The sequence below is a fragment of the Mustela lutreola genome, chromosome 15 (assembly GCF_030435805.1).
Source record: "Mustela lutreola isolate mMusLut2 chromosome 15, mMusLut2.pri, whole genome shotgun sequence".
In the NCBI taxonomy this organism is placed as follows: Eukaryota; Metazoa; Chordata; class Mammalia; order Carnivora; family Mustelidae; genus Mustela; species Mustela lutreola.
In genome coordinates, this window is record NC_081304.1 from 10,044,171 (window position 1) to 10,188,349 (window position 144,179).

The 144,179-nt window shown below is 40.4% G+C and overlaps 1 protein-coding gene and 1 long non-coding RNA gene across 14 annotated transcripts in view; one reads left to right on the forward strand and one right to left on the reverse strand.

The window, feature by feature from the left end:
* Nucleotides 1-6,938, forward strand: part of LOC131816675 (uncharacterized) — a 7,077-nt gene extending 139 nt beyond the window's left edge. The window contains exon 2 of the long non-coding RNA XR_009348140.1: nucleotides 2,757-6,938. This is a non-coding gene — a long non-coding RNA (uncharacterized LOC131816675). The remainder of the gene's footprint in view (nucleotides 1-2,756) is intronic.
* Nucleotides 6,939-21,402: 14,464 nt separating this feature from the next.
* KCNJ16 (potassium inwardly rectifying channel subfamily J member 16) lies at nucleotides 21,403-109,537 on the reverse strand. 13 transcript variants are annotated; one of them, XM_059148731.1, is made up of 7 exons: nucleotides 109,436-109,537; nucleotides 100,364-100,626; nucleotides 67,630-67,728; nucleotides 57,196-57,307; nucleotides 26,658-26,826; nucleotides 25,470-26,043; nucleotides 21,403-24,980 (listed from the first exon to the last, which is right to left on the reverse strand). In XM_059148731.1, exon 7 carries the CDS (start codon nucleotides 24,890-24,892, stop codon nucleotides 23,633-23,635), a length of 1,260 nt encoding a protein of 419 aa, XP_059004714.1. In that variant the 5' UTR covers nucleotides 24,893-24,980; nucleotides 25,470-26,043; nucleotides 26,658-26,826; nucleotides 57,196-57,307; nucleotides 67,630-67,728; nucleotides 100,364-100,626; nucleotides 109,436-109,537; the 3' UTR covers nucleotides 21,403-23,632. The 13 variants fall into 13 exon arrangements, with proteins under 13 accessions (XP_059004714.1, XP_059004712.1, XP_059004710.1 ...); XM_059148729.1 differs by lacking the exon at nucleotides 57,196-57,307; XM_059148727.1 differs by lacking the exons at nucleotides 100,364-100,626; nucleotides 109,436-109,537 and adding an exon at nucleotides 75,023-75,180.
* Nucleotides 109,538-144,179: the final 34,642 nt, after the last annotated feature.

The following is a 144,179-nucleotide window of genomic DNA, read 5'->3' on the forward strand; positions in this document are numbered from 1 at the left end:
TGATGGCATTGCCTGGTGGGGAGTGTTTGGGCTTTGGGTCAGCCTGCTCTGTGTTTGTGACATTGATCCAGCCAGCTGTAAGGGACTGTTACAGAGATTAGAAATAATGCCCCTCGAGTGCTTGACACATAATGAACACTTAGGCAGTGGAATTAAATACACTAGCTCGTGGTGCTACTACTACTACTAATGATGATCAAATTAATAGAGTAACTTAATTGGGGGAATAAGATGTCTTCAAGAGGTATTTATATATAATAAGCCTTTAAATAACACATCGAGCTCTTGCAATGCCTGCTTCAGTGCAAAAATGATAAATGGAGAGGAAGCATCTGAGGAGGTTAGGGACGTTGTCACAGCTACATGGAAGCACGGGTTGGCGTTAGAGGAAGAAGAACAAGGCGGATTTTCCAGGTGATGGTGAGCATTTGAATACATTCGTGAATTAAGGGATGTGAGAACCGAACATTAAATTGGGGCCAGACCGTAAACCCATAAGACAAGCATGAGGAGTGACCCTTCGGTTTTTAGACAGGAAGGGACTTGCCGATGAGTGAACGCCAGGCTAAGAGAAGAGTGCAGGGCTGTTAGAACACTGATCCCGCTGTCATTTCTCTGTTGGTGGCCTCTGGCTGCCGTCCTACCCTGTGATCTTTTCTTTTGGATTCTCTTCCTGCGATTTCCCAAATCCCAATGGTAACTGATAAGGAAATAGAGAAATTCGTGTTACAAGGAAGGTCCTTGTGTGAGAGGAGGCTGCAGATCCAGCCTCTAAGCCTGTGGATTTCAAGCCCAAGTTCCCCTCCTCTGGTTTTTGCAGAGGATAACTTTTCATGGCATCTGTGCTCAGACAAATCTAGAAATCATAGAATAGGACTGATAATTTTCACAGCCAATGACTAATTCCCCCCCAAATGGTTCCTACATTGACTATAATATATAAAATTTGACCTTGCATGCCTCCTACAAGACCTATAGCCAGATATTTGGCTCAATTCTTATGCTTCCCGGTGAGAGACTTTCTTCCACTTTAAAAGTAAATTCAGGAGCCCCTGGGTGGCTCAGTGGGTTAAAGCCTCTGCCTTCGGCTCGGGTCATGATCCCGGGGTCCTGGGATGGAGCCCTGCATGGGGCTCTCTGCTCAGCAATCTCTCTGCTTCCTCCTCTCTCTCTGCCTGCCTCTCTGCCTACTTGTGATCTCTGTCTGTCAAATAAATAAAATCTTTTAAAAAAATAAAAATTTTAAAAAAGTAAATTTGATCAGTATCTGAGGAGATGACTGATCGTTTTCTCCTTCACTGACTTGTGTTCTGCAGGTAGATAGCCTTCATTGGCCCTTGGTCAATTTATCTTTTAATATTCAAATCCCTGTGTACAAGTTACAGATGAGTAACTTGTATCACAACTATACAGAAATCAAATGCTATACCTCATAGTCGCCGATCACATTAATGACTCCTGATAGCAGGAAAAATATCACTGATAACATTATATGATTTTTAAAAGAAAACCCAAGTTATGTTACTGCCCATTTTATAAGTGCTTACTTAGATATTGTAGTGTACTAATTAGGATCAAATCCAGATATTTCTTCCTCCCTTTGGATTTGAGCTCCACCCAGTCCATTCTAAATGTAAAGAAATCCAAAGGAATGATCACATTTTAAAATGTATATTTATGCTAAATCTCTCCATTTATATGGTTGGCATAACTGAACCACCAAATTTTAGCAGACGCTATAAATAATGCCTTCTTGTCACCTCATGGTCATCTTCCTGCGTGTAAACTGAAACACAAAGTCTACAACTTGAGGGAAAAAAAATCAGTTAAGAGACCTAGCTTTTCCATTGACTAAGCTTAAACCTCTTATACGTGTTAACTTCACCCAAAATAAAGCTTTCCAAAAAGAGAAATCCTTGAAAGATAATGATGTATTTCCTACTTGGGCAAAGGTTAAACCCCAAAGCTATTGTTCTTAATGCCTATTATTTTTAAATAAAAATCTAGTGCCTCCTTAGTACTGGTTTAAGTAAAAGAAGGAATGTACTTAGTAAATTAGTGGATGCAAAGCAAAATCAAAGTGCATAAATGTGAAAATCACGCACACACAACGTTCTATCTCCTGACCTCATGGTGTCATATCTAAAAACCTCACAAGATGTGGAAGACGGTTCAATTTTGGATCTGTAGCTATTTAGTTCTGACAAAGAGATTTGTAGCCTGCTTCCAGACTTCAATTTCTCAGCAACTCGCTTTCATGATTCTGATTTTATGGTGTTTAAGAATTCAGTTATATTTTACAATTTACAATTTAAAAAATTATCTACTCACCCATTGCACACATATTTCTTATGCATGAAAATATGAAACTTTCAAAGCAGATAGTGGCGACCCTCTCAGTATTTTCCAAAAATAGAATGATCTATAAAGCTCTGAGGCTAAACAGCTTCAGTCTTTCTGCAACACGCTAGCTAGGTACACATGGTAAGCAGTTCTTCCCTTGGAGCTGCAGACGATGAAAGTGTTAACTTGGATTTCCTGGCAGAAGTTATCTGAGCATCTACTTGGTCAAAGCATCATATAGTGCAAAAGACTGTCACCGGTACCATATTCATAGTGTCAAAATCCAGGCAGTATAATGGAGATGTAGGCAAACCTTTTTAATCCTGGGCTCACAATGAATCGGCGCTCTTTCCTAAGTGAATTAAGCACAGATATTAATTCACTCCTCTCTCTGTTCTATCTTCATTCCTCAGGCACTGCTCGCCTTGGTTCATTTTTCCTCTCCATGGTCCACACATTTTTTCAAATCCTACAAGATAAGAGGACCCAGACATAGCCAGCGATCCAGGCAGAGCACTTAGAATTGTACTATTAACATTATTCAGCATTTGGTTCATCTCTGCAAATGCATTTCAGATCTGCATGATTCCAGCTCCTCGAGCTCCATTACAAAGGCACAGCCCATCAAAGCAACTTGCCAGAAAAGCCTCTAGCACCCTTAATGTAAAAACCAACCCACACCCTGCAGGTGAAATAGTGCAGGCGGCACAAAATAAAAATAAAAACATAAAAACGATTTTTGAGATTATTTTTTCCACAAGGGAAAGCAATTCTCTGTGAATTGACTTATGGGCCATGACATAGAACCCCAAAATGAAAGAAAGAACGGGAACAGGAGGAAGGAAGACAACCCGCACTCCAGGCATGGACAGGTGTCCTGTTCGCTCTCCTGTCTCCTGAACCCTCTTCAGAGTCTCCGCCACAAGGAAGGCAGCCTGACCTGCAGTCCCATGTAGAGTAACATGGAGACTGGAGATCTCTCCTACAAGGTTTCACCCCCTAACTTCTCTGAAGATCCTCTCAGAACAAGAAAATTTTTTCCCACAGGAGAATTGGAGAGTCTATGAGTTCATGCTCGAAGTGAATTTCCTAATTTCCTCTCTGAGCAAATACCAGGGTATTTATTTCTCTTACGTAATTTCCAGGGAGTCCGCTCTGTGACCCGACTTCTATTCTGTTGGTCTACTGAGGGACCTTACCGTCAAACGGTCACCCGTGGTGAGAACGTACCCAAGGACTGATATATGACTGCAAAGGAACTTAACAATTCCTGGAAGGAAAAGGGTTAAGAGCCAGTAAAAACAGCATAAATTTACACATGACCTAGTATGATTACACTTTTATTCTCTTCCTTGCAAGGAACAACAATGGCGACATCCATAAGTAATGCTTCTGGTCTAAAAACCTTCTCACCAACCTTCTGGTTCGAAGGGATCTCTAGGCAGAGAGATGTATTTGCTGCTGATTTTTCTTTCAGAAGGTTCTAAAAGGTTCATTACATCATGGAAAAATAATCTCCACTATTGGGAGCAGGGAGCAGCCTTGGGTGATTGGTTTGTGACGGTCTGATTCTGGCTGACAAGTTCTAGAATTACAGCTATTTTGTCCCCATCTTAACCTTACTGTGAGGAGGGGAGATGGCTTCAACAGACAAAGGAACTTGACTTCAGAAAGAATTATGAGCAGAAAATAAAAACAAAAACAAAAAAAACCCGAAAAGGGTCCTGGAGAAAAATAGGGGACATGCATTTGTTTTCTCTTATAGATGAGATCAAATTCTCCAAAGAGTGAATGAGCCAGACGCTGCAGTCCTCCAGGTCCTCATCCTGCAGTGGAGGCTTCCCTATGGGAACAAACTAGTTGCACACTGAGCACTCTGTAGGGGGTCCAGTTTGGGGCAGTGACGGGTGCGGATGGAGAGATAGAAAGTGGCAGGAGCTAGAAGGCAGCCCTCTGCCTACCTCCCAGCCCCAACCCCCACCCCACCGCTCTGATCCCTTAACTCCCTCCCAGCAGGCCCCTTTCCTTTTTTCCCTTTCTTCTCTAGGAATTTTCCATCAGCTAGAGAACAAGGACATCAGTAGTCACACTAATGGGAAAAGTTGCATGTTTTGTCTTTGGCCCTGGCAGCATCTGGGCAGCCATGTGCTCGCCTAAGAAGCCCAATGACGATGAGTGGTGCATGGCTGCCCCCGGGGCCCTGTCCTACCAATGTCACTCTCTTCTCTTCCTCCCCTCTCCTCCTCCTTCCTTGTGGCTCCTTCCCTAATGTCTCAAGGAAAACCTTTATGATGCTTCCTGGCAACGGAGCTCAATGGCTGGTCTAGATCAGGATGGTACCTGGAAGAGGTGGTCTTGGGAACTTTTCAATAGTTAACTCATAACTCCATAATGAAGGACTCAATTGAAATGAAAAAGGTAGCAACCCACAGGGGGGGAAAAAAAAGACATTTTGAGATAGTGTCATTCGGAGACTTTCTTCCTTTAAATACAATTTAAAAAGACCTTAATTCCTTGTGTAGAATTTTATTTTAAAGTCCCCTTTAGTTTGTTCATGGAAACGATTTAAGATTGAGGATTTTGATGGGAGAGTATCGACATCAAGAAAAGGAACCAGAGCCAAAATCGTGATTTATATGCAAATGTCCCTGTATTATAAGACTCTTAGAAAATGAAAACTTTTTCCTGAAATCCAGACCTTTCTTTTTAAACCCAGGATGTCACCCTTTCCCCTGTTCTGGAACAGGGTGGGATCTGCAACGCTGTAGCCCATGGGCCAAAATCTGGCTCACCGTCTATACAGCTCCTGAGCTAAGAAGGGTTTACAGTTCTTAACTGTAGGTGGAAAAAAAATTTTTTGAAAGAATAATGTTTTGTGACACTAGACTATTTTATAAAATTCAAATTTCTATCTTCATTAGTAAATTTGTAACTGGAACGTAGCCACTCTTGGAACGTAGCCACTCATCGTGTATGACTGCTGCTTCTGTGATCTAACAGCTAAGTTGAGTAGAAGAGACAGAGCCCCTGTGTGGCCCACAAACCCTGGGATACTGACCTTCTGGCCCCTTATGGACAAAGTTTGCTGAACACCGGTCCAGAATACTGCTACGGGCATTAGGCCAAATTGAGCATAAAGGGTAGGAAAGCTATTCCTCAGCTCTAGTAACTAGCAGCTGAATACATTTAATGGTAGGATTTATTGAACTGCTGGTGCCTCCTTGTTAAAGTGGAGAGAAAATGCTCATAAACTTACTTTTAGGAATAACCATATATGGAGTATAAAATACGTATTCAAACAATAAATATTTTCTGTTCAAACTAATTATAGCTGGCATTATTTTTGATCAAGTTCACGTCCATGTCAAAATTCAGTACCTTCCACGAAGCCTCCTAAAATAAAACTAAGGTTACTGTTAATATTAGTCCTTAAATCAGTGAACATCAAAACTGATTCTGTGAGGACTGGATTTTTGCAAATCTGTAGCTAGTCTGTTTCAGGCTTGTAGATCTACAGCAGACCTGAGAGTCTGTGAAACTATCAAACACATTTTTCCCGTTGAGCTGCGTCAACTCAAGGTACCGTGCATTTGATCTCATTAGCAATCGTTAAGTGTTGCATGTAAGAGGATTTAGTGATTGAAAAATATAAAGAAAAAATAAATAATAGAAGAAAATGGATTATTTTGCAAAAAAGAAATTGTGTCCTGAAAAAATGTTTAAGGGCTTTGAATTTTGAATGCAAATTATATCATATGATTCCATTTCTTTGAGAAAAGAAAAATCTTTATATTTAAACTAGTTTCCAAATCTGAACCTCTTTCTATGTTTGTCTTCAGTGCTAGGATTAGGGTGTGGTAAAGAAGGCATTACACACCTCAAGTATGAACTTCAAGAGGCACAAAACAACAATAACAGCAACAACCCAGTAATCAAGACAAGTAAGAGTTTAATGCATAACTTTTGAAAAATAAGAATGCAAAATAACCCATGATGAACAATATAGGTCAAAATTGCTATATATATTCAGATTTGTTGAAATTGCCTGCAATAGTGGCCAAAATATTAATATATAAAAAAATACAAACCTATTTCTCTTTCGTGTTAAAAAACATCTGGAGACGGGCCTTCAAAATGATATTCTGGGGACCCCAATGTAGTAGATGTGATTATAGTTTATTTTTTTCCTTATGCTTGTGCATTGGCATTTTCTCATTTTTCTCGAAATATTTATTATTTCTTGACAAAGAACAATGCCTAAAACACTGTATCATTTTAAGACTAAAAGGAAGATGCCATTCCTTTCTTATTAAAAGTTTGTCTACTTGATTAAGACCAAGATGGCACATTGATCCTTCATTTGCTGAGGTGATTACAAGTAAATGCTCTCCTGGTGCACACAGATTTGCAATCATATTTCCAAACTCATTAGGGGAAGCCTGTTATATCTGTCTAGAAACACAACTAAATCATTCATATAATATTTTGTCCTTTAGCTGTTAAGTGAATGCAGAAATAGTTCTAAACCAGTATAAGTTCACTGGTGAGGCTAGGGGAAATTTCTTCCCTGGATTTAACAGAAAAAAAAAATGAAAAGCAGGATGCCTATTTTAAATATAATGCAATATATTGATTAACATATCAGTGCAATGTACACCTTTACCACCCTGCCTCACAGAGACAAATCCTGGTAAATCCCTTTGAGGAATGGAAGTACAAAGTCACCAAAACTTGTTCCCACTAGAAATTTCTAAGAACTAATAGGAGTTTGGTCTTTTCTCTCCAAACACCACTAGACATGCCTATAAGCCTAATTTAATCCTGTTCTGTAAATGACATTGTCTGTTTATTTTACTATCAGAAGCTCAGTATTAAATCAACAGGGCTTTGGGCTTCCGCTCATTTGAGTACTTCCTTTAAAAGGGAGGGAGGTGAGAGCACATCCTATCATTAGCTCTCCTGCCTCTGGTTTGTCATCGCACTATTAATAATATGAAACAATAAACCCACAGTTGGACCCTGAAAACCCGATTCTAACGTGTGAAAATCTTCCTAAACATACTGATTTCCAGTGAACTTACTTCTGATAAGTTTGTCACCTGACATTAATTTTTCTTAACCTGTTAGATAGAGGCATAACAGCTGTGCTTCCAAGAGAACAATGTAGCCCTTAAAACATGTGGCATGGCGAAAAAGTTCAGAATTGTCTCTAGGAATCAATCAAAGAAAAACACAATAGGGAGATAAATCAAATATGATACTGATGGGATTTAAAAACTAATAAATTATTACATTTCCTGAGAAATTGTAGGAAGAGAATTCATCCAACATTAAAAAGAAATAAAGCCAGTCCACTGATTTCAACGGAATTTTGAGTTTGAGAATCTACTGCAATGAAATGGTAATCATGATAGTAATTCCCTCAAACAACATAGGATCCCTCCCCCACATGCTTTATTTTTAGTTTAATTATTTTTTATTTTTTTAAAAAAGGGATGCTAATGATCTTTGGGGTTAAATGTTTTCCATCAAAAATCCATGGATTGGGGCGACTGGGTGGCTCAGTGGGTTAAAGTCTCTGCCTTTGGCTCAGGTCATGATCCTAGGGTCTTGGGATCGAGCCCCGCATCAGGCTCTCTGCTCAGCGGGGAGCCTGCTTCCCTCTCTCTCTCTGCCTGCCTCTCTGCTTACTTGTAATTTCTGTCAGATAAATAAAAAAAATCTTTTAAAAAAACTCCATGGATAAAAATCGATGATCTATTGTATCCTGTTTTAATAGTATACAAACTTGGAAGAGGGGTTTGAGCAAGATGTTCCTTTTGGTTCTGCCCAAAGTTATTTTTCTGTGATTTCTTTGCCCAAACTAAAATGTAAGAAATTTTTCCTTATATTATTGGTCCTCTTAACTTCTCCTACTAGAAATAAAATTGTTATAATCTCTGTTCAAAACTTCCACATGAATGTAAGTCCTCTGAGAGTCATATAATTTAAATGATTAAGATGTAAACACAGTTAAGTATGAGTTATTGCCTTAGATCTCCATGACCTTGGTGGTTTCAGTCCTATGACATCAATATATATTTCTTCTGTTTGTTTTTGCATAGTTGTTTAATCTGATGATCTCTGAAGGTTGATATAAAGGTGCTGTTACTATTATTACTATTATTATCATCATTATCATTGTAGTTTCCAATTCGGAGAATACTAAGCTAGAGACCACCTCTTTCTTCATGGCCAGTAATTGTATGTGAGTTTATTATGGATTATGTATATTATAGATTTCCTTCATATAGACTCCTGGGAAAACTATTAGATGGCAGCTATCATTGCAAACATGCAGAAAATAAGAATAGAGTGCTTTTGATGCTTTCAAGAGTGTTCCCTTTGTAATAGTTTGTAAATAAGTATACTAACAAGTTTTTGTGAGCCTCTCTCTTGCGGGTATCATAGTCAACAAGTGCACCATAGCTACCCAATAAACAGCAACTTTAATATAAACTAAATACAAGTTTAATTACAACCCTCATCCAAATGTTATAATTGAACTTATAATGACAACCACAAATTATGCCATCAGAGTTTTGTTTACATCATAAAGGCCTCTTTCTCAATACCTCTAACAGTATACATTGAACAGTGTTCATTGATTAATACAATAATGCATGCGCTAATATGCACCCAAACATAGCTCTACAAATAGTTAATGCATTAATTGAAAAACACATTATCAGACTTGAATCCATCACCCTCTCTCTTTACAATACATTACTTTTTTTTTTAATTATGTTCAGTTAGCCAGCAACATCTTTATAATACTTGAAATGAAACGTGAACTTCTCTAGTTTGTTTATTCTGTTGACTGAGTGAAAATCTTCTTATTAGATTTTAGCATCACTTAACTACGTGCTCTGTAATAGCAAAGTTCAAAAACATAAAAAGTAAATTCAAAAATCAAATTTAGGGGCTCCTGGGTGGCTCAGTCTGTTAAGCCTCTGACTCTTGATTTTGGCTCAGGTTAGAGTCATGAGCTCAAGCCCCACAAGTTGAACGTGGAGCCTGCTTAAGATTCTCTCTCTCTCCCTCTGCCTCCTCCCTCTGTAAGCAGGCGCACTCTCTACCTCCCTTTCTCACACTCTCATTAAGAAAAAAAAAAAAAAATCAAATTTGAAAGGACTTTGTTACAATGAGATATCAAAGAATATCCCAAACCAAGTCAGGACCCAATCCATTAAGATCTCTCCCCTCCTCCCCCAAAAAAGAGTGATCATGGAAAGTGTCAATTGGAGAGGTAATCAGTAGTCATCCGCGGTAGATATAGGGGGATAGAGGCTGACTTTAACTGAAAAGACCGGTTTTGACATTCCACGCAAACACGTGGGGGAAAAAATCAAACCCACGGATGGGAAAAAAAAAAATAGTTAAACTAGCGTGAAGACAAACAAATGTCTGATTAAAAATCATTCCCTTCAGTGGAGGGCTCCTTACCTCCAGCACCGACCCGCGGCTGCCAGGGAGCCACAGTTCTAGAAAACTCTCAGCTCCAGACTCTAGTTCCTGAGCTCGAGTACTCTTTTTACTACACTTCAATACCAGATCCTAAAAAGCTCGTGAAATAGTAGACAGACCCACGGGCCAGGATGGAGTCCCAACACACTTTACACGTTTGCTTTCGACAGTTGGTTGTAATCGAGGACCAAACAGAGAGAGAGGGAGTGCGAGTGTGTTGAGTCAGAGGCTTTTTTTTTTTTTTTTTCTCTTTGGTACATTTACGTGGTCAGATGTTCTTGCTGAGCCCAAATGGTCATCAAGCCACGGCTTTCTGCGTCTTCCCGGTGAATGCTTCCATGGCAGATAAAATTACTTCTCTCTTTTACTGGGTTGTGTGAGCCACTGTGCTACTCACAGAAATGAGAGGTGTTCATTTCGAAAGCTGGGTTCTTTGGGGTTTGGGGTTCTTTGTTTGTTTTTGAAACTGTTGTTGTTGTTGTTTTAATTGGTAAATTCTGGGGAATTCAATTTTATGTCAAATGTGATGTGACTGTCGACATGGTCACAGGCCTCCAAGGGGCTTTGGGAGCACCTGACAACCCCGTTCTATTTTCCTGGTCCATCCACCCTCCTGGGCTCTGAGAGGGGGTCCCAGATCTGTTTCCAACTCCACTCAATCCTGGAACATATGCCTCGCTCTCAGCTGATTCCCTTGCTTCTCATCAAGAAATGGAAGCAGAGAGAAGGTTACCTCTTCCACCCCCCCGGTCCCTGTACACACCCCTGTCTTCATCCAGACCTGGTCACACTGTTCTCCCTCCGTGTCCGTAGCTAGAAGGTCCCCCTCCTTCCTCTGGAAGACCGGGTGCCGTCCCTTCTCATCTATTCAAGGCCCCTTCTTTATTTATCCCCTTCTCTCCTACATTGTCTATTTTTTCCTTTCTATGGGATCGTTCCCATCTGCTCAGAAGCATGCTGAACTACCTCCCACTAACAAAAGAAAGAAAAATACAAAGAATTAAAATTAAAAAAAAAAAGAAAGTAAAGAAAGCTTCCCTTGACCCTGTACCTTTCTCCAGCTGCTACTTCATTGATCTCCTCCCCTTTTTATCAAAACTTTTCAAAAGATGTCCCTGTCTTCTCAGCCCAAATTCTCCATCCAGTCTCCTTGAGTCAGGCACCAACCCCCCCAGGCATTCTTACATGTCCCCCCCCCCCCCCCATACACACACACACCTGCCTCTATCAACTCTGTTTCCTCACACTTGGCCTCCAAGCACTATTTGACAGTCAATCACTTGCTCACTTTTTTACTCGGCTAAGTAACCCCTCATCTGTCTTCTCTCCTGCCTTATAGGACAACTCCTTCTTGTCTCCTTTAATATATTTATTCGCTTCACCCTCCCCATGTTGCAATGTCTTTGGCTCTGGGGACCATCCAACACGCCCCGTCCCCATGTCTCTTGCTGGAGGATCTCAAGCAAGCCTGGGCCTTTATAGACCTATGTATGCAGAGGGCTTCCAAATTTCCTTTCTCAGGTCTGACCTCCCACAGTGCCTCTGAATCCACGTATACAATCTCCTACGGCTTCCTTTATGTGGGGACATCCAATAAGGCATTTGAAACACAGCCTGCTTCAAACTGAACTCTTAAGTTTTGTTTCTCCACCAGACTCTCAAACTTGTTTTTTGCTCCAAGGCCTCTGCCCTGGCTTGGAACTCTGTTTCCGCAGCTAGCCACATGGTTTGCTTTTTCCCTTCTACATTTCAGAGCAAATGTTACCTTCCCTCAGGGGCTGTCTCTTACCATTCTGCCTAAAATGGCACCCATCACTCTCTGCACAGGTGGAACCCTTTCTTTTCTTCTTCCTTTCTTTTTTTTCATTGCAATTTAACTGTGCCTGGCATTAAATGACATTTGGTTTCTTGGTTTGTTCGTTTGTTTGTTTTACCTCTCCTACTAGATTGCAAGTTCCTAGAAAGATCATTTATTCTGTTTAGTTCATTAGTACCTTCACAATGTCTGTCAATGACCAGACATGATGTAGATGTCCAATATATGAATATCCGTGAATATTAGAAAAATGAAGCTTTGCAATGGAAAATTTTTATCTTACTGGCTGCATTAATTCTAGTCCTGGCAAATAAATAGAAGAATAAGGGATGATAGATAGATAGATAGATAATAAATAATAGAAAGTTAGTAGAGAGATAATGATAGCTGCTAAATAAATAATAATAGATGAAAAATAATAATAGATAAATAGATGAATAATGATAAGTAGATGATAGACATACAATGATAGAAGATAATCAATAATGATAAATGCTAGATAATGATAGATAGATAGATAAACAATGATAAATAAGGAACAGGGAAAGGGAGGCAAAAATGAAGCCATGGTTTAGAATGAGGACTGTTGTTCACTGCAACCAACTCTGGGTAAGGAAGTACAAAGAGGAGACAAGGATCATGCTTGGGTTCTGTTATTTAATTACACTACTGTAGGCAAGATGTTCTCTAATTCTTAGCATCTCACTGATAAAGTTGTGAGAAGAGGTACATGGGAGGTATTTCTGTTACAGAATTCTGTGAGCTGCATCTCTAATTGACGGTGACATCATACCTCCAAGGGAGGCAGTGCTGGAACATGTTGACATGGATCTGAATATTAAGAATGGGTACTTTTTTCCCAGACAATAAAAATAGAGATGGGCACCACGCACTGGCCATGTACTCGGTGCTAAGTATTGTCTTACACGCTTTTGTGTGCTGTGAGTCATGCAGTTGTCACAACAGTTGTGGGAGTTACATCCTTGTCCTCCTGTGTAACACACAGGGAAACGGAGTTTGAGAACTTTGTGCGTGGCCACGCCACTAGAAACCCACAGAGCTGGGACTCCAATGAGAGCAGGAGACCTCCGGGATTTCAGTCTAAGTTAAATGAGAGAGTGTAGGGTGCCTGGGTAGCTCAGTCATTAGGCGTCTGCCTTCGACTCAGGCCATGATCCTGGGATCCTGGCATCGAGGAGCCCCGTATCGGGCTCCCTGTTCCATGGGAAGCCTGTTCTCCCTCTCCCACTGCCCCTGATTGTGTTCCCTCTCTTGCTGTCTGTCTCTCCCTGTCAAATAAATAAAATCTTAAAAAAAAAAAAAACAGAGAGTGTAACAGAGAAAGAGATGCAGAGAGACTACCATGTAGCACGCTTGCATGGCAGTGCCTCTGTGAGAATTTGTTAAACTCTCTGGTTCTCTCTCTCTCTTTCTCTGTCTCATTCTCTACACACACATACTACTTATGATGAGAGAGTTTTGGAACTTCATTCTTTTCTACTAGCTTCATTCTTGATAAAAGCTATAGCCTTGATCAAATAAGCCTTGATAATATACATCAGTGGCCATTAAATTTCTGAATTTGGTACAAAATATATAATTTAGTTCCAAGCTCACAAGTAACTCTGGGGGAAGGTGGGCCAGTCCTGTCTTTCTCTGTTCTTTACATCAGGATGCTGACATAGTGGAATTTAGAGATTTTAAAAAAAAAAAAATCATTTAAATAAATATCACAACTCTTAGAAAAGCACAAAACTTATGAGACTATAACATATTTACAAAGCAAATCTTTGCTCATGATAAAAATTGTGTTTATTAAGCTGTTTCTATATATGCATTAATGTAGTTATTCTAAGCTAGTATTGGGGATAGATACTTGAATTCTGGTTGCTTTCTCTTACTAGATTAATAGATTCTTGATGGACATGATTCAGATTTCCATGTCTATATATGGAGATCAAGAATGACAGCCTAAATGAACTTCAGTGTCTTCTTCTAAATACGTAATGCACATTGCGGTAGCAGAGGGAAAAAAAAATCTAGTACATGGAATCCATACCTAGACCAATGTTACGCTAGTTTTTGATTTGAGTGGTGCCCATCATATTTTATTTATAGCCCTTATTGGCAATGTGCTTCCCAAAGTATTCTTCCAAATATCCTCCCAGAGTAGCAGGGAGGAGATAAAAATTTAATCAATTTACTTCATGGAAAAAAAAAAAATGTGTTCCCTTGTGACCACAAGGTGGCACAATGGTGACCAAGAATATTCAACATCCTAATAGAAATGCAATTACCACAGGCTTTTACATAATCGTTATTATTAATACTGTGTCTTATTATCATTATGATATTTCAAAAGATCCACATATCACCTTAGCCTTTCGGGGGAAAGATAAAGTGCTTTTATTTATTTTTTTATCATCTTCCTTCTGCCTGCAGAATCATTAGTATTTTGTTTTTCCCCAGTCCCCTACCCCAGGAATGACAAGTAGGTGTGTAGAGCCTTGGTTTAATAATTGCCCAAAGCTTTAAACCGAAGAGTAACGCCGCAGATAATAAGTGATGTATCTGGAGAAGGATAAACAAAACTTTATATTATTTGATGTAGATGACGTGGTTCTCAATTTAGTTTTCATCATCCTATGACCATTCTAATATTTATTTGTAATATAAGAATACAGAAGCCATCCTAGACACTTTGGTTTGCAGTAAAAGTTCAAGTTTGTTATTTGAAAATTGCTCTTTTTTTGGTCCAGCACCAGACATGATCTTGGGAACAGCACCCAGGAGATTCTAATGTGCTGTCCAGTTCTTTTGTGATTGTTTGGTATTGAGATGGGACCATCTCTCCTCATGCTCAGGGACCACTAGAGCCTGGGAAGCAAGGTGCTACAATCATAAACAGTTGTAGTTATTGGGAGAGTATAAAAAAGCAGCCACATTTTCCCAGCTGGAAACATAACACAGGCCGGCCAGATACAGTTGTTCAGTTGTTCACTGCATAAATCACTAATCAAAAGAAGCACCTTTGAGTAGGAATACAAAGGGCTAGTAACATCCTTCACTGAAAATTTTTTCCTCAACTTCCATAGATCAAGTGTTCTGGCATTTCACAAAATTTAGTAGCGTATTTGGTGCCCTTTGTGAGTTTGCCATAAATTTAGGTGGTCCTCATAAGAATTCTGTATTTTTCATGCCAGTACTTGCTTCCTGCCAGTGTAATTAAAAAGCAACATTTTACCCTTAAAAAAAAAAAAAATCAGGCTTCTGTCATTTTTAAATTCCTTGAATGTCATTGTTTACAATAGATCTTATGTCAGAAAAAGACTGTAGTATCAGACCTGAAAACGAAGTTCAACAAGTATTATTGTAGCTGCATTGTCAATGTATTATCATGGAAAGTAAAAAGGCACATCGCAGTTACACATTAAAGAAGGATTTTATGGGGCATCTGGGTGGCTCAGTGGGTTAAAGCCTTTGCCTTCGGCTCAGGTCATGATCCCAGGGTCTTAGGATAGAGCCCCACATCGGGCTCTCTGCTCGGTGGGGAGCCTGCTTCCCCCTCTCTCTCTGCCTACCTCTCTGCCTACTTGTGATCTCTGTCTGTCAAATAAATAAATAAATAATCTTAAAAAAAGAAAAAAGGATTTTTAGGGGCGCCTGGGTGGCTCAATGAGTAAATGGTCTGACTCTTGATTTCAGCTTAGGTTATGATCTCAGAGTTGTGAGATTGATCCTTGCATCAGGCTCTGCGTCGGGCTCCATGCTGGGCATGGAAGCTGCCTGAGATTCTCTCTCTTCCTCTCCCTCTACCCCTCCCCCATACCAGAAAGAAGAATTTTTATAAGAAGCAGGAAATAACATGAAATAGAACTTTCCTATAAAATTCAGTTAGTACAGTAATCATGAGAACAGGGAAGATTGTGGGAAATTACATACACTAATGAAGAAAAGCATAGAAAGTCAACAAGAAAAAGAAAGAATCAGGGGAAGAAGTAGAAGGAGGGAAAATCATCATATTTTGAGGCTGCAAAGAATTATGGGATAACATAAAACAACGTCCCAGCCATAAGTGTTCAGAAACAGTAGAGCAGAAGGGTTGAGTAAATCCCCATAATCCCACAGCTGATTAGTGGCAGTGCTGGAACTAAATCAAGTTCTCCTGGGAGCAGGCAGAGAATACACCTAGAACGTTGATTTTAGACATCAAGATGGAAACACGATTCATTAGAAAAAAATAGTTCTGTGATAATACAGCATGATTATCCTAAAGCTGATGATGTGTTTGTTTGCAAACCCCTTTGAAAGATGCTACTCCTGACGCGCCTGGCGGGCTCAGTCTGTTAAGCATCCAACTCTTGACGTCTGCTCAGGTCAGGATCGCAAGGTGGTGAGATCAAGGCCCACATCGGGCTCCGTGTTGGGGGTGGAACCTGCTTAAGATTCTCTTTCTCCCTCTGCCTCTGCCCCCTCCCTCTCTCTCAAAAAAGGAAGGAAGGAAGGAAGGGAAAGACGGAGGGAGGCTGGGGGGTGGGGGGGATGGGGAGGAAGAAAAAGAAGGAAAGGAAAGGAAGAAAGATGCTGTTACTGATTTATATGAAGGAAAAGAGGGAATACTAGTTTTATCAAGCAAATCCCATGTACCAGTTACATATATGCTTGTATATACATACATATGTACGTATGTGTGTGTGTGTGTGTCAATATCCTGGCACACACTTCACGATTGGTCCACAAGGTAAATACTAGTATCTGCATTTATACTCATGCAGGAACACAGGCTCAATGACAATTAAGACATTGCTCAAGTTCACATAGCTGTCAAGGAGCACACATGGAATTTGAACCCACTTTTGTCTGGCTTCAAGACCACAATCGTCGTACTACCGTAGGTCATACCTTAGAGTACACGGATTGTTCTTCCTTCATCCCAGATGACTTTGCCACTCATTCGGACACAGGCAGTGTGGCGCTCAGTCTTCTGGGTGCTTTGCAGACTCATCCCCGCGCATCGCAAGCCAGCAAAGGTTTTCCAAGTTCAGTTAGCCATGGTTTGACAGGGCTATGATGGGTCGTTTCTGGATAATGAGCCTGCTTCTTCCAGAAACCCCTTAATTTGCTGTAACATGTTGAGAAGTTTAAATACGATGGGTGATATTATGACATGAAATGGTTAAATAGTTTTTGAAGGGGCTTAAAGGCAAGGCCCAGTTGGGGATTTACACGGCAGAGTATCCTGTAGGATCTGCAATCTGATTTTTTCCTTGCGTTGGTACTATTCATGAAACCTTCTGGGTAGATGAGTAGAGTAATATTTTTATTCTTAAAACACCATTTTACTAAGTCCTGATGCCTCAACGGAGAGGAAGTGTGGCTTACGTAATCCATCGTGGTTTTGGTAAGAGGACACATATCATTTACCTTTGGATGAGAATATTTTATATTCCTTCTAATAAATGTTCCTTTTAATAGCTTTTGTTTCCTTTTTCTTCTTTTTTTGGTTGGTGGGGATGCTTAAGTCAATGTCACGTGTCAAGGAATGTGAATGAATTGACAAACCCCTACAAGAGGTGAGGAGTTTGCCTCTGACCACAATAGCTTACACTTTGTCAGCCCTCATTATGAGCATTTTACAAATGTTACTGCATTCCATCCCTGCAACAACTGTGAGGTGGGGGCTCTTATTTTCCTCACTTCATAGCTGAGAAAGCTGGGGCACAGAGACATGAAGTAAATTGCCCAAAGTCCCACAGCAAGAATATAGTAGAAATGAGATCTAAACCTAGGCCGTCTGGTTCTTAGGCCTGCAGTCTTAATGATGGCTTAATTCAGCAAGAACTCTAGGGTAGGGAACTAAGAATCAGAAATGCTATGCAGGTTGTTCAAAGTTGCACAGTTAATAAGATGACTGAATGCTATGAGCTCAGATCTATATAAACTCTCTCAGCTGGCCCCCTTCCCTTGTCGGTCCGACCTCAAAAAACCCCGTGCCCGTTTCCTGGATGAAAAATCCCACGCTCCACATTGTGTTTATTTATTCCCTAAAGGCCAGCCCTGCTAGAGGACTAAAGGTTCCTGCTTCCAAAGCAAAAAGCCTGGTGACAGTAGATTAGTGCACAAGGGTATGTCCCACTGGGCATTGTCATGGCCCTAGAAAGGAGGGGATGGGGCCTTTTTTAATACAACCATTTTTGTTTCCATCTTAGAGAAGATTGTCCTCACTCATCCTGACTCTTACTAGCTGTTTCTCACATTTTTTTTTCCTTGCTTACTCTCCAGTCTCTCTAAATAATCAATGACCATATAACAGTTCAGTTCAGAAAAACACTTCTAGAAAATAACGAGCTTTTATTTGACAAAGGATCTTGGAATGATCGCTTTTTCCATTGCGTGATTACAGAATGAAAATAGCCCAACCTGAGGCAGCAGCAGAACAGCTCAGTGCCCTGGGCCCTAAGAGTTTTCTTCCTCGGCCGCTTCTGCATGACTGGTCTCTGTGGCCAGATAACCTCTCTAAAGTAGGACGTTTCCGCGTTCATAAAATAGAATCTGATTAAATGAACTAATACCTCTCTGATGTCTGAAAAGTCTTTGGTTCTGGAATTGGCAGCTGGCAGAGGCTAGCTCTGTCCTTAACCTGTCCCCTATAGCTAGCCTCCCGTTTCCACGCAAACTGGTATCGAATAGAATCAACAAGCAGCAAAATACATAATTGATCTCCGATATGTGCTCCTAATTCAGATAAAGAGCCTTCCCTACTCACAGTGCAGAGTGCATGTGACTGATGCATTTTATGGGCAAATTTGTAGGTTTCTGATAACTTTTCGTAAAGAAGTTTTCACAGGGTCTAAACCTCTTGGGGGCTCTTTCCGTCTCAAGTTCAAGTTACCAAGATAGTGATTAAGGATGTTTTATAGGCTCTTGTGGTAAATGATAGCATAGAGAAAAAGCATTCCTTGGCCGTGTAATTTAGCAAGACTTAAGCTGTTTGGGTTTTCATCCACTGGGCTTGCTGAAAACTTTAAATGATTAACCTATTTCTCTGCAGCCTGCAGAGGCTCCAACATTTGCATCAAGGGCCCGAGTTCAGTGATTACCCAGCTCAGGTTGCTTTTTTTTTCTTAATTTAGAGAACCCTTCATCTCAGTCCAGCTGTTTTTTTCCTGGGACAACAGAATCTGGATACAGTATCCTTTTACTCTGCAGTATTTATAAGATAGTAGAAGTCAATGAGACCGAACAGCAAAAGTCTGTTGTTTCTTTAACTTAGTTTTTTTGAAAATTTTCCCTGCCTGGTATTTAGCGACTAAAAGTCTATTGAACGTTGAAACGCCCAGCCGTGTCACCTGAAATCTCCAGACTCTGTGCAAAAGACCCCAAACCACAGCCTGGTCGCTCTCGAGGGAGGGAGCACAGGGTGACCTGATGGGATGCGGGCTGCCCTCAGTCAAACGTCAACCCCCTCCTCCCACAGCCACACAGTCCCAAAAGAATTGTGTTAAGTCGCTTTAGAAAAGTAGGCTCTGTGCAACAGAAACTTGGGAATCCCCCAGGTCCTACAGTTTTGTTACCCAAACGGAGCTCCAAAGCAAGGCAGACAGATGGAGGACGGTTTCCGGGCAACGTTCTGATTTGGCCTTTTCAGGAAAATGGAGGCCTTGCCTGCTCTCTCTGCCCACAGAGTCATCCGGAACAGAGACTCCTCTAGGAGCTTTCATTTCCGAAGACCTCCTATCCCAGAGAAACTTCTGCGGTGTTTGCCAAGCCCCTCCCTGGTGCTTCATCTCCCTCTGTGTCTGTGTCTGTGTCTGTGTCACCATCTCTCCTCGCCTTCTGTCTGTGGCACCCAAAGTCCTCCCCCGCCCGCCCGGGCCCCGGAATGTAGGTCAGGCTGCTTCTTTAAAAATGAAAGTGAGCAAGCCAGAGAGGCCATGTCAGATTTGGAATTGAGGGAGGGTTTTGTGTTTTCTAGGGTATCCCAGGGTGGGATAGGGGTGGTTTCTGGGAGTCCACAGTGGAAGCTTACCGGGGGGAGGGAAAAAAAAAGATGGGCTTATAGATATGCCTTAGAGCGCGTTCAGAACTGAAGAATCAATGCTTATAATAATGGAACTCATGAAATATTCTAAACCAAGTAGAATTTAGTGCCTCCTCATCGAGGCCCAAAGAATCAATTGCACACATCTCCTGGCCAAGTCGGAAGTCGTTCAAGACCAACCTCTAACGAGATGATCTAGATTTCTTGGTGCATATTCAGTGGCCTTTTGAGTCCCTGGAGGCCGTTGGGTCGCACGGGGGTGGGGGGTGGGGGAGGCTGAGCCGAGTATTAGCAGAATTTTGTTTTTCTCCCAAGCTGCGCAGTACTTGCTTGCCCGAGTCTCTGAGGGTTTGGGTCACTTGTCCTAGTGAAAGTCCTGTTGATGTAATTCCAGGGGAGGGAAAGGAAAGAGATAAAGAGCAGCCCCACAGCAGGACTCCTCGATCTCCTTATCAGGGTCACTCAGCCGTCCGTGTCTCCGAGGGATTTCCAGGCCCAAAGTAATTCTTTCATGTTTGTTTTACAAAATAGTGGCATTTCCTCAAGTCCCCAGAAAATATGTGCTTTCTACAGAGACCAGCTCCATCCAGTGTCAAGTGCAAGTACGAGCGGGACCCAGACAACCCATCATTTTTTTTTTTTTTTTTCTCCCTTACCACTTCCTGTTCGGTGAGAAATCATTTCTTTTCACTCACGCAGAAGAAGTCTGGAGATAGGCCATCCAGGGCTGCCTGCTTTTCTACTTTTCTGATGTCCCTTGTAAGGGCTGTCCTCGACTGCCCCTCTCTCTGAGGTTGCAGGACCTTCAGCTACAGAGCGTGAGGTCTAGGGCAGAAGGATGGATGCAGGCAGTCAAGGGCCCCTAACTCTGACCCAGGGAACGGGTTTTCTTAAAGGTCACACCCAGAGAGCTCTACTATCATCTCATGGGCCAGATCCATGCCATTTAAGTCACCACCCCCCAATCCCACCTGCCACTCCCTAGACACAAGGAAGAAGCTTAGTTATATTAGTTGGATACACACACACACACACACACACACACACACACACACACATTTTCTTTCCTGGCACATTGTTGCCCCAGTTGGGAATTGGCTAGTTAAGAAGAAGCAAAAAATGAGATATTTGATGATCCGGAAATTAAAAATATCCACCCCACTATTTTGTTGTGAGGACAAAGTATATGTCTGCAACGCACCCAAGCGTCCTTGACGAACTAGGGTGATGTGAAATGGCATTTCCTTCTCTCTCCTAGTGCTCCCTTCTCTTTGGGAGCCCCGTTCACAGGCGGAGCACACAATGGAGAATGCCTTGATGCCACAGTGTGGTTCCCATCTAATGACATACACTGAATAATTTCATCTTTAGGGACAAAAATAACTGCTACCAGAAAAAAAGAAAAAGAAAAAAAAATCAGCCTCCCTCTCATTATGAACTGAGCGTCTGAAACTAGAAATGGAATTTTCGGAGGAGTCTTCTTGCCGAGCTTACAGAAACAACAACTATTAATTCAGATAGAGCCATCCTACGAACCGTTAAAAACCCATAAAAAAAAAAAAAAACGCTTTATGATTCTATCTGCGTTCTAATTCTGTGAGGCAGCAGTCTCATTTTGGGGTGCCCTGTACCTGATGCTGACCACGTTGACCAGAGTTTACATTAACCTGAAATATAGGCAAACACACACAATTACTGCATTACTTAAGATCTTTATTATTAAGTAACTCATCGGGGGTATCAGAGTGTGTTATGAGTCTAAACAGAAAATTGAGATAAATGTGACAAGGGAACTCGGATTTTACATTGTACTCGGGGTAAGAGGATTTAACCGGTGGAAATGCATAGCACAGGGAAATGTAATTATTGGATATCGACAGTTCTATTCTGATACTAACAAAATGCGAATCCTGGTTTGGCAGAGTCCAGGAAGCAAAGCCAAATGAAATGAAACTGGAGGTGTGTGAAACAATCTTAGAAAGTCGGGTTGGAGGTGGGGGAGAGCCTCTGGGTTTGTCGCAGTGGCGGTAGATTTCTACTTGGTAGATGGTGGCCTTCTAATTTAGCTGAGTAATTGTTGCTACAAAATCTGAATCGACGAGGCATGTGTAATTTTAAAAATGGGTTTTGCATTTCTGGAGCAAGACAGAAAAAAATGCACTCTTTTTAGATCTCTGATATTAAGCTTCAGGACAGTTTTACCACCTGGGACCTGAATGAATCTCTTATCCATAAAACAACAGGAATAAAAGATTTGCACACATGCATTTAAAAAAGTTACTTCAGTGCTCATGGTCAAAAGAAAGAAAGAGGGAAAGCAAGAAAGGGAGGAATGGATGATGGAAAAATAAAAATAAAAAGGAGAAGAACTCTTTACATACCTACACATTTTACTTTGATTGATAATCGCAGACTATGATTCAGTTCAATTTACTTGTAAGCTTTCATTTAAATTGGGGGGGGGGAGTGTTTCCAGAAACTGCAAAAACAATTTGTGTGTACATATATTTAAATAAAATAAGCAAAGGAAAATCTGTGGCATATGCTTATTGTCCCCTCAACAACAATGTTAAAAAAAAAAGAAAGAAAAAGAAAAAAGAAAGCGAGTAAAGAAACACATTAATTCTGAATGAAGCTAACAACTGTTCAATTTATAAAGCTGAAAGTGACTTTACTCATAGGAAATTGGGCTTAAAATAATCATGATTAACATCTTTTGACACAGAAATAGAGCATACAGATTTACTTCCCCCAATGTAAGCAATTCCATAACACCTAGCTTATCTGTTTAATAATGTGCAGAAAAATCACCTTCATTATGTTTCACAAAATCTTCCATTTAAATGATTGTTCCAAGTTCAATGGCAGAGTTGCTGAAAATCTAGAATTCAAGTCATTTATGTCTTATAGAGTGACCAAGGCAGAAGATATACTTAACTGCTTCTGGGCACAAATACATTTCTTTCCCCTTGCTGTCCCCCTACGTCTCTCCCCGCCCCCCCCCCCCAAAATAATGGTTCCATCTCTTACATAGCAAGCAAAAGCAGCTATAGTCTTCAGAACACAGCACAGTTGTCTGAGAAATGTTTCCCACTGCCGCCCCTTCCCTCATCCCATCTCTGCGATCCTATCTTCAAGTTGTCTTTGGAGAAGATGGGGTTGGGCAGAGGAAGCCCCCTTGCTCGAGAAGCTAGAAATGTCACCGTTGCCTTATTTCTGCTCTTCCATATAAAGGCATTTGCTGCCGTCACTCAGGGTGTTTGAGAGAGAAATACTGTTCTGAATAATGACAACTTTTTTCCTGCCGTATGAATTAGAAGAAACAAAAACAGCTTCTAGCACTCTTCAATCATTAACCTGCCCAAGTGGCAGGTGTCTCTACCTCACAGTCACTACCTCTTTCTGTGGATACCAAGACACCCTACGGGGCAAATGCTGACCTGAGCCTGCCAGGTGATTTCAGTTAAATATCTCAATGTTAACAATCTACTGGATGCATATCTTGCCTATCTTGGTTAGAAAGACGTGACTTTTTCCAGGAAACTACTATACATGTTGATACATTTAAAAATTAGTTATTCATGCTGGCTGCCTGTCTTCCTTATGCCAGTATCCTGCCTTTGTTTCCTTTACCAGATAGGACACCTGCAACTAAAGATGCAAGTGTGTGATATAAGAAAAGGAGGTGAAATTTAAATTAATCAATTAGGCTCTGAATAGCATCCCTAATATCAAATTTGCTAACACACAAAAAAGTTTAAACGATCGGATGCTATATAATTTTTAGATGATCTTTCACCAGATTTAACCTGCTCTAAATGGTAGCTGTACCATTCCTTAAAAGCCCTGCTTATAACTACTTGCCTTAAAGTGATGGGCTACAGAGTAAAATGATGTAGTGGGGGTTCTGGTCATCACAATTGGAACTACATTTGGGATTCTACAGAAATTCTATTTAAAGTCAAGACAGCTTTCTGATAAGGTGCTTCCTTACACTCATCCACGGCGGAGGTGATGGTCTCCTCTGGGTTCTCACAACTGCTGACAATGGCAATGGCACTAAACGACCTTCTTCTGACCGTGGTGTCTGACGTGCCAGATCCTCGGACTGGGGGGGCTTTGTCCATGTTGTGGAGCTGCTGGTCTTTCCAGTCTAGCTGTTTGGCACTGCAAAAGGGAGCATATACCTCAACGCTCCCCTCAAACTGTAAGCAGTTCACTTTGTAGTACTTTCTCTTCACTTCCAGGACATCATTAAACCTATGGCCCCAGAGAATTTCTCGCGGAACATAGGAACTTCTGGATTGGTGGGAAGTGCCCGTGGAATCACCAGTGTAGATGAATGTCACCAAAATCTCAAAGTTATCTTTGGCCACCGCTTTTCGGTCAAGGGCATACAGAGGGCTCTCGTGGTCAATTTCATGAACAATAGTTACGGGCGTGACAAGGATGATCTGGTCGTTGACCAACTTTAGGTCTTTGAATGCCATGGTCATTCGTCCTTCGCTGTCTTCTGTGTAGCGGAGAAGTTGGGCTCTCACTGTGCCTTCTACCACATGGTTTGGCCGGAAATCACCAATGCGCCACATGAGGCAAAGCTTCCCATCCCTCATGCCTATGAGGGCAAAATAGCTAAACCGAATGGTTTGGGCTCTCTTTCGAGCAGTTGCCATTTTGGCCAAGGCGGCTCCGATGATGAAGGTGTTTATGATGCAGCTCAGGATGGATTGAAGAATCACCATGAGCACTGCCACTGAGCATTCTTCGGTGACACAGCGGTAACCATAACCTATGGTGGTCTGGGTCTCAAGGGAGAATAAAAACGCCCCTGTAAAGGAATGGACGTTGTCAACGCAAGGCGTGATGTCCGGATCATTTAACAGATCGCCATGATGAAAGGCAATTAGCCAAAAGATAGAGCCAAATATCAACCAGGAGAGAATATAAGATAAAGAAAATATTACAAACATATGGCGCCACTTGGTGTCTACAAGAGTAGTGAAAATGTCAACCACGTAGCTCCCCCATTCTCCAAAAATGTGCTTAAAGTACACGTTGCAGCTACCATCTTTGTGGAGCAGACGTCTTCTGGCTCTTCTCTTCTCAGCTAGGATGTGCTCTTGGGCGTAGCCTGGGTATTTGGGGTCCACGTTTACAATCGGGTAGCTGCTGCCGTAATAGCTCATCCTTTCCTCTGTCCTTCTGGCATCCAGGTGGATTTTGTACAAGGAATAGTTCTGTTGCTATTTGTTGATTTAAGTTTTCAGTTAAAACCTGAAAAAAAAAAAAGAGAATTAAATATGCCTTAGCTTTAGCTTTTAATTCCCCTTTTTAGAGCAATTTGCCAAAGTTGAAGCAATTTCATGCCATCCGAAATGGCAAAGACTTCATTTGAACAACAGAGACACTCAGTATTGATTACTCATTTCAGCTTAGAATTCAACTCAGTCATTATAGGAGCAAAATATGCAATTAGAGAAAATAACATTTTTATATATGCAAAAGGCTTGGGCAAACACTATGATTATCCCAAATGAAGCCTCACTACCTTTCCTGACCTGACATAAACCAAAGTCTTGTTTTTAAAGACTCTTCTGGCATGGGAGTGCTTAGAACAAAAAGCAATCTTTAATGTTGAAAGGCAAAATAGAATCCAGATATTTGTCTAGCAGGGTTAGAAGCCTTCTAACTGTTGAAGTCAGATGGATTTTCTAAGAAGGATGCTAGGAAGGGTCGCCCCCTTCCCGCTGACATGTAACTTACATACTGAATGCCGCAGACCCTCCCCTTCAGCGCCGGCCGTGTCCTCTCTTTCTTCCCAGGAAGTTTCTCTTCCTCGTGTACTTCCCAAGACAGAACAGAACTGACAGCGCCACTCGCTCAGATTCAAGTCCTTTCCCCTAGCTCCTTTAGTTTTAAGAGGGCAAAAAAATGTTCTTAACCCCAGAGGAGTTTTGAAAAAAAAAAAAAAAAACCCACAAAAACACACCCAGGTAAGCTTTCAATAAGGTATAAAATTGCTTTTGCTTTTGTCTCATGACAGCATCCTTTTTTTTTTTTTTTTTTTCTTTTTGGACACTGCCATCTCTTCTCTTTCCCTCTGAATAGAAGCCGAAAATTTGCCAAAGTTCTAATCTCGTTTCCCTCTTAAAGGGAGCATACTACAATTAGCTCCTTCTCTCCAGCTCTGCAGTATTCCTGATTCTTTCACAGCCATCCAGAGGCAAAATCATTTTTTCACCCTCCGAATTCCATCTTGAAAAGATCAAGGCAGAACATACAATTCCTAGTGCTTTTATCATCCCTCGAATAGGCCTGTGGTTTTCCCAGCTCAAGTCTGAAAATAAGTTTTAAAAAGTCAATGTTAAGTGGTCTTGAGTTATTTCTATGCAAAAAAAAAAAAGTCACTGTAGCCCAGTGGTTTCGTAATTATTAGAATATGCTTTCCACACACCCTGCCTCTGCTAGATGAGGGAAGGAAGGATAAGGAGGAGAAAAGAGGTCCCACGAAAGGATCCAGTCCACGCTGCAGAGAAACTCGTCCAAGTCAATACCGCGGCTGACCTCGAGACCCACCCCCCTTTGAAACTGACCACCGCGGAAGTTAATCACAAAGCTCTCATCCGACACCTTCCCTGAAAAGGGGAGGAAAGGGTTAATTTCCTAACAGTCAATAGGAATCACTTTTCTTCTTCTCCAGGGATCAGGCCCACTTCACAATAAACACTTTGTTTGATGGACCACTGCAAGGATGAACTCTGCTTTCAGCCAAAAAACCCTGGAAGGCCTGTGCAAGTTTCTCTCCGTCCATCCACACGCCCCCGCCACTCTGCCCACTAGACCTGCGGATTTGCTTTGACTAGTTACATCTCCACCTTGGTCCTCAGCCGGGTTTTGGAGGCGATGGTTGTATAATTTCAGGATGTGACCCCGGGCTGACAAAATGCTTACCGGAATGTCGGATGTTAAATGGTTCCACGAATTTGGCCCACAACATGTATCATTCTTGTAGGTTCCTGTCCCATTTGTCATCCAATGACCCTTGACAACAACAAGAAGCTGCTCAAGGTTTCTGGGTCTTCATTCTCTCACCCGACCGTTGGAGGCATGAGAATGGGTCCTATTATAATCAAAGGCCCATATGATTTCAAATTAAAAAGTAGATTTCGAGATAGAATTGTTTCCTTGTTAAATGTTCCCAACCTTGTTCCTTAAAGGGAACGGCACACACTGTGGGAGTCTGAGAATAAGAAAGTGCAGTTCATAAATCAAGAGCTACTGTGTGACTCTGCTCTTTTCTGCTGCCAGAAATAAAAAAGAAAGGTTTCTATTTGAAATGGCATGCAGTGTGAATTCCGGTGGTGCCAACAACTGTTATAAACAAACCATTTTAAAAACACCTTCAACGTTATGCTAATTGGGGAACGGATTTTCAATTAATAGAAGCCGTTAATGGAGCAAACTTGAGGATGTGGAAAGTCTATTTCTGAATAGTGTAATAGATTCAGGGATACACCTTATGGCTGTGAGAATTCTGCCCTAAACCCACCATGCCCTGTGTCCCCACCATGGCCCACCACGTTGAATTGATCATCCATTCATTTCAACTTATCCAGACAAAAGCTTTCAGAATCTGCTCTAGTGCAGACCCTTGATTGATCTTTGATTTTTTTTTAAAGATTTTATGTATTTGTCAGACAGAGATCACAAGTAGGCAGAGAGGCAGGCAGAGAGAGAGTAGGGGAAGTAGACTCCCTGCTGAGCAGAGAGCCTGATGTGGGGCTCGATCCCGGGACCCTGAGATCATGACCCGAGCTGAAGGCCGAGGCTTTAACCCACTGAGCCACCCAGGAACCCTGATTTTTTATTTTTCCAACCAGGTAAATGATACACTTTTGAAAAGATGATGGCCTTTAAGCTAAAGGCCGGATTTTAACCAAACTAATTGTATCAAGTCTTAATCATTTCTCAGATTACCCAATGAGCAAAGAATTTTATGGACACTCTTTTGTCAAAATGACTAGACAAACTATTTATTAATCTGTTTCATACATTGTGTTCATTTGTACACTATTCCCCTTGTTTTCTTTTCTTTTTCTTTGTTTTTTTTTTTAGATTTTATTTATTTATTTGACAGAGAGGGAGAGATCACAAGTAGGCAGAGAGGCAGGGTGGGGGTGCGGAAGCAGGCTCCCCGCCGAGCAGAGAGTCCGATGTGGGGCTCCATCCCAGGACCCTGAGATCATGACCTGAGCCGAAGGCAGAGGCTTTAACCCACTGAGCCACCCAGGCACCCCTTCCCCTTGTTTTCTAGTAAATGACAGAGAAGACTGGCCAATTGCATGGACATTCTGTGTGTAACATTGGTGTTACTTAGAATTAAAACCTGGCTTTCCAAACACCTTTCCATGCTTTTAATCATCTTGTCACTTCCCATTCCATCCCAAAAAAGCATTTGCGACCTTCCTCCTTCTGCATTTCTCTTTGCATGCTGTTCTCCTTACCCTCTAGAAACTGATAGTGGCTATTTTGTTGGGGATAAAACTCCTTTTTTTATTAAAAATGGGAATCTGAGCACCGCAATGACAAAATCGTGGAATATAAAGTGCGGAAGGAAATGCAGAATCTGCAGTTCCCCTTTGTACCAGCTTCAAAGTATTCTGCAGGTGGTTAATGGCCAAGGCAGAAAAAAGACCGTGACTTTACCATGATAAGGAGTTCTAATATACAGGTGGCTAGAGTGAGGGGAGAGGCAGGGTCAGCATGGTGCGTCATTTCCCGAGATCTCATTGTACTAACTTCAGACATTAAAAAAAAATATATCAAAGCTTCTTAATCGACTTGCACTGGTGGGACCTGCTTTTAGTCCTCTAGATCTTTGTATGGATTCAAGGAGAAACCTGTACCGATTTAGCATGTTTCCAACGGGCTACACACGACAGAGTATTTTCAGCAAAACAAGTGACCAACCTGAGTATCTGTCCTCATTTCTCAGTATGGGAAGTGCCTTAGTCAGACTCACCCATTCGGCAGCAAACCTTCTGTCATTTGCCTATATCCTCTCAAATTCAGCTCTTTACTGAGCAGAATACTCTCGCGGGTAATTCTTCAAACTAAAACTTTTCGTTAGCACGTTGAAGGTACAACAAAATGGCTAAAACTTTAGAATCCCATGTCAGCTTTAAAAATAAAATCCAATCTTGTCTCTAGCATCTGCTTACTATAAATATATTAATAGGGATACGAATTGTCTGCGTAATTTGAGACACACCACAAATAATGCTATAAATACCTCTGGTGAAACTCAATTATTCATGCCCAGGGCCTGTGATATTAACAAGTATCATCTTTAGCATGTCGCTGATTTACATGAAGTCCTCAGGAATCAAGTTACTTTCCTGGCGACCATGAGATGAGATAAATTGCAGTGGACACTTGAGACCTGAGGAAGCAGAGTGTAGAAAGGATGGCCTAGATTCTGTGTGCTGGTCATTGTCTTTGGGGACTGGCTTGGGAGCAGTTCTGTGGTTCGTGAAGGGGCCTGAGCAGGGGGTGGCTGGTGGGTAGTAGTGAGAGGACATGTCATCAGATGGCACTCGTGGGTGGGCCCTGGTTGCTAAGGAGGAAAGAAAGAGGGGTTTTAATGGGATGGGACAGAACCCAAACAAGTTGGGGTTATTTTGCTCCAAACCTGTCCCACAACTTATTGTCTTGGAATTAAGCCTGAGCCTTGTGTTGCCTGGAATCGTCATAAAGAGACTCAGACACAGTTAGGTGGAGCTCTTCCTTCAGCCACCGACCACCTGCTTCACTCAGAGCCCACTAGATGCTGCCCAGACATCTGCAAATAGACCCTGTCTCCCGCATGGCAAGCAGTGTCTCCTTTGTTGACATTCTGTGGTGAGCTTGTGTTTCTTCTCAGCTACTCAGAGCAGGTCTCTGGTTAAGCTACAGCCTTTGACCTTTCTGTTCTTTTTTCCCTCTAGTCTCCAACTCTGGTCCAAGTCCTCAGTGACAAAAACTTTTATCTCTTTCCTGATATAATTCTATAATTTCTCCTGAAGCAGTTTAAGAAAGTTTTGTGCGAGGGTGCCCGGGTGGCTCAGTGTAGGTTAAGAGTCTGACTCCTGATTTCCAGCTCAGGTCCTGATCCTTGGGTTGTGAGATCAAGCCCCACATCGGGCTCCGAGCCGAGCGTGGAGCCTGCTTAAGAATTTTCCTCTCCCTCTCCCCCTGCCCCTCCCTCTCTCTAATTAAAAAAAAAAAAAAAAATTTCTGTGCCAGTTTATGATAGGGAAGGGACTCTCAACTATATTAACAATTGAACTGAATCCAGAGCTGGGAAGGAGAAGAAGAAATCTGGTTTTACAGCATTGCAAGTAACTATCTGGAGAGCCTCTTTCTAGCTCATTTTTTTTTTCTTAAGTAATATCTACATCCTAATCATAAATCTTGCTGCATCCCAAAAGATGCTGTGTTTTATAAAGAAGTAGGAAAAAAGTAGAGGCTGGGAGTATGTCTCCCCATTTTTCTGGTATGTCAAGATCATACCAAAGTAATAAGAATTATAATTCTACATTATCCTACCTTAAAAACAAATTGCCTTCAGAAGCAATTGTCTGAAATAAAACGTGTTTGGGTCTTGCAGAGAAATCAGGAATTGGGAGGCAGATTCCAGTTCCAGGGCTGCCCCCATCATCCTGAGTGGCTTAGGAAAGTAACTCTTCTCTGAACCTCAGTGTCCTCATGCCTGATACAGGGATAAGAGTACCTATGTTACTGAGTGACAGTGAGTCTGAGTGAGATAAGGACCGGGAAGCCATCTTTCACTGGGCCAAGATCATAGTAATTATTCAAGAATTGTTGCATGAATCAGAATCCTCCATGGGCGGTTTCCCCCCTCTATAAAATACCAGAGCATCTGCTTGTACCCTGTCAAAGAGCTCTCCACTTGCACGACACAAGACTGACAAAGTGGCTCCCAGTAGGCATATCTATTTAAGCTCAGGGATGGCACCATTGTTTCCTACCACTAAAGCAGGTGGCCCAGTTCTCTGCCTCTCCACTAGCTCCCCAAAGCTCTAGGGACCAGATCATTTTGCTTTCCTTTTCACAACTTTTACCAAATGGGAAATCCCCTATTCCTTGTCCTCAACACACACACACACACACACACACACACACACACACACACACACATTGTTATACACATGCTTTCAACTCATTTTTTAAAATGTATTGCTTAAAAAGAAATTGTATCACTCTTTCTTCTGAGCAACCAAGCTAAAGGAAACAAGCCCGACAAGCTTGGCAAAGTTACCATGTTAGAGAAATTCACAGGATGGTTATCATGTTTATTCTTTGTCTTAAGTGGTATGGGCACGTTTTACGAAGATGGTTCTGAAGGTTTCTCTTGTTCTTATCATGATCATCAGCCCATCCCGGTCTTGGCTGGGAGCCAGCCTGAGTTGCTCAGAACTTACTTTGAGCTGTATCTGGGTTGGTTGCAGAAGCTGGATATCATGAGATCTTATGTCCTTTTAAAGATCACAGTTCAATTTCCTCCTGGTGCAGAAGGTTCCCCAGGGATTTCTAAAGCTCTCCAATGAGAATTCGTTGCTAACTGTTTTCATTCTTGTTTTGTTTAGTCGTCTATTTATTTATTTATTTATTTAAATTGAGCCCCTACTGTGTTCCAGAGTCATCCACTTTAGAGAATTAGTAAGAGTCCTACCTCTGTGGAACGTGTCTCTGTGGGCTGTGGAAATGAGGCATTAACTCAGAGAATGGCTGGAGGGAGGAGGGAGGTTGCCTTCTGGGCAGGGCAATCAGAGAGCCTTTGGTAAAGGACTTGATCTCTAAGTGAGAGCAGGCTCTTCACTGTTCCTGCCTGTGGTCATCGGTAAACATGTTCTCAACTCGCCTTGTTCTCTGTCCCATTTTGTTTGTTTGAGACACAGCCACTATCTAGATGTTACTATCTCGCTATTTCCAGGTGTAGTCTGACAGCTGCGCCCTTTGTTCTAAGCTAATTGTAAGGCCTGGTTCTCACAAGAACCTATCATTACAGGAATTCATCTGCATTTTATCATTTGAAATCAGGCTTCCCTGATCAGGTAAAAACCTGATTTTACCTGGTCTACATAACACCCTTCTAACTCATCTCTTGCCGCTTGCATCCAGAGCCATGGTTCTGACCCGAGATGTAACCGAAGATGTAACCTTCCTGCTACCGAAGATGCCATCCCAGCTCCCTATCATGGTTGGTCCTGCATTTTAAAACATAGGGACAGTGCTTGACCCTCTTAAAACCTTTTGGTAAGGAATGAAAGGCATAATATAAACGAGTACCCCACCAGCACCTTGCAAACTGCCCTTATTTATAGCCTCTGTTGAACCCCTGTCTAACCCTTAACTTGAATACATAGTTCTCCTCTGTTTCTTGCCATAGCTTATAATACTGAGCCTTTATCTAGTCTGGGAGAGATGGCTGTCTGAGCTACAATCTGAGAAATGAATACAAGTTAACCAAGTAAGAAGAAAGAGAAAAAGAGTTTCCCAGGCAGAGGAACAGCATTTGCAAAGGCCAGGTGACTCAAGGATGCATAGGGCGTGCTTTCCAAAGAACTGAATTCGGGCCATGGGGGACGGGGGTGGGGTGGGTAGAGAGTCAATGCTGGGAAGAGAGAGACAGAACGTAAATCGGTAACCTGGGAGGGAGAATTTAAGATTTGGGTCTTTTTCCCAAGAGCAATAAAAGCAATCAAAGCACCTTTACCAAGAGCACTGCATTACATTTCCATTTTTATAAAGACCACTCTGGCGACCCAGTGGAAGATCAGTTGGAGAAATTTAAAAGCCGACGCGGAGAGCGGCCCAGGAAGGCATTTCAACGATCAAGTAAGAGACGATGCCGGCCAGGATTAGGAAGATGCAATGGAAGTGGAAGAAGCCACTTCGCACCGATGTGTTTCTTCACCTGCTCCTGGAGCAGAGTCACATGACCTTGGAGGGACCAATCAGAACTTCGCCAGCAAGACGGCCTCTTGCGGCAGGGATGCAGGATGCCGGATGCCGGAGCCTGTTTTTTCCAGGCAGATACACGGAGTCAAGAGGCTACTGGTGTGGCAGGGCATCTACGTTGCTCCAGAGAAGGGCCCAAGTCACAGCTCTAGGGGAGGTAGTTCCCGAGATAAGATTTCCATTTCGTCCTGCCCCTTGCTTCTGCTCCTATCAGGTTTTCTCTTTTCTCCCTTACTTTGATGTTATGAGTTACCTGTTACCTTTCCAATAATATTTTTGTCTGCTTGTGATACCCAGGGATAGTTTTCATCACTTGAAAGAGGGAAAATTCAGTTAAAATTCAGTTTTATTGGCATTTTATTTTCTATTTTTTTAAAGATTTTATTTATTTATTTGACAGAGAGAAATCACAAGTAGACGGAGAGGCAGGCAGAGAGAAAGAGAGGGAAGCAGGCTCCCTACTGAGCAGAGAGCCCGATGTGGGACTCGATCCCAGGACCCTAAGATCATGACCTGAGCTGAAGGCAGTGGCTTAACCCACTGAGCCACCCAGGCACCCCAATTTTTTAAAATATTTTATTTATTTATTTGATAGACATCACAGGTAGGCAGGGAGGCAGGCAGAGAGAGGAAGAAGAAGGCTCCTTGCTGAGCAAGAGCCTGATGCAGGGCTCCATCCCAGGACCCTGGGATCACAACCTGAGCTGAAGGCAGAAGCTTTAACCCACTGAATCATCCAGGCACCCCTTCACTGGCATTTTAAAAACCTCTCCCAGATGCAAGCGTATGGTCTGGTCATCACATAACCCAGCGGCAAGTCCTGTGGGCTCACCTTCAAGGCATATCTTAAATCTGATCACGTCTCCTGGTAGTCAAAGCCCCCATGTCTTCAGTGGACCCCTAAGAGATCTTCTTTTTCTGCCCTTGTTGTACTTCAATATACCCTTTTTAAAAATAAAACCGAAACATGTCACTCTCCTGCTTAAAACCCTCCAGCATCTTCCCAGTCTTCTTAGGGCAATTAGAAGAATTTGCGTAATCTGTATTGTATACAGAGCAGCTACCTCTGATCTTGCCCACCTCTAGAAATTACCTCCTACCATTCCCCTTCCGCTCTTCACTCTCTAGCATCACTGTGTCTCCCTCTTTCACTAACACAAAGGTCCAAAAATTATAGTGTAAGGGTGAAAGCCGGCTCACTGGTCACTTCCATAAAGTTTTATTGGAACACAACATTCAGATGATGATTTATAAAATTGTCTGCAGCTACTTACTGTCACAATACCACTGCAGACTTGAGTGGTAGCAACAGAAACAGTGTGGCTCACAAGGCCAAAATATTTGTGATCTGACTCTTTACAGAAAAAAAATAATCCACTAAATTCCACTCTCATGAACAAGGCTTTTCCTGCCTCAGGACCTTTGTACTTCCTTTTCTGCCCATGTGGCTTCTTATCATCCCTGAAGTCTCCTCTTCAATGTCACCTTTTCAGAGACGCCATGTCTGATGAGGAGTTAAGCGAAAATCCTCCCCCACGTCCTTATTTTCTGAATCATAAACATGATTTTCATTTCAAAATGTTTGCCATGCCTGGATGATGACTTGTTTGTTGGCAGGACGACCCCACGGAATAGATGATAGCTTCCACGAAGAAAGATCCCCTTGCCTTCTTCACCACTATATCCCCAGCACCAGAGAAACACGTGGATTTCAGGTACTCACTAAATAGACATTGAAGGAATGAGCGAATACATCCTTAACTGAGATTTTCATTACAGTAAAAGAATCAGTAAAAGAATTTAACAATCCCTAAAATTGTTAAAACATCAATGCTGACAGTTCTGCAAACATCAGCTCTCGGTTCCTTCCATTAACCTTGTCTATCCCCTGTCCTAGCCACCAGTTCACACATAGTTTAAAAAAAAAAAAAATACTGTTTACTTCAGGTTAGTAGCTTCCCTAGTATGATAATTCCTGTAATCATGCTGCAGAACTCTGGAAATCTGGAGTTGGGAAGGAAAATGAGCTTGGCACTAAGAAGTATTTTGTAAAGTTTATTAAAGCAACAACTGAATTATTAGCCATGTGGTACTCCCAACACTGATACATGTAATTATATTGTCATGTTAAAGATATGCTCAAATATAATATATATTGTACTATTTAATTTGAGCTATTTCTGGAGGTAAGTCGGCATGAAGTGACAATAGTCTAGGGGTTTGTTACAGCCTCTGATCCAAAAACTCCATTTGTGGCAGTTTGTCCTAAAGAAATTCTCTTGGATGAGCATAGTGATGGTTACTAGTGTAACTAATTTGTACCAATATTTGTAGTAGCAAATTTTGGCCCTGACCTCACCGTCTAATAAGTGTAGGATTGTTTCATAGGTAATGGTACAATCAGAACATTACTCGTTACTTTTAACATAGTAGTTAAAAGTGCGTGAGTAGAATGAGAAACAACTTGAAACATGTCGTCAGGTGGAAAAAAAATAAAACAGGACTAAAACAAAACAAAACAAAACAAAAACAGCTTGCATTACATATATATATATATGTATATATATATACATATATATGTATACATATATACATACATATATACATACATATATATATATACATACATATATATATATATATATGTATTTTTTTTTAAATAACAGAATGCTACATGACAGAATGTCAACTGTGGCTATTTGGTCTGATATTTTTTGCTCTTCCTTTTTCTTCTTTTTCCTTATTTATATTTTACAGTGAACATGCGCTGCTTTAGCAAAGAGGAAAAAACAGGTAATTTCAGTTGGTACCAATTCTGAGTCTCCACAAAGGGAAAGCAAACCAATAGCAATCTAAAAGCATTTATTAGGGCCTTTAAAAGGCAACTATAAATAGCCCAGAGAGGCAGACAGTCCTACAGACGTTTAAAGTCAGACATGGATGCTGTAATTTTTGCTGGAACAATTCACAGAAACAAATATAGTGACATTTAATTCATCTAAGTAAAACCAGATCTCATTTAAAACAAGGGGGGGTGGGTGTTGGGGATGGAGAGGGAATCGGGTCAGATTTGGCCACTGGAGACCAATTGCAGAATTCATGAAAGCACTTGGTAACAAATCAGGGATACATAAAGCAGAGTTAAAATTAAACAGGGATCAGATGCAATCCTTCTTCTCAGTGCCCCCCTTTCTCCCTTCCCCATTCCAAAACATATTAAACTGTTAATACCTTCATTTCTTGGCTGGCTATCCCAAAGTCTGTTTTAGGCATCTTTCTTTTATCTTAATATTTTCAATAACTTTGGAAAGAAAATGTTAAAAGTTGTGCTATTTTGCAACTTCACTACTTTCAGGCCCATGTTGTTAGATTTTAAGACCCAGGGAAATGGTCCTTTGAAATGAGTGGATTGGAGAAGGGAGGTCAGATGTTTGTGATGTAGATTTGCCTCATAGGTGGCCCTAGCCAGTTCTTAATAATTCATTTTCATGAACTCCAAAACGTCATTAAGACACCTTGCCAAGCAATACAGTATAGTAGTGTTTCTTGAAGTGTTGTCTACCACCAACCCAATGGGAAAATTCTAGGAGAGCACGTTACACCTGCAACCATTGTGCTTCAACACAATAATTTTGATCCCTTCACCACCACTCCCCCCCAGCCCCAGCTGATTCCTATATATCTTTTTTTTTAATATTTTATTTATTTATTTGACAGAGATCACAAGTAGGCAGAAAGGCAGGCGGGGCGGGGTGGGGGGGAGCAGGCTCCCCGCTGAGCAGAGATCCTGATGTGGGGCTCAATCCCAGGACCCTGGGATCATGACCTGAGCTGAAGGCAGAGGCTTTAACCCACTGAGCCACCCAGGTGCTCCAAAGATTTTATTTATTTATTTGACATAGAGAGATCACAAGTAGGCAGAGAGACAGAGAGAGAGACAGAGACGTGTGCAAAAGTTACTCAACTCAGCTTTCAGACTTAGCAGAAAGCCCAATGCGGGGCTCAATCCCAGGACCCTGGGATCATGACCCGAGCCGAAGGCAGAGGCTTTAACCTACTGAGCCACCCAGGCGCCCCCCTATTTATCTTCAAGATAGAGATCTACTACCTTAGAGTTTCAAGAATGGAGACACTGAGATGGAGTTCAGATATCTGTTTAATCTTTAGTGAGACTAGGTACGTGTGCAAAAGTCACTCAAACTCTTTGAGCCATGATTTGCCCATCTGAAAATTGCAAATCATACAACTTCCATGAAGATTAAAGGGAGCTGTGTCCCCAAGTCTCCTTTCACGGTGTTGGTGCTTAATACGTATTTAATTTCAGTGCTTCTAGTTATGACTACAGTCCATTGAAGTACAGATCTAAACGATGAGAGAGAGGCTGCCATTTTCTTTAACCATAAATTATTAGACGGGCAATTTCCCAGACTTGTTTAAAAGTTCCCTTCTAGCATCTAATTGTCTGGACATAACCTTTAGGGAGGCATGGCAGAGCTGCCCAGAGAAGCCACGGGTATCATTAGGAATAGGAGTCATTATGGACTAGTGACCCACCTCGCTTTCTAAATGGTTCAGAAGCTGCTTTGGTTGAACCTAGCTGGGCATTCCAAAACAAAAGTCATCTATGAAAAACATAAGTGCCATGATTTTTTACCTTCTTCAAGTTTGGTATTTATGGTATTCCAAAAGAAAACCTAGTCCTATCTCTGTTGGCATTTTCCCATTTGGAGTAAACTGCCTGCAAATTGTCCTCTTTGGCAATTTACAGAGAATCTATCGATTGTCCTATTCAGTCTTCTGGGAATCACTGAACTGATACATATGATTTGCCAGACTGGGAACGGCCTGAATAGTGTCTACAAGGTCTTTACCCTTTAAATAATCGACTTTCTTTCTACCTTAAACTGTCAAAATGAAAACTCAGGACATCTTCATTGAGGAGGAAAATAAAGCAACTGTTATTGGCTGTTATCTCAATTTCCACTGTCCCTTGTGGATACAGATACATTGAGAAAAGGTCTTTAAAATGCAAGACAAAAGAATTCCCTGGGAAGATTCAGTTAGATAGCCTATTAAGGCAGTACCTTAAGCTTGGTGTTGCCTATCACAAGAGATTCGCTTTCTATTCTGTGTCTTTTCAAGGGCACTTGACAAAAAAGCATTGCCACTTACTGCAGATAATAGAAGATTTAAGTAGCTGATGGAAGTTAGAGCATTTGATAGACTCTTAAATTTCTATGTATGTCAGTTTTCATATTTTCTCCACAAGTTATAGTTCTGTCTCTACTACAGTGTTATAGAAGCAGAATGAATCATCCTACCCTGAGTTGGAAGATTTGATTCTATTATCTGTGAATGCCTATGCAAACAGAAGTGACGCCCATTAGTAATAGTTCTCTTAAAAAGAGACGTGATTTTATTCCAAGTCTATTTTTCTTGATGGGCACTAGGGAGCTCATTGTGGGACATGCTAAGATATTTGAACCTTCATTGTAAGAGACTGTTTAATTTAGCTAAACTATACTAATGCCTGTAATGAGCTAGGGAAAAAAAATCGTGGAAACAAGTTTTGTGTATTCTTCAGTTCGATTAACATTCAACTATATCTGAGGCATTGTGAGGGCTATTATGAGCAGTTTGAGGATGGTTACTGCCCTGAAGGAGCCTCCATCATGCCCAGTATACCACAGATATCTGGTCAACCCACGGGAGCGCGGAAGTATCTGTGATAGAATAACAAAGTGGCATTATGCTGTAGATCCAAAAGAAATGTGGTTGGGTTTGTGACCTTCCCAGCCTCTAACATGCAAAGGGGCTTCTCCAGCATTTCACTTTTGTGGTTAATTTTTGACTTTCTAAGCTAATGAAGGGAGATGTTGCTATAGATAAGTCACAGGAGGAAAGCAATGAGAAATCGATTTGCATTTGGCTTTGAATAAATCATATGCTCTGGAAAGAATGCCCCATTTCTGTACTTTGCAGGCTATTAAAATGATTTTTCTGTTCCCTGAATTCAAGCTATCAGACTGGCAGGATGTAATCAAGGGGAACATTCTGGGCAGCTGAGCAAAAGGCAGTTTAGGAATTTTTATCTTTAATTTCTTGGGCTAATTCATCCAGCAGATAATCTGCCTATGGAAATTTAAGTGGTGCTTGGCTTGAACAAATAGATTTCCCACATCCAAATCCAAATTCATTCTTTGCCAAAAATGTACACAGCATAGCTATATGTAAGAAGGTTTCCAATGTGTTTTGAAAATTCAACAATTTTTAGCTACTGATTTTATCAAAAATTATTCATGTAATTTTAATTGTCGCCAACATGGTCTCCTTTTATTTGAGACTGATTGGAGGAGGGGGTGGAAATGAATGCTTTCTCTGGTAATATAATTACCTTTTGCTTCAACTTCTTAAAAATGCCACTTTGCACCCATGTCTGGTAGATAACATTTACAAAAAACTCATTCAACAGATGAGTCTTGGCAGTACTGCAGAAATTTAAAATCTTAATGGAAAGAATATGCTATGAACTAAAATAGCTTTTTCCATTCATAGACTTTAGGAGCAGAGGAAGACATACTGGGTTTTTAACTGAGAAATGTAAACATCATTGGCATTTGAACTTCCAAATTTCATGTAACTTTGTAGAGAGACAAATTGGATGCCCTCATTGAAAAAAAAAAAAAATTACAAACCAATCCTCAAAGGCGGATTTTCAACAACTTGTGAATAGCCTCATGCCAGCTTCCATATCCACAACCATTTAAGAAAGGAAACATAATAGGCTGAGGGAGTATTTGTCCTGTTAGTCATTCATAGTTGGCTAAATGGCACTAAAATCTCGTGAAAACCAAAGGCCCCACCCCTTCCTCTCCACCACCACCAACGCAGAACTTCTCCTTGGGTCTTGGGTTCTTGGACCCAGGCTTGCCTTGGCAACACAAGATCTATGCCTGTGTCATCAAGCAATACTGATCTCCACTTGCTCTTCCCAGCAATGCCATTCATGCCTTCTATCCTGGTCATCTGAATCAAAGAACACTCTTCGTATGGAAACAACACATTGGGATTTGTGGTCTTGCCCATGTGTCAGCGTATTTTCCTCATCCCTTTCCCCAAGGAGATTTTACTGTCAGTTCAGTAGACCAACACTAATAAAAATCTCAGGTATCTAAACAGGGATGGCCAGGAAGTCAGAGGACCACCAAGGAGCTCAGTGTGGTGCCACCTTGAAGGTCCAGCCAATAAGCAATTTGTGATGCTAATCGAGGGTTCTCTGTGTACTTTCCACCTCTACTTTTAATGACATCTTCCCTTCAGTCCAGCTGGATCTTTTCTTAAGAGGTCTCAAAGCGGTCATCCTCGTCCTCCGTTCATCCTAACAAACATCTCAAGAAGCAAGTTTTATTGTATCCTTTGTTTTGTAAATTAACAAACTAAGACTTAGAGCAATGAGGATGTTGACTAAACAAGTAGGCTTCAGCCCAGGGCTCCAGAACCAGGTTATAAGTGGTGCATAAAGGCGAATGTCATGCTCTTGGGTGTGCATGTTTTTTTGTCTCTAAGGCTCAAGCCAGATCTTCTAAAATCAGGGAGATTGTGTACTATTCCTGAAGGTCCAAACACCAGGGTTGTAGGGAAACATTTCAGCATCTGTGGTTGTTTTTAAGCTTTCCTGAGATGTATCTACCCACTCTACAGATAAGATCAGCCCTTGATGTGCACTCCAGGATACCAAGATAATCCCACCTCATCGAACCATTAAGAAGTGTCAGCAAGGAAGGAGACCAAAGGAAATTCAGAGCTGGAGTGGGGGGTTGTTGGGGAATGCTGTCAATGAGAGCTTATTGGGCGCTGCCTTTTCATGGAGAGGAATGTTTCCAATTGTGAGATTACACCGTCCGTGGGTGGGCTTGTTGGCTTTGGACGCCCTTTGGAATGAAGCCAGTGTTTGAACACAAAGGGAAAAACAATCCAGTGTGGATGATGTCACAGAGCATCCTGAGGAAAGCAGCAAGGATAACGCTTCCTACTGCTTGGATCCAAAGAACACAGATTAGTTCGGTATGAATTCCTTGTGCAGCCAGTAGCTTGGCTGTTATGGAGGGCTCCGTCCTAATCATAAAGTCTCAGCCCTGGAGAGGAGGGTGTGTGGGTGTCAGTCTGATTCCTGATCTGTGAGTTAGAAAATCAGTTCTCCCACCTCCCCTGCACACACGCTCTTGATTGTTTACGAATCCCTCTAAGAAGGAAAAGGCCATTTCCACTGGGAAAGACAGGACACGGGCTTACTCTCCTCAAGGACACTTTCAAACTCTGATCAGAGATCTGCCTTCTCATAGAGTAATGGTGATTATTAGATATGGGAGGATGGGTGTCGAGAAGAGGGACCCAAAACAAAAGGGGCTTTTTGTAGAGGCAGACAACAGTAAAATTAAGAGACATTCATGCCCTAACCAATGACTGAGGACAGTCTATTTGTTAGGTCAAATCAGAGATGAAAGAAGATCTATGTATTGTAAATATTTTTACATTGTCTGTGTATTTTTGATATCTTATCTTAAAAAGAAAACCAAACCAAACCAAAACAACACAACATTCTGGCTGACTAGGGAGAGACTTCCCCTCCCAGGGCTAGGGAATTCTTCCAACTAACAAAAGACCCAGCCTGGAACATGCTTCTGATTATAAAAACCAACTGATGCACAGCCCTATCTCTTCCATCTGGCCCGTCCATTCAAGGAGGCAATATTCTTCTGCCTTCATTATCCCACGGCCAGGTATCGAGCTGCTAAGGTCAAACTCCCATAGCCCCAAGCCCACCAAAATTATTTACACTAGCCAAGCCTAACCTATGCGTCCTGTCCTGCCTGGCCTTTCCCGCACAAATCCCTATAAAGGTCATGGCTTCGACACTCCCCTCGCTCCTGTCTTCTATCTTCTGACCACCCTGGCATCTTTCTCTTGTGGTCCTGTGCTATGCACTGAGCCTCCTGTCTTGAGGGCCTGTGAGAAGAATGTATTACCCATTATAGGCCAGAGAGTTTAGGTAGAAGTAGCACCTTCCACTATGGAGAGGTATCTTGTAACATTGTAGGTGAATGATAGCATATCCTGAGTCTTCTGTCTTGAGGGTATTGGCCAACGTTGACCAAGCAGCTGGTGGTAGAGTACAGCTGCCATAGCTTCTTGCTCTCAGTATGTGTGGGTCTAGGAGGCTACAAGGGTCACCTTGAATGGCTGTGAGCACTAACTTAGGGAGAAGATGGAAGGATCCTTCCAAGTATCAAATCAGATATATGCAGATCTAGGTAATACAATGGCCAGACTATTAAGGTCAAAGTTAAAGACTTAGGATTGCCACTGGAGTGGGGCACAGGCTGTGCTTGGAGGCAAACCCAGGTATGCAATTGCAGAAGGACACAGTTTAGCTGAGCTGCTGGAGGAGAGTAAAGAGAGAAAAGAATTACAGTTAATCACTTATCAGCCACCAACGGAGGGGCCAAGGGACAATAAGGAAGGGAACAAACAGAAGTGGGGAATTTAAGAGAAGTGAGACAAGGCAGCAGGTACGGGTTCCCGCAGGCAAGTATGGCATATTAAAGAGGGAATGCCCAAAGTCACTGGGCTCTAGATGGGGAGCCGGGGTTCAGGATCTGGACTCCAGACGGAGAAAAGATGAGGGTCAGATACAACCCTTAGCCTGAAAAGAAAGACATCTTAAGTGCCAGGCACTCTATGTCCATGTATCTGTTTTAATTTTTTCCCAAATTCTGACAACCAGTTATCAGCATCAACCCCATGTTAAGGATGCAGAGTTAAAGCTGAACTAGTTCAGTAGCCCCATCCAGGGTCACACAGAGAATAAATGTTGGGGGAAAAAAAGACTACAAGAGATTCATCACATTCTACTACTCAAGTTTGAAACCTTAATGAGAAGAGGAGCTATTAGAAACAGAATCAGGATGAAAGTGGATCTCTGGACCTGATCACAGGGGAAAAAAAGGAAATTCAGTCACTACAGCTGGGCACAAGTTCAGGGCAGAGCTAACTGTAAGAGATACTGGGTAAGTCCCATAAGGTGTGTTCCAGAACCCCTTAGGTGCTTTATGGATTGACCCATCTCAAAACCCGAAGCAGAGGGACCCTCATGTAGGGTCAATGCCTTTAGCTCTAGAGATCAAAGTAATTCACAGAATGGAAATATAAGCACATGATTTCCTTCAAAGCTGATCTGTCTCAAGCCCAGAAGGTCAGCAAGAGGTGAGCAGTAGGAAAGATTAAATGAGCTTAAAAACGTATCTCTTCCAGAAAATCAAGAGAAAGATGCAAAGAAAATAGTTTCACCCACACAGAATTTCTAGTGAAAGTTGTCAAAGTTTCTTCCACTGGAGACAATTCATACCTGAAATGTGATGTTCAACTCTGGATATCTTCCTCCTTAGAAGTCACTATCAAGGTAAGATGTGGAGCACAGCAGGAAGTGGAAAAGAAGAAAACATCAAAGAAATATAATAGAGTCATGTGTTCAAAACCTTTGCTGAGTACCAACTATATTCCTGTATGTGAACTAATTGTACTGAGGTCATCACATGCCTCTGCTCCAAGAAGCTCATAGGCTGAATTTCAGAGATGGGACATCTCTATTCATCAGGAGAGAAAGACATTTGCTGTGTGATGCCACAGAAGGTAGGGTGGGGGTCTGGGTGTGGGATGGACAGGGAAGTAAATTTAATACCTGCATCGAGAAGAATATTTTTATTGTTAGTATCTCTAATAATTGAGTGACGATTAGGACTCTCAGGGCACCTGGATGGCTCAGTGGGTTAAGCCTCTGCTTTCAGCTCAGGTCATGATCTCAGGGTCCTGGGATCGAGCCCTGCATTGGGCTCTCTGCTCAGCAGGGAACCTGTTTCTCCCTATCTCTCTGCCTGCCTCTCTGCTTATTTGTGATCTCTCTCTTTCTCTGCCAAATAAATAAATAAAATCTTAAAAAAAAAAAAAGATCAGGACTCTCTACTCAGAATTTGGATGACAGCTTAAAGAATAGACATTTTCTGAACTTGTTAGGAAGTTTCAACCATGTAACTCTTAAGGTCTCTTGCTCAAAGATTTAAGGATTTTTGTGTCGTGTTTCATTAACTAGTAAATAGCATCTACTCCAAATCTATAAGGTGAATTATAATGAAAGACTGGCCAAGAGGATTAAAAATAAAGTGTCTGAAAGAACTCATTGTCTCATTAAAGTAAACACACTTGAGTCGTCTGATTTTTTAAAATTCTTATAAGCCGTATTGTCACAGAAATAGGAAAGATCATACTGAGATTTTTTTGTTGCACTTTTTAAAAAATTTTCGCTGATCTGTTTTTATTTTCATTTTGTATTTCTGTGCATGCCCTAAACTAAACACACACACACAAACACACACACACACACACACACAGCCTCAGCCTGGATCATGGGATTTTTCTTAGTAAAAAAAATAGAGAAACCCAGGGTAATGGTTGACAGGGAAGTTTCCAAGGGCAGGAGATGCCTCTGGATCAGTTCACCCTTGTGCTCCAAGATGCCCCTGAGTCCTACTGTGAGATTGGGCAGACGGTCTCTTATAGGTGAACCAAACTCAGGTTCTGATGGTCTGGTCTCAGAAAGGCCTTATCAGGTTCCTATCACAATCTATCATTCCAGATACATTATTTATTTAATGGAAACAAAGTAGTGCCTTTGCCTTAATCTGTTAGATTTGACTACTGGAGTCAGACTGATTTCTCTTTGCATCTCATCTCTACCACGTACCTAGCTGAATTCAGAGTAGTTATTTTCTGTCTTTGATCTCCTCCTTTTAAAAAGGGTAATTCAGAGAATTAAATCAGATAGCATTGCCAACGAGTAGGTGTCCCATAATGTCAGGAGTTTTCACCCGGAGCTTAGCACTTGGACAAACTAGGAACTTTGCCTCAGCTGATTTGAAGCTACTCCTGCGACCATGACAGAGACAGAAGTTTTGATTGCAAGAGATCAAAATGTGAAGTGACTGATTTGTCTTCATTAAACTAGCTCTACACAAAAGTACATCCTGGGCCCTCACTCTCTTGTTGACTTTCATCACCCATCGTGCCGGCCCAACATATCTTCCCTGACCTGCCCCGCATCACTGGGCTGCAGAAACTCGGCTCCTCAAAGAGGTGAGGCCCAGGGCTAGAATGCGGATGTCTGAATGTTCAATACTGCTGGTCAGAAAACCAAGTCAGAAGCAGGTGGAGGCTGGTATACCTTTGACAATGCAACAGTAACCTATCTTCCTTATGACAAAATTGCAATCAGCCGGACTTCTCTCAAGCCTGAAAACCGGAGGATATGCTCCTTGGAGTGAAGTCATTTGAGATATTACTGTGAGCTTAGTTTTTAATCCACGATCATGTCCACACCAGTTTCCCCCCCTCTAACACAGAGCCAGTATCCATTGTCTCCACGTAGCTTGTGCTCACGGGGTGCCAGATACCCTATCAAATGAGACTCAGTGATATCTCAGAGACAGACCTTATTACAGGTGTCTGAAAAGGAGGCAGAGAGAAGCTAGGTAACTCAGGAAGGTCGTGCTTCTGATAAGCAGCCAATTTGGGCTCTACCTGCAGGATCATGGGCTTTTAGGACCTCTGGGGATATTATCCCTAGCTCCTAAACTCTCAGCATTATGTCAAGGCTCATTAAAATCAAAGAAAGAGCAGGGAAAGGGGCTTTTAAAAGAAAAGCTTCAGGAGTTTCATCAATAAGGCATGTTTATGTGCCATGGCCATGCACCTCTGCAATCTTGGAATTTCCAGGTAGATGACTTGTATTATCTCAGCCTCTGCTCCTTCGCCTGGCCAAATGGGATGCCGAAGGCACGGAATGGAACAGATGGCTCTTTACTGCATAGCGACGGTACAGACTGCAAATCGAAAGACAACAAGGAGTCGAAGAAAACCTTAAAAAGTTAGAAGGCTCAGGGGTTTTGTACCTCATCAGACTTAACAGCTTGAGAGGATTATCATGTACTGGAGTTAACTTTTAGCAGCTTTTTTTTTTCTCCTAGCACGACTTTCCAGTATTTCCGTCTCTATTTTTAGCGGTAAGGACGCAATGAATTACAAATCAAAGACAGCATGTTTTAACACGGTCTTTCAAATTCTTGATGCCACTTTGTTGTCACTTTGAAACAGTAGAAGGGTGACAGAGACCTTCAAAAAAGAGGGTTTTATGAATGATTGTTTCCACCGGAGGTTAAAGACTCATCCTTTTCTATGTCGCCCCCACCCCACCCCACCCCAACCCAACCCCCGGCAACAAGTAATGTTCAGCTGGCTAAGTCATCATGCTTTCAGTCTCTCTCTCTCCCCGAACGTTACTTCCCTTCACTGATCTATAAATGGCACTCACATTCTTAATCTGTTCGGTGCAGCTCTCCCCAGAGATTATATGAGAGAAAAAAAGACTATTCCCTGCCATAGATGGTAGGGCATTTAAGAGCCAAAGGAAGCACCCTTCAGGTGCCTATTAGCAGGCATACATGCAAGCAAGAACGAGCTCAAGATCAGACAAGCAATTCATTGAGACTTGGATCATTCTGTAACCCGCTAAATGGTCTTACCTTAGTTCCACATAATGAGGTTCAGACCCAAACCTGGTGTCCTTTTCATCTCCTCAGAGCACTGCAACTATGCATCCCAGGCTCCTTTCTCTTTGCTCCTTCCTGCCCCCTCTGAAGCTGTCAGCACCTACCACCATGGAGATGAGAAACCCCACAGGAGAATCTCATCCTTCTTTGCTTTTCCGGACACATTCACCACACACAAAGGCCAGTGAGTTCTCAGCTTCACTCTAGTGAATCAACACTTTCTTTAACTGGTTCCCATGCCTACACGTAGTAGACAGTCTTGCCAATGGCAGCTTACAGAATACGAGCATCGAGAAGGAATAGCCTTCCTCCCTGCCCATCTACATCTTTGTCTTGTGATCAGACCATTGTGACCTTATTCAACAACAAGGATCTCCCCAAATCGCAAAGTGGCCACAAATGACCCCCTAAACTTCTTACTGTTCCAGAAGGCTGGATTTTCTCTTACTCACACCTCCCGGACTCGTACAACTTCTTCCAAGTATGTTCTTCTTAGCTGTAGGTGCTCTATTATCGCCGTAAAGATTTTTCTGTGCAAACACACACCCTGTCTATGTAATCCTATACCTAAGGCAAACAGCATCTTGCCCAACATCATTGCATTTGGGTTCCAGGAAAATGTGTGCCTCTAGATGACCACTGACAACCTCAGTAGTGGTTCCAAAGCTAGAGCTTAAATCTCTTTCTGAGAAACTGGTTTTGTTTTCTGGCTTGATGCTTGCTTCTTCTAAGTCTGGGATCAGGGAGGGAACACATTTCTTACTCGATGCCCATTTTTATCTATCGAGAAGTCTTAACATTTGGAATGAACTGGTCATAAAAATGTGGACATACATAAGTAATTAAGCAAATACTGGTGCCATTTACTGGGATAATGGAACTGGGAGAGAAGGGATTTAGAAGTTGAGGTATTCTTGTGATAACTGGATATTCTCTCTGGCAACCCAGTGAAAATGTCAGGTAGACAATATAATACTCTGGAATTGAGGGGAGAGGTCTAGAAGTAGAGGTTGTCAGTACATATATAGTATGTACTTATTCATAAAATCATGAACATAGGTGAGACCAGAAAGGCAGTGAAAATAGTTAGAAAAGAGAGGAATGACAGTGATCAAGCTCTTGGGCAACCCAAGCTGGGGTTAGGAAGATGAGGAAGATCCTATAAAGAGGACCAAGAAGGTGAACTGATTGAAGTTGAAAGAAAACCTCCAGAAGGGGTATGAAGTAAAGGAAGTATGATAAGGAAAAGGGAGTTATCTGTGTCACAGATTAATGATGGGTCAGGAGGAGAAGGCAGAGTTGACCACTGGTTGTGGCAACATGATATCACTGGTGACTGATAAAAGATGTCTCAATAGCGTCCTAGAATCAGATGCTTGATGAGTCCAGGAACAGGTAGGAACAGGGTGGGAAGGAGTGGAAACCATATGTATCCCATTTGTAGGGATCCCTGCTGTCAAATGGAGTAGGAAAATGCTTGAAGGATGGGAAGAGATATGGGGAGCAGCAAGGATTTATTTTTCAGAGAAAGAGTTTCTGCTTTCTTTTATTTTAATATGGGAGATGTTATGATTTGTCACTTAAGATGTCGCCAACTTACTGATTTTTTAAATAAAGTACATGTCCTACAATTAGTTCTCTGTGTTGTTTCCATTACAAATAAGTACTTTCAGAAGATTTGAAGAAGGTGTCTTGTTTGACCTCATAGTTTCATTTCAAAATCATAGGGAGAGAACAGAATACTATTATTGGATTTACAACTAGGTCTGCTCTGTGCATGATGTATTACTAAACGCCAGTTTCAACTAACTGGGTGAAAAATGAATAATCAACTCTTTTCTCTCAATATTTTTCTCTCCTATTTCTCTCCTACATTATGTAAAATACTTCACTTAATTTCAACTGAAATACAACTGTTTTTATAATTGTGTAACATGATATAATCTACAGGAAATATAAAACCCACATTAATAACCTAACATTGATCTACAACTTAATCACAGCTACATCCTCAACTATTCACTCACCTAGAACATTACTTGATATATAGTTTATGCTTAACACTTGTTTCTTTAAAAAAATTGAACGGGGACACCTGGGTGGCTCAGTCAGTTAATCGTCTGCCTTTGGCTTGAGTCATGATCCCAGGGTCCTGGAATGGAGCCCTTCATTGGGCTCCTGGCTCATCAGGGAGCCTGCTTCTCCCTCTGCCTGCCCCTACCCCTGCTTGTGCGTGCGCTTGCTCTCTCTCTCTGTCAAGTAAATAAATAAAATCTTAAAAAATTAAATCTTCTTCTAAGAAGTGGCATTTATACATCATGGAATATTACTCAGCTACAAAAAAGAACAAAGCTTTTCCATTTGTAATGACGTGGATGGAGCTGGAGAGGATAATGCTAAGCAAAATAAGTCAGCCAGAGAAAGAGAAATACCATAAATTCCACTCATATGTGGAATTTAAGAAACAAAACCAATGAACAAAGGGGATAAAAAAAAGAAAGAGAGAGGGAAACCAAGAAAGAGACTCTTAAATGTGAGAACAGACTGGTAGTTACCAGAGGGGGGGTGGGTGGGTGGGGGGATGGGGGGAAATGGGTGATGGAGATGAAGGAGGGGACTGGCTGGGATGAGCACCAGGTGTTCTAGGCACGTGTTCAATCCCTTTGTCCCCCTGAAGCTAATATTGGACTGTACGTTAACTAACTGGAATTTAAGTAAAAACTTTTTAAAAAATGAATGGAATTCATTGCTATTATAACCGTTTTCTGTAAGAGTCACATTTAAGACTAAATTATGAATCTGTGTCCTTTATAAACCATTCAGCCTTCTGAGAGAATAAAATATAAGACATATAAATTGAGTCTACTTAATCTGACAGACTGATATATTAATAATGATAGATTTAATTTTATATGCATATAGCTTTTATAACTTTTATGGTACTACTGAGGAGGTGCATAAAATGTCCTCAACAGAATCATTGTAAATGTACAGAATATCCTAGACCTGGGTTTCTCAGTCTTCACATTTGAGCCAGATAATTCTTTGTTGTGGGAGGATGTTCTGTGCCTACAGGGTGTTTGGCAACATCCCTCCATTTTGTCCACTAGACTCCAACCCCTGATGTAACAGTCAAAAATGTGTCCATTGTCAGATGTCCCTTGGGGGGGGAAAATCACCTCACCTCCAGGTTGAGCGTCACTGTTCTAGACTCAAAGAGCTCAGTAGACAAGTTTTGTTCTTCATTAATGGAATCCATAGTAGAATAATGGACTCAAAAATTGGGAATGTAATTTCTATCATAAAATATAACAAATGTGAATTCCTTAAGGAGAAGGTACATAGGTAAAATGTGTGTAAAAGGTTATAGTGTTTTGAACATCGACTTTCACAGAACCTGTGCATATGTAGGTTCATAAGAAGAAAGATGGGCTTCAGAAGAATGGGTAGGGATAAAACACATTTCCATGGAAGGATGACTGCCAACCTTGGGTTTCAGAGAATCATATTAAGGTTGACTTAGTTCTTATCTTTACAGTAAGAGATGACATCCTAAGAGCTGAGATTTATAACCCTGTTGATTAGAAGATATCTCTAGCTACTTTATTAGGCACTCGTCCCTCAGTGCTCTCATCTATAAAAGATAATAGAAGAATCTTTCATGTAGCTCTCAGCAGGTAGAAACGAATGAGTATTGGAGAGGCACTTAAGAAATATCAGGCAGTAATATTTGCCATTTCTGTGCTGTTACATAACAGTCCAATTGGTAGACTGTGAAGAGAGATTCATGTGGTTTGGTAGATCAGAGTACAGGTTTCTTGTTGGCAAGAAGTCAAAAAAAATACGGAAAGCATTGGAGGAAACTGCATCGCTGAAGGGATGGGCAGAATCATTTGTGGTAAGCTTAGAGGTGTGTAAATGAAAGGCCTAGGAGAAAACCCCCACAAACGATTCTTACGATAATCCATATGATAATCTACCTGACTAATTCAGGGAAGTCACCATCTGAGATAGGGAAAAAATAGTCTGACTTCTATGTGGTACAGTATAGTAGGTACAATAGAGTAGGTAAGGGGTAGAACTGTTTATTTTAACCTGGTTTTCCGTACCCAGTGGACAATTTTGGGTAGTTTCCTGTAACCTCAGCCCCTGCTGAAACCATGCCTTCAGAGAGACCCAAACAATCTTCACAGGTGCCATTTTTGCTGGCCTAAGGGCTTCCTGTTATCCTAACCCTGGCTACTATAGGGTACAGAGAAAGTGCTCGAAGTCCCCGCTACTCACCGGTGTGTTCCTCTCCCACTGCTTATGGCAGGCTCTCCCACTATTTCTGATACTCAAATTATTTGACACTCATTGACTTATGTTCTTCTCTTTGGTCAAACTGTGCTGAAGTAGAGTATCCTAGTCGAGTTTTGGAATCAGAAATAAATCTGTGTAAGACGGTGAGCATGTATTTCCTCTCAAATTAGTGGTAATTATTTAATTTTCCAACTGAACATGAGGTTTCATAAGCTTTCTGTTTGGGGTTAATTTTTTTTTTTTTAATTCAAAGGAATTATTTTCCCAGCTGATTGTTGTACTAATTACAAAACACACGTTACCAAGCAAAGACCCCCTTGGAAATTGCCAAAATAGACGTCTGAGTCACATGCCGTGAGAGGAGGCTTCAACTCAAAATATGAATCCTCAAGAGAGCATTAACACAACAAGACATCATTTCTTGAGTTTTTCTACCAGATCCCCTGGAGCTGACCCTGTATCTCTGAGTATTGTCATTGACAAGGAGCTCACTGAGCCCTCATTTGTTCTGTTCCTGTTTTAAGATGAGTCAAGCCACCAATGAGGAAGTCCTTCCTTAAACTCAGATAAAATGTCTCCCCTTAGCTTTCACAAGGCTTTCCTGTCCTCCTGTTGTGCCTCTGAAAAACAAGTCTTGTACTACTTCCGACAGCAAATTCTTCAGACAATGTCAGATAGAAATCTTCCATTTGTTTCTTCCTACCTCAGTCTTCGCTTTTTCCAGTGAAAAAATCTCCAAAACCACCAACTATTTCTGGTTTGCACGGTGTGTATTTAATTTGTCACTCCTGAAAGCGTAAAAGGTGGGGACAAACACTAAAATGACCAGTCACTAAGACAACAGGGGTCAACCAGGACTGCAGAGATATTTAGTCAACTTATTTATAAGCAACGATGGGCTGGCAAATTTTAATAGGGCTCTCTGAGGAAAACAAAGGACTGCCCAGTAGAGTTTACCAACTTCCGTAGTGTAAATGCTCTAACTGTGGTTGATTTCAAGTGACCAATGTGATGTCTCAGAAGGTGAGGTTGATAAGGGGTTCCTGGGTCTCCTCCTGGGCTGGTAGAAACTGCTCACCCAGAGTGCTGTAAGATAAGCTCGGCTTTCATATCTGTTCAATGTTCTGGTTGTTCTCCTCTGAAGGTCTCTTTTAACACATGATATATTTTTAATTCATAATTACCGAGGTGATGTTTGACCAGCCCAGAGTCAGTCCAGATTCCACTCAAAACTCTACTTCAAAGGTCCAATTCCCTCAAAATTCAACGTCAAACTGTCAATGAATGGGGGAAGTACACCATGTCACAGAGAAACCCTCTAGTCTCTAATATTTGGATCAGAAAAGAAAAACTAGTATCTCCACTGAAAATAAAATCAACTGCAAAATTGATATATTAGGGGTACCTTCTCATTAAATTATATACACCACTTAGCAATTATTATATACCACTAAGCTTAAGTATAGGTACCACTAAGTTGTGTGTGTGTTTTTAATGGAATGGAAAACTGCATTAAAAATAACTGCAGGAGGGATACTGCAAAACGTGATTTAAAGTTTTAAATGTTTCCATATAATTCAGCAAGCATGTATCAAGTCCTTATTGTGCATTAAAGAAAACTATAAATATTCTACTTAAAATTCCACAATGAGGGGCACCTAGGTGGCTCCACCGGGTAAGCATCTTACTCTTGATTTTGGCTCGGGTCATGCTCTCAGGGCCGTGAGATGGAGCCCCACATCGGGCTCTGCACCGGGCCTGGAGCCTGCTTAACATTCTCTCTCTCCCTTTGCCACTCCCCAACCTCTAAAAAAAATCCAAAACAACCACAAACAAACGAACAAAACAAAACCCCCCAAATTCCACAGTGAATAAATTTGTTTTCTTGTTTAGCCGTTTTCACTCTTGGATAGGCTCCTACTTCCTTTAAAGCCACGGATATGTTTGTTTTTGTTCTCCAGTGAATCCGCTCTGCAGTAGGGACTCGTGAGTCCCGTTTCCCCAAGGGTGTAATCTCCACCCTTACTCTATTCATACCGCATGCAACTGGTTGAGAGAAACTGTGTTAGTGCTGAATAAGCATTCGCAGGAAAAATAAAAATGCTTCTTTGGCTCCATCCTGGATGTAGGATGGCGAGACGCATGAGAAAGACAGAGCTGGGGTGGTGAGCAGTACCCGGTAAGTCAGGTTGAAGAATGTTGCTTGTTCTAAGGAAGAATTAAAGGCTTCTGATCGAGGGAGTAAGCCAATCTGATTAGCACTTAGAGAAGATATTCTGGCGGTGCTGGTGGGAATGGATTGGCCAGACATCTGATAGGGGAGGCAGGAAGAGAGGTATTGCGTAACCCAGGGAACTACAGCAAAGGGAACAGATCGGAGAGATCTTTGGGAGTCTGAATCTACAAGGATCTGAAATCCACTGGGGAAAAGACAGGGAAAGGAGGAGCTCCCTCGTGGAAGGATGGGGAACAGTCAGGGATGCGCCCAGGGAAAGAACGCAGATGCGGTTGGAATCAAGCCTCCAGGCTGGGTTGCAACAGGTTTGTGACTTTATCCTCTGGTTAGATAAAGAGACCGTGGGGCGAGGAGACAGAATAAAGAGATTGAAGGAGAATGGAGAACATTTGAAACAGCCACGGCAGGGAAGTTGAGACATAGGTGATGTGGGGCTGCACCAAGGGCCCCTTCCTTAGTGACATTACATCAAGGATCTATGAGCGTACCTGTACTGTGAGAAAGTGTTCCGGATGTCCCCAATAGGTCATCCCACTTCCCTCAAATGACCTGGCCTCTAATTTCTTTCTTCCCTATTTTTTTAAAATATTTTATTTATTTATTTGACAGAGAGAGACACTGTGAGAGAAGAAACACAAGCAGCAGGGGTCGGAGAGGGAGAAGGCGGCTTCCCACCGAGCAGGGAGCCCGATGCAGGGCTTGATCCCAGGACCCTGGCATGATGACCTGAGCCAAAGGCAGATGCTTTACGACTGAGCCACTCAGGCACCCCCTGTTCCTCTAATTTCTAATGAAACCTACCATACATAACAAAAGCTTCATGACTGAAGAATTTTAACAAGGTAAATCATTCCAGTCTTTATTTCCAGATTGACTACTAAATGGCTTTTGTGACAAAAACAGTGAAATTCCCACAAGTATTTACTCTGAAAACGTTGGCTGGAGACCCCCCGATCTCCACCCCAAACAAATCCCGGACATAAGCGAGGAGACAGGAACACTGAGGCAACACAATCCACGCGGTCCTTCTGAGGAACTCCGAAATTCAGTCAAGGACCAAACCCCACGAGGTCATGTCTCATTTGGGATTAAATGGTTAACTCTGATTCTGTGATTATATTAAGAAAAACACACACAAAGTGCCCAAGAGTTTTTCCTTTGCTTGATTCAGAAATTAAATGTGCTCATGGCATGTCTGTAAAATGAACATTTCAGTGTCAGGTGTTTTCTTTGACTGTAATAGAATGTAGACGAGAAGAGAGGATGCGCTACCTTCTTCGGCAAGCTGTGCCGTGTGCCTTACAGCACCTCCAGAGTTAACCAATTTTATTTTATTTTATTTTAATTCATTTATTTGACACACAGAGAGAGATCCCAAGTAGGCAGAGAGGCAGGCAGAGAGAGAGGAGGAAGCAGGCTCCCCGCTGAGCAGAGAGCCTGATGCGGGCCTCAATCCCAGAACCCCAGGATCATGACCTGAGCTGAAGGCAGAGGCTTTAACCCACTGAGTCACCCAGGCACCCCAAGAGTTAACCAATTTTAAATGTAGTTTTGTCTACACTCTAAGAAACAAAGTTGATACCCAAAAATCTTAACCAAACTCACTAGCTGTTACTAGCTCAACCAGCAGAGGCCATTGAGAAGGCAAAGGTCAAAACATCCTTGATTGCCTCAGGCCAAGTCAGTCCAGCTCTGAGAGGCTTGGTTTTTAATGCAGCAGAAGGTGTACATCAGCTGAATTATGAAGACGACTGCCTTCACTCTCCATATGAGGTCATGCATATATTGTCTTGGAACAGTGCTTATCTGATATGTAACACAATTGGAAAACTGAGCAAGTCGCCAGCAATTTCTAAATCTTGGCTTGAAATAGTCCGTGTTGAGGCCCCTGGATGGCTCAATTAAGTGTCCAACTCTTGATTTCAGCTCAGGTCATGATCTCAGGGTCCTGGGATTGAGCCCCACATCAGGCATCCTGCTCTGGGGGGGAGTCCAGTCATCTCCCTCTCCCTTGGGCACATCCCACCTCACACTCGTGCTCTCTCTCTCTCTCTAAAATAAATAAATAACTCTTTAAAAAAAAAGAAATGTTCTATGTTGTCACATAAGCTATAAAGAAGATTGTTCATTGGAACTATGAACATCTATTTTGAATAATAATGGCTCTCACTTATTAATACATATTACATACTGGGATTTCAGTAACTGTTTTACAAAAATTCTGTTTTAATTCTTGTGCAACCCATAGGATATAGGTGCTAAAATCATTAGCAATTCTTAAATAAGCCAACCGAGACTTAAGTATGGTAAAAGACTCTCCTCAAAGTCACAGGATGAATGACATTTATTGGTAGGATTTGAATTGAAATCTTGTAATATCAAAGATCACATGCTTTTCAGCTAATCAAGGCAAAAATTGACCTTCTCAAAGACAGAGAGCCAATTTGATCCCACCACAGGAAGTGTCCATTACACCTGACCGGTTCCACAGAGAAAAGAACCACATGAACCAGACTGTATGCAAGAGACTCACAAGCAGTGAGATGTTTGCTGTAATGACTTAGAAGTAAGAGTGAATAATACAAATGCCAGACCATCACAGATCTGAGCTAAGTTGAAGGAATCTTGATTTAAGCATGAACCAATTCTAATCATTTTTCTGGTTGTCCGATTATTGGCACTATACTCAATATCCAGTGGCCCTAAATGGTTTACCAGACTTGGGTATAGCTCATCTTGCCATTTAAAGGTTTCTATACAGAAATTATAATAAATATTACAGAAATAAACAAAGATTACCCAAATGACAATCAAGCAGGGGGTACCATTCAGGGGCTGCGATAGCAAGGCAGTCAGCCATCACTTGTGTTTGACAGAGACTCAAAGAGAGGCAAAAGATCAGGGAAGCTTCATAGTGAAAATGGAAAAAAAAGATATGATCAGAGGTTACTGACGAGGGAAGCTAGAATCAGGTTAACTAGAAGCAAGACATTCTCTGTGATTAGTTTGGGAAGCAAGTTTTGCTTTCTCTGGTTTGGTTCTAAGAAGCAGGGGGAAAGATTGGGATGTTGGAAGTCAATAACCAAGTCTAGACCATTTGGGGCTCACCGATCCAAAGATGGTGGTTTTTCACCTGGCTATTTGTTACAAAGGCTATGGGTCACAGCTGTATTATCATCCATGGTCTTGGCCATTGTCACTTTGTATACCCAGCCTCCAAAACAAGCACCACAACATGGTGATACATGAAAGGTGGGACAAGCTACTTTAACCAAAATATAGATTCTTGAAACTCTAGCCTCCACACCAATACTTGTAAATCGGTTCATTTCTGATTAAAACTCCCAAAGTAAAGTATTCAAACTCCTCCATTATAGGACTCAAAAAAATAAAAAATGCATTTGATCACTCTTTTTTTTTTTTTTTTTTTAAGGACTGCTGGGCTTTCTTACAAATCTAATTATCTATTAGCTAAATATTAATGCTGGGTTGATGTAAATATAATAAAATCTCCTCCGTCTTAATAAAAACTATTGTAACAAATACCCAGTGATGATGGTTTTTCTATGGAGAAATTGGATGACCTTGTAGTATAGAATCTTGAGGACAACACTTCCTGCCATCTCTCAGAACTGGTAAACTCTAGCATGTTGATACATCATGTTCTTAGACACATGGTATTTTACCTACTTTGTTTTACTTTAAATGGGACTCTAGGGATATCCGGGTGGCTCAGTCCTTAAGCATCTGCCTTCAGCTCAGATCATGATCCCAGGGTCCTGGGATCAAGCACCGCATCGGGCTCCCCGCTCTGTGGGAAGCCTGCTTCTCCTTTTCCTACTCCCCCTGCTTGTGTTCCCTCTCTCGCTGTGTCTCTCCCTATGAAATAAATAAATAAAATCTTTTTTAAAAAGTGACTCTATTTTAACAGTCCAAAATTATTTTAAACCTTGGTGGTGGAGGGGGACAGTGTATAATAAATTTCAGCCTTGATAAATCTACTGAATCAAATCTGTTTTAGCCACAAAAAGGAAGGTAGACGTATTTTACCACTTTCCCTACCTTTTCTCCATGCTCTTCTGTGGCTTCTTACATCGTTGGGTGGTAGAGTGTACTGGATGGGTGTTGGGACTTGACCATTTTGCCAGCCCATGCTTTCAGTCTAGATGGTGACTACTCATACAGTCAGTACACACTTTTCCTAATTGTTAGCCATGCGAGTTCTTTGGATTTTTGCGACTCTTTCAAAGTCACAAATGCCAACACTCACCTATCAACAGTCTTGGCAGCTTGTTGATGCTTTCTTTCCCAGAAGGATTTATTTGATAGTCTCACCCACACACACACACCCTCCACTGTTTGAAAATATTGTAATTACTGCCCTGAAAATAAAGACCAAAAGACAGGCTTAGCCAAAAGAGCTGAGTCTGTTATTCCATGCAGACATGACTTAAAGGTTACTTTTATTTTCACTTTGATTTTTCCAAAGCCTTAAGTAAATGCAAATGTGACTATTGTTATTTCTCTTTAGGCTAGGAAATCTGGAAAATATAGAGGAAGCTTCAGGACATACGGGTGTCTGGGGCGCAAGAGAAATGATGGAAGAAAATCTGAGTCATGAGTTCTTGCGTCAATACCCATATCCTTATTTTCTCCATGTTTATAGGGTAACTATTTCTGAGAATCCTTCACGTCTTTCATCTTTCCTCAATCTACAGTGGTTTGTTCCTTTTATTTTCCCTCTTCATTTGGCCTTTCTTTTCCTCTCTATGAGATACCTTCTGCCATTTTGTTCATCACCAGCATTAAGGTGGCCTGCTTACCGACAAAAATTCAAATTCTCATCATCATAGCAAATGACAAAGGAGCAGTCAGGCCGTGCCCCTTCAAGAAGTGAAAGATTCAAAACAATAAGTGGAAAAATAAATGCTTCCATCTAATATTCTCTAACCATTTTATAATGGCTGACAGAAGCAAAAGGCACGATAACAGAAAGAATGGCAAGAGAAGGAAAGGAAGGTCATCCTTCATGGCAGTGTGCTTTCAGCGTGTTTCTGAGGAAAGCGTGGAGTCTCTCCATTTTTGCCATCCTTGTCTGGTATGGGTTCGACTGAGTTCTCCCAGAAAGACATGTTGAAGTCCTCACCTCTGGCACCTGGAAATAGGGTCTTCACAGATGTAATCAAATTAAAAGGAGGTCATTAGTTTAGGTCCTCGTCCAGTATGACTGGTGTTGTCCACCCAGAGAGAAGAGTAACAGGTGAAAACAGAGGTAGAGGTTGGTGTGCCATTGCCAGAAGCAAGGAGCCTTGGGCTACCAGAAGTTGAAGAGGGAAACAGGATCCTCCTCCCGAGGCTGTGGTAGGAGAGTAACCTCGATTTCAGACTCTGGGCTTCCCAAACTTTGAGAGAAGACATTTCTGTTTTAAACCACCCATTTACAGCAGCCTGAAGAAACTAATGCAACACCCATACTTGCATTTGAAAGGTGATTTCACACCTTCTAGAATTTTCTCCCATCTGCTCCTTTGTCTCTGAGGGATCTTCTACTACCTTTGCATCAATGGACTAGTAAATAGTTCTGTCATTTCCAACCATAAAGCCAGCTGCCTCACAGAAAGCCAAAGTCCAAGTTTGTTTAGATACTGAGCTCACTCTCTGGTTGTGACATATCACATTCCCAAGAGGAGATGGAAATCTTAAAAAGTTGCTCTTCAACTTTCCCTGCCATCAAGAGATCGCTGGCTGTCTATTTCCTGGGGTGGGGAGGCGGGGTTGAGTCTGCTTATGGAGTTGATTTCATAATTTTGAACAGACAGGCTAAAGGGAGCAAGCACATTTTGGGAAGACATTATTTAAGTAATTTTGATTCTATATGAAAACAAAGACTCATAAAACAATAAAAACTAAATCCAGAATAGGAGTACCCTGCTGGGTTTCACCTAAGTGTTCTTTTAAATAGCTACATTAGCATTCTGTTATTTATGAGGTAGACCAAATTTTAGATTTTTTAGTATTGTAGAATGCCTGTTTTCCTGGCCTCTGGATGAGGCTCTGCTTAAACAGTACAAGTGACCAGTCCTCCCCCAACTGCCTCAGATGAACCCTCACCCAGGCCCCCAGAGTATATTTTACACATTAACATTACTCATTGTACAGGTCTGTGCACCCAGACCTGTACAAATTAAATGTAAATATTATATGAAAAAGTAAAAGAAGAGAGTAGTGTCTCTTCATGGGATAGATCAGGAGGATTTGAGAGTATAGGCTAAAATCAAGCAAAAAGGCCCTTCTGTAATCTTACAAAGAAAGCCCTGTGTGGGCAACAGCAAGAAAATGAAAACCCACCTGGAGTAATATAACAAAGAAGCAGGCCAGCAACCAACAGAACAGATAAAATCAGAACATCAAAAAGAGGGGTGTGTGTGCCTGTGTGTTGGGGGGATAGAGTGAGGTGCCTCGGGGAAGGAAGGCTCCAAATAAAATAACTAACTTAATGTAACTTGTCTACAGTGGATCCTATCAAGGAGAAAATTCTACTCTGTATCCCGTCTCAGCCTCACTTTTCTCTTCTTTGCCTCAAATGAGCAAATGAGCTATTTGCTAGGCCTTTCCCTGCTTCCACGATTCAGACTAGGTAACAGGCTGTTCACCAAGGTATGATTTCTAAGGCATCATGCCCCTCCACAAGAAGTTCGCAAGCTATTTAGAAGACAAGATGTAAGAAACGGAAAATGACGACTTGAATCGTAGTCTCATTTCGGTCTTGCTTTGGTTGACCGTCCAGTGAGGGGGGACAGGGTCATGGATGAAGGTCAAGTGAGTAGAAGAGGAAACAGTCAAAGGAGGGCAGGCTCCGGGTTGGTTCAATTCAAATTCATGTGTCAGGTGTCATGCAAAAGGTGGATTTGTCTAGAAGTCTGAAAGACATGCGGGATAAGAAAGAGTCGAATAGGAGAGGACTGAAGTTCTCCAGATGGGAGCACGGGACGCAGCATTTTTATAAAGCGAGAAACCTGGATTCATAAAAGAGAAGTAGTCGCTGAGAACAGGAAAACATTACGTTGGGCCCCCAAATGGCAAAGCTTTAATCTGCTTGGATAGAGACCTTGAATGTTTTTGTTTGTTTGTTTGTTTGTTTGTTTTAGTAGCCATATATCTCTTTATTTTTTTATAAGATTTTATTTATTTATTTGACAGACAGAGATCACAAGCAGGCAGAGAGGCAGGCAGAGAGAGAGGGGGGAAACAGGCTCCCTACCAAGCAGGGAGCCAGACACTGGGCTAGATCCCAGGGCCCTGAGATCATGACCAGAGCCAAAGGCAGAGGCTTAACCCACTGAGCCACCCAGGTACCCCATTAGCCATATATCTCTTAAAGAACATTTCTGAGGGTGCCTGAGTGGCTCAGTGGTTAAGCATCTGACTCTTGATTTTGGTTCAAGTCATGATCTCAGGGTCATGGGACGGAGCCCTGTGTCAGGCTCTGTGCTCACCCGGGAGTCATCCTGGGATTTTCTCTCCCTCTCCCTCTCCCTCTGCCCCTCCCTGTACCTGCTCCTGCACGTTCTCTCTTTCTCTAGGAAAAAGTATTTCTGAACAAGGTTTTGGTCATGTTTCTGACAATGCAGGCAATGAGGAATGGATGACCCTTCCATTATTCAGGTGTTGTGTTTGACCAACTTTGCAAAATTATACCATACACATTCTTGGTCACCCAAGTGGATGAATCACAGCTTATTGGAGAGAGATTATAGAATTTGATAATTCAAGATGACAGCCACAGACTTTTAAATGTCTTTAAACTTATGAATATGCTAAATGCTCCCAGTGAATTTAACTCGATCTGTAAGTAGGACTGTGTACCTAAATTAGGTCCATAATTCAGCCCAGAAAAGGAAAGGATCTGGGAAAATGACATCCGAGTGTTTTCATTAACCTCAATTGCCCATATAATGTGTGCGTTTTCAACCAGCCAAAGTGTAACAAAGATGATCTGTTCTCTCCCAGTGAAAGATCGGTGAGAAGGCACATAGTGTTTTTAGGTAGACTTTTCCCCCTTATCTTAGAGCTCTCAAGCCTCAGAATTTTTTTTCAAGGGAAACACAAAAAAACCCCGAACAATGAATCCTTTCAACTACAGAATCCCTGTGATCAGCCTTTCCATGGCTGACCCTTTGGACAGGAGCAGAGACAGCAGGTTCTGCCTGGGTTGCGTGGCCCCGTTTTACCAGCACAAATGCTTGGGCAGGGAAATACCTAAGTAATTATATCCAAGGAGGAGCCTAAAAATATAAATGCTGAGCAAATGACTGAGTAGCTTTTTTTTTTTTTTTTTTTTTTTTTGCAGGGCAAGGGAATAGCTGAGGCCGAACAGACGTGGCCACCACCGGTTTCCCTCCTCTGAGATGTCCTTGCATAAGTGCCAGTGCATCAGGGCTGGACCCAGCGATGGGAGCAGTTACCGCGAGAACAAGGAAGGCTGGCAGAGCGTTTCAGGGTGATGTAACTGGAGATTCTGAGCAGAGTTAGTCAGAGCCCTGTGTTCTCTGTAAATACTGGAGTAACTAGCTTTTAATCTTTTTATCGACACGCGGCATTGGTAAACAGAGATAGGGAAAACCTTCTGAAATAATGTTACCTGCACTTGTAAAATCTAGTTTATACCTAAATATTTCCCCTTCTTCCCAGTGAGGTAAGCTACTCTATTAGTGTGCCCTCGGATGACAGACTGCCGCAGTGATGGAAACCCTGTAGGGGTTTAGGAACAGAAAGGCTTTTAAGGTTTTTAGGGTTTTTGTTTTTCTCACTGCCTGCACCCCCCCCACCCCCGGCCCAAGTTAGGAATCCCACCTTTGGGAACTATGGAGAAAAATAAGTGACCAAAAAAACCATGGCTTAGGGTGGTTGTTTCTCTTCAAACTTCAGGAATTTAAGTTGAAAGCAGGTAACTCCTGCTCCCTTCCTGATAGTGAAGACCCATGTACAAATTATGTGAGGCTCTTAATTCCATCTAAAACCAAGAACTTGGGTGGCCAGTTGATGTGGCTTGAGCACCAGAATTTCAAGAACACCTCCTACCTGGCTTCCCCACAAGCCCTGAGCATACAACATAGTACCTGGAACATGAGAGGTATTTAACAGGTGTTCTCTACTTTAAAAGGTCCAGGAAGAGGACAAACAGGGGAATCAAAGAGAAATTGACTGAATTTACTGGCCCATATCTACATACTCCATAAGCCTACCTAAGACCAACTTTCGTATATTTGGGTGAACACAGGCTAAAAAATGTTTTCATTGAGTTTCAAAATGCATACACACACACACATACACACACACACACACACACACAAAACTGAACAAGAGAGCATGAGCTGAATTGCAGGAAGGGAAGAAAGAGCATCCCAAGGAGATTCGCCAACAAATGCAGAGTGCGGGGCTCGATCTCACAACCCTGAGATCATGACCTGAGCCAAAGTCAAGATTCAGACGCTTAATCGCCTAAACCACCAGGTGCCCCCAGATATATAAACTTTAAGTAATTCAAGCCACAGAAAGACATTTGGCCATTGGACGAAGCTATCATGAACAATTGCCAGAATCACATAAATAAAAATCAAATGAAATGATAGTGACAAAGATAGACCCCGCCCCTCTCTGATTTTTAACTAAAAATCACTTGGCTTCCTTGATTTCCTTTCAATGGCAGCTACTAACTACTTTGGACATAGCCAAAGTATACCATCATTTACCCACGATTTAGAAATTGTTAGAACTATTTCTCTAAACTCCGGGTTTGGAGAAAAGTGCTGCAGTCAAGAAGGGTGATCACTTCACGGCTGTTACCACATTTATGGAATGAGCTGGAATGAACTCTTGCAATAAAATTCAGTTCCTTGGGAATGTCAACATTTCTCAAGTGTCTGTCTACCATGGGCTGTGTGACATTTATAAGAGCTACCATGGACCCAGCTGGAAGACAAGACAGAACTTCTACAGTGGTGATATGCTTTGGTCTAGACCCCTGGTTTTCAAAACCGTATTGATCAGAATCACTTGCAGGGATGGTGAGGAAGAAAGATGCTGAACTCCAGCCCCAGAGATGCTTATTTGCTGGGTCTGAGGTGGAGCCTGAGAATCTGCATTTTGCATAAGTTCCCGGGCAATTCTGAAGCTGCTAGTCCCAGACCACACTTGGAGAACCACTACAGGTCTCATGTGGCAGAATTAAGATTAAACCCCAGGTCGGTCTGATACAGAAATGCAAACTGATACCTGACAAGACACCTGCTAGCCTCCTAAGATTTCTCTAGCGCAGAGATGGAAGAGGTGAGGAAGCATGGGTACATGAAAGAGAAATGGATCTGGAGGCAAACCCCGGAGGCGGAGTTCCCCTGCTGGCCCTGTACGGGCCCATTGCTTAATTTGCCTGATCCTTACTATTTCCATCAGTATGCGAAGAATTCTCCAGTATTCCCAGTACTCTTGCCAAGGTGTTCTGAAGACAAAACATGATCTTTGCTGTCAAAGCATTTTTAAGCTTTGAAATGCGACCACTAGTGTTGTTTTATGATACTCATTAGGAATCCAAAAAAAAAAAAAAAAAAAAAAAAAAGCAGGAATAAAGGTGAACCAAACAAGAAAAACAAAAACATGCCCATGAATGATCTGGTCTTTAGTTTAAAAGTTGAGACTACGTAAAAGGAAATGCCAAACACAACAGAAAAGTTTACTGGAAGCTTCAGGAGCTCAGTGATCTTAAGGATGAATGCACTAACAGTTTTAAGGGTGGGGCAACTGCCAATTTTTTTCTAATTTTTTTTCAACTTAAAAAGTAAACATCGTTATTTCTCTAAGAGATGGCCTTCTGATGGATACTGAAAAATGATTAATAATCATGTAATTATTATTTGATTATTATGTTTATATAGTATATAAATACTTATATAAAATTTTAAATAAATCTATATAAATTTAATATACATTTATAAATATAGTTACATAAATAATTGCGTCTTATTGTCTGATGTAACTATTTTTGAAGAGTAAAAATTTATGTTAGCAGCTTTCTTGGGAAGTATGGTTTTCTTTATTTCATAGAATACTGAAAGTATTGGGGGCACCTGGGTGTCTCAGTCATTAAGCGTCTGCCTTTGGCTCAGGTCATGATCCCAGAGTCCTGGGATCAAGCCCCATATGGGGTTCCCTGCTCAGTGGGAAGCCTGCTTCTCCCTCACCACTCCCCCTGCTTGTGTTCCCTCTCTCACTGTCTCTCTCTCTCTGTCAAATAAGTAAATAAAAATCTTAACAACAACAAAAGAGACTCCTGAAAATATTTTATTTAAAAAATGCAATTTTACTACATTGATCGTTGGCTTTTGTCTGATGCTTTTTTTGAAAATATGCATTTGACTTCATTTGTAACACATGGCCAAACCAATGAAACACAGGATTTCCTCCCAATAAATGATTTCATCACTGTTAATCTTCATTGAGCGTTAATACAAGGGTAAAAACTAAGAGTAAAAACTAAGACTTCTTCTTCCTACTCCATGAAAATTCTCATCATAAATATTTGCATATCAAGAGCAGTAATTTCTAGCAAAATTAATATTTACTAGCACAAAGAAAAAGGGCTATTTTATATTAGATTAATAAAGGAGAGACTTTGCTCTAAACTGAGAAATCTCTCAAGACCCTTTGGGCTCTGCTTTTGTCTCTGTCTTTTCCCTCAAACAAATGGCTTATTTTATCTTAGTTCAATATTTGATATTAAAGCCAACAGACTTTCATATGTCATTAGGACCATGAAGAATGATTGCATTTCCCCCCACCAATGAAATATTGCTTTCCTTAGACTATATGTTATCTTTGCTCAGTGGAGTGAAATTCTTATTGATTTATGGTGTTAAAGTTCTGTTTGTGTTTACTCACTTTTGATGAAAATGACGAAGCCCTGTATTGGTGTGGCCAGGGTTCTGCCCTTAAATGGAGTGCAGATGTCTTCTTTTCTTTCTCTGATTGGCTTGTTTTTATCTTTTAAGTGGCTTGACAGAGGACAACCAATTTAATGCCTAGCATGCAAACTAGAATACTTTAAAGAAATCAGTAATTACAGAGTAGAGAGCAGGGTCCCACTGGCACGGTTTCACTCTATTTTATCGCTTCAATGCCTGTGCATTTCTCATGCTTCCCCTTTGTGTTGTGTACAAACGTTTCTTGAATGCTGGGTATATACTCCAACTTATGTGCGAATGTCATTTAGCATTCTTAACAATCACGCGGCTATGAATGTACAGAAAAACTGAGTTTCCATAGAGGGCACACATTAGTTGTTCAAATCGGATACTAGAGACAAAGACGGGTCCAAAATCAGCTGTGCCCTTTACAAGCCGTGTGATCTTCGAAACATTGCATGGCCACTTTGTGCCTGCTTCCTCATCTGTAAAAATGAAATTTGTCATGGGAATGGAAGGGTTAATATCCGTGAAGCATGCCCCTTGGGGCAAGCAGGTCGTTGTTAAACAAAAATTGATCAGTAAATTGAAAATATTATTTCTGCAGTCAAGCGACACATGTTAATTTGTTACCGGTAGGGGAAACATCTCAGAAGGTTCACCACGTGATGTCCCATCATTCATAGAAAACGGAGCAAAATATCTTCTAGTCACGACTTTGGTAACACAACGTTTAGGTTGTGGACACAGTGAGGCCATGTCATCATTGTGACACTATCCCTAAGTTTCAGAGAAAATGAAAAGTCTCTGAAAGATGCAAAATCTGCCTACCCAGGCAGCTTCCAAGGGAGAAAAAATGAGACAGAGGGCTGAGTTGAAAGGGTGAGTCAAGCACAGTCTAATAAAGACAGAGCAGAAACAAGCTACGCAAGACTGTGCTGATTAAAAAGGAGTGTTCTGGGGCACCTGTGGCTCAGGGGGTAAAGCCTCTGCCTTCGGCTCAAGTCATGATCTCAGGGTCCTGGGATCGAGCCCCACATCAGGCTCTCTGCTCAGCAGGGAACCTGCTTCCCTCTCTCTCTCTGCCTACCTCTCTGCCTACTTGTGATCTCTCTCTGTCAAATAAATAAACAAAATGAAAAAAAAAGAGAGAGAAAAGGAGTTTTCCCAGGACAGATCTGGCACAACATTTTGAGGCTATTTCTAATCTTCAATGCTTTTTTTTTTTTTTTTTTTTTTTTTTTAAATTAATGGTGGAGGAACTTAGCTATCGGTTTAACATGTCCCATTTTCTCAGCTTAAAAGAGGGCTAAGTTATGCTGAGCCAGGACAAATCTTGTCTCTGTGGGGAAATGGCTGGTGACTTCAATGAACAGGTACCATTTCGTGAATGAAAGGATTTGGGTGAAGGCAGAAGTTTGGTTGCTATCCATTCAGCACCACCGCACTACTCAAGTGAAATAAGACGAGAGGCTCTAAACTTACTAAAATACCTAGAATGACTTTATTCCCAGTGTTCACCTTTAAGTGTAGAGGTAATCACACAACCAAAGTGAGACTATGAAAAGCCATTAAACCTTTAACACTTCCAAAGCTCATTCATGTGCATGAGTCTCACTTTTTGCTGGTAAAAGGGACAAATCAGTGTTATTACAACATATACCAGAGTGAATTAAGACTCTCTTCCACCACAGGGATGGCTCTTTGGAGGCAGGAGCTATGTCTCCATCATTTGTTTTATATTCTGCATGGCAAATATCAGGAGTGGCAGATTTACACTGTATGGATTTAGCTAACCTGGGACCACATGTTCCAGAATGCCATTCTTTCCATAGTTCCATATTGGCCTGGACTCCCTGGGAAATGTTTTGGATGAGATTTGTAAGATGAAAGGGAAGCAAGATCCATATTCTTTTTATAGCAGAAGGTTGGCATACAGCATGAGGCTCTGTGGTCATTCACAGAGGCTGTCACTGATCGTCTGCCTTGTGTGATTGGCACGGACAGCAGGTAAACCCACGGTTTCTGTAGCTCTCTTCGTTCAACTTCTATGGCTCCTGTTTACATGATGGCAGGTACCAGCTTCTCTTGCTGGCTACCCTCATTATCTAATTGGAGGCTTAAGCATCTCATCTCAAGGTGAGAGATGGACATGAGCTCCGTTTTATCCTGGTGGCTTCCAGCTCATTTTCACTGGTTCTCATCTGTTGTCTTCCTTCACTTCACATGCATCTGTCACCCTGAAAATTCTATGTGTCAACCACTTGGAGCTTCTCACATTCTTCCAAACATGTCAGGCTCTTCATAAATCAGGAAGACGTTTCTTCTTTCTTTCAGGTTCCCTCAATTCCCCAGGCATAGCTGGTTTTTCTGCCTGTGTCTTCCTTTGCTAAGTTTTGACTTTCTCAATGGTAAGCAACTGTTAAATTTATCTTTATAAACCTAGTGCCCAGTGACAGGAGCATTGCTCACTGAGTTGGAAGAATGGAGGTGCCATTTGTTCAATTCAAAAAATGAAAGTATAAAGGATGACAATGTTCGGTCCATTGAATAGCAGTGGGGTTACCAAATGCTATGATTGTGATGCCTACAAAAACCATGTCCACAATACCATACTAATGGTATAGTGATTGCTGTGGTAATTCACTTGTATATAACTAGTATAGTCCCTTACTTTCCACACAAAAAGAAGTGTGGTGACTCTAAACAGCTCTTGTCTCCAGGACACAACGCTGGACTTTACTCACCTCCTGGTTCTGCTCAGTCCGTACTCCCGTGCTTCTGTTTCACAAGCTGCTGCAGCAGATCAATACCAAATTCAATGCCGAATGGAGAAGTCGTGTCCACTGTTTACAACAAGAACAGAAAAGATTTGATGCAGTCATGCAGAAGAAACACACAAAATAATCTGCCTATAGCAATATAATGCATGGAAATATTGTCCTGGTTTCTCCATCATGCTTAACTTCCGGGAGTGTAAAGCATAGTACATTTTGCTTCTGTTGGGTTTCTTTCAGGTCTGCTGGTTTGTGATTTTGCTCTCCTTAGTTATTTTTCTCCAAATGTTTCTCTAGCTTTTCAACTCCTGATGCCAATGGTGCAATCTTATCATCGGCTCAATATTGTTATCGAACACAGCTAAATAAAACTTTAGTCATAAGGAAATGGAACCGCTTTCTATTCCCACAAAGCCTAAATTTAAATATGTGTAACTTTGCTCAAATTAGTCACACCACATTCTCCTTGAGTGTTATCTAACCACCCACAAGTTGGCTCAATTCTGACCCAAATAAAAGGCAAGCTAAACACACGACAGGAACAGGCTTCTTGCTGTGATGATCTTGGTGTATGGCTCATAGTCTTTAATGTCCTGGCACCTTCTCAAGATTATTTGCAAGTCCAGGGAAGGATTTTACTCTATCATCTATAAATAGAACTCAACAGTACATTACCAGAACACTAGAAGGTCAATTAATAACTTAATAGCTCATCAAAGATGGCCGAGTGTGTCTTTCAGGTAAGTGCTACTTGGACAGAGCTATTTTGCTCATACTCTGCAGACTCAATGGGCTGGCTTCCTGCTAGGGGTGCCCTGAATCAGAGATCGACTGCAGAATTTTTGTGGTCCAGGCTTTGTGCTAGGTGCCTTGTTTTGTGATGTTACTTTTGGATTATTTTCCCAAAGTAGAGACAGAATGTCCTGAATTACCCATTGTTTGGAAAAGTCTCACATGAGATGTGAAGAGTACATAATTGTGGAAAGACTGGCCAAGTTTGTGGGTGAGTAGATATTTTTCTGGGGCAGAGCCAACTAACTAATCAAGTAGTAACCTAACCCAAGAATTTAATCTCCAAAAATTATCCTTTAATAGTACTTCTCAAAATTTTCCATTAAATGAAAAACCTAAAAAACAAAACAAGAGAAATGAGTATGTTACCATTAACCCTACCCCAAATCCTAGGGAGATCTGAGAATATAACACAAAAAAATTGGGCTGAAGCTCAAAATATTCTGGTCTTAGGATTTTTTTTTTTTTTAATCTGTGTTGATTTTGAATTCTGGATGTTTTCCTCAAAACACCTGAACTACAAATTAATCCTTTGCACTACTTCTCAGTTAAATTATTGAATTCTTCTTATTCTCAATACTAATTATGGAATTAAATTAATGCTTCTGAAATGTATACCATGTTTTCCTTCTGGCTTCTCATAGATCCTGGCAATGTTACTACCATGAACAGAGTCATTTGGAAACCAGACTCCTACACATGAAAAATAAAGTGCAGGCAAATATAGGAAAGAATATATAGTAGCTGAAAAATATGGTGTAGCATGTGAAGTTAATGGAAGAGGAGACAATGCCGTTAGAAGGATGGACCATGGATGTCTTTTAAAGTAACCCGTTCTTTGTCTTAATTGAGAGAAATGACTTTCTCTTTGGCCAGATTGCATGGTAAAAAGCTGTAACAGTGAGAAAGCTGTATTAAATTAATGGCTACTTCTCTACCCAAATCATCTCATTTTTAGGCATATCTCTTTTGCAGAATTAAAAATGTAGTAACTATTAAAGTGTGGTTCTTAAGTTCTTTTCTAGAAATTGAAGCTTCAAATTTAGAATGTCTGTATGACAAAATACAATCAGGGTGAAAATGCCCTGTGTCACTGTGATGGTTAATTTTTGTATCAATATGATGTGACTGGGCTGTGATGTCCAGTTGTCTGGCCAGTCATCATGCTGGATGTTTTGTGAAGATATTTGATAGACGTGATTAACACTTACAATGTGTCCACTTTCAGCAAAGCAAATGATCCTCCAAAATGCATGTGACCTACATCCAAGCAGTTGAAAGTTTTAAGAGCAAAACTGAAGTTTCTCCCAAAGGAGAAGCAATTCTACCTCAAGATTGCCTAAGTTTCCTGCCTGCTGGTCTAACTAGCCAATTTTGGACTCAAGACTACTATCTCGGGGCATCTGAGGGGTCAATTAAGCAGCCAGTCTACAACTCTTACTTTAATTTCCAACCTTCCCCCTAACCTACAGATTTCAGACTTGCCTTCCCTGACAATCACATGACTGATTCTTTAGAATAAATCATTCTCTGTCTCTCCTTCTCTGTATATCCTATTGGTTCTGGTTCTTTGGAGAACCCTGAATAATTATCAAATGAAGGGAAGAAGATGAATAATGTAAGGCACTGAAACCTCTTGTTGTAAAACAGTTCATAGTAAAAACAGTATCTCAGGGCACCTGAGTGTCTCAGTAGGTTGAGTGTCTGACTCTTGGTTTTGGCTCTGGTCATGATCTCATTGGGATCAAATCTTGGGTTTTGATTCTGCTTGAAGATTCTCCCTCTGACCCTCCATTCTTCCTCACGCATATGAGTGTGCTCCGTCTCTCTCTCTCAAATAAAGTAATCATAAAAAAAAAAACCCACGATATCTCAGTGTTTAAACATTCTGAAGTCTAAAAAGAAACACTAAACAATATCCACAAGCCCCAAAGAAGGCCATCCCCCTATTGCTTTCCTGAAAAAAGTTCAGTGGGCTGGTGTGCTAGTCTTATTTTATCACCATCCTAGGCCACTGAATCGCCCTTAATGACATACAGACCTGCCTTTTTCTGCCAGACTGAGGGCAGGAACCAGGTTTTTGTTATCTTTGTATCCAGATTGAATAAAAGATTATTGATTGCCTGGGAACATGGTTCTAATTTAAAATGGAATATAACAAAAAATCAAAATTCATCATAATAAAAATGGTTTTGGTCATGTTTCCTCAAACATACTTTTTTCTTAAAAAATATTGAAATAGTTGAATGTTCACTTTAAGTCAAAAGAACAAATCATATGCAATATAATCTGAAGTATGGAACCATCTGAAGTCTTTTAAATTATACACATGTAACTAAAATAAAATTAAGAATTGAGGTGATACTTCAGGACCATATTTAAGGTGAAAATCTTCTTTATTTGGAATTGTCAAGTAAATCTACTTTAGGGTTATTTTTCACTCAATTTGACTTTTCCTCCAATTTCCTTTGCATCTGTGGGCAGTTTCAGGTCTATTTTGAAGAGAAAGTGAATGTGGGGCCAAAATAACCGGAAAAAGTTGTATTTAATAGCGAAAAGTGTCTTTAAAATGTGATGTACATTTTGCATCTGAATTCTTGGTTTCAGAGTAGAAAACCTTGGAGGAAAAGTTGATCCCATCTTTTTCATGCAAGAGCAGCTTTAAAAAAATAAAGTCATCCACTCCTTACCTTTTAAAAACCACAAAGTTCTTTGCAGAACTGTCTGTTCATGTCCTCTGCCCATTTCTTGATTGGATTATTTGCTCTTTGGGTGTTGAGTTTTCTAAGTTATTTATAGATTTTGGATACTAGTCTTTTATCTCTGACACATTCAGTTTGTAGAATCCTCTCCATTCTGGAAAAAATCCTGGCACATCCACATGACCTCATCTACAACTACTCTTCCCTTTTCAACTTTGGTTCAGCCACATGGATCCCCTCGCCTTCTCTCAAACATGCCAGGAACACTCAGAGCCTTGCTATAGCTATTCCATCTACCTGAACCATGCTTCTCCCAGGTATCTATATTGTTCACTCCTGACTCACCACCTCTAGGTCTTCCATCAAATATTGACTACTTTATGAAGCTCCCTTTGACAATTTTATTTAAAAATGTAGAGCTATGATAGGCAGCTTGGAAGATGGCTCCCTAATATCCCTGTTTCCTAGTGTTCACACTCTTGTGAAATCCCTCCCCTTGAGTATTGGCTGGAATAAGTGACTCATGTCTAATGAATAGAATTTGGCCAAACTGAGGGGACATCACTTTCAAGATTAGGTTTGAAAAAGACTCTGTCTCTCTCTTGTTTACTTGCTGCTTGCTCTAATGGAAACCAGCTGCCATGTTTTGAGATATTTTATGGACAGCCCACATGGCAAGGAACTGTGGAAGGACTCTCGCCAGCAACTAGTGGAGAACTGAGTCCCCCCTCCATCCAACTGCCCCAAAGAAACCAGTCCTGCCAAGTACCATGTGATGGAGCTTGGAAGAGAATCTTCCCCCATGCAAGGCTTGAGATGGTTAGTCCCAGTGGACACTTTGACTGCAGCATGTGATCCAGAGGACCCAGACAGCCTGGATTCCTGACCCAGAAAACTGGAGATGACAAATGATTGCTGCTCTCAGACACAGTTTTGGGGAAATTTGTTACACAGCAATAGATAATGAATACAATACTCTCACTCCTCCAGCCCCCATCTCCAGTAACTCCTCCCTCCATCGTATTTTCCTCTATACTGCTTATCACTACTAACATGCTTTTAATTTTACTTCTTGATAGACTCTTCCAACATCTACTCTAAAATGAAAGGTTCATAATGCCAAGAATTTTTGTCTTTTTCTTTTCACTAATATGTCCTTTTCATCAATTTATGTCTAATCAATGTCTGGCACAGTCAGTCAATAAATATTTGTTGAATACATGCTATATTATGCATTGACCAATCCTCTGTTTTTCCTCCTTCAGTAGTCTCAAATTCTGAAAGAAAGTGGTTTCACCCATTAAACAATCTTCCACTCAACCTTTAAGCTTTAGGGCTTGTCACTTAATAAATATTTGCTGAGAGAATCAATCAATAAATCAATCAGAAAAAAAATGTTTCTTGCTAAGTTCAGGACCAGCTAAATCAGGGAAATGACAGGATGATCCATTATCTCTATGTCAGTGTCTTATAGGGGTTAAGGAGCTGAGATGATGATGGTAAAAACAAAATAAGACAAAAACAAAACAAATTTTAAAAAGCAAAGAAAAAAAAGAGAGAGAATTCTGGAATTTGCTTTTCCACAAACAAAATGTTGGTCATTGTCTTCTTAAGAAAATGAACTTCTTTCCCATTATTTAAAAAAAAAAAAATCTATTAGTGGCAAAAACAAATAGAGTTTCCTCCATGCTGGAGGAATTGCTTTTACCAATGCAACATAAGTAATTGTAGAAGAAGAGCAATGCCAGCCTTCCCTTGGTAAAAAGAATCAAGGTAGATTCTTGAGGACTAAGGCTTCAGTCATGTTGAGTTATAGAGCTGTGATGATTGGTTCTAGGTATGTTAATAACAATATCCATGAACAAGGCATCACTCAGAGGTTCATAGGAAGAGCATACTGGTGACCTACATGTTCTCAGACATATCCATGCACAAGGACCACACATGAGAGATCTTTGGGGGGCATTTCCTCTTTGCCCTTTATATCAAGCCTATTGTGTGCTAATGGAAAGCATGCACATTTTATTCCTAAACATAAGTTCAAGACCACTGTTCCTAGAACAGAGAGATAACATAGAAGACTTGAGGATAAATTCATATGGGACAAAAGCTGAGGAGTTTGTTCAGATGATGGGTATTATAAATTTGAAAAAAAGATTTACCTAAATATATGAGTTGCTTTAGCACTAAATATTTGCTCTAAATGTTCTTTATATGTCTACCTTCTTCCCTAAAACTATACTTTTTGCCAATTCCTAATTTTCAACTAACTCATATCCAAGCCTTCACTTGGACTCACCACTAATATATATATATATATATTTGCACTATATATATATAGTGGAAGAAACATAGTTTTTCCAAAATCCTTGAAAACTCTTGTTCTCTTGCAAGTCAAAATATACTTTTTTAGGAAAGTGTTTTCAAATAGCATGCTACTCAAGTCTTTTCTTCCAATGTCAAATGTGGTCATGGTCTTGTTTTGAATGAAACTAATGTCTTGGATTTATGACAGTTCTCATGTTCTAAAAATAATTGTAAGCAGGAGTTACATCTGCCAGTTACCTCCGGTTCCTCATTGTGTCTTCCTCCTTCTCTGTCTTTGTCTTTGTCTCTGTCTCTATCACTCTCTCTCCCTCTGCTATTTGAATGGACATGAACTCTGGACCCTGTTCGCCTTTAAACCTCTTTTTAGCTTCATTTCAAGAACTCCTTAAATGGCATTCTACAAAACAGCTGTAGGTTAGGTTCCTCATGTCACTTTACTAGTTAAGATCTGACATAGAGAGTAGTTGGCCTACAGTTTCCAAAGTAAAGTGGCAAAGATACATTAATCTAATGTTTCTTCCTGAGGCTCTGACTCTTGCCTAATTATAACATTAATGCTCAGCAGAAATACTCCTCAGGACTATTTTCCTAAAGACCTTTCAGGTTAGTAAGATCATCTAAGAGCTTAATGTACCTGATCAAAATCCACCTGGTTTGTAGAAAAGTTCTTGTTTACCAACCATACCCACTGCCAACAGAAACAATTCAATTAGAAAAGATAGAGAAGTCATAGTTTCCAGAGGGCAAAGATAACATATCCACACTTGTCTCAATAAATACCCAAGAACAAAATTTCTAAGATTTTAATGCACGGGGTGGGGTGGGGGGAGCTATAGAGAATTTAAAGTGAACACAACAGAATGAAATTCTCTACTTCTAATTTATGATAGGATTAACCTAGAACTGGGTACCTGGCTGGTTCAGTCAGGAGAACATGAGACTCTCGATCTCCCGGTCATGAGTTCAAGGGGCATAAAGCTTACTTGAAAATAAAAAAAGGCCTCACAAAGAAGCCTGGAAAAAAGAGAAGGATATTAAAATAAGTCTATAGATGTGCATATTTTTATTTCCTCTCGTATCATTATTTACAATTCTCAGGGAAAATTAACCTATTTTTCTTGAAGTTTTTTGAGGGGATGTGTAAAAGCGCACTTCCATGCTTAAAGCTATATATCCATACATGTGTATACACTTAAACAGGATGCAATTATTTGCTTTAAGGAAAAATTACAGAATATTCCATATGGTATTGAATATGGAATACAATAAAGTCACTTTTAGACATGTACATATATCATGTCATGTAAAAGTTATTTAATAAACTCTGTAAAGACCAATTGGAGAATACCTTGGACCAACATTTCAAAATAACTCAAGGAATATGACACTCTACTTACAGCACTTATATAGGAAATTAAATTATCTCAGTTGTCTTTAACTCAACATTGACATTGACATTGCTGCCCCTGAGACAGAAACTAGCGTGAACAAAGCACAGGCTGAATGACTTTGTATAATAACAAAAATAGAGCAATGCTTACCTTTATTCACTCTCCCCGCAGAGGATCTATGAGCTGGGTGCTCCCAAGTGAGCAGGGATAAAAATGTTCTTTAGTTAATAATAAAGGAAAGAAAAACTCCAGACACCAAGAACCTGAGTTAACCATTGACACAGGTTTGTTCCTACAGTTCCACCTGAAAATCTACATAGGCAGCCCTTGGCATCTTATAAAGCAGGCGATAGCCGGTCAGCTGAGACAGAGGTTACCTCACAGCCCCGTCCCTCTGGAGGAGGTACAGCGTGAAGGGCATTCAGGCATATCCTGACTAAATTTTCACCAGGTCAGGGATAGAAAGGAGGAAGATTTCCTGGGCCAGAAATATGTTCAACAAATACGGATAAACAGGGTTTTTGAGAGGTGACCTATGGAAATGCTCCTACCCAATGCAAAGAAATCCTTCTTACCAGAACTCTTTGTCTACCTCTCAGCCAGTGAGGGCTGAGATCCAATGCCAATGAAAACTGAGACAGGACAGCTAGAAATAACTAAGCATCCATTCATTCCTTTATTTGCCATGCCTCTAATGATTAGTCACCCTGTGCTAGGTGCAGTTCCGAAGAACTAGCCTAGCATCTTTGAATAAACCCTGATAAATGTTTTTCAATATTTCCTTAGTGATTCGGGGTCTCTTCTGATTCCATATAAATTTTAGGATTATTTGCTCCAGCTCTTTGAAGAATACCGGTGGAATTTTGACCGGAATAGCATTAAAAGTATAGATTGCTCTAGGCAGTATAGACATTTTAACAATGTTTATTCTTCCAATCCAAGAGCATGGAATGGTCTTCCATCTTTTTGTGTCTTCTTCAATTTCTTTCATGAGTGTTTTGTAGTTCCTTGAGTACAGATCCTTTACCTCTTTGGTTAGGTTTATTCCCAGGTATCTTATGGTTCTTGGTGCTATAGTAAATGGAATCAATTCTCTAATTTCCCTTTCTGTATTTTCATTGTTAGTGTATAAGATACAGATGTCATGAAAAGAAGGGCCATCTGTACCCCAATGTTTATAGCAGCAATGGCCACGGTCACCAAACTGTGGAAAGAACCAAGATGCCCTTCAATGGACGAATGGATAAGGAAGATGTGGTCCATATACACTATGGAGTAGTGTATCAATCCATCAGAAAGGACGAATACCCAACTTTTGTAGCAACATGAATGGACTGGAAGAGATTATGCTGAGTGAAATAAGTCAAGCAGAGAGAGTCAATTATCATATGGTTTCACTTATTTGTGGAGCCTAACAGAAAGCATGGAGGATATGGGGAGTTAGAGAGAAGGGGGTTGGGGGAAATTGGAAGGGGAGGTGAACCGTGAGAGACTATGGACTCTGAAAAACAATCTGAGGGGTTTGAAGGGGCGGGGGGGTGGGAGGTCGGGGTACCAGGTGGTGGGTATTATAGAGGGCACGGATTGCATGGAGCACTGGGTGTGGTGAAAAAATAATGATACTGTTATGCTGAAAATAAATAAATGGAAAAAAAAGTCATGAAAAATAATAAAATGTCCAAATGAAAAAAAAAAAAAAACCTGATAAATGGAAGGCAGAGATTGAGGCTGGAGTCTCCTCCCTCCATGAACCCCAAGGATCAGAGCTTAGAATAAAAATGATTAATAAAAATCAAGGCTGTGGTTCCCATCCAGGATACACAGTCTGATCGCTACTCTGCCCCAGCAACAGGTCCTAAGAGATGACATGAAATGGTGAGAAGTTGTGTGGTCCAGCTAGTGGACCAGAAATCAGAAAATCAAATAATTGAAGAGTGGCTTTAAAATGGTAGAGTCAAGAGAAAGGTCCAGAAGAATGTGAAAGGCAGCCGCAAGAAATGAAAGAAATAATAATCCCAAGCTCTTCAGAACCTGGAGGAGCTGTACCCAGAAGAGCTCAAAAGGAAGACTGGAAAGAGAGGGTTTTATATATTTCTTACTCCCAAGAGTGCAGGTAGCCAGGAGATCTAGGAGCTTCCATCCAATTTGGTAAGCCCTACAAATTTAGGGGGTCATTTCTGGGTTCTGACCACAGGTGCCATTTTGGGGTTTTGGGGTTTCGTTTCCATTTTTAAAAGCGTGAACACTTGAGGAAGCAAGATAATGATTTTCATTTAGTGCTGTCACTAGGTTTGTGATAAGGGGAGCTATGCACGCTGTCTGCATCCCAGTTGCCTCATCTGTAAATGAGGAGGATAATAATAAATACGACCTACCTTCGGAAGATAATTAGTGTCTCCAAACTGCCAGCTATCATTAAGGATTTGACATTCTGATGGGAGCACTGATTTTCAGCCTGCTATGGAGTACCAGGCAGAAGAGTCTGAATTCTCTAAGGGAGCTATCTTTTCCATTACCAGTAAATGTTAGGAAGGTGATGGACACAGAGTTGCCTCTTCTGCAAAGAAGTCTGAATACCAGGAAAATGGGACATGTGCATACTAATCAAGGCAACTTACACTGTGGTTTATCCATAGTAAGTCTGACTGGGTGGTTTAGTATTTTATCACTTACTCTGCTTGATTGCTTCCTTGTTTGAAAGCTGAGCTCCCTTTGTTAGCATTCCATCTGAAAGAACTTTTACAAGAACACCACCACACACGTAACACCCTCCGCTCTGGGAGGACCATTTCAGGAAAGGTAGCTTTGTTTGGGTGAGTGTTTGGATTGATCTGAGAAGATGAGACATCTAAACACAGCCTAAAAAAGACTGCAGAGAAGAACAGGACAGAAGGCAAGATAGAGAAATTGGATGGTTTCCCAACTCCCACTGAGTCAGAAAATCACAGCGTGGCTTCATTCCTTTGTTTGAAGTAAATTCCCAGAACATCAGACACACCCATACTCACATGTAAGTAGAAAAACACTTTCTAAAGCCAGATGAAAATGATATCTGGGTTGGCTTTTCTGTTGCATGTCTATGCTTCCTAAATCCACCTTAACTGAAAATTAACTTTACTGAAGGTCAACTTTGGTGAACTACGATCCTCCCCAAAACAGAGAAAGGGACCAAGGCAAGTCGAAGGGGCAAGTTTGTGTTAAGATTTGTCATGCAACAAGATGACGAAAGAATTTGTAATCAAGTATAAAAACTTTGTGATAAATAATTCTCTTTCAACAATTTGTACTTAATGGCTGTTCAATGATTTTTGTAATAGCCTAAAGGAGATAGATTACACAAAGAGACTATTTATTACATAGAAGTGTGAAATAATCACTCTAGCTGTCTCTGGAAAACTTTCTTTCTTTGTTCATTCTTATTCCTGTTTTTGGAAGCCCTTCGAGCTAAAAATAGTTTTACGTGTTTAAATGGTGGAGGCACAATTAAAAAATAAGAAGATTCTGTGACATTTGTAAATTTTATGATATTCAAATTTCCAGGTTCTACAAATAAAGTTTTATTGGAATACACCCACACTCATCCACTCACATATTGTCAATGGCTGCTTTCACTGTACAATAGTAGACTCCAGTGGCCCTCAGAGCCTCAAGAGAGGCTATGTAGCCCTCAAAGACTAAAATATTTAGTATCTGGCCCTTTACAGAAAAATATTTACTAATCTCCACATTAGCTAACCCATAAGATTCACTATTCTCCAATGACAAAGTTCTTCTTTCTGATTAATGATTAATACATGGTTAACTCACAGATCAACTCTATAATCTAAAATCTTATCTCTCTATCATACAATCCGGTTATCATGCTCCTTGGTCTTTACCCAAAAGAGTTAAAAACTTTGCCCACACAAAAACCTACACATTGGCATTGATAGCAGCTCTCTTCACAGTTGCCAAAACCTGGAACAAACCAAGATGTTCTTCAGTTGGTGAATGGATAAGTAAGCTGTGGTTAAAGCATGGAGGAATCTTAAATGCATATTACTAAGTGAAAGAAGCCAATCTGAGAAGGCTACATACTAGAAGATTCCAACTATATGATATTCTGGAAAAGGCAAAACTACAGAGACAGTGAAAAGATTTGAGGGAGGGTAGTGCGGACAAAGGAATAGGCAGAGCACAGAGAAATTTTACAGTCATGAAAACACTCTGTAGGGTTTTATAACAAAGGATACATATCATTATGCATTTATCCAAACTCATAGAAACTCATACAAAACCAAGAATGAACCCTAAGTTAAGCTGTGGATATGGGGTGATTATGATATGTCCATGTAGGTTCCTTCTTGATAAAAAAAAAAAAAAAAATGCACCATTCTGATGAGTGATGTTAGTAATGGAGGAAGCTATGCTTGAGTGGGAGCAGGGACCAGATGGGAAATTCTACCATCCCCCAATTTTACTGTAAACCTACAACTGCTATAAAGAGATAAACATCTTTTTAAAATATCTTTCCCTGGGGCACCTGGGTGGCTCAGGGTGTTAAAGCCTCTGCCTTCGGCTCAGGTCATGATCCCAGGGTCCTAGGATCGAGCCCCGCACCCGGCTCTCTGCTCCAAGCCTTCTTCCTCCTCTCTCTCTGCCTGCCTCTCTGCCTACTTGTGATCTCTGTCTGTCAGATAAATAAATAAAATCTTAAAAAAAAATAAAATAAAATATCTTTTCCTTCAAGTTTCCTTTTACTAACTCCTTCTCTGCCTACTGTAAACATTAACTTGTACTTTATTTAAAAAATAATTTTAAGAACAAACGTTTTAAACACACTGTCCCTTTCAATTTATATATTACAGTTCTCTATTGTACATCTAATTTCTTTTGCTTAATTTTATTCATTTATTTTATTTTAAGATTTTCCTTTTTTTTTTTTTTTTTTTTATTTGAGAGAGACCACATGAATGTGAGCACGGGGAAGGGGCAGAGGGAGAGGGAGAAGTAGGCTCCTTGGCTGAGCAGGGAGCACAACAGGGGGCTCCATCCCAGGACCCTCGGATCATGACCTGAGCTGAAGGCAGTTGCTTAAGCAACTGAGCCACCCAGGAGCCCTTCATTTACTGAATTTTAAATACTAGTGGATAAAGATTGACTAAGTCTTACAAATCTTTGAATTCAACAAAGCACCTAGCAGATAGATGTAACACAATGAATGCTTTTCTTAAACAAGTATGCCATATTTGCAGGAGTCAAACACTTATTATTTTTTTTAACTCCTCTGGTCTCCTTTCTTTAGTTCAATGTCTTAATGAGCTTTTCTATCATTCCCTGTCCATTTCCCAGCAGTCCTGACACGGAGACCCTCTTGCTACCCAGATACTCTACCCAGCATCATAATTACTAGAAGGTGCCTTCATTTTCGTTTGTGTTGTTGTTTGTTTTCTCTTCATCATCCCAGCCCTCAAATTTTTCTTTGTTGTGTCTCATTTCACTTGAAGGGGTCTGATGTACTCTGTTCCAAGCCCTCCAGAATATATACGATAAAAAGCAGAGGAAAAAGGGCAGGGGAAGTTCATTTGAATTTGCTTTCTTAAGAAGCAATCCAGTCCAGAATGGCTATAAGATGATGTACCATAATTCAACAAATGATTTAAATAAACATGATGAAGGGGGACCATATCAGAAAGCCTGATGTAGCGAATCACACAAACAGGTTAAAAGCTGCATGATCCCTCCTAGAGGGGGAAAAAAATAATAATACCTTTAAAAATCTCTTCTGGACATTAAAATTCTTTATGTTTATTGGAGATAATATGGGTAAAGATGCAAAGAAAGCAATAAAGATGAATCACAAACCTCAGTGTCTTTCAGTAAAATGATTTGCATGCTTTCCCCCTATTTATTCAAGATCAAATTGAGATTCCAATTGTATCAGTACTTTCGAATCTTGTTTTTTAACCTTGGTCAAGGACCTCTTGTCTTAACGTTAACAGAATGCATTCCTAACCTTGGAATTCCCGACCTCCGTGAGACAGAAGTGAAGCCCATCTTCGGGAGCCTGCACACTGGCTTCCCAGTACTTCAGTCCCACCCACATTTACGGGAATGGTTGATACCGTGCAGTGGGCATTAACTGAAACCAGGCCTGGAGCGAGCTTTATAAACTGTCAAGCATGCCACAGGTATGATGCAGCGTTTGAAGGTGTACCCAAACATTAGGTAAATCCTAATCCCGTGGGAGAAGAGCTTCTGTATTGAGAAGCTATCACTCCCAAGGAGGCATGCCTTCTAAGTCAGTGAGAATGGCATCAAAGACGGCTAACTGGATTTCCAAAGACACCCTCATTTTAGAGACCGTTTCGCTCTTCTTGATTCTGTCCTTGTCTGTCTGAGGGAAGATTGGAGGTAATGACCTGAATACTTCAATACCTCCCGCTCTATCCCCCTAACAAACTTCCTTGCCACGCCGATGACTTCATCGGGAATTCCTTGCAGGAGACCCATTTACCTGCAGAGTGACTTCACCTCTTCCTCACTTTTCCTGCTGGAGGCACCATCCCGCTCTTCTCTCCTTGGGCCCTTTTGTCCTCTTGTCAAACTTCAGGAATGAATTATAGAAAGGAAGGTTCTTGTTGCCTCATTCCCTTCCAAGACATATTTTTTTTTTTCCTAATGCTTTCCTTCCCCCCAAAATAAGAATTAAAAGTGATATTTCATTTGACAGCCGGTAACTAATCCCACCTTAGCAGGAAAGAGAAACAGGAAGCCCGCGAAGGAATTTTCCATTCCGATGTCCCTTTCAATTTTTTTCCACATCAGGTACTTTTCAAAATCGAGACGTTTCCAGTGAGTCTGTATATCTTCTTGTTTTGTCTACTGGAGTCACATGTCCTTTAACTTCTTCCATGCCGATGAGAAACCTCATTGGACTGATGTTGGTAACTGAAGGAGCGAGAACTCGAGAGCTTTTGAAGCTCCAAAGGGAATATAACTGAAACAGGATTCCTTGGCTTATGCAAACGGGAATTTTGCTTTTGTAAAGATAAAATTCACCCCGCGAGTCCCTCAAACCACACATCAAAATGCTTCATGCTGTAATGTGAACTACAACTTTGACTCCTGAAATGAGTCTCCGTCCCACTCTTTCCCCTGCCCGCCCGACTGCTTTCCTCCCTCCGTTCTCGCCTTCCAGCTTTCTCTCCTTCCTTCTTCCTTTCTTCCCCAAGCCCTTCCGTCTTCCCTGCCTCTCTGCCTGCCTCCCTCCTCCATCCATTTCTTCCTTTCTTCTCTGTTTAAACCCTAAAGGGCTCTGTGCCTCTTCATATGTTCCCAGCCTTCCAGAATGTACTTTATAAGAAGCGGAAGAAAAAAGAAAGAGCCAAGGAAAGAGTTGACTCGAATGTGTTTCTTCAAGGCACAATCCAGTTCAGCCTTTTCAGAAGACCATGCACGACACTCCCACGAATGATATCTTTTAAGATTTATTTACTTAGAGAGAGAGAGAGAGAGAAAACACATGCGTGCATGAGCACGAGGAGGAGCAGAGGGAAAGGAGAGAGAGAATCTTAAGCAAACACCCCACTGAACGCAGAGCTTGCCAAGGTGGGGCTCAATCTCATGACCCCCCCAAGAACAGGACCTGGAACCAACCAGAGTTGGTTGCTCAACTGACTGAGTCATTCAGGCGCCCCACAATGAATTATTTTAATAATGAATTGAGAGTTTCCTAAAGTGGGTGATTTGGACAAAATGTGAAAGAAATATATTCACCTAAATTGGTATCATTTAAAATGAAACAATTTAATTAAGATGATGATATCTACAGCAGCATGTTAAATTCTGTGTAAGTGGCATTTAATACACATTGTTCTGTTTTTCTGAAATTTTTTGAAATTTCCAAGCACCTATTTTTACCAAAGCAATAATGATTAGAACCTAAATAAAAGCAGTAAGAAATATTTATTCAGTACATACTAGTAGCAGAGACTGTTTTAGGCTTTTGATGTATTAAATCATTTATTTTTCTCACTTAACCAGAGGGTAAGGTGAGGAAGGCACAGGCATCTTATATTATCTGCGTAAGGCCTTATGTCCTGTCAGTTAAGGCCCCAGGGTATGAACCCAGGCAGTTGGCCAGAGAATGAGAGATCTTAACCAGAGAGCATATCATAGCTCATATTCCTCTGACAAAGTCCACTCTGCCTATTTCACCCATTTATTTGTTTGAATAAATTCCTAAGACTTTTGCATCAGTCACAGAGCAAAAAAACAAACACCACTAAATGACAACTCCTTGTTAACTTTTCACTGAGTCTTATACCTGTTATGTAATAAAACAGATACAGAATTAGAATCTCTACATTTTTCTAGAAGAGATAGAAGGGCAAGGAAGGAGGGAGGAGAATAAATAATAGGGCAGAAAGGAAGGAGATAGGAAAGCATCATTATCTTTTAGAATAGAATTTAGGAGATATATATATATATATATATATATATATATGATTTAACACACCTTTACTGAGCACAAAGCAATGTGTATATAGTGTTGGTAACACAACAGTTATGAACTTAAATAAGACATCGTCCCCTGCCTGTCCTCAAGGAATTAGTAGTCTAGTAGGAAAATATGATAAGTATGGAAGCAACAACAAAACTGTTGGATTTTGGGTAATAGGAATGCTTAAAGGAAGTACAAACCCAACTGGTATGGGATCAAAGTAGGAACAATTTAATCCACTGGTGGAGGTCCACAAAAGCGGCATGCAAGTGGTAACTTGATGAGTTTTCAAGAGGTAGGAAAGGTTATGCATGTATTCTAAATCTAAAGAAAAACATGAATGAAGACAGAACGGAGAAACTCTTGGGGAAACAAGAGTGTTGCCAGTCGATGTGGTTTGGGGCACCTCTAATGAAGAAAAGGCTAAAAAAAAATGGTGCCAGAGCTGTTGTGATGAGCACGGGATGTTATACTTAACTAATGAATCATTGAACACTACATCAATGCTAATTATGTACTATATAATGGCTAACGGAACATTAAAAAAAAAAAAATGGTGCCAGAACCTGAAGAGCTTCATCTTGCCCCTGAGGAGGCTGTGTTTGGTGTGAGAGACAACGTGGAGTCACCAGAGGTCAGAGTCAGGAGGGAAATCTACCCACAGATTTGAGTGGAAAGAGACAACTGGGCAGTGGGGGAGGGGTGGGGCGGTGCACACAAAAAGGGGGTGGAATCAATCAGGAGTCATTTGTTAATGAGAGCTGGAGTTAGTGAGTAGAGGGAGAATTTGGCAAACATAAACGGAATACAAATGGTTTTATGTTATTTAGCACTTGATAAAACTAAACAATAAGGGAGAAAAGAATCAAAGATAATTCTCAGTTTTCATTATCTGAGTCTGTGGGAGGAATTCTGCTGAAGATTCATAATATCTTAATGAGAATAATATTTTTCAATGGCAGCAACTAAGTACAAGCAGCCAGTGCAGGGGCAATATTCCTAGAGAAAAAGTCAGGAAATTGGGTTTTACCTCCGTACCAACAACTAACCACAGGTATGACCCTTGTCAAGACAATTTATTTCTTCGCATCTTCTAGCATGCAAGTAAGAGTTGGATAATCACCATCATTTCTTCTAAGTATATAATTTTAGTGTTCCACATTATAAAGAAGCTTCTTTATGAACAGGGATTGTGTCTTTTGTTTTATTCTACACTGCAAAGTCAATGCTTAACACTAGTACCTAAACCACAATATGTGCTCAATAAATACATGCTTAATGAATGAGTGAATGAATAAATCAATAAAAGATTGTGTGTTTTGGGGCACCTGGGTGGCTCAGTGGGTTAAAGCCTCTGCTTTCGGCTCAGGTCATGATCTCAGGGTCCTGGGATCAAGCCCCACGTTGGGCTCTCTGCTCAGCAGAGAGCCCGTTCTTCCATTCTCTCTCTCTCTCTCTCTCTGCCTGCCTGCCTCCCTCCTTACTTGTGATCTATGTCTGTCAAATAAATAAAATATTAAAAAAAAATAAAAGATTGTGTGTTTTTATCAAGGCCAAAGGACCGATTGATTAAGTTATTTATTTTTTTAGGATCTTATCATTTATTTGAGACAGAGCAAGAGTGAGAGAAGTCACAGAGGGAAAGGGAGAAGCAGACTCCCTGTTGAGCAGGGAGCCCAATATGGGACTCAATTCCAGGACTCCAAGTTCATGACCTGAGCTGAAGGCAGATGCTTCACCAACTGAGCCATCCAGATGGCCCTTGTTCTTGTTTTTAAGTCAAAAGAGCCATTTGAAGTTTTAGCTTCATTATTAAAGCTGGATTTGACACCAAAAAAATTACAGCCACACTTCTTCAAAGTTATTTGCTATTATACACATGTAAATGTTCCCAGCAATGATTACTCTTCAAAATGGAAAACTTATGTACATTTCTGTAGATCTCTTACTCCCACTGCTATCTTTCTAGGCTGCTCATGCTATGGAAAATAGAGATCTAGCTGAGATTGAATTGGAAGGAATTACTTTGAAATTTCCCTGGTGTAGAAATCTTACATTTGGTTGTGCATTTCTATAGCGCTGTTTGAAGATAATATACATCTTGAATATTTCTTTTTCCTACAATATATTGGCTGACTCTTTTTATAATGCCCAGTTACTTTGCTACCTTGTAAATCACGATCCAGCAACATATTTCACGTTACAACTATTGCTTTGATTCATAAGGACAAAGGATGAAGGAGCCAAAATTCAGCAGAACTGTTTAGACAAACTTCTGCACACAATTATTCTAGAAAGTGTATTCACAATTTCTCCTTTCCTGATCTATGAGTTTCAAAAGCAGGTTGCTAATTATTAATACATTCTCTCCCCACCCCCCAAAATAAACACACATTACAAAATACCTGAATTGTTAATACTATGTATACAAAATGCCTAGATGATAGATTGTTTGCTTGTAATAAAGTTGTTTGGACATCGTATCTAATGTCTTATATATTTCTTAACCCAATCCTAACCCGCTATTTTTTCTTCTTATATAAAATTTAATAATATAATGAATTGGAAATGCAAATAGCTCAGTCTATGTTATAGACTAAGACTATAATAAGATAAAATCTGACCTTCATAAGATGAATATTTTGATAAGTCATAAGATAAAGAGTACTTTGTAAGAAATTGTATTTAATATTATCCCAAATAAGTAAATGTAGTGAATATGTATGAAGTAAATATGTATAAAGTAAATAAGTAAACTACTCATTTCAATGACTTCTAAATCACAGGTGTTTTATAGTGAATTGCACTCACATTATAGCAAAGATGTAATTACATTGTTTATCCACAGAGTACTTTTAATAACTTCAGTGTTAGCATTATATTCCTAATAATGAATTTAGCATGGGGTTTGAATGAATCTATTCTCCTCTCTTATGCAAACTGATATCTCTACAAAGGTGGGTTTGGTAGAAGAAAGAGATGTCACCGTGCACGCACGTGTTTGTGTTTTTGTTTTGTTGAAATAGCTAAGAAACTAATGAAGTAAGATTCCTGTTTGTTACGGGAATAGAATGTTCTTGAGCGGGTGAGATGGCTAGGCTCTCTTAAAAATAGGAAATGAGGATGTTAGCGTTACACTTCTGATTACTGAACCCATCTATTTTATTTTGCCTGCCCACAGAGCAGAAAGACATACATTGTTCTAGTGGAACAGAATATGCAAGATTGACCTTCTCATTCCCCTTGAACCAATTTCCACAAAAAAATAGAACCCAGTGAAAGAAAACACAGGGATCCCCAAATGCATACTGAAAAGTAATCCATTTTTCACTCATCAGATAACAACAGTTAATGACTTAGGTCACCCAACTTCGCTCTCCTATGGCCTTAATGAAAAGGCCAGTTCATTCCATTAGGAAATCAGTGAGATGAATCGTAATGAAAAACCATGATTCTTTGCCAGGATTTAGCAAAGACCATGAATAGCCCAGCTTAAAAGTTGAATTTCTTGTTTTCCTTCCTGTGTGGCTCTCTTTGAAAGGACAAGAAAATGGTGCATTTGGTCTTTGGAAAACCCTTCTTAGAGTGGGAAGCCTTGCCAACTGGTTTAGGTTCATTCTAGGTAAATGAAGCCACAGGGGCATTAGGAATAAAATGACCAGAGGAAAAATTCGCAAATGAAGACAAAGTAACATGTTTAGATTTTCTTGCTAATATAGTGAGGGTATCAAACAGATCCCATTTTACAGGAAACAGCACCTTCAGGGCATGGAGTCCTGGGACAGTCCTATCACCCCTGAGTTCTCCTTTTGGTGCCGTAATTCTGCTATCACATGACCTAAGTGTTCTTAAAAATCCACCATGCTATACATGACCTAGGAAAAAGAAAAAAAAAAAAGACAGACAAAAATAAGGTGGGGGGCATAATACTTAAAAGTTTTGTCGCAATATATAATTAAAAATAAATAATAAAAGTAATATGGAAGGGGAGGTGAACCGTGAGAGACTATGGACTCTGAAAAACAATCTGAGGGGTTTGAAGCAGCAGAGGGTAGGAGGTTGGGGGAACCAGATGGTGGGTATTAGAGAGGGCACAGATTGCATGGAGCACTGGGTGTGGTGCAAAAATAATGAATATTGTTATGCTGTAAATAAATAAATAAATTTACCCAACAAATCTCTCCCCCCACCAAAAAAAAAGTAATAAGGAAATTTTCAAAACTCAGGATGCTAATAGAAAGAGTAGTAGAGTTTTACACTTGGTCAGTATTAAGGAATGCATAAATGCTACAATAAACACAATAAACATGGCACTTTGCCTTGAGAGAGGTCTGAGGTTTACTTGTGGACATGGGCATCAGAAGAAGTGGGGAGAGCTTATGAGTTTATTGCAAAGTGGTGGAAGGAAGATTGTCTGAAATCTGATGGAAGTTGTAACACTGGGGGATGGATGAATGAGCCCGTAACACATGCGGGGCCCTGAAATGACTGGGAGATGTCCTAGGATCATGCGGATGGGTTTTGTGCATTCCTGTGTTTCTCGTGTCAAGTAGGTAAAGTTGTTTTCATGTACCTAGTGTTTCCTGAGCACAAAATCACACATAGGAAACACAAAGCTTAGCTCAAATTATATGGTATCCTCACACTGTTCCCTTGTATATCAAGTGCATGAAACTAGCTCACATTTTCAGAACAAGTGTGACCCAGAACTGACTGCATATTCTCAGATTATACTTATTTAATACCTGAACGGTCAAATGAAGAGTCAAGTTTTTCTTATCCTTGTGGAGATTTCCAGATAGCTGCTCAGTTCAGTGTTGTGTTGACATATCATTCTAATTCTAAATTCGTTAGCTGGCCCCAATAATGCCATTCCCTTATTCGTACTAGAGGGCCGTAATTATGGTAGAGTTGAAGACATTAATCAAGAGTTTCCTTTCTTCTTACATGATGGAGTGTGCTATTGATAGGATTATGTTACCCTTCCAACTCCTATCTCTATCCCAACTGTTTTTTTTTTTAAGATTTTTTTTTTTTTTTTTTTTGACAGATAGAGATCACAAGCAGACAGAGAGACAGGCAGAGAGAGAAGGAGAGGGAAGCAGGCTCCCTGCTGAGCTCCCCAGTGCGGGGCTCGATTCCAGGACCCTGGAATCAGAACCTGAGCCAAAGGCAGAAGCTTTAACCCACTGAGCCACCCAGGCGCCCCCAACTGTTTTTTTTTTTTCTTTTAATTCTATTTGTTCCAGGTCTCAATTATAGCATTCTATAGCCTATCAACATATTATTGCTATATTCCAAAAGTTTATCCAGCAATCTCTTATCCTTGAAATGTTCTTTTCTTGTTTCATTTAAAGTTGGATTTTGTTGTTACTGGTTTTTTGTTTTTTTGGTTTGGTTTTTTTTTTTTTTTTTTTTTTTTGGTGTTGTTCCAATTCTGTGACACTAATCCACTTACTTAAAATATCCAAAGCAAATGCTTTTCACTATACTTCAACTGGTTTTTCAGTTCTGCAGAGTTCAAAATCTTCTCTGTCTAGGAATCTTACTTACTCTTTGGAAAAGATTTTACAAGGATCCAGTGTAAATATAAAATAACAGGAACATGCACACCATGTTTGGCCTCTTTTCCATCATGTTTTTAATGCTAATAATCCAAGAAAACAGCCTGTAAAATATGCACACACGTATGTATATGGCAGATCTTCTTGTAAACATCCCTTCTGTGATTAAATTGATTCCTGAGGAATTGGTTAAGACAAGCAGTATCAAAGGTCACTTTCAAAACTTCCTGTGCCCCTGAGAATGTTTTGTGTTAATAATACGCATTAGTTTTACAGCCACTTAAGAAGACCTCATTTATGTCAAACCAGAAACAGAAAGCCAAGTTGAAAACAAGGGGAAAATCCTACCACTTCTATAGAATCAAATGAATGAAGACGTCTGGAAACAAAAGAAAGCTGTTTTGAAAGATTCACTGAAAATCTCCATCTCTTGTTATTTTATCCCAAAGCCTACACACCAAGCAGAAAGCAACAGGAAATTATGCCATCCAGGGACAGGGGCTGTGTATTGATCAGACAGGATGATAGATGTGAAACAGAGGAAAGAGCCAGACTTAGGATCACAATTGTGAAAAAGCAAAGCAAAACAGAAGAGTTGGATTCTCAGTGCTAATCAGCTTGCTAAGCAGGAATTCTTTGCCATTGTAAAGAAAGTAGATCTCTTAGAGAACCTTTTAAACTTCTTCACATTTAGGGACATGTGTTTTTTTTTTTTTTTAATTTTCTTGAATACAAATATGTAAATATCAACCAATCAATCCCAAGCCCTTGTGGGGGCAACTTTGCTTGAATCTCCAAATGGGAATACCATGTGAGAACAATACTGGATTTCTCGAGTGAAAAGAAAATCAGCAGGTGTTTCATACAGAGAACATGATTTCACTGACAGTATTAAACCCTCCTACCTACATCTCTGAAGACAAATGCTTCCATTCTCTTTATGGAGCCAATATGTTTTGCTTTCTCAGAGTAACACGACACAGTTCCATAAACCATAGATGGCTGGTGAGTCACTTTCCTAGAGATCAGAGCTTATCAGAGCTTGAAATTTGAATGTTGTATAACTGCCCCAACTCCAACATTGCTCATGAAATTCTGAAGTTTTAAGCAGAGAAGGAAAAAATGTTTAAAAAAAAAAAAATCAGATTTTTTTTTTTTTTTAAGTGGGAACTCAAATCACCAATGTCCTGCCCTTATTGGGCTGCTGTTGTCATAGTCTGCATGGGAGACGTCTCTCATATGATTGTAATTACCAACATAACCAAGATATAAGAGTAGGCATCAGGGCCTGTCTGTAAGAGTGCCTAAGGTGATTTGTTTTAAAAAGGAGAGAGAGAGAGCTGCAGATGAATGAACTTAGGAAACTGAATTGTGCAAGTTATTCAGTTCAGCAGCGTCAACTCAAATCCAGCTTATGGGGCCCAGCTTGGGCATCAGTAACCAGAGGAGAGTAGGGAACAGCCATCAGTCAAAAATACTCCTGTCTGAGCAGTTCTAAGCTTGTGACAGATGACGCACTGAAGAATTAGTTCCTCCGGGAGAAGGGGCAAGAAAGAGAAGAGTCTAATGGTGGGAATAACCCACTGAAACTCCCAAATGTGAGTCGACATTAGTTGGGTATAAAGCAAAAAGACAAGGAAATAGTATGTGACCATTGCACAGAAAATATACCCTGGATTTCTCATCATTTCTGCCTCTAGCAGATTTTTACTCTTTATTTTAGATTATTTTATTTGCTTGTTTAACTAGACCTTGATGCTGGTGTTGGTTGCTAACTTCCTCACTGACATTGCTTCGGGTACTGACACCTGCAATATGTGAGCTCTTCTGAGCACCGTCTTGGATGCTGTGATCTCGAATGATTTGCTTGAATCCATTCCCTGAAACCTGCTGACCTATTGGCTGGTCCCCTGAGTACTTAACCACTTGTCCGGATAGAGTGTGGATTTTCTATTCTTACTGGGTTACCATATTTGTAGGCAGTGCCTCTTTTTCCCATAGGTTTGTCCCATTGCCACATGAACTCCTCAGTGCAAGTCTATTGTTGGTTTCCTGTACTTCCATTTGGGGCTATGAAAGGCAAATGCCAGCAGGATTGGGGAACCCAGTTTGGGCGCCTGATGCATGTTAAGCAGTCTGCATGTGTCAATAAAACAATGGATTAATGAATCGACTTGGCAAAGTCAGACCGTTGAGTCATCTGAACATGCAGACATAGCTTGTGCTATGACAGCATCAGTCTCCATGCATCGTGAAATAATGGGAAGCAGATTGCTACTCGTTCCCTCAAATTAGTCTGGAATGAATAAAATAGCTTCTATTAATAACCATTTCCCAGCATGCCTGTGTGAAGAAGAAAGTGTATAAAGGAAACCAGGTATTTCGTCTCTGGGGTACATGATTGTGATAGGTGGTTATGACTCATGACCTTTCCCATCACTCAGTTATCCAAAAAAATTTTCAAAAAGTACTTGTCTTCATATATATATATATATATATATATATACACACTAAATAAATTATAAATATATATAGCAATATATAAATGCATATATATATTTGTAAGACTCAAAAACAGAACTCCTAGTGGGGTACATGGGTGTCTCAGTTGGTTAGGCGTCTGCCTTCAGCTCAGGTCATGATCTCAGGGTCCTGGGATCGAGCCCCTCATCAGGCTCTCTGCTCAGCAGGGAGCCTGCTTCCTCCTCTCTCTCTCTGCCTGCCTCTCTACCTACTTGTGATCTCTGTCTGTCAGATAAATAAATAAAATATTTAAAAAAAAAAAAAACTGACAGATCCAGCTCAGGGTCTCAACTTCACCACTTACTCATCCATGACCTTGAGAGGTCACCTTGCTTCCTTTATTTTCAATTTTTTATCCGCAAAGTTAAGATGACTAAAAGTCAAACCTGAAATTCTTTCCGGCCTAGAAATTCCATGGTCTTGGATGAGTTTTTGTCACATTCCTACATTTTAATTGTAATTTACTGTTCTATGAGAATAAGCCAAAGCTTTAGATACATCCTTTGTTTTCTTTTGCTTTCTTTTTAACATGCAACGCAACTATCATATGGTTTTTAATTGAATAGATTAGAATGAAATAAGCCAAAGCATTTCACCTTAAAGGTGACTGTATAATATGTAATTCTGATATTCAGTAATAGTGCTGGCATATCAATGTATGCTGATCAGGCCCATCTTGAGAAATGGAGCTACAAATACATACATTGCCATTCAGGCATAGAATTTTCCTCCACCACAAAGAAGGTGGTTTCTTACTGAAGTGAGTTAGAAATGTTTTGTGTTTGAGTACACATGGTTTCAAGTCATGCACGGAATTGGTTCATGGAGGCTGATCCTTTAGTCTGTCCAATGGGTTGGTGATGGTGGTATTTAAAGCTATGGGGAAAAAAAAAAATGTATCCTCTTACTAAAAAGGAAGCAGGATCCTGTCATAGAAACACACCCATTCTGGCACCTGTATCCTGGAAATTTTTGTTCCTAATCCTTTGCTCTTTGTTGGTTTGGTCAACAGACAAAAGCAGTTGCTCCAACACAACCAGACAGAAATCCGTAAGCTCAGGGAAAGCCAAGACTTGCTTGAATAAGCACCGTATGCAGCAAGGAAAGGGTACCAAAACGGGTCAAAGTGTCCCAAAGCAGAGAAGTGTGAACTACATGTTACGGGGAGGTTATAGTATTCATTGTCATCTGTCCAACTTTCAAAAAGCAGCACCTGCTCTGTGTGTGGAAGAAATGAGTATCACTTTGTGCCAACCTCAGTCAACATCAAAGATGGACAGAACTGAGTCACTAAACTGTGGAGCCACAGACAGCGTTCTCCTCTTCTCTTGTATTGGGAAGGCAGGGCACCCATTCTCTAGGGGGCAGAATTCTCTCCTACAGACCTAGTTCTCACAGTTACACTACTTCTATGCTAATGACATGAATTCTAAAAATAAGTCTAGTAGACCAAGGACAGCAGTAAGACATCCTGCCAAGGTTCTCTTGGTCTTACCTTAGTTAGATAGCTATTCTTAAATAATGAACCTTCTCATGATCCATTTGGATTATACTTGTTTCAGGCATTTTCTGAGGAAAAGTTGGTATCATGACAAAGGAATAGAAACTAGGTTGGTTCCATATGTCCTTATTTTTCCCCAGAAGAGATACAAATCCATGACTGTCATCTAGTTAAAAGAGAATCAGTGCAGGGAGCAAAAGGCCCAGGGAAGCAACCATCTTGAGCTATCTCTAGCGGCTTTCTCCCATTGTAGCATTTGCTCTAAAGGTCAGGCGCCATGTTAAGCACTTCAAGTGTGTTATCATATTTAATCCTTATAGCCTCATGAGTCAATACAAAACTATTACTCCTATTTTGCAAATAAAAATATGAGCCTCAAAGTCACACTGAGAATAAGGGTCCCAGGTTTTCTCTTATCATTGGCCTTTCTCCTGTACCTGTACTTTTGCATATGGCCCTTGGGGCAGAAGTGAACTGGGCAGTCTCTTTCATCTAAATGAGAAACTTCCTCTTGAATTAAAACAGATTATTTCTGGGTATTCTTAAAAAAAAAAAAAAAGGCTGGGGGATGCACAGGACCAGAACCCTGCTATTGACTGCAATGTTAGTTGTCCTGAATGTTGCAACACTCTTGAAAGTAAATGGGAAGTAGGATACGCCAAGCTTTTTTTTTTCTAGGACTCATCTTCACCAAGAGTGGGGGGATATGTCGGGTTAGTCACTTTTCTTCCTCGGACTCTCACTACTTCATTTAAAAATGTCTGTCTTCCTCTGACTGGTAGAATAGGGCTTATGTTGTCACAGAAGTGATTTTCAAGGTCGCTGGGGGAAAAAAATAACAGCTTCTCTTGAACTAGGTTCACATACTGGAGGTCAGAGGGGGCATTCGTTCAGTTCCTGAAATTACGTAAGCTCTTGAAACCAATACTGATCTGCAAGTTCTTGGATGTTCTAGACACCCAAACCACAAGGGGATTGTGGAAAGAGAAGGTTGCACACCGGTTCTATGGGATTAACCTAATGGAATTTTCATTCGATATTACACTGAGCAAGTTAAAATTCAAGAATCTGTTAAAAATCTCAGTAAAGAAAGAATATAAATCTGAACAGGATGTTATCATCCTCACTTTAAAATCTATAGGAGTTATCCAGCTGCATTCAGTCTTTAACTACACCTACAGTTTAACAATCCTTTTTAATGACTTCCCCCAGAGGCTCAATTCCATTCAAATTATATCCAATCCACATTTTAAATCTCACCAGAAAGTTTCCTTTAACTTTCTATTTTCCAAGCTATGCCTTTTCACGTTATTATAATCATGGGTAAAATGACCAAATTCTGTGGAAAAAAGAAAAAAAAAATCAGGATATACGGTCCAGAGGAATATGTTTCTGATTTAGGAGTTTATTTCCAAATAAACAAAATCTGATTATCTTTTTAATGAATTGCCTTTTTTGAAAAGCATATAAAGGCATAGAGATGGACTGCCATAGAAAATCTGATTTGCCCTGGTCACGGGGCACCTTTCCTAATTGTTACACAAAAACAACAGCTACCACTGTGGAAAACCTTAAAGATTCAGCAATGTCTATATCCTAACTGTAAAAAATAAATAAGCCAAGAATTAAAGTAACTTACTGTCCTCTTGAAAGTGAGGCACACACTTAACATTGACAAGTCAAAATAATTATTTGAGTTCAATAAGAAGTGATATTACTTTTTACATTTTTAAATTTTATTTTATTTTTAGAGATGGAGAGACACAGGTGGGGGGAGGGGCTGAGGGAAAGAGAATTTTAAGCAGGCTCCATACCCAGCATGGAGCCAACCTAGGGCTTGATCTCAAGACCTCAAGATCATGAAATCAAGAATGGGACCCCAGCCTACTGAGCCACCCAGATGTGATGGTATTTTTATAATTAGCCATTAGTTACAACATTTTGAAATTCACACATCAAGGTTGTTTTAAAAGTGCAAAAAACTCTCGTATATTAACCCATTAAAGTACACAAGAGCCAATTAGTTTGTTTTTTTTTTTGGGGGGGGTGCAATTTCTATCTATACTATCTATTATCTATTATTCAGGATCATCAGAAAACCAAACACAGAATTTTGTCCCAAGCGACCATTTCATAGGCATAATCTGGTTTCACTCCAGCTGCCTTTCCATTTTGTTCTCTGTGTATGTACAGTACTTGGACCAATGACATTCGAGGAAGAGGGTGTTCCCCAAGTCATCAGGAGCAAACAATGCAAATCTGGGGAAGGAGGAAGCATGAAAGACCAAGGAAACAGAATCCGCTCTCCCCTGGAGAGCTGGCCTTTTTCTCCCTTTCCTTCTCGAACAAACTTCTCCATCTTGTTTTTCACTTCGCTCTGCCCAGTGCTCCCTTCTAATCTTCCCGAATTCCTGGTTAAGGTCTAGCTAGAATTGCCGCATGCACATGTGCACGTGCACCGCAACAGCTAGTGAAGGTGGCAGGGGTGGGCGGGGGATGCCCACACCTTAAACCTCATAAGAAGCATAAGGAGATGATGAAGGTGTAGACACACAGGGCAGTTTGTCTGTTTACTGGGCTCATTTCCAAAGGGCAAGCTGTTGGTGCCTCTAACCCCACTTCATGCCACCTAATTCACTTCGACCACCAGAGACCCAAACTCAGGAGACCCTTGAACATGAAAGGTTATGAGCCCCACACCACCTCCTGTTTCCTGCTTTTGCATGTCAATTCTCAGCTGCTCAGTCCGCCTCCTGACTTGCTTACGGGGCCATTCATAACTGTAGTATGAAAATGGATCGGCTTATTTGCCTAATTGAGAAAGTTTAAAGTCTAGAACAGGTAGATCTGTTTTGCCAGTGACATACGAGCAGTCCATGCATTTTCAATAAATCCTCCCTCCTTCCCAGGCTAAATAGGTCCTTCCACAGACCACTGTGCAAGGCTCTATGATCATACTTGTAGCTACAAATGATGATTATTTATACGCACAGCATTCTTCCCCAGCATACTGGGAACTTCTCAAGGCCGTCTCATCATTTTGGCAGCTGCCACCCACTCTCCTCTGTCCCTCTAACTCTCCATGGTAACTTCATAGTAGGAATTTCATATTGCCTTTTTAAATAAATATAGAAGTTAAATCTCTAAAAATATATATATTTTTAAAAAGGGGCGCCTGGGTGGCTTAGTGGGTTAAAGCCTCTGTCTTCAGCTCGGGTCATGATTCTAGGGTCCTGGGATCGAGCCCCGCATCAGGCTCTCTGTTTGGTAGGGAGCCTGCTTCCCCCTCTCTTTCTCTGCCTACTTGTGACCTATGTCTGTCAAATAAATAAATAAAATCTCTAAAATATATATACATATTTTTAAAGAATATATATATATATATATATATACATATATATACATACATATATATTTTTTTAAATAAATTTAGAAGTGAATGAATAAATGACCTTTGGTTGTCCTTCATGTCAACAAATGCCTTGGTACTAAAGAAAAATACAGCTTGTGTTATTTTGCAACAACTCTTTATCACAGAGCAGGTAGGCTCCACGAGATACAGATTACTTCCTCAGTCTGATCTTATTTACTCTTTCTCCTATACCACAAGGAAAGGCAGCAGGCTTCCTGTTTGCTAAGAGCAAATCTGCTTGCCTTTGATTGCATTTTGTAGCTTGCTCTCAGTTCCTCAATGATTCTTTCACCCAGAAAGGCAGCTTCGTACTTTGCTGTGGCTGCATTGTTAACTAGAATCCACATTTTCTAGGCTGTTAAAAATGACCTTTGTCCTTTAGCAACCCCATTCCAAACGAATGTGTTTTGGAAGACATATGAAGTTGATCTCCGGACTCAGAGAAACAGAATGACATGTAAATCAGTGGCCGTTCACAGTGATTAGATACCTTTGAAGAATATATATATTTTTTAAAATAAATGACTAAATTTCCTTTAGGATATAGGCTAATATATCTTAAATAACATTCCCCACTGCAGCCCTGATTTGTGGTAAGATTAAGATGATTGAATTGGATGGTCTAGATTTTCAAAGTCCATCATTCCTATTTTCACAGGAATTTCTGGGAAAGAAAAACGCAGCAGAGGTCAGAGGGCTTGGGGAAGGAAGTTCACAGATCCAGTTTCAAAGCTTCCCCTCTATGCATGCCATACCCAGCAACAAGACACTTGCCTCTGGAGAAGAAACAGGCCTTCCAGTAAGCTGGAAAAGAGAAACAAAACCCCAAAATGAAATGGCCTTCACACCTTTGAAGCTTATGTAATTGTGTTTAAGTTTTTTGACACCACTGGGTGTGGAGAGACATGACGAAGCCACGTTTAAAATTTTCTCCAAGTAGAAAAGAAAATTTAAGTACCACATTATAAATCAAGGCTACAGTACTGCCAAAAGACTATGAGAATAAAAAGCTTCTTGTTGTTGTTTTTGTTTTCTGGGGTTTTTTTGTGGGTTTTGTTGTTGTTGTTGTTTTGTTTGTTTGTTTGTTTTAACCTTCTGTGAATACAGGAAGGGACAGGTCTAGCAGTGAAAACTTAGAGAACACATCCCAAATCTGAAGAAATCTGCCTTGGGCAAGGTGAAGGTGACATCTGACTGATACACTGGCTTCCCACTGAAGGGTCGCATCCAAGAAAAAAGTGTCAAGTATTTGCCTCAAGGTAAGTGAGCCTCGCTGACTGAGAGGGACCCCTGAATCCCAGGGCTTTTACACTCCAGAAATCTTCTGCAAAATAAAATAATTTTAGAAGTTTAAGTGAGGGGGACAACCTGAGCTCTCTTTCTTACCAGCGCATTACCAGGTCTTCTGCAACATTAGGATGCAAATATATCCAGACAAAAGATGTTATTGTCTGAAAGAATTCGGAGATAGCACAGCTTCCATCACCTAAAGGCTAGTAATGGTGAATCTACCAAAAACAAACAAGAGCTGCACAGGCCTCACTTGGGTTGGCGTATTGTGCTCTGATTCCTTAAATGCTCTTCCATTCATCTCCCTTCTGTTCCTTTAGCAAAGCTCATTTGCAACAGACAGGGATACAGTGAAGCATTATGGGCTCTCCCCTTCCATTGTGGGTGTTCCCCTTCCATTTTAAGCACTGTGAGTTGATACATAATTAGAAATTTACCAAAGCTCCTATGGAAGGTCTCTTGAGAAGACAAAATTCAAACTTTAATTCAAATAAATTTAGGTTGAAAACTAGGGATGATTTGGAGTTTTTAGGTAAAATATTCAGGTTCTATTTCTGTTGAACTAAATTGTCTACGATCCTATATTTTTCAAAATATCTCTTCCCTCCTTTCATCATTGTCTTTAGGAATTAACCATTTAAAATTACCTACTCTGCATAGATGTATATGGGAACCTGCCTCTAATAATATGATTAATTGACTTCTTTAGCAGATGGTGACTTTGAAAATGATTAGAATCCAAGAATGAGGTCTCAAGTCCAGTAATTTGAAAATGTCATTAGACATATCTCTGTATCATAGCCCTGTATATCTAGAATAATGTATCCCTCAATTTAAAGCACCATAGAAGTTTTAAAAAATGAATGGTTCTCGTCTGGGATATACGAAGTTTGGAAGTTGACACACCATGCTAACAACAAATAAAAAACTGATCAAGCCGAAAAATCAACAACTCTTCTCAGATCTGCCACAGCAAATTGCTTCCACCAAAACTGGAGACACATACAGGGAAATACAGAGAATCACAAGTTACCAGAGCAGAAATCTCCATGGGAACCAGGAAAATCTAAACTGTTGCTAATCATTGCTGGAGGTTCACGTGAACAAGTCTGATAAAAACTCTGGGGAGTTGCATATTATCTCTTTAAGATTCTAATTTCAATTCCTTTGAAATTATACCTAGAAGTAGGACAGCTGGATTGCATGTAAGTTCTAGTTTCAATTTTTTGAGAGACTACCAGACTGCTTTTCTTTATTTTTTTTTTCAAGATTTTATTTATTTATTCATCAGAGAGAGAGTGAACACAAGCAGGGGGAACAGCCAGCAGAGGAAAAAGCTGAGCAAGGAGTCCAATATGGGGCTCAGTCCCAGGACGATGGGATCATGACCTGAGCCAAAGTCAGACGCTTCACTGACTGAGTCACCCAGGCATCCCTAGACTACTATACTGATTTTTGCATTACATGGACCAATTTCCATTCCCATGAGTAAGATACAAGAGTTCCTGTGCCCTCACATGTCTGCCAACACTCGTTATCTCTTGTGTATTTGAAAACTGATGTCCTGACAGGTATGAAGTAATATCTCATGGTAATGGTTTCAAAGGTGTATCTTCTTCTCTTGCTGATCATGAACCTCAATAAATGCTATCACTCTTTGATCGAGGACCTACAAGAGTGGGAAGAAGCATCACTAGATTTTGAAAAGCTATTAACTCTACTCTCTTCTTTACCATTCAAATGTCAAGGAAACAGGAATGTTTATTTTATATGAAAACCTTGAGACAGAAATTCAGCTGAAATTCACTTAGAGAGTTCTCATTTATGGTTGTAGAATCCAAAATGCGGCTTTGCAATCAGACTACTTCTTCAGAGCAAAACCCAACCTGTGATTTGAGGCACTTATATCATCAGTTAACATGTACTTACTGTCTGGACTGACAAAGGCCCTGGGCTAGAGATCTTACAAATATGATCTTTTATCTCCCTAGCCTCTAACCCCCATTTCACAGATGAGAAAACTGAGGCTCAGAATTTAAAGTAATTTATCTAAATTCACATAGATAAGAGCTCTGAACTTGGAACTCAAACTTAACTGTATATGATTTGATATCCATATCCTCTCCACGAGAAGAGATCAAAATATGAACCCAATTTATAGATATTCTAGCAAGGAAACCGAATTAGAAGTCAGGTCCCTGGTTCCCGTCACAAACCTCGACCAACTGTGTTACTCAGATAAGCCATATCCTTTCTCTGAGGCTCAGTTTTCTCATGTGTGGAATGAAAAGATCCAAAACAATCTTTAATTACAATACATCCCAATGTTAAATAAATGATCATATCAAAAGGAGAGATAAACCATGAGAGACTGTGGACTCTGAGAAACAAACTGAGGGTTTTGGAGGGGAGGAGGGTGGGGGATTGGGGGAGCCTGGTAGTGGGTATTAAGGAAGGCACGGATTACATGGAGCACTGGGTGTGGTGCATAAACAATGGATTTTGGAACACTGAAAAGAAAAGAAAATGAAAACAAACAAACAACAACAACGACAAAATGATCACTAAACAGTTCTTATTAACATTCATTTTAGAGACAATATTAAAGGCATATGACAGAAGCATCTAGACCAGAGCCAATAGCTATCACTTAACAGAATAGAAAAAAAAAAAAATCTATGGCTACAAATTATTGAAGTTTAAAGTTTTGACTTACCTTTTCACGAGCTCAAAACTTCCTGAGTTAGCTGCTTCCTAAGCGTCTCTCGGTACATCTGACTCAGGCTAAGCAAAGCACCTTTCCTTCTTTGGCCAATCTCTGTTATCTCCTTTTATCAGAATCTTGGTTTGATGTCCAGCCCGGTCAGTCCCTTAGGATTCAGATATCTAGGACATTCTGATGCCAATATTCTGTTGTGTTCATAAACGTTCTTCCCTTCAGCCAAACCACATGGTCACCAAATATTTGAGGAGAAACTCCTATCGGATTGAAGTGTTAGAAAAAAAACCTGAGCATCTTATCACTTCATCATTGGCTCTCTGGAGATTCACACCCCTTTTGACAACACAGCCCGGGGACAGCTGTGGAACTGATCAAGAGCCTGTGGTTCATTTTGAGCCTCAAGTTGACTTATAGGCTGAGATGTATGGATTCTCCAAAATCCCAGATTCATGGAGATTAACAGACTATATTTTTCATACCTTCATACTCTGACAAATCTCATAATGTCCTCTACCATTTCAGAATCCTGGAAAACTCCTTTCCATACTTTTGTACTTGGTTTAATCATCCATCTTTTCTGGAAAAATTGTCCCTATACCATGGCTGCTAATTACAGGCCAACTGTTTGCTCCTAAGTTAGTATTATTTTTTTTAATTTTAACACCTACCATATTGTAATGTAAACATATTTTTACAGGTTTGTCTTTGCTCATAGACTAGAAGAATCTTCATGACGAGAACCATGGCTTTATATTTTTCTAAATCTTTCAGAGAACCTATCAGGGTGCCTAGGACATAGGAGGCCCACATAAAACATTGTTGTAGTTCATTAATGCATCAAAAGCCTAATTAAGCACAGTTCCCTCTACTCAGAATAACCTTGAAAGACAGAAGTAATTTTTTCTTAATCTCCAAGCAATGTTGTATTATCCATCCCAACATATATTTATTGAGCACTTACTATGTCCCATACTCTTTTAGGCTCTGTGAATGTACTGAAATGTACACTCCCTGCTCTGTGAATATTACATTGTAATGTAAAGAGACAAGTGGCACAAGAAGAGTTGAGTATAATAGAAGATGAGGAATCCAATGAAAAAAGCTGGGAAAAAATGCTGGATGTAAAGGCAAAGGTAGCTACTTTATATAAGACAAAGATGAGGATGAAGAAGAATAAGGAGGACAGCTAAAGTAGCAACAACAATTAGCAAGTACCATTCAATTTGGCTGATGGGCTTATATTTAACAAAGCAATCACACATACATTTTCTGGAGTCCAAGGAAAGTGATTCATTGAGTTTGCCTGTATTGTGTTTTCCTCATTGTTGTTCCTGAATATAGCATAATTCACTTCACCCTTAACCTGTAAGGGTAGCAGCCAGAACCAGAGAGAGAAGTCTTCCCCTTTAATGAGACTGATGGGCCAATGGATCACCTTGAATTTTAGAAACCCCGTGTTCTTATAGATTCTTCGGTTGTGTAGGGATCCTTATCTTCTGGGGCTCTAATTTCAAATCAGAAACCCTCTCCTTTCCCTGAGAGTGACATTCATGTAGCAATTGCCAATTGTCAGGAAATTCTCTGGCAAGATTATTTCCAAATGCTTGATATTTTAATTGTCCTGAATAGCCTATTATTTGATGGACAACAGTTGATTACAACTTCCTCACACCTGTGTAGCTGCACACATGTACGTCTGGGGAAGGGGGGCAAGGCATATAGCTGCCCAATTTGTCCATAACAGATTGCTCATAACATTCAGGAAGGACAACAAGGTATTGAGAGCATGAAAAACTCTAGTAGATGTAGTAAAATACTGAAAAGCCAGTAGTACACTATTAACTTCTTCTTATGAAGAACAAATGAAAAACATTAAGGAAGTCATAGGAGAGATTACTAACTTACAGGAAAACTCAGATTCCTTCTCTTGGGAGTCCGTGGACCTTTTCATAGAGAATTATCACTGGTCATGTTTCTCAAACTCTGTTTTCAAGACAAAGGGTTTGTTTTGTTTTGTTTTGTTTTGTTTTTCCCCCCCAAACTACCCAGGTTATTCTGCTGCAAATTATTCTTTTCCCAATTCACAAGAAAAAATTCAACAACAAACCAAGTTTTTTAGTGGATATATCTCAATTTTAGCTTTCTTTCTTTTTTTTTCCTTGCCACATAATCTGCATCCAATTTTCTGGTTTTTTTTTTAAGTCTCTCAAAGTAGATTTTTGCTTACAAATTATAAGGGTTTATCAATAATAGGCAACTATTTTTCCTATGTTAGCAGTAACCAATTAAAAGGAATATTTTAGAGGAAAAATGACCTCATTCATACAGCCACTATGATAATCTAACAATTTTCTTAATATCTAATGTACATAATGGGTATACCACAGAATCTAAGAACATGGGCTTTTGGAGACAGGCTCTGGTTCTGACTTTGGACCTAGTGATTAGGGACAAATCACTTGCCCTCCATGTTCCTCAGTGTCATGACTGTTAAATCAGGATAATGATAAACCTCTCCCTTATAGTCTTAGGAGTTAAAAAATATTAATACATGGGAAGTCCTTAGAGCAATGCCTTGCACACAATTAATTTTCAATAAACTATTTTTTCATGATACGGGGAGTGGCACAATGCCATTGAAAAATATGAAAGAAGAGGGGTGCCTATGAAAGAAGAGGTGGCTCAGCTGGCACCACCAACTGAGTCAGCTCAGGTCATGATCTCAGAGACATGAGATTGAGCCCTGCTTCTGCTCCATGCCCAGTGATGAGTCTGCTTGTCCCTCCCCCTCTCCATCTCCCCCACACCCTTGGATCCACTCTCTCAAAAATAAATACATAAATAAAATCTTAAGAAAAGAGAAACATAGAAAAGAAAAATTGAATAAATGAGAATATACATTGTGCTCCAGTATGGGAAGAATCATGGTTATCACAATGTTAATTCTCAAATGATTCCACAAGTAGCATGTGCTTCTGATCTGAATTCACGTAGCAGCAATTCTTGTTGTAAGTTGACAACATGGCCAAAAATGCAACTGGGAGAGTAAACTTACGGGAATGTCTAAGAAAAAAACCTGGTTGATGAGAGTAATGCAAGTTAGTCACATTATTGGGTGTTACAACGTTATAAAGCCGTAATAATTAAGCCAATGGTGAAGAAGCTAGAATAAACCAACAGATAAACTTAAGACACTAGCTTTCCCAAAGGCAGATACTAAAATGGGAAAAAGCAAAATATTTGATAAAGGTCACAGCACAAACTAATGAAGAAGGAATGTACTATTCAATAATAAAAGAATAAAATTGGGATAATTGGCCAGCTATTTGGAAAACCAATCAATTTAGAGCCTGTCTTCATAACTTACAGCCAAATAACGCTGAGGGAAATTTTTAAAATTAAACCACAATGAAGAGAAAAGAAAAAACATTTGATCATCAGATACATAATGAGCACCTAACTAATGACAGAATTGTGCCTTCAATTATCCACCGAACATTTACTATGTGTTGGACAACACATAAAGGGCTTTACATTCTTTTTTCAGAGCAATGACATAAGGTAGATATTCTTATGGACTCCATTTTAGAGCCATGAACATTGAGGCATAGGAAGGCTTAGTAAGGTCACATGACCAGGAAGTAGCAGAGTCAAGGTATAAATCTGGGCAGTTGGACTCTAGAACATGGGCTTTTAGATTTTTACCACCTAAAATGTATCTAACAGAAATAAAATTGGAGAGGAAAAAATAAAATGGAGAGAGAGAGAAAACAAACCAATGGGTCAAGATACAAATGGAAATTTTGTAACAGAATAAATGTAAATGGATAATAAACTTGAAAAAAAAGTTGAACTACTGTCATCAGTCACACACATACACACACACACACACAACTATTTCACCAAGATACCATTTTTCCCCCTTTTTTCTTAAACATAAAATCCACACAGCTTTCTTTCTTTGCCTTTCTTTACAAACAAGCATATTTAGAACTACTAAGATCTCAGGGAGGCATCAATTAAGCATTGCCAAACTGTGTTCCAGAGATGACACACCAATTCACACTTCCCACAAGTGGCAAAAGAATAGGCAGTCTGAAAAGTATTTATAGCCTTTGACCTAGAAATCCCACTTCTAGGAATCTATTCTAAGGGCAATGGAAATGCACAGAAAGTTTTAATCATAGAGATGTTTATTTAAATTTTTTTAGTAGAGTAAGGAGATTTGGGGAGTAATCTCAATGGCCCGCAGTAAGAAGGAGGCTGAGTAAATTCAGGTGTATCTAGGAGATAGTACACTGTATTATACTGTAGCAGAGGGATCAGCAATCTCTTCCTGGGAACTGAGACCAGCCCACTGTCTTTATCAATAAAGTTTCATTGGAACACAGCCATGTTTTCATTTACATATTGTCCATAGTTGCTGTCACGATAAAAGGACAGAGGTGAACAACTATTACAGAAACCATACTGCCGACACTGCTAAAAACATGTATTATGTGGCTGTTTACAGGAAAAGTTTGCTGATGCCTGTTGTAGCCAGTCAATTAAGTTATGTTTATACAGAATTTTTAACAAGGATAAATGCGAAATTGGCCGTCTTAAATGAGAAAGAAATTATATTTATTCTTATCTATTAGCACAATATTTAATTACCAATAACAATGCTAATCATAGTAAAGTTCTGGCACAAAAAAAAACTGTGCCTTGGTATGTCACAATAGTCAGTTTTAAAATGGAATGCATCTGTATTAGGATTTTAGACTCACTTCAACAGAAATATCTTTTTTTTGTGGTAAATTCTTTCCTAGTACTGGTAATTCCTACAAAGTGCATCATATCTCTTTTCTTCTATACAACTCGTGCTGCACAAACATTAATCTGTGATAATTTATGAAACTTTGGTCCCCAAAGGCAAGCAAGGCCACTGCCAATGATGATGTCATCTGTCATCTATCCTCCCCTTAAAGGCCAACTCCCCTCTTCCCCCAGCTGACTTTTTGATCCAATGACCATACTTTTTCACAGTACATCAAAATCTGGAATTAGCCGACTGACCTATTGGGTAACCCTTGCCTGGAAAATTAGGTCAGGATACTATCCCTAATTTATATCTGTTTTTAGGATCTTAAGAAATTGCAGAGATGAGTGTAGACCTTCCCTAACTGTTCCTCCTTGGAAAGCAAGCAGTACCTTCCAGTTAATAAATCACCAGGAAGGGGATGACAGCACAGAAATCCGTGTTCACGTCTCTCTGTTGTTTTTGTCTGGTTCAGAAATCATTAGCACCTGATAGCGGTTTCAGTGTTCTCCCAACGGGCAAGGGTAATTCCCAGGCCAGGTTTCTGTCAGACAAGAGACAATCTATGGAGACAATACCTCGGAAGGAAAGAGGCTTGCAAACTTTCAAAGAGCATACCTCGAGGCCTTATAGACGGAGTCACTCATGAGAGTTTCGTAGTAGAAATCATAAAACAATATAATTTCCAACAAACATAAGTAATCACTGGTTTGTTTTTTCGTTTTTTGTTTTGTTTTGTTTTGTTTTATTTAGAGAAGATTAGGATCATGCCAAAGACTAAATTGATATATTTCTACAGTATCTATTAAAGAATTTCCTGTTTCAAGAGGTGTATGTATTATTTATCATTGTTTCCATTAGCTGAACTAGGGAATGGGAAAATCAAATTTGGCTGTGAACTTGAATACTAGTTCTGATACAAAATGCATTCATTATCTTAGGGAAAGATGTTACATTATTTACTTAGCCAACTGGTATGTCTCAGACATTTTTTTTTTTTCAAATACACAAATAGACAATACTGAATGTTTAGTTGTTGCTTTTATGGTTTGCGTGCTCATTTTTTTTTAAAGCTCCCCCCACCCCGATCTATCCTACCTGTCTTTAAATATTTTGTAGACTCTGTATGTTACAGATATTATGATACCTGTGGTAGATATAGACAGTTAATAAATTACAATCCCTGTTCTTAAGAAACCCAAAGTCCAAATGGAGTAGTCAGTAACAGAGAAAGAGAATGAGAGAGGCTATGTAAAAAAAAAAAAAAAAAAAAAAGAAGAGGTGGGGGAAACTTCACACAGGTAACAAGATACTTCTTAAGGATAAAGAAGGAATTCTTTGGGTAGACAGGGTGACTAAAAGGAAATGATGTCCAAATCCTAGAAGCATGAACAGCTTGAAGCAGCTGGTTCCCATGGGGAAAATGAGAAACAGTCCAGGGAAAGTCTAGAGAGGTAGAAACTACCCTCCCCAGGGGCTCTGTGTGCCAACATGAGACGGGATTTACCCTCGAGGTAGGGGGAAAAGATTTTCTAACATTTTAGAAGTATCAGCCAGGCAACAGTGTAGATGGTAGGTTTGAAAGTTTTTACTTAAAAAAAAAAATAAGACTAACAAATGAAATTAATTTTAATAACATTTAACCAGATATACCAAAAGTATTATCATTTTGACATACAATCAAGACAACATTTTTTTTCCCGAGGCAGTTTCTTTTCTTCTCTCTCTCTCTCTCTCTCGGTACTTTTTTGAAGCCCAACATTTTAAACTTAATGCACATCTCAATTTTGGTAAACTGCATTTCAAGTGATTAACTGTCCTATGCATTTGTGGCTGCCAGTTGGAAGAGTGTGGGTTTAGAAAATAGAATCTTCAAGTCTCCTTCACCAGTTGGGCAAATAATAATAAAAAGAACAGCTACCATTTGATGAGTTATTATATAGAAGTAGGGATAATAACTATATATTATTTGATCCACACTTAATCCTATGAAGTAGGATTTTTTTTTTTTTTTTAAACAGCAAGCTTAGAGAGGTCAAGTAACTTGGTCAAAGTTACATAGCTTTGGTAAGTGACAAAACTTTGAGCCAAAGTCTGTAGGGTGGTATAACCCAGACCCAACCACTAAATTATACTGCTTCCCAAAGCAAAGTACAAGAGGAGTTGAGGTTGACTGTAATGTGCAAAAGTTGATGGGTGATCATACCACTCCCTGCTTTGGCAGTTGATAGATGTGCCCTTGGCTCAAGACCCTTTATATTCTCCAGCCCTTTCTTGTTCATCTAATCCCTGTGCCATTTATAAGGGCACAGGTAAACTTAATCCTCCTCCCAAACCAATCTGGGGCCATAGTAAGCTTCGTGGGGTATACTGCTCTGCTTCTGCTCTACTCTCCTAGTCATGGTAGTCCTGGGACTCTGGGAACACAGAACCCAGTGCCCCTCTACTCTCAGATCATAGAATCCAGGATCTCTCCATCTTTTCTATCCCTGGATTCAACTCAAAAGGTGAAGAACCCAAGCTTGATCCATTTGAACCCCCCTTTCAATCTTGCCCCTGGGAATCCTAGTCATGGTGACCTTGGATACGCTGCCCACAGTTGTGGCATAAATTTTCTCAGATCCCTGAAAGACTCACGAACACACACCTTTTCTTGCTAGTATCTTTAGTGCCTATACCATAAGTTGTGAAAGTCTGTTTTATAATTCTATCTTTGTTTCTGCAGTAAAAAACCCAGATGAAGAATACTAACATTGGTAGGTAGAGCATCTTTTGGCAGGTGGCACTGGGAGGAGAATTAACAAGCAGGTTCAAGGAGAGTATGCCAGGGAAGGTGTGTGTGCATGGGGAGAAACACGTGCCTTGTAAGTTCAAGATAACAAGCATGAAGAATGACATTGCAAATTAAAAGGCATTGTCACTGAATGACAATTCAAGGTGCATAATATTAAAAATGTAATTTTCACATTATAAAATAGTGTGAACTTAGGATACATTTTATGCTTTTAAAGTACTTTCATGCATAGAAATATATTAGAAGTACAACCATGTTGATTATTATCTTTAGCTATTGATATTATGGTTATGCCTTCTCTTTTGCTCTCTCTATGACTATATTATTTTCTAATTTTACATAATGAATATGTATCTCTTTTTGTAAAACCAACAAATGAAAGAAACTCAGTTTTCATTTTCTCAAAGCTGTGGAGGGTAGGAGGGTGACAGGCAGTAGCAGGAGGGAGATGTGAGGTCAAAGGCAGGTTTTGTTTGGAATGGCAGAAATTTGCTCATGTTTACAACTGAGGGGAAGGAGCTCATAGAGAAGGAAAGACTGAAGATATGGGAATAAGGGGGTCATTGTTGGGGCAAGGTCTTAGAGGAAAGTAGAGGGAATGGAATCTAGCAATAAAGGGACATTGGAAGGATTGCTACAACCCAAAACAGGAACAGTTATTCTTCCCATTAAAAAAAGAAAGAAAGAAAGAGAAAAAAAAAAAAAAAAAGATGTGTGGGGCACCTGGGTGGCTCAGTTGGTTAAAGGTCTGCCATCAGCTCAGGTTATGATCTTGGGCTCCCTGCTTAGTAGGGAGCCTCCTTCTCCCTCTGTCCCCCTACCACAACCACCCCAGCTTGTGCATGCGTGTGCTCTCTCTCTAATAGGTAAATAAAATCTTAAAAAAAAAAAAAAAAAGGAAAATGAAATTGATGCATGTTTGTCTCTAAACATTCATAGGAAGGCAGAAACAGGACCACAGAGAGGATGGAGAGGCTACAGGAGAGTTCACTTTACAAGAAACAATCACTATGGCCCCCATCCCTTTGCTTACACAGAACTGGCTTCACTCCCTACTCCCCATCAACTCTCCAGACCCGACTCCAGCCTACTTATGTACAGGGTCTCTGCAATGTCCCAAGTCTCCAGTAAGCACGGACTTCCCCTAGATAATTAGATCCCAGAATCTTCTGGGGAGCTTTTCCAAAATGCATGTTCCCAGGATCCTACTCCTGGAGTGTCTAATTCCACAGCTCAGATTAGCGCTTCCTTAACTTTGATGTGCACACAAATGGTCCCAAAAGCTTATTAAAAAGGCAGATTTGATGCAGTGGGTCCAGGATAGGGCTAGAAGTGTTACATTTCTAACAAGGTTCCAGGTAATGCCCAGGCTGTGACCACGTGGAGAGTAAATGCTAGAAAAGCTGTTACTTTATTTTCCAACCAATTTCAATGTAACCAGTCTGATAGATATTTAGGAACTAACACTCACCTTTCCCCTGGCTGTTGGCATCTGCTCTCCCGTTTTATTACAGATATCTGTCTTTGTATCTGCTTGGCTCATATTGTCACGAGGCTGCAAATCCTTAAAAAGAAAAATTACATTTAATACTCTTTTGCATAACTCCCTCTAGCAGAGGGTCCTGCAGAAATGGCACTCACATGTGTATACATATTAAAGAAAATGAACAGTGTTGCTGTTTTAAGCCTGACCTATCCTAAAGAGATCCCAAAGCTGCTGCCCTGATAAACACGGAGTGAAAAGGAAGGACGATTTTCATTTTTCAGATGGCATCTGAATGTTAACATACGCAGTTTCCATTAAGGACGACGGGTCACCCACTGAAACCCACTGCGGGCCCTCACTGGTGACACATCCCCCTGTTTCTCTGCTGGATTTATTATTCATCTGGCCTTGGGTTTGCTTTAATTACCAGGTGTCTTGTTTCTTTCTGCCCACACCTGATTTCAGGATGCCGGGGTCACATGTCCCCTTTTTCAAGTTCCCCGTATCCCAACGTACCCTGTTTTGAACACCTGAAGTATATAAAATCTAAGGTTAACATGGGTTTTATGTTGTCCTTTGGGGCAGGAAAATATAAAACCTGAGCTCTGGGAATGGCCTACTTCCTGTTTTTATTGGTCATAAAGTTTTCATAGTGGGAGCAGGTGGCACAGAGACCCAGAACGGACTAACTCCCAGCAAGTCTCTTGCCTAGATGGGAGGGCAATCTCCCTCTTCCATACTGAAGCCATACGAGAACACCTGCACGGAAAACCCGCTGCAGTCCGCAGCCCCATTTTATATGTGTAATTGGATGCTTTTTTCATAAATGCACCCAGTTGACAATCTGTCACTGCGATCCTAATTCAGAACATTTCTGTTACCCCAGTAAGATTCCCCCTAACCCTTTACAGTTAATCTTTGTTTCTGCCCCATGCCCAAGTATCCACTCATTTCTTTCTTTCTTTTTATTTCTTCCTTCTTTCTTTTTTTCTTTCCTTCTTTCTTTCTTTCTTTCTCTCATCTCTCTAAATTTGTATTTTCTGGGTATTTCATGTATGTGAAATCATACTGCAAGTGGTCTTGGGTGTCTGGCTTACTTCCTTTTGAATAGTACTTTCGAAGTTCATCTACATTATAGGCTGTGTCAGTCCTTTCTCTTATTATTGCCAAACAGTATTTGCTGTATGGAAACATCTTTTTCTATTCAGTCTTTCACTAGTTAATGAATATTTGAGGGGTTTCCAGCTTTTGTCTGTCATGAATCATGTTGCTATGAACATGTATGTATGTGTTTTTTGTGTGGCCATCAGTTTTTATTTCTGTTGGGTTGAAACCTAGGAGTGGAAACCTAGGAGTGGAAACCTAGGAGTGGAATTTCTGGCTTATATGAGAAATTAACATTGAACTTCTTGAGCCATTTTACATTTCAGCAGCAATGTATGGGAGTTCCTGATTCTCTACACTTACTATTGTCTGGCTGTCTGTTTTTTGTCTTGTTTTGTTTTGTTTGTTTTGTTTTTCTAAGATTTTATTTATTTATTTGACAGACAGAAATCACAAGTAGGCAGAGAGGCAGGCAGAGAGAGAGAGAGAGAGAGGAGGAAGCAGGCTCCCTGCTGAGTGGAGAGCCCGATGTGGGGCTTGATCCCAGGACCCTGAGATCATGACCTGAGTCGAAGGCAGAGGCTTAACCCACTGAGTCACCCAGGCGCCACCCCCCCTTTTTCTGTTTTTTTAAATCACCATCCTGTAGGTGTGAAATAGTATCTCACTGTAGCTTAAACTTGCATTTCCCCAATGACTAATGACACTGAGAATCTTTTCACAGGCTTACTACCCATTCATATACTTTCTTGGTGCAATGTTTCACATGAGTTCGTTTCCTTTTAATGTAAGAATGGTCTCAATGCTTCTTCCTCCAAATGGACCTCATTTACACATGACCTGATGATGTAAAACTCTCAAAGACTAAGCACTCCGCAAATAGAGAAGGACTTAAGAATATTAATTGGAGGGGCACCTGGGTGGCTCAGTGGGTTAACCGTCTTCCTTCAGCTCAGGTCATGATCCTAGGTCCTGGAATTGAGTCCCATGTCAGGCTCCCTACTCAGTGGGGAGTCTGCTTCTCCCTCTGTCCTGTCACCTGCTTATGCTCACTCTTGCTTTCTCTCAAATAAATAAATAAATAAATAAAATCTTTTTAAAAATAGACTATTAATAGTAAATAAAGCAGTAAATACGCTTTTAGGAAACACAAGCTTCATTTTATAGTATATAATAAAAATGCTTCACTGCCCTAAAAGTTTTCTATTAATTAACTTAAATTTCAACTGGCACAGTTCACTTCTGTGACTTTTCCTTTACTTTCTCTGCCCCAGCCCTCCCAATTTGTCAGTATTGCTGTAAACCTAAACCTCATGGAAGGCTATTATAGCATCAGGAACAGATGGTGAAAGTTTCCATAAAACAGAAAGGGAAACAGACTTGTCAGAGTGAGGTAAGTAAACACAGAGCACATGAATGGTGAGAACTGAAATCAAGTGTTAAGTACAAATTAAAAATAGAAAGCATAACTGCTACACTTGTTTTGGAAAGAAGTGATCTTTTTATAATATGGCTATTAAAAAGCGTGCATAAACCCGACATTATTTTTATTTATCTTTGGAACATGGCCATCCTCAAGTATTTGGGACAATAAGTCAAACATTCACCAACAGCAAAACAGAGTAGAAGAGATTATCTAGATAATTTAGTATCAATCTCAAACTTAATGGGGGAATGACTTCTGTTGTGTCTTTATGAAAATTAAAAAAAAAAAAGAAAGAAAAGAAAACTGTTCACATGAATCAAATAGGGAGACAATTATCCTCTTCTCTCATTCTCTTCTCAGTCTATACTCCAGACAATGACCACTTCTTTGTCTCTGTGTTTCTTCTCTTACTAGAGAGAGAGTAGATTGAACAGTCACCATTTTGCCTCTCCTATAGGCTATTGCATTGGATTGAGCCAGAAGACTCCTACCTTGTTTGTTGCTATCCTTGTGGCTTCTGTTCTTTATTTGTTTTTCTCACTTAATATCCATTTTGGGAAGGAAATGAAAAGACTTAAGACTGATTCAAGTACCCATTTCCTCTTTGCAAAATAGGATAGGGAAGAAAACATGACCTCTTCTCTTGATGATGGGAGGAAACTATTTTTTTTTTCATCTTTGGGGTCACGTGTTGTTTTTGTGCAACACATCAAAGTGTCTCCCTTGTGTGGATATTCACAATAACTCGTAATGAATATGATGTAGGAGAAAAGGCAGGAGGAAACATACATGTCAAATTTGCTCACAACAGTGTCTGCAATGCAGGCTCCTGTCTTGGACACCATCAATATAGTCAGCAACTCATGAATATTTGTTGGTTAATTATATGACTAAATGAGATAGCTGAAGGTAATAAGTTAGTTCATGTTCGACTAAGTAGACATTTAATATTTAAAAATAATTTATTAGAGGGGCGCCTGGGTGGCTCAGTGGGTTAAGCCTCTGCCTTTGGCTCAGGTCATGATCTCAGGGTCCTGGGATCCAGCCCCACATCGGGCTCTCTGCTCAGCAGGTAGCCTACTTCCCCCTCTCTCTCTGCCTGCCTCTCTGCCTACTTGTGATCTCTCTCTGTCAAATAAATAAATAAAATCTTTTTAAAAAAATCCATTAGGGGACAAAAGAGAACAATACTTCCCAAATTTGAAATATTTAACTAGAAGACATAGAAGATCCCTTTGAGGTCATTGGTCTCTGTGCTATGATTCAAGGCCCTTCGTGTTAACTGACAACTGCTTATTATGTTTTTTAAGATTTTATTTATTTGAGAGAGAGAGCGAACAAGCAAGAGGGCACAAGTAAAGGGAGTGGCAGAGAGAGAAGGAGAAGCCGGCTCCCCACTCAACAGGGAGCCCGATGTGGGGCTGGATCCTAGGACCCTTGGATCATGACCTGAGCTGAAGGCAGAAGCTTCACGGGCTGAGCCACCTAGGGGCCCTGACAACGGTCCATGAAACAGTAGTTTTGCAAACATCTTGTACATCTCTGCTCCAATCTCCAGTCCCAGCCTTACCTCTACACACACAGTCTAGAATATGGTACTTTATACTAGACAATGTACAATGGGGAGTAGAGAACACACAGAGGAAAAGTAACAGACAACTTGCAATTTTTCTGTGTCTTCCGAGAATCCTATCCCCTCTCCCCAAATCCATCCCTATCCACAGAGCAATTACCGGTATACACGGTAGATGTCATAGGATAAAATGACAAATTATATATAACTACATATATAGTTAAATATAATTATAAACATGTATAGCTTACTTTGGCCCACTGTCAAATAGCAGCAAACAATGATACGGACTAATCTTTACATAATTCGATGCTAACAATATGCCCAGTATTCTACTAAATTAGATTTTCTAAAGCTCTGATTATTAGTCAGCTACTAATATGCATGTGATGTCCATTCATAGATGATCAATATTTAATTGCAATAAGAGTGGGAAGAACTAGTGATGAATTTTAATTCCAGAAGAAAATAATTTTTCTACATGTCAGTTTGGCCTTGTCATATCCAGACTTTTTAGGCTCCCTAATTTTTCAATTAAACTGATGATAAGAATGAGCACATAATCACATAACTGGGGTTGGAAAAGAAAATATTTAAAAAAATATAATAAAAAGGGTGTTAGCAACAATTTATAGTTTCTTTTTGAGTCACCAACTTGGATAATCACAGGCTTCATAGAATAACAATACACGTCATGTGTACAGGGCATCCCAGTAATGGTTACTATTATTATCTGTGGACTCTTTAATGTACTAAATGCTTTCACAGGCATTATCTCACAGAATGATATATACTGGATAATTACAAGAGTTCTTGTACCCACCTACAGATTACAAAACTGAGACTTGGCTCCACGAGGCAAGTACATACCACCATTTAGGGAGGGAAGAAAGGTTTAAACCTTGCTTTATTTGATTCTGAATGCCACAGGCTTCTGCGATACATCCTTTGGTTTCACAAGTAGGAGAGTGCTTCAGAAGACGTTTTAGATAAACAAATCAATACCAATTAGTCATGCTGAGGAAAACATTTACATAAAACAATTACATCTCTCTAAGAGGTGCGATTGAAGAGACATTTCTTGCAGATGTGTCTCTTCATTAATATTCTTTAGCTGTTAACAGAGTATTTTGAGACCAAAATCCAAGACACAAAGACAGTGAGACATAGTATTTTCACTTCCCAGCCCGAATGTGCCAATTCCTTCATTTATATCAGCGTTTTTTTTTTTTTTTTCTTTCATAATATGTACTTGAATCAGGGACTAGCAGACCTAGGGGAAATAGGGATGAATCACTGAATCTTAAACCTCCGACATGGTATAAGGACCTTGAAATTCCATAGTTTGGTTTATTTATTTTTGCCTTGGTTGAGGCACATTTTTCGATTCCACTCTTGGCCACACCATCTTCACCTGTGTGTGAGCAGCACGGGCACCAAGAGGCCATAGACCAAGCTTTCTTGGATGGGTGTTATCTTCACCATCACCTTGAAGGTCCAACTCTAGCCACTGACTTTAGATTTTCCTGCTAGCAGTCAACACAGAAATCGAGGCTCCCACAGCATGAGCTAGAAATAACTTAAAGACAGTGACACTGGCTTTATGACAGGACCCTTTGATGGAGCTTGGAATTGAGGGTGATGTCCATCCCACAATTTTCAGGTAAAAGGACCCACATCATCCTTGAGTCATGGAGCATCTAGTTGGCAATATGGCGGAGTACAGTGGGCACAGACTTCTTTGGTCAGTCAACCCTAAGCTGGGGTCCCAGTTTTCCAACTTTGTGACTAGTTAATTAACCTGAGTAGAATCCCAGAAGGTGATTGTAAAAAATCAAATGGAAATTTTCTTTTGTGCAGTGGCTGTCATATTATCAATAAACGTATTATCGATACCAGAAAAAGGTCCTTTTCCTGTGTAGGTAAAAATAAGATGTAAAATAAAATTTCAAGGATGATACATTTGAAAAGGAAAGGGAAAGGAGCCACAGAAAGGGATAGAAGAGGCAGTTGCTACAACATGGAAGCTGGTGTCTCAGAGATCTCACACTTACTTACATAGGATAAACACTTGGAATCAAGTCCAGAGGTCTCAGCAAAGCCAACACAACCACGTGGTCTGGTCTCTGCTACCTTTCTCACTTCATCTTCTACCACTCACCCACACTGTCTGAGCCCCTTGCCTTCCTTTGCACAAGGATATTCCTCAGGACAGCAAGTTTAAGGACATCGCTGTCTGGAAAATTCTACTTTCACTTATCCACATGGTCTCTCTCTGACTACATCTACATCTGCCCTCTGATCACAGAGTACCTCTTCAGAGGTACTGTCCATTTAATATTGATATCTTTGACTTCGCTGACAGAGTCTTATTCCTCTCCCCTTTTCAGGTTTTTTAATGCATGTGTAATAGCCTGATACTATTTTTTTTACCATTTTTATACTATACATTTTTTCCATTGGTTTATTATCTGTCACCCCCTCATTCTCTTGCCCCTGCCCTCATATCCCAGCACTGAAAACGAACACCCTTTTGTTCAATTCTATATCTCTAGACCCAAACATAATGCCTTGCCCATAGTAGACACTCGGTATAAATTTCTTCAGTGAATGAATACATACCCACCTCTTCATTTCTGACTCAAAGAGAGGAGAAGTATGCATTTGGTCAAGATGGAACAGCACCCTATAATGACATACAAGTGATGACATCTTGACATCTATATATATATACATATATACATATATATACATATACATATATATATATATATACACACACATACATATACACATATAGATGACATCTATAATGACATACAAGTAATGCATCTTGAAACCCTACCTTGAAAGCAACTTCATGAAGTCTTATAAATATAAGGGAATACGGCCATGGGATCCTGGCACAAAACTAACATTGTGTTTCCATGTTGAAGGCCTTCCTGTGTGGTCACCAGCTTCTATGTTATCAGCCCGCAGGAGTCGACACCTTTTTCCTTTGAGTCACTTCCTATAAGCTGCATACTTGATTACGGTAATTAAAGAAAATGTCTTCCTATGTGAAATAAGGTGAGAAAGAACAATCAAAAACATTAAAATGGTGAGAACATTTCTTCGAGCAAAAGCCATTTCCCCTGTGAAAGAGCTCACCTATTTTGATCTCTGTGGAGGCATCTATTTTCAGGCTATTACTTCTCCCTGATGAAGAACAAAGTCATCTCAGGGAACCGAAACGCCGGGATAAGTCATAGTGACCACAGTTTTTCATCTTTGACAATCAAAAATGCATAAGATATCATGTCGTCAAGACAAACTCAGAATAGTAACTTCCAGGAAGCTACGAAGGTTCTTGAGGAAGAAGACAGTTTTCCTCCCTATTCACTGCATTATATTAGCAGCACAAAATACATATAAATCCCTCGAGGTTCCTCAATCTTTTTCTTGGTGGGACTTAGCATGGTAAGTTCCTGAAGACCCTACATCCAGAAATGTATATAATTTCCAAATGGCTCTATTCTCTCAGAATCATGTTCACTCATTCAACAGACATTTTCAGCCTTTTTATGTACAGGACAAATTTTAATTCTAGTGTGATTGGTGATTTTGAGAGTGTCTTGCAAACAAAGCACACGTTGAATGCAACGGGAGAAACAAATATGATCGAGTCATGGTCTCCTACTGCAAAAAAAACTACCCAGCCTAAGTTGCCTGGACCATCAGAGGATTTGTCATCTAGATGGGGGCAGGGGTAAGTGAGTAATAAACGTCAGTGAATACCCCAGAAAAAAAAAGGCTGAAAACTAGGAAAAATGAAAAAGATGGCATTTAACACCATACTGGTAAGTGGTTTATTTTGATCATCATCCCAATCATTGATTGGAGGGAAAGAAATTCCTTTTATCCTTTGATCCTACTAGGCTTGCTTCAGTATAAACCATAAGTCAGTCTAGCTACTCTCTCTAGTGGTGTTTCATACCTGACTACCTCTTGCTTTGGGCACACAAATCAGTGATGTTACACAACAGTAGACACATGTGTGAGGAGTTCATTTGGTAGAGTTGTGTATGCAAGGTTAGTAGTAGATATATTCTCTGCTTTGTGGCCCATCAGTGACAAAAGTCCTTATGATCGAGGTGCATCGCTGGACTGTGGAGAGAGCCAGTCTTTTCACTTATTACATTGACATTTTGTTCTCCTCAAAGGACTTAAACCTGAAAGTATGTCAAAAGGTAGGGATACTGAAAAGTATGTCTCATCCCCATTTCTTCATGAGAAAAGGGGCAGGGAGCATTGGTTGCATTTTGTGTCTTAGTAAAAGAGTATAAAGTCTGATTTCCTAGTGTATCTAATCACCCTTTTAATCTGGGGGGAAATCCTAGAATCTGTAGAGTAAGCATGTCATTTATCATCTGACTTAGTCTATTTGGGCTTCTGTCCCCAACATACCATAGGCTGGGTGGCTTAAACAACAAATACTGATTTCTCACAGTTCCAGAGGCTGGGGAGTCCAAAATCAAGGCGCCGGCACGTTTAGTGTCTGGTGAGAACCCACTTCCTGGCTCATAAAAGGCTGTCTCCTCACATAGCGGAAGAGAAAAAAGAATTCTCCAAGGTCTTCAAAAAAACAAATAAAGGCATTAATGTCATTCATGATTAGAGCTCTACTCCTGTGACTTAATCATCTCCCAAAGGCCCTTCCTACCAATTCCACCACACCAGTGGGTTAGGACTTCAACCTATGAAAGGGGGTCGGGGGCAGCACAAACATTGAATCCATAACATCATCCAAATCTGGATACACTTTAGAATGAGCGGAGCACCATTCATCATCACATATCAGTGGCAGACTTAAATCCTGACTGTTCCAGCAACCAGGACTCTGGTCACCTAAATGATAGGTTCAGGGAGGGAATTCCACTTTCAACCACGAAGCGAAAGGAGCATCCAATACAACCAGTCTTTGTCTCTTGGAAGCTGAACTCTGGAAAGGTTACTTAGCTCAGCCAACCAGATGCTGGGACCTGTACTTGGCCCATAAGTGCACAGGAAGTACAGGTAGAAAGTCAGAAAACTTGTGGGGATTCCAAAGGCATAACAGGAAGCACAGGTAGTACAGGTAGAAAGTCAGAAAACTTGTGGGGATTCCAAAGGCATAGCAGTCAAGGTCTGGACGTAGAGCAGTACAACAGAGCAACAACCCATGTCCTAGGTGAAGCACTGGGCAGCCTTAACGAAGCTCACCTGGGGAACAATGATATCCTGAAGTCCACATCAGGACTTCTTGGACATCAGGACATCTTGGAGGGACTTTTCCTCCCTTGACGTCTGCCCGAGCCTGGTTCTCTAGCTTGAACCCAAAAGCTATTACAAATCGAATGAACCATCATCTTTCTCCTGAAGTGAGTCAGAATTGGCTTATTCATTTCTGTTTTAACCAAGAACTGACTAGAACTTGGACAATATTATATTCTGATGACGATGACCATTTTAGTGTGAGTCCCTTAATTACTAACTAGGGATCACATGAACAACATAACAGCATTCCCTTTAAAAAAAAAAAATCTCTAACTACATCTTTAGATTGTTAAATACTTTCTAAAAATAGCCCTTTCCAATCTCATGAAAAATCAATAGGGGCATTCATGTAAGTTCCATGAAGAAAGAGCCCGAGCTATTTTAAGAAGTCACATACTTCCCAATTGAAAGAAAATATGCCAGCCTTTTGAGGTCCTTGTCAAATTATTTACCTTCATTTTTAGATGTTGCAGCTGAAGTACTGAAATAAATATTCATTTGGGAGATTGCAGATTGTGAATATCAATTGCTTTATATATCAAGTTATCATGGAGCTTCGAAATTATAATCAATGGAGTTCATAATTGCTAGAGGCCTAGGGGAGGGGATAAATGTAAAGGATGCTAGGAATCTGAGGAACACAGATATTTGTTGGGATGAAGGTGTATAAAGCACTCATTATATTTTTCTAATGTAGGAGAACATGAAAGGAGAGCACATGGTCCTTTTCTATAGAATGCAGATACCTTAATAACAAAGCAAAAGCTACCACCGTATACCAAGAACCAATCACCATAATGCCTCAATTGGATAGCAAGAATCAGAACTTACTTCCATTAGTTTGATTTATGGGTAAATAAATCATCAGAAATCACCCAACACTTGCAACAGCATGAAGGGAGATGGAACAGTATACGAGCAGGCTGTTTTTGAGGAGAGCAACACTACAAAACCCTGGACTTGGCTTTGGACCACCTCAGGATACATCCTGCCTATGCAGACAACAACTTAGGACCCACATCAACCTCTTGGCCTGGTGAATAGCTACTGAAGATGGGGGACCAAGTGCTGCCAACCCACAGTCCCAGATAAATTGCTCAACATTCCTTCCATGGCATATCATATCCAGCTCTAGAGAGAAAGCCCAAACTATAAGACGAGATTTCTCTGAGATCGAGGATGGAAGACAAGAATGTAAAGAGTATTTGAAACTATTTGTTGTTTCCAATCCAATCCATTACAACTACACCAATAGGACTTTTTATTTATTTATTTATTTATTTAAGTGTTAAGAATGCTGAGTTTGGTCCATGAGTGGGGGGTTAAGAAAAAGTGGAAGAAATTATTTCCTTACCTACTTATTTCTGTAGTGAACTTAACTCCACTTGAAACTATTTGGTGGTAACCATGTGATCACATACCTTTCTGGACATAAATAAGAGTCACAAAAGTTAAGTAGTTAAAGTACTTCTTATCTTTCCAGAAAGAGTATAGTATATTATAGTGGTATACTAAGAAGAATACAGGGTTAGACTAGACAGACCTGCATTCCTGTCCTTGCTCTGCCTCATATTAGCCAGGTGTGTTGGGACCCTCTTCTCTTTATGTTAATGTCTACATTTATAAAATGAAGTGTTTATTTTTCTCCAAATGACTCCTAAAGCTCTGATTTCCTTTGTTTTACTTATTGAAGTCATCAAAGATTCTTCCTATATGTTTATTTTTATTGGCATACTGCCACTAGACTCCGACCCCCCTTGAAGTAAAAAATTATGTCTATTTTCTTCCTCCCAGATATCCAGGACTCTTGCCAAGTATGCAAGAGGTACTCAGATTTTGTTAAATAAATGAATGAATTAAAGAATGGGAAAATATATATATATTCTAACTAGAAATCACAGAGATGTGTTATCTCTAAAAGATGCTTATTTGATCATTTTCTCTTATTTGGGTTCTTCCAGAAGCTGACTCTGAGACATGGGTTAGACTTCAAGTCGTGTATTTGGAATATGATCCCAGGAATACAGAAAGTACCAAAGTGAGAAGGAAAGGGGAACTAATAGAGTGTTACCAAGACAGTTATTACTTGGCCTATGGAGCTCGATCCAACTGGGAAAGTATAGAAAACAATAGGAAGCATGCACCTATGTTAGCCATCTGAGGAGCAAGGGACATGAAATATGTGTATAATAATGTCTACCAGTCATAGGTCAAGGGAAGAATAGCCTGAGAGACCAAAGGAAAGCCCCCTTAGCTAAAGAGACCAAGGTGCTGGCAGGTGGAAGACAGACCAGCATGCACTGATATAGTAAAGGCCCAGTGGTTTATATCAACAGGGTCTCTACCATAGTCTTAAAACATTATCTCTCTTCCATGTAGTTATTTCCCCATAATACAATGTCCATTTACTTATCTTTGTCCTTCACTGGCTCATCATCTTCTTTAAGGGAAAGAACCCAGCTCCTTTAAAACTATCTCCTCATTGCCTAGCATAGCATATAGCTCAACTCTATTTGGAGAACAAATAATGAATCTATACTAAGGGCATAATACCACCAATTGTATAAGATTGTCCCAGAAACAATTTAGATAATGTAGATGGAAATGTAGTGAGAAGCGTAAGGTGTTATCCATGTCTAACAAGATAGGCGTTATATGGAGAACACCAAATACCATCCCCAAGCTAATCACGCAAGATAAGAGACTTTCATCTTTCCTCGCCAACACAAAGTCTTTATCTGGCAGTAGGCCAACATGTCACCAAGACCTCAACATGCTGGAGAAAGATGGAGCATGGCGGTGAAGAATCAAGGGAGAGCTTCTGCCTGGTGGGGTCTTCTGGTTGAGAAACCCATGAAAAACCTGGGACCTGTGCAATTATTTATCCTGGAGGGCACAAGAGGGTGGACTGGCCCAGAGGGGAAGTGGGACTATCCCACTATCCTTTTCTTAAACTCTCACTCCTTCCTTTTTAAAATGGTGAGAATAAATTAAGGTAAAACATGATGCCAAGGGAATAGGGGCTCTGATGCTGTCTGGATCCTTAACAAGCCTATTCATGAAACCAAAGGCCAAAGAACCAGGCCAGTGTTTTTCTCAGTGATACGAAGAGTCATTCCCCAGTTTTTGGTGTTTTTCTCCACCCCCCCTTTTTTGACCACCAAGAATTGAATTCTTTCCATTTCCCACACCAGAACTGAGAAACCTCTCAATTTCCCAGCCCACTCCAAACAAGCTAGAAGCTGCCTGCAGATGGTTGGGAGCTGAGAACACTCTGGAAGACAATAAGATGTATCAGTAATAGTCTGCTTTACAAAGAGGGAATGGGTTTTAGGAAATTCAAAATGGAATTTTACATAGTTTGTGGAGAATCCATGATGACCGGCTCTTAGACCATGAGGCAGGAACACTGGAGAAATACTCAGTCATGGACACTCCTTCTCTTGAAAATGCCTTAACGCTCAGTGGCACAGAGCCAGAACCACTTTACCCTTCCTTGACCCGAAGCATTCATCAGGGCCGTCCATCTTGGTCCAACCAGCTCATTTCACTATCTGGGAATCTCAGAGAGGAACCAAATCCTCAGTCCTTCCTTTTGTTACCAGGATACCTCTCTGTTTTTCTCACACAAATTTTCCACATAGCCCTACCCAACCCACAGGATTTCATGACACCTGTGGTTAGGAAAAGGTCATGTCCCCTGACAGCTCACATCTCTGTTTCATCAAAATCCAATGGTTTCTCCTCATAAGAACCATAGACTGATACCTGTATGAGTTGTACGCACATTTCTAGGAAATCTCTCAGATCAACAGGTATCACCCCTAAAGGCAGAAACCTGGATAGATTCCACACATGATGGTTACTTGAGATCAAAGTTCCAATCTTCACTGGGTACATCACCATACATGCTATCCTTTTCTAATCTTCACAAAAACGTAGGAATTATTGTCAACTTCAGTTAATGAGGAATTCTGGGATGACGGTATTGGGGGCAGATATTTTAGCTTTAGAAAGTCATACAGTTGTCCAAGGTTACACAGTCTGTAAGTGTCTTTCTCCTAAAACATAGCACTCGATATTTTTTCTTCCATAGAATCTTTAATATAAAGAAGGTTTTAATATCTTTTTTAACCAGGGGGATGGATCCAAGAACCCTTAACCATTCTCTTCCTACCATGCTTTTATCACTCGGCTGGGTAGGCAGTCATCTGCTGATTAAAAAATAGGAAATTCTATAACCTTATCTTCTGAGTGTCTGCATGCAAGTCCTGTGATCTCATTTATAAATGTACAGGTTTTAGTAGTATGTGCAATTATTTTCCTATGGAAAATGGCACACAATGAAGTCCTAACTTGATAAAGGAGAATCGACAGAAAGTAAGGACCATTTAAAGGGATGCAACATTAATAGAATTATAAACAGAGCTACTGTTATAAAAACTTGCCTTAAAGAATCACAGGATATAAATGATGAAAACTCTATTTTTGTATCAATGGTGGTACACAGTGTGAGAATAATTCTCATTCTGTTTCCAATCCCATGTGTCTGTTTTGCAAAAGGAGAGGGTTTTTGGTTTAACTTGGTTGAGTTTTAGAATTTATGGAGTTTTTGTTTTTTTTTTTTTTTTTTTTTGAGACAAGGAACTATATCCCTATTTCTCCTTTCTGTGTGATTTTTCTTATTTTCTCTAGTTCCAGGAAGACAATGCATACATTATAGAAAAGACAACTGAAACCAACAACACACCCAAGGTAAATAATGATCTCTCCTCTAGATCAGGGCAACTGCACAAGACTAAACATTGGAATTAGCTAGCACATTAGGCAAAACCAAACTCAAATTCATGTTTATCTTATTCCACAACCCTTAAAAAAAAAAAGATTTTATTTATTTATTTGAGAGAGAGAGACATAGATAGCAAGACAGAATGAGCAGGGAGCAGAGGGAGGAGACTTCCACTGGGCAGGGAGCCCGAGGCGGGGCTCAATCCCAGGACCCTGGGATCATGACCTGAACCGAAGGCAGAGGCTTCACCAATTGAGCCATCCAAGCGTCCCTTCTTCCACAAGTCTTATTTAAGGTTCATTTTTGTAGTGAGTAGAAATTTTAAAAATGGCTATGTTGAACACATGGCTTCTCCCTGACAGATTTCTTATCTCAGCAGGTAAAGATATCATGAGAGAGAAGCCACATGGAGAGAGATCACCATGACTGTTCATTGTGGCTTAGCCACCTAGGATAAAACAAGATACTTAGCTCTGAAAATGAAGTGGTCTGCACTATACTGAGACCTGCCAGCCCTTTTCCATTACACAAAGAATGCAACAGATGAGCTGCTGGGTAATTCCACCTCCTTTGTAATTCTATGTATAACATTTGGGCATCCCTCAACCCCTTCCCCCAATATTCTAAGATCTTAGACTTGGAGCTTCATTGTGAAATCAGATTCACTGTAGTGCAGGTATACCCTCTTGGGGTACAACTGAAGTGGTAGATAACACAGGAGACCCCCAGTTTTAAATGCCTATCTTTTTAAAAATATTTTATTTTTATTTATTCTAGGGAGAGAGAGCAAGAGAGCATGTGCAAGAGTGGGAGGGGCAGAAGGAGAGGGAGAAGCAGAGTCCCCACTGAGCACAGAGCCCCAATAGGGCGCCATCTTAGGACACTGAGGTCATGACCATGACCCCCACAAAGGGCAGCTCAACCTACTGAGTCACCTAGGCACCCCTAAATTGCTATGTTATGTGGCGCCTCAAGGTTTCTTTATAAATGTATAAGCTGTACTTTATGAGATGTAAAGTTAAAAAAGAGAAACTTTTCTCTCACATAATAGAATCTCATTCAAACAAGAAAGAGGGCCTCAAACATTTTCTGTAGCTATATGGCTATCTGCTTACAAACTGAAAATATGATTGAAAGACCCCACACTAGAAAAGGGCGTGTTGAGGGCTAAGGATTGGCTCAAGGCAATGAAATGTCAGACAAAGCTGGAGATCCCTGAGTGCTTTTAAAATGTGTTCAATTTGGGGTCAAGTGGATGCTGAGAACCTGGCTTTCAGAGAAGTGGTTATTTCTGCCAAGAATTCCATTTCTTGTCTGGCTTGCTACTATCTTTCTCAGGAACATTTATGGCAGGCTGATTATATTCTGATTCCAAAGTGTTTAGACTTTTAAGTGCAGCTCAGACTTTTCTGCCACTCTCAGGTGAGGAAAGCATAACACCATTTCTATTGGGTAAATTCACCACCCTGATGATCATATCTTTTATATAGTATGATCCCAAAGAGATATGCCAAAGGCTTGTCTTTCAAAATCAGGATTAAAAAAAAGGAGGAAATTTGAAAATGACCCATAATGATCTATTTTTTTTTAGACATGAACCAACTTGGACCTTAATAAAATGGATCAATCCAGATTGCTCCCTGAACCTTTCTATTGAACAAGTTTTCAAAGCCAGCCCATCCTAGTTCTTTATTCTACCCATGGAGAAATTGGTACCACGTAGGTAAACCTCCTTGCTCAAGGTCAAAGAGGAAATCTAAACTATGGACTAATCTACCTTTTATTACACAGTTCCCATCCGAAGTCAAACATGACATGAGATAAGACTCAAGGGGAAGAGTGAACACTCATGCATTCCTATGGCTCAGGCGTACAATTTTCCTCCCTTTGGCCAGTCAGTAGAATTTGTCAACATAAAATCAGCTCTTGTTAGCTTCCTCCTCATCCCTCACTTCCCTAATTCAGAGGAAGGAAACTGATTAGTGGTTTCTCAACTCCAAATTGGAAGTAGACATCCAGTAAATAAATGAAGAAACTTTGCAAAACAGAATCAAGATTATCTCGAGCCCTCTAGCATGAATACTTTTAGGTAACTTCCTAAACTCCTTTTGAAGATTCCTAGAGTAGAATTTGAGGCTAGAGAAAAGTGTTTGATGAGAAAATATTATTGTAGAAGGTGTTATTAAGAAGACAAATCAAGGGGCGCCTGGGTGGCTCAGTGGGTTAAAGCCTCTGCCTTTGGCTCAGATCATGATCTCAGGGTCCTGGGATTGAGCCCCGCATAGGGCTCTCTGCTCAGCAGGGAGCTGCTTCCCCCCTCCTCTCTGCCTTCCTCTGCCTACGTGTGATCTCTGTCTCTCCAATAAATAAACAAAATCTTAAAAAAAAAAAAAAAAAGATAAATCATCAGAAAGGTGTGCCAGAAAGAATCAGATGGAAGAAATGGCGGGTCACAGACATTTGCAGAAAAAGGGTATTTGTTATCTACAATAACCACGGGATCAGCATGCAGCGGTTTCAAACCAGCCCGTGGCTAATTTTTCTAGGCCAGTCATCATTAAATTGTAAACCACTTAATAATAAAACTTGATGGACAAAACTGATGTGAGGAAATTAATCCAAAGCTTTATTAAAGTCAAAATAGATCACATTTATCTCACATCCTTCGGCAACTGGGTCTGTCAGTCAGTCACAGAAGATTACTATCATGCAGTTCCCGAAATTTAGAACTGGCAGAAACTCAGAGATTAGCCTGGATGCTTTGAACTTAACACAGTGCAAAGAGACAAGGAAAATGCCGTATCCGTCAATGGAGCTGCTGTTGAGCAGGGCTTGGGAATGGCTGCAACTAAGTAAGTTAGGGAACAAGGCAACTTTATAAAAGAGAATTAATTATGCTGTGATTCATAGTCACTGGCTGTGCTATAAATACTTTTATGGAAGTGTTTTTCTTTTCCTTTTTCCTTCCCCTTTTTCCAAAAAGGCTGCGTGGATAAGCAGGGCTTCCAGGACTCACATAATTGCACCTAAAAATCATAGAATGTTACAGCTGGAGGAATCGTTAAGAGTTTGCTGAAGCTCCTTCAAGAGCATTTTACAGGTGAGGCAACTGGAGTCCCAGAGAGATGAAGACACTTTCTGGAGGTCACAGGGTCAATGCCTGGCCTGCTCGGTACTGGACTCCTGGTCTCTGGACCCCAATGATCCTAGAACATTCCACCACACCTTGTCATTTTCCAGTGTGGGCAAGGGAAGCGCCCTGGACAGGACACTGCTTCCTACAGTTAGACCTCCGCCCCAGGCTGTATATAGCCAGCAGACCTGAAGAATTTCTCTTCCCAGAGCTCACTGGTATTTCTGATCATTACTTTAATGAGAAGGTATTTTTAGCTCTTATCCTCCCTGGAGCATTCTTCCAGCTCATTTTCAGAGCTGTTCGGATCAAGCTTAGAGGCGAGAATAACTTACGTTATTTTTTTTTTTAATTAAAAAAAAATTCAATTCAATAATCTTTTAGCAAATGCCTTTAATGCATAAGGCATTGAACTAAGTGCTTTGTGGATAGAGACATGAATAAAACGGATCTCTATTTCTAAGTAAGTTACAAGCTATGGTAGAATAAAGAGCCATGGGTTTCATCAAGGAAGGTGATGTTAAGGACATGCTAGAAACAAGAAGAGGGGCGCCCAGGTGGTCTCCATCGGTTGAGCATCCAACTCTTGGTTTCGGCTCACGTCATGATCTCAGGGTTATGAGATGAAGCCAGGCTCAGCATTCAACATGGAGTTTGTTTGTCTCTCTCCCTCTGCTCCTCCTCTTCCTCCTCCTCTCTCTCTCTCTTTCATAAATTAATAAAGTCTTAAAAAAAAGAAAGAAAAGAAAAGAAAAGAAACAAGGAGAAGAAAAAGGCACTAGCATCAGACCTCATAAGAGACTTGATAGGTTCCAGATACTGCTTATTAGTAAGTCTCACTTGCTAGTTATGGGACAATGAAAAAGTTACTTAAATGCATTGTGTCTCAGTGTTTCCTTCTGGAAAATGGAGTAACCAGTCCCTACTCTCCAGGGTTGTCATGAAGATTAAGTGAGATAATGCATGGAAAGCACTTGCCCAGGATACATGATAACATGAAACAATTAGTTATTTTGCCATTATTATTGGCATACAATGAGAATGAAAATTTTCTCATCCATAGTCACCTTGATGCCCTGCCCTAAAGGGCTACCCTGTGCTTGTGAATTTAGGAGCCCAGGATGAGAAAAGATGCTCTCAACTGTCCCCATCAAGAGTTGCCAAGGAGACTGATAAATGTGGTGTCCCAGTGGGATCCTGGCACAGAAAAAGAACATTAGGAGAAAGTAAAGACATCTGAATAAAGTATAAACTTTAGTTAATAAAAAAGGATCAGTATTGTTTCATTAATTGTGACAAATGTACCATGTTAATAGAAGATGGTAATGATAGGAGGGGGTATGTGGTACAGAGGAGCCATCTGTACTATATCCATAATTTTCCTGTAGATCTACAATTATTCTAAAATTAGAAGTTTATTTTTAAAAAGGATGTAACATTTGAAAGAAAAAAAAAATAGTTCCTGGACAGACTTCTATTATCTTCATTAATTTGCTGGTCTGGTATACACTTACCAAAGGAAACACTCCAGAGTACTGTTTAACCATTTTTTTTTTTTTTTTTTAATGAGGAGCATTTTAACATGAAGAAAAACACATTAAAAATATTATGAAACATACCTCATTGTAGCAAACTGAGTACTCCCTTATCCTTTTTTCAAAAGATTCTTTTATTTAACTGTTCTTAATTACATCCAGTTGTGCTGGCCCTATCAAGTTGCTTTTAATAGCACTTCTAGTAAACAGAGCTGCGGAGAAAAATCTTGTTGGTACAGGTCTTGATGGGAAGGGTGTTGGTCACAGGTATGGGCTGCTTGTGGCATGGGGCGTAAACATTCATGGGGTCAGGGATGGGGGGACATGGGGTAAAACGGAAGCAGGAAAGACATCATAGCTCTATTAGATGAGAGGTTTTCAGTGGGGGGCTTGGAGGGGTGGGCAATGGCCCATCCCCTAGAGAAATTTGGTAACCTCTGAAGACATTTTCGGTTGTCACAACCTGGGGAGGAGAGGGGGGGATGGCAGTTGGGGGAGGGCTACTGGAATCTGGTGGATAGAGAGGCTAGGGATATTCCCCTAGTGCACAAAGCAGCCCCTCTTCCAACAAAGAATTCCTATCTCACCACAAATGGGTATAGTGCCAAGCTTTTAAGAGTCCACATGAGGGGGCACCTGGGTGGCTCAGTTGGGTTGAGCCTCTGCCTTCGGCTCAGGTCATGATCCCAGGGTCCTGGGATCGAGCCCCGCATTGGGCTCTCTGCTCTGCAGTGAGCCTGCTTCTTCCTCTCTCTCTGCCTGCCTCTCTGCCTACTTGTGATCTCTGTCAGATAAATAAAGAAAAAATCTTTAAAAAAAAAAAAAAAAGAGTCCACATGAGATAGAAGAGGGAAAACAAGGCATTTGCCTCCATTCCCTATCTCCCAAGAAAACAAATCATTATTTGAATTTGTAACCCCTTTTACATTGTTTGGAGTTCTACTAAGGGCTAGCTATGAACCCGCTGCCATTACTGACCCACAGTTAGGGAACAAGCTTGAAGATTCCCTTGGCCTGGACCTTAGGTTCTCTTGGCTCCTCTTCTGCTGGGACTCTGCTTCGGTAACCAGCTGCTATCTGCCAGCAGTGTAGCCCCCACAGCCTCCGGGTTCAGCTGCAATGAGTATCTCTCACTGGTATGCCCTGGGGCCTCTCCGACACCCACACAGCGGAGTGATTACAAGAACCTTCCGGCACATGTGCATCCTGGAAGCTCCAAAGCATGACTGTTCCATAGATCAACACTGGAACCTCAGAGGAGGGAAGCTAGTAAACAAAAGTGCTCTTCTTCTTTCTTTCAAATGAGTAATTCAATAATGCAGTTCTTCAGAGGAAGCCCATGGGGACAGGCAACCAGGCTCCCAGCTCTGGGGAGAGCAGCTTGACAGCGCCTCCTACCTGGATTTCCTGACATCTTTGTTTTACTCTCTCCAGTCCTCCAACCCTCCTGTGTGAGATTTCTTCCCCAAATAATCGACCAGCACACAGCCCTGGCCTCAGGCTTTTCTTTCTGGGGAACCTACATGAACAACTAACACTTTAAAAATCTTTGTCATATTTTCCTCTTGAGTAGATGTGAATTATTCTGGGTTCCCCAGAGTCCCTCAGCTCTAATTTCAAGTAATTATTATCATAATAAATAGTAACAATTACAAAAGTAACGATCGACGGTAGTCTTTCTTACGGCAAAGAGACAGAACCTTGTAGAAATACCTTCAAGGAAGCCAGGATTTGATCCCAGTCTGCCTGAGCTCCAGGCTCCCACCACCCACAAGGGCCAGGACTTTTCTTAGAAGTGTCCAGGTACAATGTTTGAGAATGACATATTTTATTCAGCAAACCCACCTGATCATGGTTTCCTAACCCATGAACTTGCCATGGACGGAATACAGAATACGTTTTATAGAGCAAGCGATTTAAGATCCTGTTGAAACTGCAGGTCTGACTCACTCCCCTATCATTAACTACTGATTCTGAGTAGATTGTCTATACCCGCTGGAGGGCACTGACGTGGGTGCAAGCAAGAAGACAATATGGGTAAAACTGGTAAAACTGTGTGTGCATGTCTAATGTGTGTGCGTGTCTGTCTATGAGAGAGGGAGAGAGAAAAGAAGGAATGAGAAAGGGAGAGAGAGAGAAAGAGGGATTTTGAACCTCTGGCCCTAAAGCCAAAAGCCAAATGACATTTGGGTTTTGTAGCTCGTTGTTTTATATTTTCAAAGCTGCCACACTCCCTTTGTGTGGACACTGCAGAGCTTCTTCCAGCTGCTGATTCCAGGCCAGCTGCCCAGTGAGTGTGACCGTACAGAAAAGGAAATAGCTTTGCCTTTACAAAATTAGGAGATGTCAGTGCCCTCGCTTTACCTCCTTCCATATTCTGATGGTGGATATTGGTGGCTGTTTGCAAATAATGATGCTGCTGGAATTTTGTTTGCCTCTTTTTTTGTTTGTTTGTTTGTTTTTCCCTGAAAGGACCATAGTATAAGGCTACCAGGGCACTCGTCTTTGAATCAGAAAAGCCGAACTTTAAGTTCTCTCAGTTTCTTACTGTAGGCATAAGGAATAGTCATGGTGGTGATAGTCATGGCAGTGCTAATGACCACAAACCATTATGGACTATATATTCTGTGTTAGGCATTCTGTAAAATGTATTAAATGCTACATGTTACCTCCCTGAAATTCCTTCAATAACACTATGGGGTAAATAGTATTATTATCACCATTTATAAGAGGATTTGTCAGATGAAATCAAGGGTAGAGCTGTTAACTCATCCAAAGTTGCCCAGCCAATGGGTGGGAGATGCAAGACCCCCAATCAGTCTCCATGTTCCAAATCATTTCTTACTCGCTGCCCTACAGAAAAGGGAGCTGCAGTTTTCTTGTCCATGAAATGGAGCTATTTTTACTTTCTCCATCTAGGGGTGGTTTGGTAGGAGTATTTGTGGTATTTGTTTGTTTGCTTGCTTTTATGGAGAGGGGGGAGGGGAAGAATAATAGGGGACATTATACTGGAAACTGTTCCTTGAAATCCACAAACTAGGGGCACTTGGGTGGCTCAGTGGGTTAAAGCCTCTGCCTTCAGCTCAGGTCATGATCTTAAGGTCCTGGGATCGAGCCCCGCATCGGGCTCTCTGCTCAGCAGGGAGTCTGCTTCCCCTACTCTCTCTCTGCCTGCCTCTCTGCCTCCTTGTGATCTCTTGTCTGTCCAGTAAATAAATAAAATTTTAAAAAAAAAGAAAGAAATCCACAAACTACTCAGGGACTTTGGAACATTTTCTATAACAGGTTAAAAATGCTAATGTAAGATATATGTGAAGCGTAGCAAATGATGCTCAAATTAATGACTTTTCACTACCTCGGGGAAAAATTAACTACCCAGCATGGCCGAAAGTCCCCGTGCTTTCTGGCTCCCATGTTCCCATGTCATCTACCATGACGGTCCTTCTTGTTTATTACTCTGTTCTAGGCTTACTGGCCTTTTCGATTTTTCTGAAATATCCCAAATTCAGTCACAGCTTAGGAGTTTCATGTTCAGAATCGTTGGGCTCTTTCCCAGCAAAAGGATTGGGAGACTTTTCGTAAAGTCAGATCGGTTGACTATCTTGAGGAGCACTCTCCAACGAGCCCAAGAGGGTGCCAAAGGGCAGGGGGAGCTGCACTGGATGTGTGGACTGGGGGACCTGCACATAAGCAGGGGGGAGGCTCCTCCTATCATGGAAGGCAGCCAGGGGTGTGAAGAGAAGGGGAAATGGGCCCATGGATGGGGTTGCCAGGGAAGAAGGCCAAAGGTCCAAGAATTCTAAACTCAAAGCAGGGCGCCTTGAGGTGGTTAGGAAGGATTATTTGTCAAGGTGGGTGGGTAGAAAATATTATACTATAATACTACTATTATACGAACAGTTTTCTAGCTCGGTTTATCATTGTTAAGTATTTCCATAGGGGGCACACGGCCTGCCGTTGGTACTACTGTCCCGGAACACAGAACAGGATAGCGGAGAGCCCTGTCCTATTTACTTGCTTTTAATGCCTCTTCCCAACCTTCATAAAGGCAGGTTCCTTATTAGTCTTCAGATATCTGATAACTGTTGTATTCAGAAAGGCCATCTCTGACTCCCTTGCCCTAAATAGTTCTTGCAGTACACGCCAGCCACTCCCTGTTTCTCCCCTCTCTATTAGCCAGAGCACTCACATGATTTGCTTTCGGCTCTACGGTTCCTCCCTGCCAGGAGGTATGCTCCTTGAAGCAAAGGTTCTGCTTTCCCTTCTCCACTGCCGCATTCTTAGTGCCTGGAAACACAAAATAAATATTCCCTAAATACCTGTTTGATGAGAGAATAACAGAATATGTAATGCGATGAATAAACTGACAAATTATTTCTAAGCACATCTATTTCATTAGATGTGAGCCAGTGAGCATGAGTGGGGATGGGGAGGGGTAGAGGGAGAGAGAGAATCTCAAGCAGACTCTGCATTAAGTGCAGAGTCCCATGCATGGGGCTCGAACTCATGACCCTGAGATCATGACCTCAGCCAAAACCAAGAGTCTGATGTTTAACTGACTAAACCACCCAGATGTAGGGATGCACATTTATCTTAAATAAAACTACTAAACAGCTGTGTTGTGTCTGGGCTTTTCTAATGTTGGTGCATGATGCTCTCCCATTTCTTTTGGAGCCAGCTAATGATAAAGCTGACCCAACTACACACTTACTGTGAGAAAGGAACAGGAGGAAGAGGCAGCAGATCCAGGAATAATCAGTTTTCTGTGCGTTAAACAAAGTTGTTGTCCTAACTGTCTTACCCACCCCTCTTCCAGCCCCTTCTGAATCTGAGGGAAAGAAACGGTGGCTGAGAAGTCAAACTTGATTTCCTCTTGGCCCCGCCAGAAGGTGTGATGGTTAAGGGGCCGAGTTTCTTACATTAATAATCTAAAGTTCGTTTCTGAGAAAATATTGTTGAAGGTCTTAAAATAGTTTGGGTATTGAGAGGACCCTGTAATTACTGAATGTCGAGTTTAAATGCCTAAAATGATACTTGTGATACTTCGTATCGATAGTCCCATGAATTATATTTAGGTAGATAGATTTATTTTGACGGGAGAGGGATTTGGGATTTGGGATAGGTTTGATAATCTGGTTTTCTCTTCATTTATATAAAAATCTTCCATTTCAAAAAACAAAAAATCAAAAAACAAAAAAACCTTTCATTTCAAATCGCTGTGAAAAGATACACATGAAGCAAACGACCTATTAATTTCTTCTTTCGTCAAAATTTAAATAGTACGTAATTGTCAAAGCTTCAATTCTTACAAAACAGAGCTCTGAATATATACTAATTATCATCTGTGGAAAGGAAATTCACTGAGATTCAGTAAAGACGGCTTCACGTTCAGTAAGTTCCATCTCTTATCTTTTTAAAGATTTTATTTGTTTATTTCACAGACAGAGATCACAAGCAGGCAGAGAGGCAGCCAGAGAGAGAGAGAGGAGGAAGCAGACTCCCTGCAGAGCAGAGAGCCTGATGCGGGGCTCGATCCCAGGACCCTGGGATCATGACCTGAGCTGAAGGCAGAGGCTTTAACCCACTGAGCCACCCAGGCGCCCCCCATCTCTTATCTTAAATACACCCACGTACACATGCTTCCCCCTTTCCCCCTACCTACTCCACTCCACTCCCCTCTCCTCTCCCTTTGAACTGCTGACCTGAGTTAGTAGCCAAACATAATAATACAGTGTTTGATCCTCTGTAAACCCATAAAATTATAAACCGGCAACCACCAGGATGTTGGCAGAATTTCTGTGGACAGCAACCAGCATGGTACTTTTTTTTTTTCTTTTTGAAATGAAGCAGTACATTGTGCTTGTTGATCCATTAGTGAGGACGGTAATGCCTTCCGTCATCTCTTGGTCCCTGACTGACTGAATTCATCTATTTAAAATATTAAAGTCTTCTCCCTTTCAACTTTTATTATTTAAAGTCGCTTCCTTTCATTCATTTTTAAATTCATTCTATTTGTATTAAGCACGAACGGATTTTTATAGCGCTGCACTAAGTCCTACAAAGGATAAACACATAAATCAAACACACCCTCTCAATGCCTTCAAGAATAAAAAAAAAAAAAAATAATAGAAGCCAATAGGAACTTAAATTATAATGTGGATTAGGAACTCTCTTCTCACTACAACAGAAATATTTAACTCATCAAATAGGTGATCCTCCAAAGAAAAAAAGGAAAATCCACCCCCACCCCGCCCCACGTTCCAGAAGTAGAGACAACTCAAGCAGGAAGCCTAAGCTGATATATGGATGACCTAGGAACCTCAGGAACCACACCAGAACAGACTAGGGACTGATATTTTCATTCATACACAGGAACAGGAGAGGCTGCATTGGACTTGAGTTAGAATGAGATTTAGAACTGAGAGCCTTACATCAGGTAGGGACTGGTCTAGCTTTGACCCTGCTATAAAGGTGGGTTACATAAGTCCATACCCTGGCCTGGGTGTATGGTAATAAGCTTTTACATCTCTACCTCTGCCCCCCCCCCTTTTTTTGAAGATTATTTATTTATTTATTTATTTGACAGACAGAGACCACAAGTAGACAGAGAGGGAGGCAGAGAGAGAGAGAGAGAAGGAAGCAGGCTTCGCACTGAGCAGAGAGCCCGATGCAGGGCTCAATCCCAGGACCCTGAGATCATGACCTGAGCTGAAGGCAGAGGTTTTAACCCACTGAGCCACCCAGGCACCCCTACCTCTGTCCCTCTTAATGGTAGGAGACAATAAAGTCTTCTGTTGGAAATCAAGTAACTCAGACTAACACCACACATAGTCATGGAGCAAAATGTCCGTTACCTACATGGTGCTTCTATGCCTGAGATGATAAATCAGTGTAAAAACAGGTCACCACCCTTCGAAACCCTGGATACAAATGGCAGCGCAAACTAAAAGCACATAATTTCACTGAGGAAAAAAAAAAATCAACTTTGTTGAAGATGCTCTTACAATCACAAATGGTATACTGCCCAGATAATTCATCAGGCACGGCCAGCAGACAAGAGGATTACAGAAGACCTGAAATGACAGAATAACATGAAAAGCCAATAACACACTGATGTGTCCAATAATCAAGGATATAAAATGAAGAGTGGAAATATGAGGAAAAAAAAATAGGTAGATTTAGGGAGGGAAGGGAAAGACCGTAATTAAAACATGTAATCCAAGAAAGAAAAAAATATCACTGGACAAAATTAAACTGGTGTTGAAAGGAGAGTTAGCAATGGAGGGTTGACAAAGAAATTATCCTGAATGCAGCACACAGAGAAAGGGAAATCAGAATGTAAGATAGGAGAGAACAAAGAGATAGAATAAAAAAAGTTTAAAACTGTCTGCTAGGAATTACAAAAGGATAAAATAGCATAGAAAATAAAAGATCTATTTAAAAGGAGTAGCTTGAAAAATTTCCAGAATTGTTGAGGGAGAGACATTGAATCCTTTCATTTTTAAAAGCATAGTCTGACATATGGTTCTCAGAAGAGATTCAGGGAGTCCTGAGCCCAGTAATGGGACGGACTAATATTTTTGCAGATGACAATTACAAATCGAGCAAAATATAAAAGCAGTTTGAAGACACCACAGAATGATGGAAAAGAGCAGAAACTCAGAGGCACTGGATCTTTTTTTTTTTTTTTTTTTAAGATTTTATTTATTTGACAGAGAGAGATCACAAGTAAGCAGAGTGGCAGGCAGAGAGGGGTGGGGAAAGCAGGCTCCCCGTCGACCCGAGAGCCCGATGCAGGACCTGATCCCAGGACCCTGAGACCATGACCTGAGCTGAAGGCAGAGGTTTAACCCACTGAGACATCCAGGTGGCCGGCACTGGATCTTTGAAAGAAGGAATTTACATGGGGTGAGACCCCCATGAACAGAACACCTTTCCTCAACAAAACTAGGACTCATCACATTATATACAAAAATTCATGGGGCACTTGGGTGGCTCAGTGGGTTCAAGCCTCTGCCTTTGGCTCAGGTCATGATCCCAGGGCTCAGGTCATGACCCCCATTGGGCTCTCCGCTCAGCGGGGAGCCTGCTTCCCCTCTCTCTCTGCCTGCCTCTCTGCGTACTTGTGATCTCTGTCTGTCCAATAAATAAATAAAATCTTAAAAAAAAGCATTAATTCAAGGTAAAATACAGACATGAATGTAAAAACTAAATTTAAAACACCTCTAGAGGAAGGTGCAGGAGATCATCCTCTCCACCTTAGAGTAGACAACACAGGATGCAAAAACACTCACCATCAAAGAAAAAATACTTGAAAAACTGGACTTCACCAAAAGTAAAAATGTTCTGTTCAGACAGCATGAGGGAAAAAAATGAAAAAGAAAGCCACGATTCGGGGGAAAACATGCATAATTCATTTATCTGAAAGAAAACGCTGTGTAAATGCAGAATATATAAAGAACTACATCCATACAGATTTTTTCCTATTCTGTCTTGTCTTAGCGTTGGTGGTCTGCACCTTTCAAGGAATTTTTCCAATTTACCTAAGTTGTCGGATTTATTGGCATCAAGCTGTTCATGATATTCCATGATCATCCCTTATGATTTCCCCTTGCATCTGACAATTGCACAATATTTAAAAGTACCCATGAACTATTTACCAGATAAACTATATACTGGATCTGCACGAGCCAAATATTACATGCAGGGTCATAAAATTAGTTTTAATAACTTTCAAAGGTTTGAAATCATACTTTGCATGTTCTGTGACCACAATTAAACCAAACTGAAAGCAATAACCATAAAATATGTAGAGGTCTAGAGAAATCAAATATTTGTAATTAATCAACAGTGTTTTAAGTAGCCCATGGATCCAATAAGGAAAGCTAGAAAATATCTTGAATGGATCATAAAGAAAGCATATAATCAAAATATGTTAATATATCATCAAAATATGATAATATATCAAAAATCAACAGATGCAGCTGAAGAAGTTCTCAGAGAGTCATGCATACCTTTGAATGCTTAAAATTGAGGTTTAAGGACTTAATACTTAAAACCAATGTGTAAGCATTGAAATATTTAAAATCAGTCATCTAGCTTCCAGCTTAAGAATCTAGAAAAACAAGAGTTAATATAAGACAAGGTCAGTAGAAAAAGGAAATAATATAAGGATAAAGATCAATGAAATATGAAAAAAGAAAGAAAATAGACATATCCAAAAGCTGGTTCTTTGAAAAACGCAATAAAATGAATAAACTTCTACTAACCATGTATCTATTAAAAATTGAATTCCTAACCAAAAATATTCTCATAAAAAAATCTCCAGGATCAAGTCATTTTATTTATCAGTTGTGAATGAGAATTATTCTATTTTAATGCATGGGCAGGTTTAAGATTGTTAAAATGTCAATTTTCTACTCAGTTAATACATAGATTCCAATGCGATCTCAATATAAACACCAGTAGATTTTTCCGAGAAATTGAAAAACTGATTCTAAAATTTATACAGGCATGAAAAGAATAATAATAATAATAATAGAATAATAAGCAAAAAAAAAGGGGGGGAGAAGAAAAAAAATAAGTTCAACTATTTAAATTACCAGATTGTATGTCTTACTAGAAAGCTATAATAATTCAGATAATGTGTTATTGCCATAAAGACAAAGAGATTAACAGAACAGAGAGTACAGAAATAGATCAATAGATTGATATTCTGCAAATAAACCCAGGTAATTCACTGGAGGAAAAAAAATGCTCTTTCTCACGAATTATGCTGGAACAAGCAATTATCTATATACAAACAAAAAGGAAGACAGAAAGAGAAGCCCAAGGCTTCCTCCGCATCAGATGCAAAAATGACTCAAAATAGATCACATACAGTTACATCTTCCACTATCTTTTTATTTTTTTTAATATTTTATTTATTTATTTGAGAGAGAGCATGAGTGAGGAAAAGGTCAGAGGGAGAAGCAGACTCCCCATGGAGCTGGGAGCCCGATGTGGGACTCAATCTCGGGACTCCAGGATCATGACCTGAGCTGAAGGCAGTTGTTTAACCAACTGAGCTACCCAGGTGCCCCTATCCTCCACTACCTTTTGTCACATTCTGAGGCTAACCTGCTATTCAGCTCTATCTCCCGACACCTTGTGCCTTGTAAAACTATTCCATTACCCACTAAATACACTATGCATTTCTTGCCCTGGCATGCTGCTGTCTTTTGAAAAAGTTGTCCTTTTCACAATCTTCCAACCTCCTTAGGCAGACCAAGTGGCTCTCTCTATTCACATAATATTGGTATGACTATTTTAAATGGTAGGACTCATCACACTATATCTTAATCATGCTTCTCTGCCCCTTTTCTGATAGAATCTGAGCTCACCATAGACAACATCTAAATCTCACTTAACATTGATTAACAATTCTGAGCATAGTGCAGGGGCATAATCAGTACTCAATGCATGTTGCATAAATTAATTACGAAAGAATGATTTAGGCAACAAATCTTTTTATTACCTTTCTAGAGGAATCTCATCTTCAGAGTCAAAAATGGTTTTCCTGCCACTAACGTTGAAGATCAAACCCACTTAGATGCTTCCATGGATGAAGGGCTTTAGAAGTTTCATTGTCATGGAAAAGAGAAGGTAATTAACATTTATTTTACCTTCTGTGGACAGGCCATTATGCTAGATGATTGGCATACATTTACTTCATTGGGTCCCACAGCCACCAGTTCAGATTATCAGTATCTTCAAAATAGTTCCTGAATTAGGTTAAATTTGGTCTTGAGGTTCAGAAGATGAAACAATGGCTTGGTTCATCATCACCTCAAGATCTTTCGATCTTGCTACACCACCCATTCTCAATACCTCCCTTGGTCCAAGATGTTGTTCCAGCTCTGGGAGGAGGGAAATGAGAAGAGAGAAAGAATAGGGCCCGTCCTTCTAGGGGCCACATGAAATGTGTCTATTGGGACACATGAACTGCAGGGAAATCTTGGAAAGGGAGTGTTCTTCTAGATGTGTGTGAGCCTGGAAAAAAACAACTGTACAGAGGTTTTATTTCTATAGAATTAGGAAAAAAACCATATTTTTTGGTGGTTAAATTATAGCATCTTCCCTGGTAAAGCCAACATTAAGACACATATCTGTCAGACTTTGGAACAACGCTTCAAAGTTGGTGGTCCATGGTGATCTTCACTTTCCTCATCAATTCCTAGACATCCCATTTTGCCAAGCCTTTTCTTTTTTTGTTGAATTGTGGATATTTACTTTAATCTGTATGTTTCAGATCCCCATACACTTAGCACATGAGAATATTTATGAGGTCAGGGATACAGAAAGCCCCAAAACCTTGAGTTAATTTTATAAACATTTTTCATCTTTAACGCATGAGATCTCTCTTTGCATTTTTTTTTAAAGTCACAAAATTAAAGAATCTGACAGTTTAAAGGTCCTCAAGTGTCTCCCTCAGGATGAGAGAAACTGGTAATTGGCTAGGAAATTACATATGAAACCTATGTAATTGGGATTTTATTGTGAAGCTTTCATCTTTTTGTGGATTCTTTACAGAAAAGTAAAATAGCAAGATGCCTCATGGTTCTCATCTGCGTTGTTCCAAATCACTACTTAGAAAAACTAAGATCAAAAAAGCGAAAAACTGGTCGATATTCCCCCAAACCAGGAAATCCTTTCATAGGTGAAACACATCAAACCTGCAAAGCTAGGTTTTCCCCTAGACTTAGAGGGCCTTGAAATTCTTGCAGGAACAGTGTTAGATCAGTTTATCAGTGTTGACACAAAGAAATAGTGTTTCCACATGTGAATAAACCCAAGGACATGGCTTAGATCGAGAACAGAATGGAGCTTGTGGCCAAGCATCTTGTTTTGGTGGTGATGTTACTTAGGATGAGCTGCCTGAGAAGGAGGAGACTAGATAACCAGTTCTAGGCTGTCTGTATCCCTCTGTCTGATGGATTGTTTACTTCTTTGAAGGGTGACCTACATGGGAAGTGTCTTACGATGTCTTGGATAAGGGCACCTGGGTGGCTCAGCTGCTTAAGTGATGATCTTCCGTTCAGGTCATTATCCCAGAGTCCTGAGATTGAGTCCCATGTTGGGCTCCCTGCTCAACAGGGAGTCTTGTTCTCCCTCTAACCCTCCCCCTTCTCATGGTCTCTCTCTCACTCTCTCTCTCTCAAATAAATAAATAAAAATCTTAAAAATATATAAGTATCTTGTACAGTATAAAATAATGGGTGCTCATGAAACCAGTCAACATGAAGACACTATTTTTAACTTTACCTGTGTGGTTAGAATTAGGATTTTGACTAATTCTACAGGTTATCACAGGGTGTGGCTATTTTTTAGGAGTGGCCATTTTTATTTATTTATTTTTTTAAGATTTTGCTTATTTATTTGAGAGAGAAGGGGACAGGGAGAGAGAAAGCATGCACACAGGCCAGGGTGGGAGTAGGGGTGGAGAGGCAGAGAGAGAGGGCAAAGCAGACTCCCTGCTGAGCAGGAAGCCCAATGTTGGGCTCCATCACAGGACCTGAGATCATAACCTGAACTGAAGGTGGATGCTTAACCAACTGAGCCACCCAGGTGGCCTTGGAGTGGCAACCTTTACCCTTATTGTCATCAGAATAAATGTACTTCCAACATGGCTATGTCCTAATCCCCAGAATCGGTAAGTATGTGACATTCATGGCAAAGGAAAATTAGGAGAACAAAAGAAACTAAGGTTGTTCATCAGTTCATTATCCCGGGGCATCCAGGTGTGCTCACGATCATCAGAATGTCCTTAAAATATGGAAGAGAAGGCAGAAGAGTCAGCATCAGAGCGATATGATGAGAAAAGGACCTGATCTGCCATTGTTGGCTTTGAAAATAGGGGGCCCCAAGACTAGGAATGCAAGTGGCCTCTGGAAATTGAAAAGGCAAGAAGACATGATCCCCTACAGCCTCCAGAGAAGAATGCAGCCTTACAAACAACTTGATTTTAGCCCAGAGGACCCTATTGCAGACTTCTGATCTCCTAAATTGTTAAGATAATAAATCTATGTTGTTTTAAGCCACTGGGTTTGTAGTAATTTGTTACAGAAATTAATAAATCCCGTTGATGTTTTTGTCAATCCCTGGACACACTCTCATCTGGGATGGAAAGATCCCTTCTTGCACGTCCTTTCTCAACGTTCTAGAAAACTCCTAATTCCAGTACACTCCCTATCTGTCACATATTTATGGTCTATTCCGAAAAGATGGAAGGCTCTTCCCTAGTGTCCTTAGTGGACACGTCTCACTCCTCCAAGTTACTTTCAAATGAATAAATTATTGTTTATCACCTTAAATTTTACTAAGTGAGAATACCAATTAGTTTCCAGAATCTCAATGTGTAGAGGACACAACGAGCTCTTTCAAATTATGAATCAGAACAATACTAGAAATGACTGAGACCACTGAATTGATATTGTTTTCATACTATTTTTTGATGTTTTCAACATTGACTTTAATTACTAGTTGAAATTCAGCTGAATTTGGAAGTTTGCAGTAAACAAGTTGAAGACAAATATTTTTGACTCTGCTGATATGAAATCAAAATTGCTGAGTGGAGGATAAATTCTACACATTTAAGCTAATGAGTCCCCAGGGCCTCCAAGAATGTTAGCGACATGGTAGACACTGAAAAAATATTTGCTGAATTAAGTAAGGGAAGTACGAGCCTTTGTCTCTGGAGACCTGGGGATTTATTGATCATCACCGAGTTGAAGAAATAAAACAATCAGAGGTGCATAAGGCAGGAGCTACAGAAAATAGGCATAAGAAATAGAGTCCAGGGCGCCTGGGTGGCTCAGTGGGTTGGGCCGCTGCCTTCGGCTCAGGTCATGGTCTCAGGGTCCTGGGATCGAGTCCCGCATCGGGCTCTCTGCTCAGCAGGGAGCCTGCTTCCTCCTCTCTCTGCCTGCCTCTCTGCTTACTTGTGATTTCTCTCTGTCAAATAAATAAATAAAATCTTTAAAAAAAAAAAAAAAAAAAAAAAGAAATAGAGTCCAATAAAAGGACACAGAAAAATCCTCCCAAATGGGCACTTTGGCTCAGAATGATACATTTAATGAAGAAGCAAGCCCAGTGTACTTCTGCAGTTCCTAGTCTTAACGTCTCTTTGGGGAACATGTTAGCAGACCCTCTGTGACTAGATTTCTACTCCAGTTTGGAAAAAAGATACTGTAGAATTAGTCTATAGTGGAATTATTTATATATAATTTTTTAAAAATTTATCTGAGAGAGTGAGAGAGAGCAAGCATGAACAAGCAGGGGCAGGAGGGGCAGAGAGAGAGAGAGAGAGAGGAGAAGTAGACTCCCCACTGGGCGGGGAGCCCAATGCGGGGCTCGATCCCAGGATGCTGAAATCAAACCTGAGCTGAAGGTAGACGCTTAACAGACCGAGCCATCCCGGTGCCCCTATATAATAGTATTTTTAGTTCACACACGCTCCTTGTAAAATTCACTCTCCGTGGCACAGTTCTATGGGATTTGAAGCAGAGTGGTTTCAGCCCTTCCCCAAATTCCCTCACACTGTCCCTTTGCAATCACTTTCTCCCCACTCCAAACCCCAGGCCACCACCGATCTGTTCTTCCTTATCCATCTAATGACACGGTATGCATGTAGCCTTCTGGGACTCCTTTCCTTCACATGGGAAACTGGATTTGGGGTTCATCAGTGTTGTTGAGTAAATCAACTCAATTGCCTGAATGGACCACAGTCTGCTTATCCTGTCACTAAATGAGAAGCCTCTGGGTTCCATCCAGGTTTTGGCAATTATGAATAAAGCTTCTATCCCCATTCATGTATAGGTTTTTATAGAAACCTAAGTTTTCATTTTTCTTTAGTAAATAATGAGCAAAATGTCTGGGTCATACAGTAAGTGTGTGTTTTGTTTTGTTTTTTAAATAATTATTATTTTTTTATTTTCAGCATAACAGTATTCATTATTTTTGCACCACACCCAGCGCTCCATGCAATCCATGCCCTCTATAAAACCCACCACCTGGTACCCTGACCTGATACCCCTCGCCCCTTCAAAACCCTCAGATTGTTTTTCAGAGTCCATAGTCTCTCATGGTTCACCTCCCCTTCCAATTTACCCCCAACTCCCTTCTCCTCTCCATCTCCCCATGTCCTCCATGCTAATTGTTATGCTCCACAAATAAGTGAGACCATATGATAATTGACTCTCTCTGCTTGACTTATTTCACTCAGCATAATCTCTTCCAGTCCCATCCATGTTGCTACAAAAGTTGGGTATTAGTCCTTTCTGATGGAGGCATAATACTCCATAGTATATATGGACCACATCTTCCTTATCCATTCATCCGTTGAAGGGCATCTTGGTTCTTTCCATAGTTTGGCGACCGTGGCCATTGCTGCTATAAACATTGGGGTACAGGTGGCCCTTCTTTTCACGACATTTGTATCTTTGGGGTAAATACCCAGGAGTGCAATTGCAGGGTCACAGGGAAGGTCTATTTTTAATTTCTTGAGGAATCTCCACACTGTTCTCCAAAGAGGCTGCACCAACCTGCATTCCCACCAACAGTGTAAGAGGGTTCCCCTTTCTCCACATCCCCTCCAACACATGTTGTTTCCTGTCTTGCTAATTTTGGCCATTCTAACTGGTGTAAGGTGATATCTCAATGTGGTTTTAATTTGAATCTCCCTGATGGCTAGTGATGATATACATTTTTTCATGTGTCTGATAGCCATTTGTATGTCTTCATTAGAGAAGTGTCTGTTCATATCTTCTGCCCATTTTTTGATATGATGACAAGAAACTGCCAAACTATTTCCCAAAGTGACTGTATCGTTTTGCAT

What these genes read in the sequence shown, in the direction of transcription:
- KCNJ16 (XM_059148732.1), bottom strand. Translation starts at nt 24,892, where the DNA reads ATGAGCTATTACGGCAGCAGCTACCCGATTGTAAACGTGGACCCCAAA.